General features: G+C 36.5%; 3 protein-coding genes across 7 annotated transcripts; 2 read left to right on the top strand and 1 right to left on the bottom strand.

Moving 5' to 3' along the window:
- Positions 1–2,003: 2,003 nt before the first annotated feature.
- Positions 2,004–38,331, top strand: LOC115436838 (TSC22 domain family protein 2-like). Of its 2 annotated transcripts, XM_030159797.1 has the most exons (4): positions 2,004–4,425; positions 16,560–16,634; positions 35,202–35,253; positions 36,332–38,331. In XM_030159797.1, the coding sequence occupies exons 1-4, from the start codon at positions 2,657–2,659 to the stop codon at positions 36,743–36,745; spliced, it is 2,310 nt and encodes a 769-aa protein (XP_030015657.1). In that variant the 5' UTR covers positions 2,004–2,656; the 3' UTR covers positions 36,746–38,331. The 2 variants fall into 2 exon arrangements, with proteins under 2 accessions (XP_030015657.1, XP_030015658.1); XM_030159798.1 differs by lacking the exon at positions 16,560–16,634.
- A 3,360-nt stretch (positions 38,332–41,691) lies between these two features.
- Positions 41,692–53,877, bottom strand: LOC115436840 (UAP56-interacting factor). Of its 3 annotated transcripts, none has more exons than XM_030159802.1 (9): positions 53,701–53,877; positions 53,388–53,531; positions 53,127–53,290; positions 50,702–50,850; positions 49,419–49,491; positions 47,277–47,332; positions 45,575–45,649; positions 45,327–45,453; positions 41,692–42,245 (listed from the first exon to the last, which is right to left on the bottom strand). In XM_030159802.1, the coding sequence occupies exons 1-9, from the start codon at positions 53,771–53,773 to the stop codon at positions 42,144–42,146; spliced, it is 963 nt and encodes a 320-aa protein (XP_030015662.1). In that variant the 5' UTR covers positions 53,774–53,877; the 3' UTR covers positions 41,692–42,143. The 3 variants fall into 3 exon arrangements, with proteins under 3 accessions (XP_030015662.1, XP_030015661.1, XP_030015663.1); XM_030159801.1 differs by having other exon boundaries at positions 53,127–53,293; positions 53,391–53,531; XM_030159803.1 differs by having other exon boundaries at positions 41,692–42,242; positions 53,127–53,293; positions 53,391–53,531.
- A 79-nt stretch (positions 53,878–53,956) lies between these two features.
- Positions 53,957–74,469, top strand: cpdp (CPD photolyase). Of its 2 annotated transcripts, none has more exons than XM_030159799.1 (10): positions 53,957–54,140; positions 56,146–56,507; positions 56,611–56,759; positions 59,830–60,012; positions 64,536–64,694; positions 65,291–65,489; positions 67,912–68,064; positions 71,345–71,466; positions 72,110–72,269; positions 73,974–74,469. In XM_030159799.1, exons 1-10 carry the CDS (start codon positions 53,977–53,979, stop codon positions 74,120–74,122), a joined length of 1,800 nt encoding a protein of 599 aa, XP_030015659.1. In that variant the 5' UTR covers positions 53,957–53,976; the 3' UTR covers positions 74,123–74,469. The 2 variants fall into 2 exon arrangements, with proteins under 2 accessions (XP_030015659.1, XP_030015660.1); XM_030159800.1 differs by having other exon boundaries at positions 54,034–54,140; positions 56,104–56,507.
- Positions 74,470–101,921: the final 27,452 nt, after the last annotated feature.

Genomic DNA, 101,921 nt, shown 5'->3' with positions numbered 1-101,921 from the left:
CAGAATAATATCTTACAAAACCCAGTGATCATCTTATTTTCTCCACTTCTTTTCCAAATTCTAAATTATACAAAAACCTGTGCTCAAGCCTATACAGTGTTCAATATCACAAGTAAAAATTTCATTTATGGAAAAGAATCTCACAAACACGACACTGTGAAAATACTCCACTACAAATAAAAGGCTCTTCTTAAGAGAAAGCATGCAAGAATATTATGGGTAATGGTCCTCGTCAGTGTTTTAGTGTTATTTTTATTTTATTTTTTGTGATATTATCAACCCTGCATTAATTTGTATGTTGCATTTTGCTGCTATAAATAGTCGTGGTTGACATCATATCAACTACTTTATGTACTTTAGTTCATTTAGTATCAGTTTATCATATCATATTTTTACAGTGGTTAACGTATCTCTCAAAAGCCAACTTTTCACGAGGTCAGAAAACCAGGCCTGTTTTTAGCTTTCTGACAATGCATTTTCCAGCAAAATTAGAAGTCAGAGTGGAAAGGTGAGACTCAAAAAGGCCTATAAATGAACACCATTATTGAGATCAAAATGAGGTTAAAAATCCCCCCCACTCACAATGTTCTTAAAGTCATAAACATTACGTACTATAAAAGCATGCTATGTATCATTAAAGAGTTTAGATTCCCCATATTTTTGCTATTTGGGTATTTTTTATTGGAAATGAGGACTGAAGAACAATTTGTCATAATGTAACAAAAAAAAAAAAAGGGTCCAGGATTATTCATGTTCTTTTAGTCCAGGAGGGCTCAGTTATAATTTAAGGAGGAATGGAACAGTGTAAAGTCAACAATACAAAGGGGGAAATATATATAATTCAATGGAATTTCATCAATACTCAATAATTTTTAGTGCAACTCTGGGCTATGGAGGCTTAAATCAAATAAAATACGTGGGTCAACATACACTGTGACAAAATTACACATAAAAACAAGACATTATGAGTAATCTATTAAAATTTAATCATCACTATTCAGTCAGAATAGCTTAAGTTTGGGATTCAAAACATAGACCTATATACAGTATATTCAAGCTTTTATACTCCTCAGTCCCAGGAGAGTAAGAGTTTTGTCTGTTTTACATTAAATAATTGTGTTTTTTTAGTAAAGCTATGAAACTTTTATCCCCTACAGAGGAAAAAAAATGTATTGTTGGGTCTCAGGAGGATTTCACCAATGGGCAAAACTCAAATTCAACGTGATTTTCTAATTTGTGAACTAAATATAAATTCTCCGACGATCTTTAAGACACTATGAATAATCTATTAAAATTTGATCATTGCAATTCAGTCAGAGTAGCTTAAGTTTGGGATTCAAAACATAGACCGATATACAGTATTTTCAAGCTTTTATACTCCTGAGTCCCAGGAGAGTAAGAGTTTTGTCTGTTTTTACATTAAATAATTGCCTCGATTGCATTTTTTAGTAAAACTGTGAAACTTTTATCCCCTACAGAGGAAAAAAAATGTATTGTTGGGTCTCAGGAGGATTAATCAGATGGGCCAAACTTAAATTCAGTGTGATTTTGTAATTTGTGAACTAAAGCTAAATTCTCCAACGGTCTTGAAGACATTATGAATAATCTATTAGAATTTAATCATTGCTACTCAGTCAGTTTGGGATTCAAAACATTGACCTATAGACAGTATATTCAAGCTTTTATACTCCTGAGAACCAGGAGAGTAAGAGTTTTGTCTTTTTTTACATTAAATAATTGCCTCGATTGCATTTTTGAGTAAAACTGCCAAACTTTTATCCCCTACAGAGGACAAAAAATGCATTGTTGGGTCTCAGGAGGATTAATCAGATGGGCCAAACTCAAATTCAACGTGATTTTGTAATTTGTGAACTAAAGCTAAATTCTCCGACGGTCTTGAAGGCATTATGAAAGGGCGATTCTCAAACGCCTTTTACGTAATCATCCTTGCGCACTCAGCCTACCCACGATGCAGCGCGGTTGCATACAACATAGCCATCTTGTCAAGAGTGACTGAGTGAGGGAGGTAACTGTAGGCGCTGTTTATATCCTCGTTTGTTTAAAAGCGTGAAATTTCACCACGACTTCTCTCTCGTTCACGGATAGCTGAAAAGTAAGTGTCGCCGCCGAATGACTTTAATTCCGTGAAGTGAGAGGACACAGAAGACCGCTTTCGAGAAGATGTCTCACATACTTGTACCGACGTAGGGGGAGTGTGCAGCAGCAGTTGGCTTGACTTGCTAGCTAGCCCAGTGAGTGGAGGGCTGCGGGCCCTCCTCAGCCTAAAGTAGCTTCTGCAGCTGGGCAACACACTCTGCGACAACGGCCGTTTGACAACTGGACAACCGGGACATTAGCAGGCCGGTCCGGACTGACCGAAAGCTGGATTATTCATCGTACCGGTCCGGCGTTAGAAGAGTGTTAGCCACATTGCTGGACAAGACGACGTTTGGTTATGAGCTCCTGAAACTCAACAGAAAGCCGAGAGAGGAAGAGGGATGGCGCAGATTCATCTCGATTACAGTTAGCTGGTAACGTCAAATAAATGAAAGTGTGCTGTTTAATATGATTTAACCTCTTGAGAAGCTGCAACCAGCTCGTCTCTTTCAACGGAGAATACACATAGCCATACTAGACTCGGAATCAGGCTGTCAGTATGTCGAAAATGCCGGCCAAGAAAAAGAGCTGTTTCCAGATCACTAGTGTGACACAGGCCCAGGTGGCGGCGATAGGTGCCACGGACGACACGGAGAGCCTGGACGACCCAGACGAGTCACGAACTGAAGATGTATCTTCAGAAATATACGATATGTCACGGGCCGAGTACGAGCCAGCGTGTGACAGGAGTTCATCAGAAGAAGCCCTGAATAATGTTGGAGAGCCAGAGGCCAGCAGTGTTATGGCACCAGTACACATACCTCAAGCCGGTCAGTTGCCTGCGATAAGCAACCCTATTGGGGAATTCAGAAAAGTGGGAGTATCGAGCTCAAGTCAAGGTAGTCAGCAGCCGCCGGGGGTTGGCGTTCCAGCTGGTCTGACCATCATCACTCAGCCTGGAGCAGTGCAGCAGCAGCCAGCCAGTGTGTCAGCCACCACATCCAGCCCTGCTCCTCCTCCTGCCACCTCCACGGTGAGCTGCACCTCACGCTTCAGGGTCATCAAACTCGATCATGGTACTGGAGAACCATTTCGAAGAGGCAGGTGGACATGTACAGAGTTTTATGAGAAAGACTCTGATGGATCTAAGTCTGCAGATAGCATTAGGCATGCCGCTGCAACAGTGGACCCTAATGCAGATAGAGACAGTGGGCTCGGGCATACTGGAGGGTCTGTGGTTGCCCCGGCAACACACTCAGGTCAGGGCTTGAGCTCTGTGGCGGATGCTCCACTGTCTTCAGCCCGAATTATTTCTGTGGAGACACTACCACCGCAGCAGCAGCTCCACCATCCAAACTACAGTGCCCGGCAGCAGGGTGTTAGTGGGTCAGCCACGCAGAGCGCTTTCTCCAGCAGTAAGCCCACACCTGTCCCAGCTCAGCAGCCGACAGTGGTAGGTCTCCAGCCCGCTGCACCCCAGAATGTGCTGCCTGTCGGACAAAATGGCCTCCCTCAGCCCGGGGTGCAATTGCAGAAGTCTCCCATCATGCCCCCTTCTTCCTCCCAGCCAGTTGGTTACCCTGCACAGCAACAGCAGCTTCCTATGGGCCATCACCTGACCGGCCAGCCATCTGGTCTGCTCCAGAACCAGACAGAGTACTATCAGCAGCAGCCAGGGCTTTCCACCGGCCAGTCCCTTCCGCTATCTGGACAAGGACCCTCGTCAGTCATGCCTCCAGCCTCTGGTGGTGTTTCTGTGCCAAGTCAGGTTGGAGATGTTGCTGGAGCAGGAGGGGTACCTCTGCCTACTGGACAGCCACCTCCAGCCCTGTTACAGCAGCAGACAGGAGGGAGTGTTGCTGGTTCCATACTGGTTGGAGGATCCACTTTACAGCAACAAAGCACGAGTCAGTATACTACCACTGCTGGACAGCCTCAACCGCACGGCCTCCACTCTGCATCCTCCAGTGTACAAAATGTGCCTGCCATTGCAGCGAGCTCCAGTGTGGCAACCACTGTGCCCGCTGCTGTGCCCAGTGCCTCCAGTGCAGCCATGCCAAATGTGACAACCTCCAGTTTGCCTCCAGGTCAGTTTTCCCACAGCAAGATTCCAGCGGTTTTGGGAGTGCAGGGCCTCCCAGCAGCTGGAATTGGACAGGTGGAGGGCGCCAGTGGAAGAAAATCAGAGGGTCTAATCAACGCACAGTCTCCTGTTGTATCTGGTAAAGAGCCGGTGAAGCCCTTCATGCCTGAGAGCCTGCAGCTCGCCACTCCGACAGTCAACAGCCTGTTTGGAATTCACATACCCGTCGACGGGGATGAGGACAGGTAACAGGTTTTAAATGTCTATAGCACACAGTGTTTCATAATCACTCACAGACAATTTATCAACATTTGTCAGAAACATGACATGTAACCCTGTAGGATGTTCTTCTGTGTAAATGTGTCAAGAAACAAATGAGAAGTTTGTTTTACAAATTTAGTGTAGGAAAAGCCTTATTTGAATAGATTACATCAGAAAAAAGCAAAAAATTAATTGAAAAACCTTATTCTCTAAGCAACCAGTACCATATAAGTGACTTAATAAAACAAAAAAGCAAATACCAATGTTACAAGAATAGCAAAATGTCATGTTGAAGGGTTGTTGCATCAAATTTCTGCAGAAAATCACAGGTGGTCTAATAATTATTTCCAAAGTTGCACAACTGGGGAGAAGTTTGTTGTAACAGGTGTTATGCAGCTTGCCAAAAGATCATGTCATTGTGTTTTTAATCACAATCATGACTTGAATTGTGATCTTTCTTCTCTATTGTGAAAGGTTCTGCAGAGTACAGAGACAAGAAACAACTAATAGGTTACTCCATTTGCATAATATTACATTTATGATAATACAATTTCAACTATAGATTATTATTTATTATTATTTTGTTAAGGTGATGGTTAACATGTAGATTTGTTTGATAATTCAAATAGAGAGTGGTAATTGGCTGTTTTTTTTTTTTATGTGTGCTTTCCAATCATTCTGACAATAAGTCATACATTTGTCTTCAATCTTCTGGTGACACTCTGCATTAAAGCGGGAAATGACCGGATTGGAAAAATATTTGTGGCTTGGCATGTCACATTACAGATGCACAGTCTGCATCAGCATTTTGAAACCCATGTTCTCTGCCACTGCCAATGGCACTACGTCTTGGGTGAAAAAAAAAACAACCAAAACACCCTCCCCATCCTGGTCACCTTTCTCCTACATTTACTACCTTTGTTGACTTCTCAAAGCCTAAGTCAGTAGCAGCTGTTTTGGTTTTATAAGCAGTTCTTCATCTGCCAGCTGCTAGCTATGCTGCTACTCAAGTTGCATTGTTTACACATACATCACATTAGAGAAAAGAGACACGTGAACTCATTGTACATTCAGAAGAGCCATATATTTGCCTGTACACCCCTGTTGGGCTGTCAGTTTAGTGTCCATCAACATATTAAATGCTCTAAGTTATCATGAAGTGGGAGCATTTAAACATTTCGCAACAGCTACGATTCACTGAATGTTTCACAGTTTGCTGTGATTACGAGAAGTTTAAAATTTGTGCAAAAAGTTGCCACAGCGAACACAATAAGTGCTGATCTTTTAGCTTGTCAGAGGAACAACATGGTTTTCCCTTCGTTTAGGGGGGCGGTGGGGAGAGAGCAGCGTGAGTAGCACACAGGAAGGAAATATAATATTTATTATTCCTCATTAGAGCTTAAAAAAGTAAGTGGAGTACAGCTTATTTAAGGAGAACACCCATGGCTTCCACTACACAGGCAACAACTTGTTAAACACACAGAGCTCCTGTCATACTGGGATTCCATGTGTGTATTTGTCTTGTGTATACAAAAGTGCTCTTTTTTTTTTTTTTTTTTTTTTTTTTTAAACAGATGCCTTTAACCTCTTTTTCCTGCCACTTTAGCTATCCTCCTACAGGACAGTGTCCGAGGTGATGGCCTTGGCTCCAGACATCAAAGCTCTGCTACTGTGGCCACTTAGTAAATGGGCGAGGAAAGGCGTTCTAATACAAACATAGTGACATTGCCACATATGTGATATCATGCTTTCCACTCACATCCCTCTCAGGCTCCCCTCAGGAAAATGTTTACAATGGATTGAACTGCTTTGGCTAGCTTTGTACTGGAGGTAATAAGTTGTTGATGATCGTTTAGATTGAGCAGACTGTGTGTTTGTGTGTGTGTGTGTGTGTGTGTGTGTGTGTGTGTGGGGACGTATGTATATATAAACAGACATCAACTATAGAAAACATCACGATGATTAATTGAAGTGGGTCAGTGTTTTCTTATATAGGTCTCATTGTTCTTTAGCATTTAGCTTTAACTTCACTGTGGTAAGGAAAAGTTTCTCTCACAGTGAGATGGAACACAGAACACTTTTCTGCCAGTTAACTGAAAAGTGTGTTTATAATAGTGTACACGAAGCTCAGGAATCATATTATTATTCTTCAGTTGATAGTTATTATGTGTCGTGACTTTAACTTCCTTTCCACAAGTAATTGTTGTCTCCATTCCAGAGTTTTAGCACTTGGTTTTCTTGTAGTAGACAGCAGGCATGAGCGGAAATGATACAGTGCCTGAAATCGCTCAGTGGCTTTCACTTACAGTCTCACAAATATGCCAGGATGTAGACCAGACTAGCTGTGCAAACTGCAGAACAGAGAAGTACAGACGCAGAAGTACAGTATTTTGCTTTGAGCGCTTTAGCAGAATATTTCAGTGTTTCTGAGTATGAAATGCTCACTTAAACTTTAATTTGTATGTAGGTGATTTGTAATGCCAAATGTGGTTTCTGCGGAAGTCTAGTGATTAAAATTTTAGGCCTAAAATGCCTCGAAATGAAATGCCTTATTATGACAGGTTTGGAATTAGTGCTTATTTGAAGCCTGTTGTACCTTGTGTAAGGGAGCACTCAAATTAGGATCTTTGGATGTAAAAACAAACTGTGTGAAAAGCCACAGGCAAATTTGCATCACCCAGGATTATTTGTTTTCACTTTTAGAAAATCAGAGTCAAGCGTGGCCCCATTGTGAGAAGACAGGAAATATGTCTTTAATTGTATCCATAATGGACTTCTAAGCATCTTATAATGCCTGAAATGTCACGTGTTGAAAGCTCCGAACTTGCCAAATTATTTTATACACACTGGCATGGTAGTTGTGTCAATGAGGGCGTTACTTAACTCCATGACATTCCTGCTGACTTCAAACAATGTGTGTTTGGAGTACCTATGTATGTATTGCTTGCGAGAAGAACCAGCTCCCAGGCTGATAAGAGGGGGGGGTCTCTTACGACAGCAGAACCCTATCAAACACTGAGCAGTAGTCTTTCCACTGTGCCCCTGTTCTACCGATAAGCGACCTGTCAGTGGGGCGTGTCCACCATGTGTGCTCGTTGTCACGTCGTAGATCTGTTCTTTTACAGCACAAGCTTTAGGCGAAATTACTGTACATTTAATTTTATCCCAAGGCCTTTGGTAGGATTTAACCACCCATTATGTTGTGCAGTGGGAATGCTGTTCGATGGGCTTTTTTTTTTTATGGGGCTTTTTTTTTTTTTTTTTTGCAGCATCAGTGGAGTCCTTGCTTTGTACCTAGTATTTACTGATTGACTGACAGACGAGGCATGACAGTTGTTTGTGTACATTTGATGTGCTGAATGACATTCCTCTGCAGCAGCAACTGTGGTATGCTCAAAAGAGGCAGAGGAAGCTGCAGAGTGAAACCTGTTGTGCCTCACTAGAGCAGGCATTTGAGGTATGCTTAATACAACCACCCCCCTCTTCTCTTTACTTTATTGGTTAATTTCAAAATTTCCCTTGCACCGCTCATTTTTCACGCTGCTGTCCTCATATAGTAGCACTAACCAAAACCACCTTTTTTTTTTTTTTTTTTAATAAATCCAACACATTTTCCTGTAAAAAAAAAAAAAAAACCCCCACTATTTTTAGGTCGTTTTTTTTTTTTTTTTTTCCTCCACATGTACCCACTCATGCAGACTCTGCGGACAGTGGGTTTAAGAAAGTTTTAGACTTTAAACATCTTGCACAACCTGGAAGAACTCTCAGCCAATCCGTAGGCCCTCGTGTTTGTCCCTATCTTCCTCCACCCTGTACTTTTCTCTGCAAGTAATTAAAGCACAACAGTGGAGATACAGACTTAGAGATCGAAGATGTTGCTCTCATGCTCAGAATTTGCTCGCTCTAATGTTTCCCAGATGGTTACAACAACTAAAGCCTTAAATAACATTGTCATAACGTCTTTGTTTTACTCACAATGGAGGAGTTGCTTCTTGTTTTTTGCTGTGTAATTTACATAAATGTGCTGCATCTGTAGTCTGTGCGTAATTGAGCTCATGCATGGGGGGCGGGGGGGTGTATGGTTTATTGTCCTCACATAATGGGAGCTTATGTAAAATTTGACTCCGGGAGGTATGAGAGGGCTGTCCAGGTTTTCAGTGTAGTGCAGCAGTTACTATGAATTGAGAGGCTGCGTCAGTGTGGGTGGAAGAGGGGTGTGTCATTGAAAGGGGACGGGTTGACTCAGTGTGTGTGTTCGTGTATGTGTGCACACAATTATCCATGTTGGGGGTGGGGACCGCTCGCTGAGGAAAGTTGCATTGTATGGCCTTACTTTTAGACTACTTCAGCCTGGATCTTTGCAGCTCTTATTCATTCTCTGTGGCTGTGGGTTTATATGACACACGGACAGCATTCCCTCTCCTCTGTGACCTTTGCTTTACTGCTGTATCCTGTTTTCAGTCAGACTCTCTCACACTGCTCTCCACCCCCTATTCATTTAATATTCTTTAGCTCACTCCCCGTTTCCGTACTGGGGCTCTCTGGTCATATCATATGACATTTGGTGGGCACATTTTTATCCTGAGTGCCTTACAGACCTAAAGGTAGAGACATTTTTGTTGGACTCGACCACGAAGACTCCAAACATTTTAGCTTTCGAGTCACACAGCACCACATTTAGGAGAGGGTTTCTGTGGGTCTTTTATCCAATCTCAGTGAGAAATGTCTTAAATACCCTTTTGACAGGTCTTAAAATGATGATATTGTGAAAATAACATCGCTTCTCCTTATTTAGATTAACTTTAGTTTCACTCTTACATGTGCTTTTGATTGATCACGCTGCAGAAAAGCTCGAAAAGGAAGTCGACATGCATAGATGGCAAAAATTCTGTAACACATTCTTTAATCTAGTTGTAAAGAAGTACAGAGTACAAGTGAGTACAAGCTCTGTGATGTATTACATAAGAAAGAGCCAAAAATTTCCATATTTCTACTGGCTCTTTTTTCCTTTTGCAAAGCTACTGAATGAGTTCTTCCAGTTTTTGAGGTCATTAGATGTGTGATATGCACACTGCCCTACTCACCAACAGGTTGTCTTTCCTGTGCTGGGAAGGTGCACTGTGATGCAAAATAAAAAATAATTGATAATCCTCCTTGAATGCATTGAAAACAAAATAATGAGCCTGTTATGAAAATGTAAAGAGGAGGAAGTACAAACATGTGCTAAATTTGAAACTAAACACTTGAGAAAAATTAATACTCAAGTGAAATACTGTTACTGAAAGTCTACTTACATTAATGGAGTTTTTGTTCTTTGTTATTTCCAACCTCTGGAACCAATAATCGATACTTCAGACTGTGCAGCCTGGTCATAATTTATCACAGCAAGCAACGTGTACGAGTAAATGTTGCCTCTCCTCTTGGAGAAGTAGCTAGTTTTTGATTAGTAACACATTAAAACAGTAAATTGTTTAATTTTACATTGCTGTCATACACTAGACAGACAAAAGTATTTGGACATGTTGAATTCAGGCGTTTCTTTTCTAACAGGGAGAAAACTCCCATTACATTTTAAGGAAATATTGATGTTTATATCAACAAAAATACTGGCACACATCAAGATTATTATTATGTTATCTTTATTAACAAAATGATGAAAACTGAAATTGCAAAACATTTTCGTTAACTGAAATAAATAAAAGCTATAATTAAAAGAAAAAAAAGATAACTAACTGAAACTGTAATGTGTACTTACAAAAGTAACTAAAACTTATCAAAATTCTGGATAAAATTCCTTTTGTTTTTATCTTTGTCAATGTCGCATTGATATGAAATCGATTTATTTCGCTCGAGCAATTTTAGCTGGCGGCACCATACGGCACTTCACGGTCCGTCACTTCTCGTCACTTGTCGTTTAGAGTCAGCTTCTCATCTCCACTCTACCTTGCTACATGGACACTAAAGTTGGGAGAAAGCAGCAGAGTCCCGTATGGGATTTTTTGGAATACAACGGCGAGGAAGATAAAAGATGTGAAAAATCTAAAACTAATACTAAAAATTAACTAAAACTAAGCATTTAGGAAAAAAAAATTAAAACTAATAAAAAAAACTAGTAAACCTGCTCTAAAAACTAATGAAAACCAACTGAATTGGAGAACAAAAGTCAAAACTAAATTAAACTAAACTATAATGAAAAATTAAAAACTATTGTAACCTTGGGACACATCATGGCTACAGCTCGTAGATGTCCTGTTCATGCTGCTTTGAGATATAAACATCAAAATTTCCTTAAAATTTAATGGGAGATTTTTCATCCTAAGTGAGATGTGAAGAAAGTCGATGGTTGGTTGTGGTACTAAATTATTATTCCAGCCTAGAGCATGAAAAATATTTAATAAATCTAAAATCATAGTCATTGGGAAAAAAAATCAAAAGCAATGTTGAGAGGAATTAAGTTAAGACCTTCCTGAGGTATGTTCAAAGCAAAGGTAACAATTGAAACACATCTAACCAATGCAATGATATTTATCCCAATATAAAACTATATTATGACATTAGTCATTATTATTGTTGTGTAGCCCAGACCTGTTAAAAAAGAAACAACTGAATTCAACATGTCGGAATTCTTTTTTCCATATAGTGTGTAATTTGGTAGCTATAAATTCAATGAAGATGACATTAAGCGCTGGGTCGAAGTCTATTTTAAGTAACAGATGTCAAGAATGATGAATGTTACGTAAGAAAGTGGTCAAATTAAGAACTTAAGGTGTCAAGACTTAAGAGTGGCATGAGAAAAAATAAAACATTAAGGCCTGTAAAAAGCCACCAGCAAAACACCTGTCATATCTCATTATTGTTCTGTATTAGCATCTCCAAAGTATGGCCCAGGTGAGATTCAGTCAACACTAAGAACTAGGACTTACATTGCATTCATGATGGTCTTACAATGATCTTTAAAGGTCTTAAATACAACCTGTTGAAACCTGCAGAAACCCAAAGTTAAGTACAACTGCATTCAGCAACAGTATATGTAATTTTCCTCAACTGACATGAACTTTTTAACCTCTAACTGTTTTTGATGGGTTTTTGTGTGCACTAGTCAGGTTGTTCGGTCTCTTTTAACCCCTCCTCCTCTCGGCTATTTTCTGAAGAAGCACATTGTTCTGTTCTTTTGCTTTGAGTGACACTGTTCTTCTGTAGGCTTTGCTTCAATCATCACCTCCACCCCAGGTATGGAGGCCTTCCATTGTTCTGACAAGTACAAGGATGTCACAAACTCAGTCCAATACACAAATGACTACTTTGAGCTCAGGTTTTTACCCGGGGATGTTCTGTACCCCAGTGTAGATAAGCTCAGCTGAGAATACGCCTGCTATCTTGTTTTTGTAAAGTGGTACATTTAGTGATGTGGAGGCTCACTTTTTGGCTTCTCTGTGCGAACGGCTTTTAAGGAGATGTGAGAAAAGAAATGAAGAGACCTGATGGAGGCCATGATATGAACATATTTTTATATAAATGATGAAAATCACAAAAGAAAGAAAAGAAAATGTGTCTTCAAATAAGCAGTTGAAGTCTTTGAAGCGTTGATTTGTTCTGACATTTGGGGATAAATTGGCAATCTTCAATTAAGTTCAGTTAAACCTTGTATTGTGTTTGGGTCTGTGGGGCCCGTTTTCATGTTTTATTAAAAGAAAAACAATTTTGATATTTTTCAATGAATTTTTTCCCCTCATATTTTAATCATATTACATTTTTTAAAAAAAACCCAAAAAACTAAATAAATAAAAACGAGTAGCATTTTAATTCATAAATGTGATCTAGCAAAGGCAAATATTAAACATATATGTTTTTCATGTTGCTTGTAATTTGGATGAAGTAAACATCTGTTGAGTATTTCAGCATAAAATGGTTTGATTATGTTGAATTAAAAACCCACAAATGCAGTTGGTCCACCACACCCACGAGCACTGACTGAAGAACAAAAATCTGAACACCACACAAGGGTTAAGTTAGTTTATTTAGGTCTATTGAAATTTCTCTGGCAATTATCCAAATAGAAAACACTAAATTACATGGGAAAAATATGACAGCATTGACTGAAAGTGTAGGTTGATGCTATAACTTATTACACCTACCTTTTACAGATATTAATGCAAGCAGCTCTGCAGGTTAAAGCAACCATGAAACTAGTTAAATACTTATCTACAGACAATGGAAAAGGAAGCAGAAACAAAATTTCCCTAGCATTTAATCAGACATTGTTTTTATATTTGTTCATGACCTTTTTTATAACATTTTTTAAAGTGTAAATTGAGTCACACATTCTCAATTCCTCCTCCTTCTCATTTACATAACAGCTTGAAATAAATGCCAGAAAAAGACAAGTTCTTGTTTCAGTTGTCCTGTTATAACCAGTTCTGTGACTGAACATTCGAATCACCGGCAAAGGAATCATGCAGAGCTGAAAGTGGGATTGAAAATAGCAATAATGTCAGATATGGGACTTCAGTGTAGTTTCAGTTTATTTTCTCTCGCTAACCTCACTTTGATGTTTTAACACTACAGCAGGGTTGGAAATTAATTTTTTAGTGTTGGTGGAGTCCTTCATATGACACTTATTTTAACAGACACTGTGGCTCAAAGTGAAAAATAATACAATAAGATGTGTAATATTCATGTCTGATTATAGCTAAATATTAATATTTTAGGGAATATACTGACATTCCGCTTCTCTCTCTCATGTAAACCATTTACCACACAGTTGGAGGTAATGGGTCTGAACTTGCTTTGACTAAGGATCCAGCATTTTTTCTACTGACAAACCTCACGTATTGCATGAAAATTATAGATGACCAAATAACTGTTCATCGAAACTTTGACTCAGACACTAGATTGCCCAATCTTCGTTCATAAAGTTAATGTTGTGCATGTGAAGTCATACTTTCATGGGATGGCGCCATGTGAAATACACTATTGTGAAACGAAGGAAAACTGTAGACCGGAGATGAAACAGTTGACACGTATTCTAATAGTTAATCCAGAAAATGCTACCGAAAAGATGTTTGCAAAAATATCTCAGATCCAGATGGAATATGGTGTTTACATGACCCCTATCAAGTCACATTCTGAATAATACTGGAATATTAGTGTGTTTACAAACATAATGACGCCATTCTTCAGACTTTTCCTGTATTTCTGGACCGTCGTTTATGTTCTGGGCATATTTGACTCTCCTCCAACCTTCATTCTGTAATCTACAGTGGCACCAGTCCCTCCTCGTACTCAGTCTTTCTCATTTACAACCCAAACCTGCTGAAAGAAATTCCCATAGGGCAGCTGAAATCTAAATAGTTTTGACCTACTTCTGCTGTGTGGCAGATGGATGGATGGGGCCGAGATCCTGGAGTCTTAGGAGCAGCAACACTGAGAGCTTTCAACACCTCCTCTTAATCTTTCCCACCACCCCCCTGCACTCCTCCAGCCTCCGACTCTACCTGTCGAATGACTCCCAGTCCTGCTTTGGCGAACTGGAAATGGTCCCTAGTGGTATATCCTCCTTAGACCCATGGGTTTTTTTGCATTAAATAAGTGTCTTAATTGAAAATGGCATAATGCAACAGGTTTTTCAGATACATTTTAAATTTTTTTTATGGAATATTCTGTGCAGTGGACAGTGATTTTTAGGACAAATCAGAGGATTAAAATGCATTGATGGGTCTCAAGAGATTAGAGCAAAACAGTGGTATCAGAGCTATGAAGCACAAAAAAACAAACAAGTATATTTTTTCCTTATTGATCATTGTTTGCTGTTTGCTCTAGCTCCTTCACTTCCCAAAAGCGATCTCACCACCAACATGTGCTCCTTACTGAAGGCTCATTGTGGGCTTTCACGTGTTCAATGAGTTTGCAGGGTTATTAAGAGGTTCAGCACCGTGAAAGTGAACCTTTGGTGTGGCTACTGCTGTGCAGCACAGGCATACTCAAGGAAAAACCATGCGTCATGCTCAAGCTAGATGTGTGACATCAACCAGCAAGAATGCACCAAAAGGTTATTTTCGTCTGCTTCCAAGTCATCCATTTGCTCTGGGGCAGCATGCAGCAAGGCCCGAGCATGTGTAACCAGTGTTTTAGTATCAGGTTCTGTGCTCTGAAAAAAAAAAAAGAAAAAGAAAATGTGGTTCAAGAAAACAAAAGGAGTTTGCTCCTATGTGGATTCAGGCTATAAAGAAAGGCTGAAACGCATAGATATTTTTACAATGATGTATTACAGGGTTTTAAAATTAATCTTATCTCTGAGTCCCAGATTTCACCACCATTCCACCAAACTAAAGAGCAGCAGAACACTTATTTTATTTGACACCCAAGCAGCACTTTAAGCATGGTGTTTATTTCTTTTACTGGCTATCAGTTTGGTTGGTTCCACGTGATGTGCCTTTTTGTCCTTCTCACTCTCCGTACTTTGGGTTTATGGGGCAGATGGCGCTTTCACCACTGCTCCGCACACTGACTAGTTTGAGTCGGTTTTACAAAGAGCGGCTTTCATATTGGGGATATTGACATGTTACATTTTAGTTTTACAAAGGCAGCCTTTCAGAGCCAAGTGTTTGCTACTTGAAAACAGGGAGCGATGACTCTTCCAGTTCAGACCTCATTCACGGAGAGGTTTCTGGACTGCAGGTCATCAGCCAATAGCTGCCTCTGACCTCTGAGCTGTCAGAGAGAGCTTTTCTGTGGAGGTGTATGTGTGTGTTTTCTTTTTTTTTTTTTTTTCCCCCTTTTTTGCTGTTGCCCTCAAAGTAAAATTAAGCAGAGGCATAGGAGGGGGTTTGTGAGAGTGTTTAGTCATGAGGTAACGAGAGGGAGCAAGTTTGTGCCAGAGATTTCTAGGAAAAGCGCTTTGGCTGCTTTATTATATTCACACACATGCTGTAAATCAACTCCTCATTCCCTTGTGCTTTGTGTGTGTGTGTGTGTATAGCTCTGTATATGTTGGCCACCACTTCTTGTGAGTAGTTGTGTACATGTGCATATGTTGGCGTCAGTGTGCATGTGCATTTATGTGAATGTGGAAGGGAAGTAGTTAGTTTTGAAAGGCACGAGCTAGTAAAGGATAAAATCAGAGTGTGTGTGTGTGTGTGTGTGTGTGTTGGTGTCAGAGTGGGGATTTCCTTTCCCCTTCCCGACATACATCCCATGTCACAGTACACAGTGTACTACTTGTACCCAGAAAGTTTTATCAACACAAGCACGGTGGATAATGTTAAAACAACGTTCACTAAGTTGATAGTGCATTTATATCTCATCTGTGAAGGAACCAGTTTTATCTCAATAAACAACAAGGTCAACCAAAATGGGTGAGTATAAATGGTAATAAAGGAGACAAAAACAACATGTTCAAGCACTTAACATGAACACGCTCGTCCAAATTTACAATAACACAATTTGCAACTCAGGACATAAAGTAAAGGAGCTAAATAGTTCCCAGAAGTTTCATAACATTATCAGAAAGAATCAAGTAAAGCCCTTTCTGTGTTGTTCCAGTTTGCCCAACCGGATTGTAGAAAGCTGTGTGATGACAGACAGGGAGAGGCAGCTGTAGGAATGCATTTATATTGAATTAATTTATTTTACCACATACTTAGTAAAATCAACAATACAGATAATCATAAAAATTATGCGTATCGTCCAATAATCGGCTTGGCCAGTAATGGGCTGACCCCTCGTTAAGACATGAAAACACAGGTTTCTACTTTGAGCTGAAAAGTAGTTCGACTTTGTTTTCTTCTGGGGAAATCAAGCATGAGTGATAGGCTGCATACTGTATGTGAATGGCCTTAGGGGAGCCTCTTTAAGTTTACGAAGCTGTCCCCACCTTTTGAAATGCATTCCTGCTGTCAGACTCCCACTCCCTTCCCTCTTTTCTCTCCTTTATTTAAATGTTCCATATGCTTTATTTTATTGAAGGCCGGGAGCCGAGCTGTTGCACAAAGACGAGCAAAAGTTGTGTGAGGACACATTTGTGGGTAACACATGTGAGATGGCGAAGCATAGTGTACGTTCATTGTTTCAACTCTTCCTTGTCTCTGTCTCTCTCTGTCCCTGATTGCGGTTGACACAGGAACCCTTCCAAGGCTTTCTACCAGGCCTTCCAGTCTGGCAGCAGATTAAGGGATTCAAAGCCACACAGTGATAGGTACAGTACCATATTGGTTTGGGCTCGAACGGCCTGCAAGAGTGCAACCATTTGTGTGCAGTGTTCAGTAGCAGCGAGCTTGCTTCCTCCCGCGTGCATGGATTGAGTTTGGAAACAAAGGCTGGCAGCAAACTAAGGATTGGCCAATAGTCGTCTCAACAGGACCTCTGTAATTTTCTCCTAAACAGGGTGAGCATCACAAGAAGTCAGGCCATTAATGACTGTAAACAAGTATCCAGTTTAACCCAGTCATCTAATCTAAAATATTAAGTGTGTAAAGTATAAACAAAGACGTCCTTTGTTAAATTTTAGGCTGATGGGATGATTAAAGCTGAATCAGGAAGCAGCTTTGCAGTCCCATTGGCGAAATAACATTTATTTTCACTTCCCTGTATATAATGTGTTTGTTTACAACCTGTCCCATTGCTCAAGTTGCTTGCAGCTTTGTTTTATTCTAATGATGCTTAAACATTGCGAGTTTTCAAGATGGTATCATGATATAGGCTAGTCAGAAATACACATAAAATGATAATGTGGCCCTTTTATAGATGGAAGAAATACTCATAACCTTCCGACTTTATTTCCTTCATCTTGTAAATGCATCGCAAAGACTGACAAGTGTGTGCATGTAACTTTATACACAGGCTTGCATAACAACCTGTGTAAGGCCTAGTTTGCAGTGCAGCATTGTCCCTCTTTCTACTCGGTCCCTGTTTGTCAGATTAATTCGCACAGTAGATTTATCGTTGGAAATTTGTATTGATAAGCAAGCGCTGCAGTGTATGCAGACCCACTTCTTTGCTTGTGTGCTTTGTGAACCGCAAGAAGAGCTGGTACAGAATGAGTTCCTTCATAAGATGTGAATAATACTCTGGTGCCTTTGACAAAAATGAAAAGGGAAGCACACAAAACCATATCTGAGCGACAGGAAATGAAACTGTTTTAGAGAAATATACAGCTGACACACCATCACCAGCCTCTGAGGAACTGTACACACCTACTTAATTCACTGCATTTGCTTTAGTTTAATCATAAACCTGTAAATCTCTATTGCAAATTCATAATAATAACCAGGACTTTGTGTTACAGACTGTTTTGAAACAGCTTTTATTATCAACCTTTTTTTTTTTTTTTTTTTTCATGTTTATGTCTAGCAGCCGGTACAGTTTATGAAAGTGAAATTTAACTTATACATGCTGGCACTGGCTTACATTCCCTACTTTTACTACCGCACCGTTGTTATTTATAGGTCCTTCTGTGGAAAGCCTGTCTTGCAAACTTCACTCTGTAGAAGTTGGGGCACGTGGCCAGTACTTCTGCTGAAATCTGCATAGCAAATGACATGTATAGAAACCAGTATTTAAATAGATATCATTCTCATATCTAAAGGATGCTATTTCCATCTCACATTTACTTCTCTGGGTCATTCGACTCACGTGTAACTTTTATTTTAGCTTCACCCACTGCCCTAATGAAGAACTATGTCAAACGCTTCGCGGTGTCAAAATAAAAGTTGCCCATATGGCATCAATCTGCTCATAATTTGGCACCGATCTTCCTTCTCTCTTCCACGTGTCTTCACCTCAGAAAGGGCATCTCGTAAGCCTCTGTTTCCTAATAAATATTTGCTGCTCACTCTGATTAGTTGCCAGTCATGCTATTCTTAGTTTTGATGCTTACTTTGCCGTTGCTTAAGCACTTCCTTTTTTATTCTTTGCTGGCTGAGTGCTGATGCTTTTTTACACGCATAGCTGCATAATGTAATCCAACATAGATACTGGAAGTGGGCAGATCTTCAGATCAGGGCTATTAAAGCAGATGAAAAGTAAGATTAAGCTAGTTGTGAAAAGTATTTTTGTTAGCCAAAAATGTAAAAATGAAATAAAGCTACAATGAGCAATGCAACACAAACTAAAAAGAAAGTGAATTACAGGCAAAACTTGCTTTTTTTTCATTTCTTTCAGTATAAATAGAAAATGGGTTTGCACAATATAAGACCTTTAGAAACAATGGACCTACAGTTTTTCATGTCATACATTCTGAATCAGCTTCCACAAACCAAGGTTTTCCTCATAATACCTGATACACAAGCACTACAACTACACTGGAAGACTTATTTTAGGTGTAAAGAAAATTAAAAATTAAAGCTATGCTGAAATTAACTACGATGATAATACCAAAACCAAACTGAAAGACTCAGTTGAAAGTTAAAAAACTAATGGAGCTATACTAACCATCTCGGGGAAAATAAAAGGAATGGATCAGGTTTGACTGGAGTGTAAAAACACCTGTAGGTTTTACAATCGGCAGTAGGTTTTTACAGAGGCGGTTTAAAGGTGATAATTTCCGTATTCATGCTTCACAACAATTACATGCAAAGTTTATCTGTGCATGAGAATCAAATGACTGCACATGCACAATGCTAGACCTTATTGTATTTCATGTCATGCATAATTTCGTCCTATCTAGATTAGCTTCTATAAACCAAGGCTTTCCTAATGCATAAAATACTGACTCCAAAAGTAAACTTACGAAAATTAGCATTTCAAAAAGTAACTGAGATGAAACTGAAATCAAAAACCAAACTACTGGAATAAAAAACTAATGGAAGTGTTGAAACTATACTAACCATTTATGATCAACTAAAATAAATATATCAGGTTTGACAGGTGTGTAAAAAGACTATGTAGGTTTCACCATCAGCTGTACATGTTTGCAGGGGCGTTGGTAAGTTTACACTCATTTAAAGGTTATAATTTCCTGCTTTAGAATTTCAGGTGTTTGTGCTTCACAACAAATGTGTGCAAAGTTTGCCTTATGCACCTGTGCACAAAAATAAAATGACTTTGCACAATATGGAACTTTATTGTATTTAGTTTTCATTTGATCTCAATCAGCTTCCATAAACCAAGGCTTTCTTCGTAATACAAAACATACCTGCTCTAAAACTGAACTTAGTCGTATTTTAAGCAGAAAGAAAAAGCATTTCTCAAATTAACTGAGATGAAACCCAGTTAAAATGAACCTGTTCTTCTTGGCCTTTAACAGTCATGCAATGTTGACTTTTTAGTTCTGTCTTTATATTTTAACTTTTATTTATCTATTTTTATTTGATTTTAATGTTTTTTAATGCTTTTATTAATTTTAATTGTGCTTTTAGTCTTCTGTACAGCACTTTGGTCCACTGTGGTTGTTTTAAAGTGCTTTATAAATAAAGTTGGATTGGACTGGATTGGAAACTGAAATTATAAAACAAACTAATGAACTAAAATAGTTGAAACTATGCCAACCATTTACGAAAAATCTAAATAAATGCATCAGGTTTGACAGGAGTGTAAAAGCTGTACATTTTACAGAAAAGCGTTGGTAAAAATATACTTGTGTAAAGGTGATAATTTTCTGCTTTAGAATTTCAGGTGTTTATGCTTCACAACACAAGTGTACAAAGTTTGCCGTGTGCACCTGTTGTCCTTGGGCTTGTGATCAGGCCTCGCCTTCTAAGCCTGAACGTGTTTTAACATGTCCCAGTTATATAGACTTAGCCTTATTTTTACTGCGCTGATAAATGAAAGGAGGCTATAGGTTTTCAGTGTGCCAACTGTTCTGCCAAAGCAAAGGTATGACAACTATTTGATGTTCTGATGAGTTGCTTACCCGAGTTACCCCACTCTGTAGGCGTGTAAACCTCACTGCCTGTAATGGACTTTTTACTGGCATTCCTAGTTTACAGGCGAATACTGTACGGGGAACACCACAATCTACCGAAGCTTATAAATGTCAGTCGTGTTAATGTTAAAGGTGATGTTTACAGAGGTGTTGTGCGCATAATCAGTGGCAGCACAAGGTAAAATCCTTAGAAACAGGTGTGTAGAATGAAGACATGGACCCTGTACCTGAAGCTCCGTTCTGCTCCTGATCCATGTCGCTCATGCTTCTTTGGAAAACTTTCTTTACAAAAAATCAAACAGGAAGCATACACGTGAATCTGCAGCTTAGACGTTATTTGTCATCAATAAACAATTCATGGCACATTTAACAGGCTCATAATAATCTGTCACGCATGTCAAGTCAGCATAATAAAAATAATAACAATGAACTAGTGCATGATTAATCGGTTTGAAACAATAATTAACATGTCATACAAACAAATCAGTTTTAGCAGAGGTTGATGCAGTGCTAATACTATGCTTCCAAACTGGAAATACTGACTTAAAATAATAGCTTAGTAGTTAAAATCACTCCCATCTAGATTTTTTTTTAAAGTTTAGTGTAGATGCTCTTTGACACAATTATTTATTACCTACTTAGAGTTTGATGATCAGTGGTTCAGTTTGTTTATTACCCCGCCCCCCAAAGGGGAGGCCAGGGGTATTGTTTTTGGTTCAGTTTGTTTGTTTGTTTAACACTCTGGCAGCAAATTTATTGGTTGAATTTATACCAAATTTAGTTTATAGATTATCAGTGACCCAGAATAGGTGACATTACATTTTGGGAAAAGTAGGTCAAAGTTTCAATTTTTTATTAATTTAAAAATATTTAAAAATGTTCCCCATTTACTTATGATGGCCAAAATTTCACATGTCTGTAGCAGCAAAAGTATTGGCTGAATTCATACCAAATTGACTTTATAGATTGCCAGAATGGATCTCATTACATTTTGGGAACAGTAGGATAAAGTTCAGATTTTTATGAATTTTTAAAATCATCCCATTTACTTATAATGGGCGACATATGTGCGAGGGGCGGGGTTTGTTGTGCCTGACACCACTTTTTTTTTAGGTATGTATTACTTTGAGATGTTCACTTCAGCATTTTTTTTTTTTATTTCAGACCTCCATAATTATAGAATGGCAAGGATGGTATCCACCTATTATTGTCTATTGGCTTTTCTGCATTCTAAACTATTGGTATAATATTGGCTGTCAAAAATTTATTATTGGCCAACCTCTAATTTTTTGTATATTAATCATTTTGTCATCTGTCTGTCTGTCCATTCAACGACGTAATCACATTATCTGAAGAATACACTGACATATTAATTATGTTCCTAACATACTGTGACCTGTAGTTACTGTGGTTAACCTGTTCCTTGCCACTTAATTTGTGTTAAATTTTGTCAAAGGCCAAAATTAATCATTGACACCTGATTTGAAAGGTAGTAACCTCTAATTCTAGAAAATGTCTTATTTTACCATGTGGCTAAAATACAGAATTTCTGAACTACCCATTAACTTTGATCACTAAGTGGGTAATTCTTTCACTAATTATCTTTTGGTGCTTAGGAATATTGCAAATATAAACATAGTGACTCAACTGTAGAGAATATAAGCTTTCTAATAAGGTATTGCATGCATATATTGACAAAGGTTTTATTGTAGAAACTTTACAAAATAGTGACTGGATCATCAGGGATCTGGTGAGAATGGAGAGGTTAAACAAGGTTTGCATTAAGAAGTTAATGTCCATTTAAGAATCTATCATTCCTAAGGTTTAAAAAAAGGGACACAAAGGACACAAAAAAATAATTGATAAAAACATACTATCTTAAGTTTTAAATCCACAGAGAAAGGAGAGAGCAAATGCATATATTTTATTAACTGACAACTGAACATGACTTCATTAAAATCTTGTTTTATTTGCAAAAAGGAGTTAAAAAAGTTAAAAAAGAAAAAAGTTCATAAGAAGTGTTAATGTAACCTACACCATTATGTTAAGGTCCTTTTAATCTGTTTTAGTGTTAAAGCCCACAAAGTAGTGGTTCAGAAATAATATAATTAAGTAAATAAACTGTGAAAATCTGCAATAAATCAAATTCACTTTGTTAGTGGCGCTACAGGAGACATGTCTGGCAGTACTGTCATTCTGGGATAAGGGTAAAAACGCTCTAGGTCATTTGGCTAGTTCTTCAATCGAATCACACTCATCTTGGGCGTTGGTGTGACACTGTCTTTGCAAAATAATGCTGGGAGAGAAGTTGATTTCGTGGAACGTGTGTGCCTGAGGGAAAATGCTGCGGTATTTAAAACGACTAAATACAAACAACAAAAGAAATCGGCACAAATGAAAGATGTGCTTCTTTGTCAAAACTTGCCATTCTCTGCTTGTAGTTGCATCTCAGAGGTGCCGGTTCTTTTGCGTAGTGAGGGGGAAATGGTGACACCGCCCTGATACTAGAGAGGAGAATGACAGTCCTGCAGTGGAAATATTCACCTTTATTACCTCCTCCAGGAGGTATTGTGATCACTTTGCTTTGTGTGTTTGTTTGTTAGCAACTTTAGGGGAAAACTCTTCCACCCATCTTTCCCAAATCTTCCCCACAGATAGGCCTAGGCCCTGGGACCAACCCATTAAATTTTGGGCCAAGTAGGACAAAGTTCAAGGTCACAGCAAGGTCACAACATCTACAATTTTCCTATCTCTCATCATTGAGCAATTTTCCAAAATTCATCAAAAATTCAAAACGACTCAGATTATCCTCCAATTTGATCCAGCTTAGAACAATATCTTGTATCTGGCACAAAATTGTCCACATCCACTGTGGAATGTGGACTCTGTGGACATTTACATTTAACACTGAAAATCCCATTTACCGCATATTTAAAATTAGAACTCAACAAATATTGATTAATATTAATCAATTTAATATAATTTGACATACACATGACTGGTACCAAGCTTCAATTCTGTACGAAATATTGTTCCGCTCCATTTTTCTTCCGTTACGCTCTGTTGACTTTTATTTTTTTATGCACCATTTTCAAAAAAATCATGAAAAATGCAATTCGTGAAATATCATCTTCTCTTAAAATTAAAATTCTATAAATAAATAAAATAAATAATTAAAAACAAACTACAGACCCCCTGTACTGAAGACCTATAGTTCAAATCTTTTAATTCAATCAAACTATAACTCTAAAAATTTAAAACCTATAAAAATGTATTACCATGTTTGACCTCAATTTTTCTGCCTGTATGGAACAACCTTGAAACTATTTAATTTAAAAAGAAATAGTCGATCCACACATGCACACCATTCGGGGTGCTTGGCGGAGGTTTGTGTTCTCTGAACACTTGTTCCAGAATGTGCACTGATTGAAAAAAACTGTGGAGTTGGACTAACTGTTAATGGTTTTGCAAAGGGAAATACAAGGCAAAGCTCAGTCTCAACCAATTTATTCACTCACTTTTAATGCAGTTTTCATTCCGTGCTTTGTGAGAATCCTGGGTTTGACTTTCCCCTCATCTACAATGCCCCTACTCATTTGCATACTGTTCCTTCTAAACCCCACCCTTATGCCTCGGAGGCTTGACCCTTGCGACATCACTAGATATATACTGTTTGCTTTTTAACGCTAGTAAAACAGAGGAGCTGAGTTTACCATACCTTCATCTCGTTTTTGTTTTGAAGTCGGGTTCCAAAACAAGTTCTTGGCTTCGACCTGAGCTCCAGAGGCTTAAACAGGATCATGTGTGTCAGGAGCGGCGCTTTAACTAGGCACACTCGTTCGAGACTTCCAAAACATCACTCACTTACGACGCACTTTCCAAAACCTTCCCCTGATGCCAGTTGTTCTTGGAAGTTCTAGTTGGACAAGCAGATGGTGTCCTAATATGGTTTTCACTTGATTGTTATTCCTGCTCGCTTCAGTGTGACTATTACATTTGCAGCTGAAGTTAAAGCGTAGCCGCCCAAACCATGATGACTTCACAAAATCAGCCTTTACTCATCTTACCCATTATGACCCCAAGAGCAGAACTGCACTTTATCTCCCACATATTGGCTCTCTAACACCTCAGGCTGTTGGTGAATTATTGATATTTACCAGTTTCTATAGTAACAGACCCATTGCCAGAGGTGAAATGTTACCAAGTTGTTCTACGCAACTTCTGGACCTCAGTGAAAACTTAATATACTGTTACTTGAGTACTTCCATTTTGTGAAGCCTTACTTCTACTCCACCACATACAGGAAGCAAATATTATACTTTTTAGACTTTTAGTAACTTTACTGATACAATTTTCTGTCCAAGGGAAACTTTGATCTTCAAATGTGTTGATTGGCAGTGGGTTTTATTCATGTGTAGTATTGATATTCCAAACTCTCAACAGTGGGGGGGAAGTAGTGCCCCAGAATCTACCTATGTCTACCAAAACCACCAATAGGTCAACACTATGTACCCACAGAAAGTGCCACTTACTAAATTTGGTATTATGTATTATGGTATTATCAAGTTTTCTTCCTTCAGATAAAAAACTCAGTTATTTTAAGTTAATCATTATAACGCTGTCGCACAATCTTTACGTGCTGCGTCAGCTCATAGTTTACATTATAGCTCTGTTAGCTTAGCTCTGTTTTTAGGCAGATCTGTTTGGAATCGAAAAATCAAGTAATGGCAACTTAGCAAAGACAATAACATCACATCATAACTTTATACCTTCATAAGCCTTATAATCAAACTCACCCGTGAAAAAAAAATGCTACCATTACAGCACCCCCCCCCCCACTTTTTTTTTTTTTTTCATTTAGAGCTGTGTCCAGTGGACAAACCAACAGTAGATGCTGTTCCATTGACCCTCAAATTGCACGAATGTAACTTGCACATACAAATTTGCCTAATGGAAAAAAGACAATTTCGCCAAAACTCGCATTTTTCGATGAAAAGTTTTTGCGCTGATGAGGTGATTTCTCGGGTGTAGCGAAATGGTATTTCACGCAAAACTGCAATAGAAAGACCTTTTTTCTGCAGCTAGAGTCACGTGACTAAAAAAAAAAAAAAAGGAAAACGACATTGACAGATGTTAGAACAAGCAAAGAAGAAGAGTTTTAAAAGAAACATGGTGTGGTATGTGTGGACACTAGGAAATCTAATTGTTTTTTTATTTTGCACGGGATAGAGAGGTAATATATAATAATAATGAATATACTTTTAAATCAATGTGATATTTATGTTCGTCGCCATGTTTATGGAATGACTTCTCATGTCATCTTGCGATAATAAATAAACAAATCATCGCATTTGTGATTTAATGGAAAAACCAGCATTACGCACTTCTATTTTTTCAACATTTAGTAAATATCGGTAAAGTTTTTGCACAGATGTCCAATGGAAAAGCCACTAGTGTTTCTGGCTTTTCTCACTGTCACCACTTTACTCCCTCTAGTGGTCGCATTAATCCAACAGACTATCAGTATTAGAGTCAGGTCACATCTCAGTATTCCAGTATGTTGGCATCTTTAGCATAATTTCAAAGATTTTTTTTTTATTCTAAACACTATAATGATCATTTTAAATCATATCAAATACTACCTATAGCTGTTTTGAGGGGTTGAGACAGTTATGCTACTTCTTAGCTGGAATAAAACTGCAACCTGCTGTTTTTTGAGCTCAAAAACATAACTTTTTATAGATACCTAGTTATTACAGGACAGACATGAAGATCTTATAGAATATGATGCATTGCTGGAGATAAAACTACCAAACAGTACATGGAGTTGCTCAGGCTTTATCATCAACAGCAATAAAATACAACATAAACACTGACGGGCACCATTTTACTGCACAAAGACTGCTTTCTATACTAAAGATATATTTGAGCTTGTGCTTCACTAATATATTTTAGTTCTTCCACCACAGTCACGACTACTGTAGTCACATGACTAACTGATCGCATGGTTGTTGTTGCGTTTTCCTCTTTGTTTAGCGCCCAGCTGGATTTCTGTTCTTGTTGTTGTCTCAAGTGAAGTCAGTTGAGAGGAAACCCCAGGAGGAAAACGTTATTCCCTTTGCTCTCATGACACTGAGGAAATCCATCTATAGTGCTTAGGTCAATGGGAACTACCGTAGAACATAAATGCCTACACGCCTTTTAATGTACTGCTGCTCGGTCATTGTTGCTGTTGAGTTAGTCGTCAGCACATTCTATTTATTTTCTTCTTGCGCTCGGTCTGATTTGCACAAAGACGTCGAAACCAAAGTCCATCTTGTTTTTTCCTTTTGGTGGCTACAAACTGGCACCATTTGACAAGCTGCGAATTTTCTTTTTTAGCTGTTTGCACTTAGTTGAAGTTCAACTACTTGGAAATGGCTTCCATGTGTGAACTGACACTGAAACAGATTTGAGCAGTTTTAACTGGTTAATACCGGGTCAAGGCTACTTATACCAGGCATGGACTTAAGATGACATACAGTACGGAGGTTGACTGGTGTGGGAGCTTTAGGGCACACATGATACCAATTCTCCATAACAGTATTTGGAACCAGTATAATTTTGCACTGGGCTCGGAAACCTTACTTTATATCTGTCCTATGTAAAGACCCAAACATCCACTGTCAACCAAAACATCTACTAATCTAAACTGTCGATCCATTAATCCTATCAATCCACTAGATAATGTAAATTGCTTCTTTTTTTCTGTATAAGCTCAAGAGAAGAAATTATTCAAAGTAGTTTTTCTTTATCAAAACTGCATATATATGTCCAATATCAACTAGTAATAACTAAAACCTGCGCTTGCACAGGTGTTCATGTGCATTAAATGAATTATTATGCACCACTGGAAGCGGTAACAACAGACCAAGGTTATAATAGTTTTGGATTTTTCATTATAGTTTAGTTTTACTTAGTTTTGACTGTTTTTTTCTTTAATTCAGTTAGTTTTAATTAGTTTTTAGAGCAGGTTTGCTAGTTTTGATTAGTCTTTTTTTTGTAAATGCTTAGTTTTTAGTGTAGTTTTAGTTTCTTCATAACTTTTATCTTCCTCGTCATATTCAAAGAAATCACATACAGGACTCTGCTGCTTTCTCCCAAGTTTAGTTTCCATGTTTCCAGGTAGAGTGGGGACCAGAAGACGACTCTAAACGACAAGTGACAGGCCGTGAAGTGGCGTATGGTGCCACCAGCTGAAATTGCTCAAACGAAAGAAATCGATTTCTTGTCTATCTGACATTGACAAAGATGAAAATGAAGGGAATTTTATCCATAATTTTTATGTTTTAGTTAGTTTTGTAAGTACACAATAGTGTCAGTTATCGTTTTTTTTCTTTTAATTATAGTTTTTATTTATTTCAGTTAACAAAAATGTTTTTTCAATTCTAGTCTTGCATCAGACAGGATATTACAGCAAAGGAATATAAAGAATTTTGATTTCTTTGTGGTACAAGAATGTTGTGTAAATGACGCAGTGTTCTAAATTTTTGTGGTTCAGGTTCATCATTCAAAATTTTAATATATAGCCCAGCTTTAACTCACTAAAAAATGTGAAATTAGGTAAATAAAGGACAGTTTTTTAGGTTTTTTCTATAGACATGCATGTTTATTAGGAAGTCAGTGAATAAATAAATGTTGTTTTCTCATTTCAGTGCTGATAGTGTTATTTATGATCCAATCAGATAGAGCTGTGGGTGGTACATTGGAAAAACCCACAAGGTGGAGACAGATACAGCTGCATCAGACTCAAAGTATCACATTGTTTACTTCATTTTTAATTTTTTTTTATCAGATTTCATATAAAAAGTACAGATACACACGGTCTGATCCAGTAATCAGCCCAGTACAGTACTGTAAGTGTTGGGCTTGTCTGCGGCGAGGTTAGTGTTGATAGTAGAGTGTGTTTTTGCCTTTTTTATTGTGTGAATCGACTGGTAAAGCAATAAGGGTGTAACCCAGAGTCCATTCAGCCTCTGCACTTTATAGAGTGAGAGATTCCTTTTGGCACAAGCCTATTGAAACCTCCTGTTGGGAGGGAAGCTCTAGGAGGGCCTGTCTGTGACGCCTCATCTAAATTAAACACACATTTAGTACAGGGTGAAGCTGAGGTTGTTTTTTTTTTTTTTTTTTTTTTTTTTCCAATAAATTTTGTTATGTAACCACATGTGGGGGGTTGCACAATGTGGTCCAGGAGGGAGAGAATGGGACTCTAATCACCGCTGTAGTGTGTATTCTTGACGCTGATTTATGCCGTCAAGTGTGACTGACAGCATCTGTGTCTTTCTCAACACTCACCGCTTTGTTCATTGTGCGATACAGCTTATGTATGTGTAGCTCATGTGAGACATGGTTGTATCCGCAGAAGATCAAAGAAGGTCGATGTGTACGACAGGGATGTGAGTGACAGTGTTTCATAGCAGCGGAGGTATGGAGAACATTCCTTCTTCTGCACAGCCCTCTGATAACAATCTGCTGAGTGCTTCCGCTGGCCCCGCACACATAAATTGGATGGTTTGGAGGAACAGAACATCTTGTCCTTAGGGGGAGTCGACCTGTAGGTAACATTTTTACCCTGCGATGGCACTGATCTTCGAGTCGACGAGGTGACGCTTTCCTATTAGACCCACATTTATCAGTACACCATTCAGTAAATATTGCTTTTAATAATACACGATTCAGTGAATATTATTGTTAAAGATTTATTAAAGACAACAAAGGTGTGAAGTGAGTCAGTAGTCACTTTTCCATTGACACTCAAATTGCGCAAATATAACTAGCACATAAAAATGTACCTAATGGAAAAACGACAATTTCGCCAGCAGTGTCATTTTTTGATTATTCGATTATTCATTCTTCGATTTGGGCATAGTGCAAATGGTATATATCACGCAAAAATGCAATGGAAAGACCTTTTTTCGCAACTAAAGTCAGGTGTATTAAAAAAAGCGGATGTTGACGTACGATACTGCAAGCGAAGAAGAAACATGTCGCGGTATGTGTGGACACACCAGGAAACCCGATCATTTTTTAATTTAGTATGAGATAGAGGGGTAATATACAAAAATAATGAATATATCTGTAAATCAATACCATATTTACGTTCGTCGCCATGTTCATGGAATGACTTCTCATGTCATCTCGCGATAATAAATAAACAAATCATCGCATTTGTGATTTAATGGAAAAACCAACATTACACACTTCTGTTTTTTCGACATTTAGTAAATATCTGTAGAGTTTTGCGCAGATGTCCAATGAAAAAGCGACTAGTGCCTGTAAATTTTATAACAAAAACTTTGGCCGTGGCTGAAAATATCCACTTTGCATATTTGCACTGCCATGTCTGTACTAGACACATGATTTGCATACATTTTGTTCATAAATGATGCTGCCTAAAGGATGAAGATGAGTTTTTGATTCATCGCCGTGCAAAGAAGCTGCTGCATGCAGGTTTATCGCCCAACTGGTTGGATGAGTCAGGATTTTAAGACTAATGAAACACCTGACACAGAACAGTTCCATTCACGTCTCAGTCGTCATTACATTTGGATCTGGATCTAGAAATGAAATTCACTGGAAACATTGTCCTCATACCACAGTGAAGGCGTAATGATGGCCTGTGTGTTGTTTTTTTTTTTTAGTTTTTGTCAGTTGGTGTTGTAAACCAGCGGGTCTCAGAGCGCTATGTGGTGTGTTCAGTTCGTCATACTAGTCACCACACATCAGGTAGAGACGAGTATGTTTTGCCACTCCTTTTTGGAAAAGTAGGCCATGGAAAAAAATAATTTAATAATCACACGTAAGACTTTGTTAAATAGGCTGAACTGTTTACATGGTAATAAATGACTTGGCTCCAAATTATGGACGGAGCATTAACCCATTCCTTGTACCTTCACTTAGTTTCATGAAGATTATTAAGTAGGGCTGTTAGAAAATATCGATTCTGCAATATATCGCGATATTTTATTTCACAATACTGTATCGATATTAAAAAGTACTGTATCGATATTTTTAGGTATTTATTCAAATGCAGATATGGCGGAGGTTCATTTTTGTTTTTCATTTTTCTTTATTGTTTATATCTTATTCAATATAATTTAACACTGTTTTATTAAATAATGGTTATTTGAATCATCGTAAAAGCACTTTTTACTGTCTGAGAGGCAGATGGTAGTTCCTGTGGAAACTAGGAGAATTAGAAAAATTTTGTGATATAGCATTAGATCCTGTTGTGATCAAATAAAAATGTGTTTAGTATTTGTGCAGATTTCTGGTGTAATTCAATTCTTCCAGGAAATAATCTTTAAGAAAAAAAAGAAACAAACAAAATATTGCCTTTTTAGCAGTATCATGATATATCGTATCATGATCCTAGTATTGTGATTTGTATTGTATCTCCAGATTCTTGCCAATACACAGCCCTATTATCAAGTGGGATTGTGCATAACTTTAGCATTGATTTCATAGATCGGCAAAAAGGGGCGAGGCTGAGCACATTTTTTCCTTTTTTCTGTTACATATGGGTATGCTGGTGGGGTCATGTGGTCATTAACATACTCTTCGACTAATATAGTATTTGTTTGTGGAAGTCTTTGGTGCATAGGTGGGGTTTGGGGCTCCTCCTGCAAAAAAGATTTTCGGTTTTTCAATAAAGATGTGTCGTATCATTTTCGACTGCTATTATTGGAGCTTAGAAGCAAGCTTAGAAGGGCTACAGCGGATGATATAAATACTCCCAAAAAGCTTAGTAACAAAACTTAAAGAGGTCCTCTAGGGACCAACTCCAGCCATTAGATCTAGGGAAAGTCATCTCCACATTGATTTTATCTGATTTTGACTTAAGCGGTATCCAGATGGTTTGGAGCTGCACATAAGCCTTATAATAGGAAGGAAAATGGCCTGCAGTTCTAGTCTCATTTTTTGTGTTTCACTTACGCACAGACCTAAACATCTACTAATATAAGATGTTTCATAACTTTTGAACCACTAATTCTATCAATACATGTCAATAATTCAGGTAAAAGGCAGTTTCAGTGGTACCCAATGTGACCCAGTTTAACATTCAGAGGCTCCAAAGTGACTTATCAGGTATCAGGTGGTCAGTGTACACGTCTAGACCCCATACTGACCCAAGCCCCGTAGAGGATCCGTAGTGAACCTAGAACCACTGTCATCTTCTGAAACGTGGATTTACTAATAAAACCAACGAAGCTTGTTTTTTTAATGTTAAGTTAATGATATATTTTGCTGGAATAGTAAATTTTTCTTCGGTTTTCTCTGTTTTGATATAATAACCTTTGAGATTTTATGAACATCTACATCAGGGGTGTCAAACTCATTTTAGTTCAGGGGTCACATTCAGTTAAATTTGATCTGCAGTGGGCCGAACCAGTAAAATAATAACATAATAATATAGAAATAATGTCAATTCCAAACTTTTCTATATGTTTTAGAGCGAAAGAAGTAAATTTACGTAATGAACAGGTTTACCTCTACAAACTATCCTTTCAAAAGATGTGAGTAACATGAACAAACTGAAAAAATAAGTGTAATTTTGACAATATTCTGCCTCGGTTTATCATTTACACATGTACATTATAACTTACAAATACACAAAACATTTAATAATAGGCAGAATATGGTTAAAATTGTACTTAAGACATTTCAGGTTGTTCATATTTGTTCAGGTTATTCACATTTTTTTGCGAAATTATACTTTGTTTTAGTGTAAATACATGAAAATATTTATATTTACAAAGAGAAACATTTGGAGTTGTCATTATTTCTATGTTATTATGATAGTATTTGACTGGTCTGAACCACTGGAGATTGAATTGTTATGAATGTGAAACCTGAAATTAAAGGACTGTTAATATCTTCAGTGTAATTTTTGCATTTCACAAATTCATCCCAAGGGCCGGATTTGGCCCCCGGGCCACATGTTTAACAACTGTGGTCTACGTGATCAATAAATTAAATATAAGAAATGACCCGATTTTAACTGAAAAATGCAAAATACAGACCATCATATTGTAATGAATGGTCAAAGATCACTTGGGGAAGAGCAAATGCACAAGAAGTTTAATTTGAAAGTCGACAAAAAACTGTTCCAAGTACTTAAAGCACAGGTGTCAAACATGCGGCCCGGGGGCCAAATCCAGCCCACCAATGGGTCCAGTCTGGCCCCTGGGATGAATTTGTGAAATGCAAAAATGACACTGAAGATATTAATCATTTTAGTTCAGGTTCCACATTTAATCTCAAGTGGGTCGGATCAGTAAAATACTATCAGAATAATCTACGAATACACACAACTCCACATTTTTATCTTTGTAAATGTAAAAATTTTACTGTATTTACACTAAAACAAACTAACATTTCACAAAAACATGAATAACCTGAACAAATATGAACATTTTAAAATGTCTGAAGTGCAAGTTTCATTTAATTCTGCCTGTTATTAAACGTTTGGTGTATTTGTTGATCCACTGTGATCTGTAAGTTGTAATGCACATGTGTAAACGATAAACTGAGACATACACTACCAGTCAAAAGTTTGGACTCACCTGTTTTTTCTCTATTTTCATGACTATTTATGTTGTAGATTCTCACTGAAGGTATCGAAACTATGAATGAACACGTGGAATTATGTTGTTTAAAAAAAGTGTGACATAATTCAAAGCGTGTTTTATAATTTAGATTCTTCAAAATAGCCACATTTTGCTTTTATTACTGCTTTTGCACATTCTTGGCGTTCTCTTGGTGAGCTTCATGAGGTAGTCACCTGAAATGTTTTCCAAAAGTCTTGAAGGAGTTCCCAGTGATGCTGAGCACTTGTTGGCCATTTGTGGTCCATCTCATGCCATTTAAATGAGGAGGTGAGTCCAAACTTTTGACTGGTAGTGTAATATCATTAAAATTGCACTTAGTTTTCTTAAGAAATTTCAGTTTGTTCATGATAGTCACATTATTTTAAAGGACAGTTGACAGATGTAAACATTTTGATCGCATAATTGTGCTTTTTTCACTCTAAAACAGAGGAAAGTTTGGAGTCGACATTATTTATCTATTACACTGGGTTACAAAAAAATGTTTTTTGCAAGTTGCCTAAGTTTTTTCAACTGAATTAGGACCATTTTGCACCGCTAAATCCAAAAATGACATCTGTTTTTCTCAGTCAGGTCAGGTTTTTTTTGCTAATTTGATTTTGAAAAATTTGATCTTCTCACAAAATTGATTACATTTTTGTGACTTTATCAGTTGATTTTTTTATATAGTTCTCACCCAAAATAGGTTTTAAGAGAAAAAAAATCATTTTCTAACAGGATTCCTGTTAGGTACAATGGTGTATTCACCGCAGATGTAGCAGAATACATCAGGCTTATTTTTGCAAGATCTTCTAGTTGAAGCCATTTCATTCATCTGTAATATTAAAAAAAACATTAATCATAAATTGGCAAAAGTAAAATCTTCAGAACTCGTTTATTGCAAGAAATATGAAAGAATTTTGTATCATATGATGTGAAAACGCCCATAAATGTAAGCAAAAATGTTAAAAAGCCAATATGTAGCATAGTTCAGAAAGTTGACCTGATTGAGCAAAATTAATGTGATTTTTGGATTCAGCACACCAAAATTATCCTAAATCAGCTCAAAAAACTTCAACAATAAATTTGTTGTTGACCAGTGCTATTCTTTCACTGGTCCGGCCCACTGCAGATCAGATTTGGCTGAATGTGGAACTGAACTAACATGAGTTTGACTTAAGGGTTCAAACAAAAAAATGAAACGTGTGCACGTGTGTTATTGTTCCTTGTTTCTCCTCAAAATGAGCGTTTATTGGATGGTCACGGTGCGTGGACCCCCCCCCCCCCCACACACACACACACACTCGTCTCCACAGGACTGCACAGTTCCTCCAGTTCCAGTCAGTATAAAGCAGGCGGGGCCACAGACACATGCTCTCCGCCTCCTGTCAGCTCCTCTCTCTCCTCCACTCGTGGGTTCGTGTTTCAGTTTTCTAAATGTGTCCACGGTGCGTGCGCCACAGAGCCTCCGCTGCGCCACTGTGGCCTCTTTACGCACAGGACTGGACCCAGACACACGGACGGACGGACAGACAGACCATGCCGTGCACGTTTTCCTTCAAGCCGCCGTGCTGCCCCGGGCATCTGCACCGGCGGACGACCCACGAGCCTCTGCTGTACCGCCGGACGCACCCCAGGTACCGACAGGCGAACACGGGGACGCGCAGCCGCTCCGTTACGCACGGTCATCTCCGACCACCTGCTGCTTCCGCGACTCGAAACCCTGACGGTTATTCGATGAAATCCAGCAAAAACATTCGTTAGAATCTTATCTGATCTTTGGCTTTGCTCCACAAACGCCCGGTGTTGCGACAATACCTGACACGCAGGTTTCTTTACGCACCGCCACGCCTCCTCTGAAACGGGCAGATCCGTTCTTTACTCACAGTGGATCGGCTGTTCCTGCAGACAGGCCTCTCTGCTGTCTCTTGTAAACTGCGTGACCTGACCTACATGGCAGCGCGTGGCCCCACCAGTGTCATGACAGCCCACTTCAGATCATCTGTCCCACATTCCCGTGGGAGCTGATGGCGGTTCCTGTGATTAATTGAACCCCACTGTCATTGTCGGGTCTCATTAGCGTTTGTTTCCAGTTCCCAGTCTTCCTCAGGTTCATGTTTTTGCAGCAATCTCTTATTTTTGTGTGATTAAGTAGGAAATAAAGCAGAGAATGATGGTGCCCAAAAAAGGCCTGAAATTCTGCAGCACATCCTGAAACTAGTTCCTGTGCTCTGACCTTTATCTGTCTTTTCTCTTTTTTTTTTCTCCACAGTGCCTCCGGAACCAATGTTGTTGCCATTGATAATAAAATAGAACAGGCAATGGTGAGTAATTGATCACTCAGACACACATATACACACTAACACAAAAAACAGTCATGTTGTTGTCAGAGGAAAATATTTTGGACAGAAAATGAAAAATGAAAATTTCCAAAAACACAACAAAATAAAATTGAGGAAAAAAATAAGTTAACCCTTTCATGCATGAATTGTGAGAACCTTAGTCAAGATTTTTTTTCCTGAGTGTTTTTATTACTCTTTAGGCTTGAAAAAAAAAAAAAACAATGCAGTTGAATTTTTTAATGACCCTATTGTTCATGGAGTTGCAAAAATGTCCACTCAGCTGGAGACCCTGTGTTTAATTTCTGAAGCAAAGAAACATGTATTTACTGGTATACTGTATGAAAACTATGAAAAAAGAACATTCTAATGTTGCTAATCTGATGTTTTCTCACATTTTAACATACTCTAATACTGGTCATTATGCACCACATGGAGATAATATGCAAAAATGAAAAACTTTTTGTTGTTAACTACAGTCTAATAACAATAACAAGCAATTGATTTACACTCAAACATGTTAGATCAGGTTTATTAAATAACAGTATGAATTACAGTGGATGGGATGGTGCATAAGTGTCCACTGTGTTGGCTGATATGAAACTAAAACAACAAAATCTATGAATATACAAGAGAACAGCTGGAGAGGAACTGACCACTGGAGTGACCACTGTGCATGAAAGGGTTAAAATAAAATAACTTTGCACTATATGGATCTGTTTACTGCAAATGCATTCTTTCACCTTTTCAGCTCCTGTAAGCTAATAAACAAACTAAAAATTAAACAGAAACTAGTCAGTTATGCAAAATCAAACAAAAATATTCTAAAAGCACTCATAAAGATGATTAAAACTTGAGATTTCCCAGTAATAATTGTGTCAGTACTCAGTTGCAGTGTCTGTACAGCTGCAGTGCCTTCTTATAGAGCATGTATGTGGCCTTCAGCCTGTGCTGTTCCTTCATGTCCTTGTCCTTGCTTGGCTGACACATCAGTCAGCTTCATTATGGCTCTGCTCCCACTGACCCACAGCCACATTTCATGTCACGCTCTTCTCTGCTGCAGGACCTAGTGAAAAGCCATCTGATGTACGCAGTGCGCGAGGAGGTGGAGGTCTTAAAGGAGCAGATCAAAGAGCTGTTCGAGAGGAACTCTGTGCTGGAGAGGGAGAACTTCGTGTTGAAATCTCTGGCCAACAGCGAGCAGCTGTCTCAGCTGTCGGCGCAGACGGCCAGCAGCTCCAGCGGCACCACCCCTCCACAGCAGCAAGGCCTCAGCCAGCCCCCCCAGACCCAGCCGCCGGCCCAGACCCAGCTGCCGGCCCAGACCCAGCCCCAGCCCCAGCCTCTGCCTCAGCCTCCGCTTCAGCCGCCGCAGTCCCACGGCCAGCTCCAACACCACCCCAAACCCCAGCAGCTCCAGACTCAGCCTCAGCTCGACCCCGGCCAACAACTGCAACCCAACGTCACCTCCGCTTGAAGTGCATCTGCCCCGCCTCGCAACGGGCACAAAAAACAAGAGCGTCGTCTCTATTACAGTTAGTGTATGTGAAATTTAAAAAGAAGAAAAAAAAAAACAAACTTTTGTCTTCTTAGCCACCAGCTTGACCACAAAGTACAGTGCATGTGTGTGTGTGAGCGTGTGTCTGGGTGAGATATCAAGCAAAAGCAAGTGTGACTGCGAATCGGTGTCGGAATGTAAGTGTGTATGCATCTGTACTGTGGGCCTTTCCAGTGTTAATGCAATCATTGAGAGAGAGACAGACGTAGACAGAGAGAGAGTGTGTAGAGGCAGAGTATCGGGGAAGGTCAGGCTTTTTTTAAATCCGCTGGCGACGTTTCAGCACGGGCTGATCGACTGACTGACTGACTGCTGGGTCCGAGCGTGTGAGGAGGATGCCTTTTCTTGGACGAGGTCTGAGCCGACCTGACCCGAAACCTGCTCAAACTGTGGGCGTGGACGGGGGAGGGGAGGGCGGAGGGGTTCACCGCTGCCGCCGCCGCCTCCACCTCCTCCCATTAAGGGACAAACGGAGTGATTGTCAAAAGAGAGCGATATTTTTTTAAATGAGATAATTTGAGTGGGTTAAGGGGGTATTTTTAGCCTTGCTGTTTCATGTTGTAAAGTAAGAAGTGGGAGAGAGTTTCTGGAGAGCCACCGCTGCCGTTACTTTTACATCAAGTCCAACCTTTGCATCAGTCTTTTTGAGTTCTACTGTTAAGTGTTTTATTTATTACAGGGCTGCTATTTCCATAAATGAACAATTTCCTGAATCGTGTTTAAACAGTAGCCCATTGGATTGTTTTCTCTCTTCTTTTACAGTGTTTTGGATGATTGGTTCCCGAGGGCAATGCTTTATGTTAAAAATGTAGGCAAATTAAATTCTGACAAATGTTGAACACTAAAATAAAAAATAAAAAAAAAATATGCTGCAGTTGCCAATTCAAAGCTTAAGTCACGATCCAGTATGAATGTAAAGTATTAAGAGCCTTGATGGGTGACTCTTCACCTGCTGACATCAAATCTTAACGCGGAGAAGGCATTCAATGAAGACTTCGATTCTGTTGGTAGTTTATCTAAAGGTGAATTAGTATTCCTTACTTATTTCTTTTCTTTCGATGTTTTTCCTGAGGGGGCCAGGGGGAAAAGCTGTGAAATCATTCAACCTACTTTGTAACCAAAGATGCAAAGCTGTGTAAATTGATTATTTTTAAATGCACACTCATGTATTTTTTTTTTTTTTTTTTTTGTTACTTCCTCCTTCACAAAATATTTTGTTGCTGTTCGGCATGTTCTGCATGATCTGTAATCTTCAAACCACTTTCTTACCTCATTTTTATTCAGCACTCTTATTGTAAGATAGTCTGTGAACAGTGTAAATGGGGAAAATGATGCAGAGCAGTTGGCAAGAGAGAAAAAAATAACCTAGTGTTACTGACACTAGTCACAGAAAATGAAGTGAGCCATGTTTTGTTCATTTAAATGGTGTTTGAATTTCATATGCCAATAGTTTTGTTACATTGCAAATTTTAATGTATTTAAATAAAAGCAATATTCAGATTCCAGAGGTAGTCTGGGTTTTGTTTCCATACATTTTTCCAGTGTTATTTGGAGACACTTTAGAAAGAATGTTTACTGTTGATATAGATTTATTCAAGCTGAAATTGTCTGATATAGCACTGATTTTTTTTATTTTTTTTTTATCGTTCATGAACCTGGTAGAAACATTTAAAGCAAGGATGTCACTCACTTTAGTTCAGGGTCCACATACAGACCAGTATGATGTCAGGTGGGTCAGACCAGTAAAATAACATACCCTATAAATAATGTCAACTCCAAACTTTGTTTCAGAATGAAAAAAGTAAATATTTGTTCTGAAAATATTTACATCAACAAACGATCGCTTAAAAAATGTGTAAAAAAAAAAAAAAGTGCAATTTTAAAAATATGTCTCAGTTTCTCATTTACACACGTGCATTACAACTTACAGATCAGTGGATCTACGACACAAAACATTTAGTAACAGGCAGAGTATTGTTATAATTGCACTTAAGACATTTCATGTTCATATTTACTCAGGTTAATCACTTTTTTTGTGAAAAGAGTTTGTAAATGTGCACATTTTCATGTAACTTCTTCAACTAAAAGTGAATCATTTGGAGTTGTCATTATTAAAAGGTAATTATGACTGTTTTCCTGGTCTGACCCATGGAAAAACTATTAGATCATCAAAAGTCATCAAAAACAATGGTTATGCAATCCAGTCCTAACTCCTGTGTGTATCATGTGACTAAAACAGACAGAAAAGAAAACATGGAATGTCTAAAAGCACCGTTTTTGTCAGTATGTCATAGATATTGATGAAAGAACTGAAGTAATTTTGGTTTTTATCAAGAAAACATGGAAAATGGATAGATATCAGCTTTTAAATTAAACTCTTATTAGCTACTTTTGTTGTTATTATATTTGTCCAAACAAATGGACCTTTAGTTGAACCAGGAATTAAAATGAACAAGAAATTAAAAAAAACAAGGGTGGTCTAATAATTTTCTCCACAAACTGTATTGTGGCCCCTGAACTCAAATGAGTTTAACATCCTTAACTGTTAATATCTCAGCAGGTCACAAATTCATCCCAAGGGGCCGGATTGGACCCTGTAGTGGGCCAGTTTTGGCCCCTGGGCTGTATGTTTGACACTTCTGATGAGAAGGGTCAGTTGTAATACTGCATATTTATGAAACATCCACATTACAGAGGGCGTGGGATTGATTCCAGTGGGCTTTTGTGTGAAATTTATATGTTCTCCCAATGTCTGGTTCTCTTTGGGAGAACCTACACAAACACATGCACTAACACACAGGTGTCAAACATGCGGCCCGGGGGCCAAATCCGGCCCGCTAAAGGGTCCATGTTAGTTTGTTTTAGTGTAAATACAGTAAAATGACAGGAAAACTTTCACATTTACAAAGACAAAAATGTGGAGTTGTGTGTATTCGCAGATTATTCTGATAGTATTTTACTGATCCGACCCACTGGAGATTAAATGTGGAACCTGAACTAAAATGATTAATATCTTCAGTGTAATTTTTGCATTTCACAAATTCATCCCAGGGGCCAGACTGGACCCATTGGTGGGCCGGATTTGGCCCCCGGGCCGCATGTTTGACACCTGTGCTTTAAGTACTTGGAACAATTTTTTGTCGACTTTCAAATTAAACTTCTTGTGCATTTGCTCTTCCCCAAGTAATCTTTGACCATTCAGTAGAATATGATGGTCTGTATTTTACATTTTTCAGTTAAAATCAGGTCATTTCTTATATTTAATTTATTGATCATGTAGACCACAGTTGTCAAACATGTGGCCCGGGGGCCAAATCCGGCCCTTGGGATGAATTTGTGAAATGCAAAAATTACACTGAAAATATTAACAGTCCTTTAATTTCAGGTTCCACATTCATAACAATTCAATCTCCAGTGGGTCAGACCAGTCAAATACTGTCATAACCATAGAAATAATGACAACTCCAAACTTTTCTCTTTGTAAATGTAATTATTTTCATGTATTTACACTAAAACAAAGTATAATTTCGCAAAAAAAAATGTGAATAACCTGAACAAAGATGAACAACCTGAAATGTCTTAAGAGAAATAAGTACAATTTTAACAAAATTGTCTGTTATTAAATGTTTTGTGTGTTTGTAGATCCACTGTGATCTGTAAGTTCTAATGTACATGTGGAAATGACAAACTGAGGCAGAATATTATTAAAATTACTTATTTTTTCAGTTTGTTCATGTTATTCACATCTTTTGAAAGGATAATTTGTAGATGTAAACCTTTTCATAATGTAAATTTACTTTTTTCGCTCTAAAACATAGAGAAAAGTTTGGAGTTGACATTATTTCTGTATTATTCTGTTATTATTTTACTGGTCCGGCCCACTGCAGATCAAATTTAACTGTATGTGGAACTGAACTAAAATGAGTTTGACAGCCCTGCACTAATAGGTTAATTAATCAATCAAAATCCCCCATGAGTGTGAGTGTGACTATGAATGTTTTTTTATCTGTGTATTCCAGTCCTGTGATGAGCTGGTGACACATCCAGGGTGAACCCCACCTTCATCTGACAGTAGCTGGGATAAGCTCCCACAGTCCTGCAGTTCAGAAAATTAATGAATTCTCTATATTCTAAGAGTATGAGAAAATAATTACAGTTTGATGTTATGTGTGAGAGTACATAACATTACTGATGCAAATGTTAAATTAACTTTAGGTCACATCTTGAAAGTACCAGAGCTCTGATGCCCTTTAACCTCTTTAGCTGAAAAAATTATATTAATATTCATCTACTATAAAAATATAATAAATGAGGACAATGGATGTTTTCTTCAACTTTTGCTCAAAGTTTAGACCCTAATGTTAATAAAAGTGCATCAAAAGTGTATTTTAGTGCAAACTTCAATATTAAAACATGATTTTTAATCTTTGTGGGGTGAAATATACACTATTAAAAATCTCCAGCATGAACAATTAATTTATGCATATTATTGTCAATCCGGCCGAAAAAAAAAAAAAACAGTCGAGGATAAAAAAAAATCTAATTTCTCTTTCAGTTTGTTACAGTTTCCTCAGGCATAGTAATAGATACAATATTTTAGACAATGGGAATAGATTCTGTGAGGTCTCTAAATGTCCACAGACACCAAGAACATCCATATGAACCTTATTATTGTGAAGTAATTCTTCATTTACTTTGGGTATGTCTTTTTAGGTGTTTTTCCCCTGAAAATATGGTCAGGGTTTAACAGGTTAATTGACAGAGCTGACTGGTTTTATTTCACAGCCAGATGGCGCTGTTTATCCACAAAAAGAGGAAAATAAAAACCTGGTTTGTGTCAGTGTGAAACAGATTTCTCACCAAAGTCTGAAAGAGACATTTTTATTTGAATGTACAAAACAATTCTCAAAAATCTCAAAAAAGGTATTGAGAACATACGTGCAAATACACAGCAGTCCTCTGAAAAGAAATACTTCCAAGCATTCCTCATTAGTGTCAACGGTATCATGTCCAAAAGAGGACCATAACCCTCCCTTTGCCAGTACAGGACATCCACAAGACAAACATCTGAGCACGACACCGACTATTAATGCTTTTTTTTTTTTTTTTTTTTTTCACAAACCGTCCTTCATCGACATCAGTTCATCAGTTGTGCACCTTGTACTCGTTTGATCCGCAGTCGCTCTCCTTTCCGTCAGCAACCGGTGGGTAAAATACCACGTCCCAGCCATCGGTAGGGTGGGGTGGGGGGGGGGGGGGGTCGGTGTGTGGGTCTGATCGGGACACAGGGGGCTTCGGGGTCGTCTCTTCTTGCGGGTTAACCCACAGTAACAAATCGACTGCCTTTACTGCTTTGCGCCGTGGCGGTGCGCCGATCTTTGAGGATACGGAACCGCTCGTTTAAGGTCATGGACGTCTGCTGTGAAATGTAGACAGATACATGTACTTTATTGATCCCAAACTGGGAAATTACAGTGTAGCAGCAGCATGACGCACATTCAGTAACAATACAATACCCCGGCAAAACATGAGTAAAGAGCAAGGTTATTATCGCTAACGAAAACGAACGAAATGACGAAAACTCAAATTGAAAAAACATTTTCGTTAACTGAAATAAATAAAAACTATAATTAAAAGAAAAAAAATGATAACTAACTGAAACTGTATTGTGTGTTTACAAAACTAACTAAAACGTATAAAAATGATGGATAAAATTCCCTTAGTTTTCGTCTTTGTCAGTGTCGATATAGGATAGAACATGTGAACATTTAGTCTCAGATCAGCGGTAGAACAGAGGTGTAGAAGTCGGGAGGCCGACAGTGCAAGTATGGAAAGTTTCCGTTTCGTTTTCACGTAAGTGACGTTGTGTATGGGTCACACCCCCACCTACATTACCCCCTCCAACCTGCTCTAGGGAATTTATTTGTTCTATCCTATATCGACATTGACAAAGACGAAAACTAAGGGAATTTTATCCATAATTTTTATACGTTTTAGTTAAGTTTTGTAAACACACAATACAGTTTCAGTTATTTTTTTTTCTTTTAATTATACAGTCTACTCTCGTTAAACCGCCCGCCGTTATACCGCCATTTTCGCTCACCGCCGACCAAAACCATTGCACAAAAATCCCCAATGCATTATTCCATTAGCTACCGCCATTTCCGCCTATCGCCATCCGCCAGCCCAGTTCCATGCACAAACAACACTTATACCATTGATTTCCCGACCGTTATACCGCCAGCGTGATTGCCATCGAGTACACATAAATTTTAACAATGCACTGAAACAAACGCGCCAGACGCTGATCGCGACAAGCTACGAGTAGGTCTACGGAATGGCCACCACCGTTCATTTATCGCAGAACACTCAGTAGGTCAGGATGTCGGGAAGAGGACGTGGGATTAAGCCAAAGCTTCAAGATGATGGGGTGTCATTTCCCGACACGGTATAATAATGTTTAAAATGTTTCCCCACTTTAAATGATCCCTTACAACATAACAGAATCAAGATTTATTTAGAAACGCAATTAGAACGGGTTAACGGAGGCAGCATAGACATCATATAGTAAAGACATGCACATTATGGATGCAACCGGCTGTAACGCCATTTTCACTATACCGCCAATTTGGAACGGAAGTTGGCAGTATAACGAGAGTAGACTGTAGTTTTTATTTATTTCAGTGAACAAAAATGTTTTTTCAATTTTAGTTTTCGTCATTTCGTTCGTTTTCGTTAACAATAATAACCCTTGGTCTTTACCCATGTTTTGCTGTTATCCTACGGTACATATGTTTGTGTGTGTGCTCAGTCAGAGCCACCCTAACCCCACCCCCAAATAAAGAGTCCAGGGGAACCCACTGATTTCTTTGAATAGGATGGAGAGGAAGATAAAATATGTGAAAAAACTGAAACTAAAACTAAAACTAAACTAAAACTAAGCATTTAGAAAATAACGACAACTAATAAAAACTAGCGAACCTGCTCTAAAAACTAATTAAAACAAACTGAATTAGAGAAAAAAAAAGTCAAAACTAAATAAAACTAAACTATAATGAAAATCCAAAACTATTATAACCTTGGTAAAGAGAAATATAGTATAAGAGCAAATACTATACACTGTACTAGGGAGGTAACAATTACCGGTATAACGATAAACGGCGGTAAAATTGCAGATGGTTGGTATTACCGTTTAAATTGTAATTATCATGATAACCGTGTTTGATTACCGCACTTTAAAGGGGAAAAACCCTATGGAAAAATCTGCTTTTATGTCAAATATTTGAGTATAGTTTTAATTTAATTACAATTTTAATTTTCGATACCTAATATTTGGAACCAATATTCACTTTTAAAGTCTTTGAAAAGGTTCGTTAAGCATCTGTGTGTTATTTATGTAATAAATTATATACCTTTTTCAAATCAGATTTGATATATTTTTTTGTGTTTTCTGTCCTTTTATGTTTTTATAGTAGGTTAACCCTTTCATGCATAGTGGTCACTCCAGTGGAAAGTTCTTCTCCAGCTGTTCTCTTGTATATTCATGGGTTTTGTTGTTTTAGTTCCATATCAGCCAACACAGTGGACACTCATGTACCATCCCATACACTGACATTCAGACCATTACTGCCTTTTTGAATATCATCTCCATGAAGTTAGTAATAACTAGTATGAGAGTATGTTAAAATGTTAGAAAACAGCAGTTTAGCTGCATGAAAAATGTTTTTATTTCATAGTTTTCACACAGTATCTCATTTTCTGATGAGTTTTAAATACATGTTTTGTTTTTTTTCCTTCAAAAATTAAATGCATGGTGTCCAGCTGAGTGGACATTTTTGTAACTTCATGAAAAATAAGTTCATCAAAAAAATTTCAGTCGCATTGTTTTTTTTTTTGTTTGTTTTTTTTTAATGCCTAAAGAGGAATTTAAAAAACTCAGGAAAAAAAATCTCAACTAAGGTTCTCAAAATTCAGGCATGAAAGGGTTAAAGTGAAAAAATAATAGACAGCTGATATAGATGAAGTTGTGCTGAAAAAACAGATCCCAAACATGAGTATAGTAAACATTTGTTTATATAGTATATAAAGGCAAAATCAAAAGGACTGAAAAACAGACAAAATAGGCTCAGACCACTAAGGGTTAATATTTGAATGTTTCTGCAACAGAAGGGACATGGTGCCAATTATTTTATTTTATTATTATTATTATTTTAAATACAACTTGGTTAAATTATTTCAGTGTATGCATCAGTACTTTTTGAAAATTTTGAGCACAATTTCAATAATACCACGATAATAATGATAACTGTGATAATTTTGGTCACAATAACCATGATATGAAACTTTCATATCGTTACATCCCTACACTGCACACTATAAATTAAAAGTATAAAAAGATCTATGTAATGTAATGCAAAGAAGGAACATGTGTTTATTTGCATTAGAATACACAGATATTCACATCTGAAACCAAAAGGATCCAACTGCGCAGAAAACTCACCGGTTTCCCGACGCTGTTGATGTCGAACTGCAGAGGTACTCCTTTAGGTATTTTCTTCTCCACGGTCTCCGTTTTGACAGGAGCAGGGCTGGGGGCTGGGGGGTGCAGAGTCCAGGCGCTGGGGGGTCTGTGGACCAGCCGCACAAACAAACAGTCTGGATATTTTTTGCGTCGAATGTCATGAGGATATGGAAAATGTGCTGATTTATGTGTAAGAGACCCAGGGGTTGACATTTGGAGCTACTTACTCTGGCTGAGTTCGGGCTGTGGGGTTGTCAATCGACACAGTCAGGATTCCACTACTTGTTGTGGATGTGCGCCACCTGGTGGACAAACACCAAAAGTGTATCATCATAAAGGCAGACGCTTCCAAATTCAATCTCAAATTATAATGTAGGTTTAATAACGCTAAAAGTTGGACATATTGAACCTTAAAGAAGTGATATTTTGCTTTTTTAAATGGAATTATGCATTTTAAATCATTTCCCTGTGGTCTACATAAACTGTAAATGCTCTGCTTGGGTCTGAATTCTTCATTCATTCAACTCCACAGGTCCATCTTCAACACTATTTCTGAGTAATGACACCAGAAAAGTTGTTTTGAGCACTGGCCCTTTAAATGCAAATGCTCCACCCCTTCCAGGTTGTTGGCTGTGCTGATCTGTCCTGTTCAACCAACAACTGAACATTTTAGGTAATCGGCTCCAAGTTTGGACATATTTTCCGTTTTTACTCCAACCGTTGCTGCTGAGAAACAATTATGTTGTACTCAGAGAAATGTTCGTCAGAAGTCTTGACCTTATATGTGCAAATGTCGTGATGTAACGAGTTATAGACGAAACAATTTAGGCAGGAATTAAAACAGGTTGTAGAAATCCACTTGATTTTTTCCAAAATGAATATAAAGATAGCTTTGCAGCACCTGGAGGGTTCAAACTCAAACTGTATGAACTATTAGGGTCCAAACACACAAATAAATGAACCAAAGACTAATAAAAGTGGGTTTAGCAAAATATGAACCCTTTAATATTAAAAAAAAAAAAAAAAAAAAAAAAAAAAACTATTAAAAGAGCACAATAACCACAGAACTGTTTCAAAGACAGCAACAGAAAGAGACAATTCTGAGATGAAAATGTGTTTAACCCTTAAAAACCCACAGCTATTTTTATCGCAACTTCCAAATTATTTTTTTCATCTTTTCCACGTGATTTATCTTTTTTTTCCTTCAAGATTTTGATTTTTTCAGTCAAAATCAGGTATTTTTCTATATTCAATTTATCGACTATGTAGATGTTCATAAAAGCTCACAGTAAATTTAAAGGTTCTTAGATCAAATCAGAAAAAAATATGGAAAAAGTGACTTAACTGAATATAAAAACCAGCGTCTCTGACTACTGTCATTTGTCAAACTACATGTGTTTTACTGGTGAATCGATGCTGTAGAAGATGACGGCGTTTCCACATTCACTACGGAGCCTCCGAACGTCCAAATGGGTCATATCTGATGATAACATAAACTGCATTTTACCTCAAATATTTCTAATTAGTAGATCAACAGTAATTAAATATTTTAGATCAGGATGTATTTGGTCAGCGGTGGATGTTTGGGCCTTTAGGGGTTAAGATGTGATTTAAAAACAGGCGGTGTAGGAGCCAAATATATAGAGGCATCTAGTTCCAGAGTGTGGGATCAACCACCAGAGCCTCAGCCTTGATCTTGGAACAGCCAGAAGCTGCTGGTCAGCTGACCTGAGAGATGTTGATGGATGAGTGGTTGTAAAAGTCAGTGAGAGGTTGCAGCTAACTTTTGCCTGACATACAGAGGTCTTCTTTCCACCTCAAATGATTCATGTCCTCGGTATTTTTCCTTTCCTTAATGTGCAAAAAAAAAAAAAAAGTGTTTTCAACAACTAGAACCAAGGCAGAAATCTGAGGTCTAAGAATACTCACTGCCGAGTCCTGACTGGAGGAGAGCGAGGGTTTGGCTTTTGCACTTGGGCTTGTACCTATAAAATGGAGTGACGGACATGAAGAATAAACATACAGTTTAGGTCAGGGCTGTCAAACTCATTTTAGTTCAGTTCCACATTCAGCTAAATTTGATCTGCAGTGGGCCCAACCAGTAAAATAATAACAGAATAATATAGAAATAATGTCAACTCCAAACTTTTCTCTATGTTTTAGAGTGAAAAAAGTAAATTTACATTATGAAAAGGTTCACATCTGCAAACTATGAATAACATGAACAAACTGAAAAAAATCAGTGTAATTACCTCCGCCAAGGAGGTAATGTTTTTGCCAGGGTTTGTCTGTCTGTCTGTCTGTCTGTCCGTCCGTCCGTCCGTTAGTGTGCAGCATAACTCAAAAAGTTAAGGACAGATTTGGATGAAATTTTCAGGGTTTGTTGGAAATGGGATAAGGAAGAAATGATTAAATTTTGGTGGTGATCGGGGGTGGGGGGGCCACTGATCAGCCTTGGCGGAGGTCTGCGCTCTCCGAGTGCTTCTAGTTTTAACAATATTCTACCTCAGTTTATCATTTACACATGTACATTATAACTTAGGTTTAGGTTAGTTTATTTCAGACACACACATAATACGAAACATATGGGAAAAAAATAAATAAATAAAAATAATAATAAACAATACACAAATTAAAAAAATTATAGAAAAATAACAATAATGATAAACAATACACAAAAAAATCTAATAGAAAAAAAAGAACAACTGTTATTAACTGTTAACTTATAGATAACAGTGGATCTACAAATACACAAAACATTTTGTAACAGACAGAATATTGTTAAAATTACACCGATTTCTCTTAAGAAATTTCAGGTTGTTCACATTTTTTGCGAAATTATACTTTGTTTTAGCGTAAATACATGAAAATATTTACATTTACAAAGAGAAACATTTGCTGTTGTCATTATTACTATGTTATTCTGATTGTATTTGACTGGTCCTGCCCACTGGAGATTGAATTGGTCTGAATGTGGAACCTGAACTAAAAGGATTGTTAATATTTTAGTGTAATTTTTGCATTTCACAAATTCATCCCTAGGGCCGGACTGGACCCTTTGGCGGGCCGGATTTGGCCCCCGGGACGCATGTTTGACACCTGTGGTTTAGGTGCCTTCCGACTGCACAACACATTGTGTCCCTCCAGAAATCCACAAAATACAGTCACGGAAAAAATTCTTAGACCACCCTTGTTTTCTTCAATTTCTTGTTCATTTTAATGCCTGGTCCAACTAAAGGTACATTTGTTTGGCCAAATATAATGATAACAACAAAAACAGCTCATAAAGAGTTTAATTTAATAGCTGATATCTATCCATTTTCCATGGTTTGCTTGGCAAGAATCTGGCGATAAAATACAAATCACAATACTAGGATCATGATACGATATATCACGATACATCATGATTCTGTTAAAAAAGCAACTTTTTGTTTTTTTCTTTTCTTTTTTTTAGATTATTTCCTGGAAGAATTGAATTACACCAGAAATATGTACAAATATAAACACATTTTTATTTGATCAGAACAGTATCTAATGCTATATCACAAAATGTTTCTAATTCTCCTAGTTTCCACAGGAACTCCCATCTGCCTCTCAGACAGTGAAAAGTGCTTTTAGGATGATTCAAATAACCATTATTTAATAAAACAGTGTTAAATAATAATGAATAAAATATAAACAATAAAGAAAAACAAAAAAACAAAAATGAACCTCTGCCATATCTGCATTTGAATAAATACCTAAAAATATCTATATAGTACTTTGAAACATCGATACAGTATTGTGAAATGAAATATTGCGATATATTGCAGAACCAATATTTTCTAACAGCCCTAATCACTTCAGTTCTTCCATCAATATCTATGTCATTGTACTGCCAAAAAGTGCTTTTATTCATTCTGTTTTCTTTTCAGTCTGTTTTAGCCAGATGACACACAGGAGTTAGGACTTGATTACATAACCATTGTTTTTGATGACTTTTGCTGGTCTAATAAGTTTTTACGTGACTGTACGTCTATCAGTACATGTGCTGAACTTCTAAAAGCCATGTCTTATAAGAACTTCATGTACCTTCAGTCCTCTGCGAAACAGAAATGTGGCCTGGCGTGCTTCCCTCTGAGTCTGCTGGACAGGTGGCAGCGGTCTGCACAAGAAAAACAGGATTACAGTTGATGTCTATCAAATAGTACTGTGTGTACTGCTGTACTCACCTTGAGGTCTGTCTTATGAAACAGATGATTTATGAATACTTTTTAACCAGCACACTTCCATGTATGAACTTCATTTTGTTGTGAATGTGTTTTACACAGTAATGTCTCAAATCTCTGCAGAAACAAAGCTGAGGATACTCGTGCTGAAGTTGTCTTGGTCACGATTTCCACAGTTCTTCTGCTACAGCGATGGTAAACTGTCCACTGTTCAACTTTAGATTTTTTGTCTGTTCACTAGATTTTGACATGAATGTGTGTGTGAATGCACTTACATTTAAAACTCTAAACTTGTGTGTATTGAGACTTCATCAAGACTAATTATCAGAGCTTAATTTATAAAGTGAGAGGTGCCGGAACGCAGAAGGGGGGTGGTGGATCTGGCGACACAAAACAGGGGTGGAGGTAACACGACAGTCTAAAACGCTTCATGTAAAAAAGCTTAACGTAGCTTAATATGTGAAAACTGCGATCAATCATCACCAAATATAATTAATAAATTGTCTGTGTCTCTTTCTCTCTCTCTTGTATACAAATTGTCAAAACAGAGTGAATGACTGGACTCAAACGTGCGGTGCCTAACAAGGCTTAACGTGGGCAGCATTCATAATATTGGGGTTTTCATTTTAATTTTTGCAGAGGTGAAAGTGGACATGATTAGAGATGTCCATGCATAATTTGGTGATGACTGATCACTGTTTTCGAACATTAAGCTTTTTTTCTATAATGTGCACCTATGGAGAAGAAAATTTTAATGCATATAGCATCCAGAAAAGTGGGGTTTTCTTTTTGATTTCAGGAGAGGTGAAGGTGGGCATGACTAGAGATGTGAAATCTGATTATAATTGATCACAGTTTTCGGAAATTTAGCTGCGTGAAGCTTTTTAAACTGTCCCCGTTACGTCCGCGTTTCCCTTAAAATTTCCCTTAAAATGCATCTGAATACAAGATTTTTGTGTAACTTTGATGGGGAACAAAGATTAACAAGACAGATAACAATAAACATTTTTTTTCCCCATTTAGGCTATTTATTTTTTCATAGAGGTGCCGGATCCTGATCTGGCTGGATCAGGCTCAAATTAAGCCCTGCTTGTTTATATTCAAATATACTGGAGTTTATAGACATGCAGGGACGTCCACTTTTACCTCCGTCGCAGCTGAAACGGTCTCCTGACTCCTGTTGCGCTCTGGCCTCTCTGTGGCTCGGCCTGTCTGTAGGGCCGTCTCTGGACCTCTGGCTTCCTGTACTGGGCTTCAGTGTGTTGAATGAAGGGCCTTGTTCTCTGTCTTGCTTTCTAAAAAAAAAAAAAAAAAAAAAAAGGAGGTGGAGGTGACAACCTTTAGAGAAAATACGATGAACAGCAGAAGTCACTCGAGGCAAATGATATTTCAGGGCTGTGAAACTGAAATTGAACTGGCATCCACAAATTATACACAGCGAAGGCAAACACGAGGTGAAAAAGTTCCTCCAGTTATGTGAAGTAGATACCAGGAGGAGTATTTAATGAAACAAGTTTTCTGTTGCGAGATAACATGATGTCTGTTGCCAGGCAACCAAATGTGAAAAAAACATAGCCTCTGGGTGTGATGAAGGTCGGGCAGATTTGGTTCAGTAAAACAAGGAGAGGAGTTAGACTGTAGGAAGGAATAGTAGCTTTTGCTGCCAAGGAAACAAACAATACAGAAGCACAAGTATTTTACAAGTGTCTTCTTCACTGGAGACAAAGTTTTGATTGTAATCTAATGCTGACAAAAGGTCACTCAGGGGATGATTAGCCTTCAGCATAACAGATTACATATCATGATTAACCATTATTCAGTTTTTCGTGGCTAGGATTGTTTTGTCTTGTTCTACTTTTTATTATTGATTTTACTTCTATTTAATGGGCTGTTTGTTCGGCTGATACTGAGGTTAAGATGACTCAGAGAGAGCAGAGATGTGTGTTATTTTAAGGAGTACTTAGTCAATGATGATAGGCAGTTAAAAAGGCACTGAAGGTAATATTAACACAGTAATATTGCAACTCCACATAATAGCAGCGTCATGATGTCAAGCTTCATCTTCTAATCTTCATGTACCAAATTTCTTGGTTTCTGTTACATTTCCACAATAAGAACTGGGACCAGCTTCACAAAAGCAGACGTTGGCTACAGCTTATATTCAACCATGAGTCAGACTTCACACAGATGTCTAACCTTTTCCACTTGGCTGTATGAATAAATGACTTGAATTCTGACTCTTCAAACTAAAAAACATGACCCAGTTTACTCTAGAAGAAAACATTTTTACTGAAAGTATTTCATTTATTTGGATCTCCATTAGCTTTGGCCATTGCTATTCTTCCTGAAGTCCACACCCAACACAATTATCTTTTCACTGCAGTACACAAAGTAAATGTTAATATTTACAAAATATTTTCCTAGCAACTTTAAGGTACTGTAAAAGTAAGGTAAAATATATGAAAAAAAAAAAAAAGTCTGTAAAAAATATGCAAAGCTCTGCAATTTGTGCTGCTAGGTGACCCACAAAAAGAACAATAATTAAAAAAAAAAAAAAAAACACATGGTAGTATATGACATTGTGAAATATTGTGGATTATTTGTTATTAACATTATGTTTAGTGACATATTGACATTGCTGACAAATGACCAGTCGTTACGTTTTACTCTCAGTTTAACCATTGTTGGAAACATTTGATGATGTTATCACCTTACTGAATATATAACATACAACTAGTCAATTTTAAACATTTTAACGTAGAATTGTTACCCTTCATAGCTTAAATGTGTGAGGGCTTCAGTCAGGGTCAAGATAACTAACTAGATAATTAAGTCTCCTTCTCACTCTGTTTTCAATAGTTTCCCTGCGTTTTGTACAGAAATGATAAGCTATTAATATGAACATTTACTCTTGCATACAATTAATTGTTTTGAGCGTGTGAACAGCTTACTTCTTAGATGAAGCCCTGGATATAAAGGTCATGTATTCACAACTTTGGGTCAATTAGAATATGCCCAAGATGGCTGTCAGCTACCCTCAGACTGGTGTCAGTTTCGAGGTGATGATGATTTTACTTTATTTATCTGAGTTGTCTAAATTATGTTGCAGTATTGCTATCATGGTAACAAAGGTAAGTTAGCCTGGGGTGGGCCTACATTTTAGGCATAAAACAAGCCAGACTTGGGCAATGCAGTAGCCAAATGGATAGGTCAAACACCTTATGGGTGGACAACTGTCCCACTGCCCTGAGCAGTGACCCCTGGTTGGTGGTACCATTTGTTGCATGACACTCCTCCTATTCATGTTTCTTAAATTTCTGTCTCTTGCCACTTTCCAATATACTGTAAAGGCAAAAAAAAAATCTGAAATCTGGCTCTCTTTAGGTGCTGTCTATCTTGCATTTGTTATTAAAATTATTATTATTTTTTTTTTATTTAACACCATAGATCAGTGTTACATACCTTTAATATGCAGACCGCTGTGACCATTTCATTTTGAGTCTAGAGTTAACCTTAGGTATACATCAGAGGCATGTGTGGCTTGCTGTGTTTTGTAGTATGGCTCCAGTACCTGGGTTGCTGCTGCTCTGTTCAGTGTACCAAGTCGTTTCAGGAGGGCAGTTGGCCTCCTGGCTGCCAGTCCAGTAATAACCCCCTGTCCTCGTCGTCGTCCTGGAGGAAGTGGGGGTACCCTTCTGTTCCTTAACTTAGCTGCTCCTCTTTGAGAGAAACCCCCTCCTGGTGAGAGTCACATGAAATCAGATTTTTACCAAAACTCATATTTAACTACATAAGTGCATGAAATAAAACAGCAGTGGGCAGGCTGAGTGACCACCTCTCTGAACTGGTCCTGCAGTCCTCGATGAGACTCCCTTTCCCTGGATTAAATGGCCTTTCTTCTTGACTGGTCGACGGTTCAGGTTGGCCTGCCTCCTTTTCAACTGTTGCTCTTTTTTGTTCAACCGAATAATGTCATCTGTCAAAAATAGTTTCACAACAACCCAAGATAAACAACAGTGATCTGTGTATCTGTGCATCTAGCCAGACAGCTGCTGACAACCTCCTACGAGTTTGTAGTAGTTAGCAGCTGTTAGCTAGCTAGCAGTACTGTTTTGTAGCATAAACGCTAGCTTTTAAGGCCTTACCTAATGACATGTCGACTTTATCTGGAACCGCTATCTTTTTCCCATGACCTGCTGCGCTCCCACTTCTATTCATACTTTAAATTAGCAAAAAAAACGACACCGAATGCAACAAAAACTAAACTAGCAGATTTGCTGCTAGTCGTTCGTCCCTTTTGAAGCTACGCTTTGGACCTCCTCTCAACGTAAACAGCGCTGCGCATGCGCCGTAATGATGTTGGACTTATACTATGGGAAATGTAGTTCGTTTGACTCAAAACACCAGGTTACAAAACTCGAATGCCACCATGCTCATGTAACTGGTTACGGAAGGGCAAACAGAGAGCTGTTACGTGTGTTTTTCTTTGGACTGCTAAAAATACTGTCCATTTCTTTGGTCGTCTTCGGTTTGCTTCATCAGATAAGATCATTATTCAGTGTCTGCTGAGCTGCGTTTGGAGGAAGTAAGTTTACACAAAGAAAACAGAGGTGTTAGGGATGAAGAGGGCTCAAAGCATTCATGTTATGGGTGTTGTTTCTTTTTCGGATCTCTGCTAAGTCTATTATTATTGTTTTTATTATTTGAATTTTCCTTGATATGTCCTGCGTTAGATGTTTTTTTATGTAATGTTCCGTTTTCCTACTTGAACACTCAATGAATGAATACATGTATATGCAGGGCTGTCAAACTCATTTTCTTTCAGGTTTCACATTCAGCTCAATTTGATCTGCAGTGGGCCGGACCAGTCAAATAATAACATAATAGCCTATAAATAATGACAACTCCAAATTTTTTACATGCAAAAAATAACATTAATCCTTTCATGCACGAATTATGAGAACCTTAATCAAGATTTTTTACCTGAGTGTTTTCATTTCTCTTTAAACATGAAAAAAAAAAATTAATTGAAAAATGTTTTATAAAAACATAAATAAATAAATAAATAAATAAATAAAATAGATAGATAAAATAAATAAAAAAATAAAAAAATAACACTTTAAAATATAATGATAATAATAATAATAATAATAATAATAATAATAATAATAATAATAATAATCAGCTGAACCCCAATGCGTTTAATTTTTGAAGCAAAGAAACATGTTTACTGATAAATAGTGTGAAAACTATGGGGGAGGGGGCTTGTGATTCTGGGGGTTTATGCTCAGGGGAGATCTACACAAGGTCACCAATTCATGTCAGAAAAGATATGTAGTGTCTTAAAACTTTAATAAAGATATGTGTTAAAAAAAACACAAAAAAACAACAAAATCCGTGAATATACAAGAGAACAGCTGTAGAATAGCTGTCCACTGTAGTGACCAGTATACATGAAAGGGTTAAATTATGAAAACATTTATATTTTACAAACTATCCAAACAAAAAAGATGTGAATAACCTGAAAAAACTGAAATTTCTGACAAAAAATAATAAGAAATAATAATAATAATAATAAGAAAAATCTGATCAATATTCTGCCTCAACTTATGATTAATATATTTGCATTACAGATCAGATCTACCAAGACACAAAACAGGCAGAATATTGTTCAAATTGCACTTATTTTTCTTTAGACATTTCAGGTTGTTCATATTTGTTCAGGTTATTGAAGTTTATTATTAAAGGAGATCAGAATTTAAAGTTCTTTGCAGTAAATCAAAGAGAAAAAAATGGTGTTGCCATTATTTATAGCCATAATGTCATATTATTTTTTTCACATGAAACCAAGAAGAAAATTTGGAGTCATTATTTTTAGGTTATTATGCTATTATTTTCGCGTTTGATGCCCTTGACTGTTAATATTTTCTGCACTTTGTAAATTTATCCTGCGGGCCAGATTGGAACTTTTGGCGGGCCGGTTTCAGCCCCCGGGACGCATGTTTGACACCTGTGTATTAATGCAACATATAAACCTGTCATTAATTCCTATTGCTCACAATGAACTAATAATCAAGTCAGTGTGGCTTTATGTAATTAGTTTGCATTTATTTCACCATTAGTTAATTACTTCTTCAGACCATTATCATCCTTTCATAACATGAAAACCATAGTCTCTAGTAGTCAGTTTTATTAAAAGGTTTAATATGCCTTTATATTTACCAGTAGCTTTTATATTTACTTTTCAGAATAGAAATCTACAAAGAGGCTGATCAAAGCATGGATCTGAAATGAAAGTCTGTGTAACCAGCTAATTTGGAGGCATATAAATAAATGTGTCAATTAACTGTGCATTAAAATTTCCTCAATTTATGATCAAGTAAGAATTAATCACATTAAGCCACAGTAACTTAATTATTTATTAATGGAGAGCAAAAAAGAATTCATAACACATCCTGCATTAGGAAAACTCTTGCATGAAGTCAGTATGAATAATTCACAAGTTAAATAATTTTTTTTGTAAGTTGTTGTTTCCTTTGCTGTCATAGAGTCTTTTGAAGCTTAAGTTTTACCATCTGCTCCATCTGCAGCCCATCCTTTTCCTCAGCACCAAGGAAGTTTTTGAAGCTTGTTGGTCACAGCACCCAAAGCCGCAGATCACCACTTTCCGGCCTGACTATATCGTTCACCACCGAGACCATCATGTCAGACAAAAAACGCAAGGCAACAAACGATACTGCTCCAGAACAGCACAGCAAACAGCCTAAACTGGCAACGAAGAAGGACGAGAAGGTTGGCGGCTGGATTCAGGACCTCGTGGTGCAGCAGAGAATAGAGAAGAAGGGGATGAAATTCAACAAGAAACGCCTTCGCTTCCTCTCAGATACTGAAAAGATAAAGCAGGGCTCAGAGGGTGTCCTCTACTGGATGTCAAGAGACCAACGGGTTCAAGGTTAACACCAAAACTCACCACAGTAATGTAATAAGTAAACCAATGTAGCTTTTCAAAATGAATTAAATGTTGCTATGTTTTATTTGTGTTTTTGTGTGTTTAGATAACTGGGCGCTGATCCATGCACAGCGTCTGGCTGAGGAGGAAAAGCTTCCTCTTCACATCTGCTTCTGCCTGGTTGTCCCCAAATCTGAACTGTCCACTCTGAGACATTTCAGCTTCATGCTAAAGGGCCTGGAAGAAGTTTCAAAGGTAGGGGCATCAGTTTGAGGCTACGATCTTACACTTAACTTAGTAATTCCTGTTTTTGGGTCAAAACGTGGTATTCGAATCTCTCTGATGGGAAATTTTAGAGACAATTTGACAGATTAGTGTTGCTAAATGACCCACATTTTTACTTTTAAATTCATTTTTGCTTTAGTTGGACCATAAGTGATTATCCAAAACATGGAGCTACTTTATAATGAAATAAATGTTGGAATGGCAATCAATTAAAGTTCGCTCTCTGATGGGACATTACTGTGTTTTGACCCTTATTACCTTCACTAAGGAGGTTATGTATCCATTGTTGTTTCTGTCTGGGTTTCAGGATTACATAAAAACTACTATATTGATTTCTATGAAACGTGGTTTAAGAGTAGGGCATGTAGGAGCAGGATGAACATATTATATTTTTGGGCAAGAAAAGCTGTTTGATGGAATTACAGACCTTGGTGGACCCTTTTAGTATGAGTGATAAAATTAAGTACATTTCTCTAGACCGTGAGATGAATAGGGGTGTGTATTGGCAAGAATGTGGCGATATGATGCAAATCACAATACTCGGATCATGATACAACATATCACAATGTATCATGATACTGTTAAAAAGACAATTTTTTTGTTTCTTTCTTTTTTTAAAATGATTATTTCCTGGAAGAATTGAATTACACCAGAAATCTGCACAAATACTAAACACATTTTATTTGATCACAACAGGATCTAATGTTATATCACAAAATGTTCCTGTGTTCAAACTTAAAATATGTTTTACAGACATTACAGATTAAGATCCTGCTCAAATGTTCATATTCTATTTGTTCAGAACTAACATCATAACATTATTTTTGCACAATCCCAACAAAGGAACTAACATCTGCCTCTCAGACAGTAAAAAGTGCTTTTAGGATGCTTCAGATAACATTATTTAATAAAACAGTGTTCAATAATAATAAATAAGATATAAACAAGAAAGAAAAACTAAAAACAAAAACTAACCTCCGCCATATCTGCATTTGAATAAATACCTAAAAATATCGAAACAAGTACTTTTTAATATCAATACAGTATTGTGAAATGAAATATTGCGATATATTGCAGAACCGATATTTTCTAACACCCCTAGAGATGAATAGTCAATATTAATATTTCTAAATGCTTATAACTTTGTAGTAATGAAGACTGTAATTTCCCAGTTTGGGATAAATAAAGTGTATCTCTTTCTCTCTCTCTCTCTCTCTCTCTCTCTCTATCTATCTATCTATCTATCTATCTATCTATCTATCTATCTATCTATCTACCTATCTATCTATCTATCTATCTATCTATCTATCTATCTATCTATCTATCTATCTATCTATCTATCTATCTATCTATCTATCTATCTATCTATCTATCTAATAACACAATCAAAAATCACTAAATTAAATACTCTATCTGGTGAAGTTCTCTAAACCAACATTTACCTCAGTCAAGGACATCATCAGCTGGGTCAGAACAAAAACTAAACACAGATGGGCCAAGGACCAGCCCATTAAATTTTGGACCAGATCTGGTAGTTTGGCATTCGGTTAAATCACAGGCCTTGGCGGACATACTAACCTTCAAGGTGCCCTTCCAGTTTAATTGGTAAAATGTTATTATTCCTGGACATGAGGTGGACAGACAGTTTAGATTTTTTTGTAGTGACATGTTACTGTTTCACTGGAGCCACATGTTGATGTTTGTATTAAAACACAGGCACTTTGTTACAGCGAATTCTGATTTCTATTAAAGAGAAACCATCCTGTCCCAGTTAGGGAATATTTGAGTGTCTACACCACGTTATGACGCCAGAAATTTCACATTCTGAGAATAACATACTTAGAATATTAACAGTTTGACCCTGGTCACGTGTTGGAGACGGATATAGATTCTTCAGAGGGGGCAGGAAGGTCAGAACCTCATAAACATGAAAGTTTCGTGGAACATAAACACACAATAGGATCCCATAAAAACTTAGAACATTTCGACAGCATAAGGAAGCGCTTTCTCAGAATCAGACACTGACTCAAAATTTCCTATACTGCTCTAAATTCATAGGTCTACATACTGTTTTACATAGATATATACATACTGTTTTTAAAGGAAATACATACTGTTAATACTGTTAATAGAAATACATACTACTTCATAGATAGATATATACATATATATAAATATATATACTTCATGGTAGTGCATACTGTTGATACTATTAATACTGTAAATTGTGCCTATTCATATTTTATCAAGTTATTTTTAAATTTTTTTTATTCTATTAAGCTCTTTTCTTATGTGACTTTGTTAAATTGTACATTTTTAAATTATGTTTTCTTATTTTATTTTTTATTTTTTGTAATTTTATAATCTTATATTCTTATTTCTGTAGCACTGGTGTTTCTAAATAATGCTGCACTGACTGGCGTTACACTCCTAATAAAGGCTATTCTATTCTATTCTATTCTATTCTATTCTATTCTATTCTATTCTATTCTATTCTATTCTATTCTATGCTGTTCTATTCTATTCTATTCTATTTTATTCTATTCTATTCTATTCTGTTCTTTTCTATTCTATTCTATTCTATTCTATTCTATTCTATTCTATACTCTCCCTTGCTGGTTTGATTCCTCTTGTCAGTGCATGTTAAAGGTATTAAACTAAGACTCAAGGTGCTTTTTATCCACTGTTTCACCTCAGTTGTCAAATTCTGTGAAAATAACAGCGATCAAACAGATACCATCAGATTTATGGGCTTTCTTTTGTATGAATCACTTTATCATGATACTCTTGCAAATGCAGGCTATGTTTGAGATGTTTTATCAAGAGTTACTTTGATTTCCATCCTCACTGTGAATAAGTGAATAATAAAGCAATATAAAGTCAGACATCTAAAAATTAGATCTAAAAGACTTGTCTAACATGGTATTTTATCAGTTCAGGAAAGCCAGAGGAAAATGCATTTATTTTCAGGACATATTCAGTGACTTGTCATGCAGGTACTCAGACCCAAACATGCTTTTTTTTTTGTCATCTCACACAGGAATGTAAAAAATTAGACATCCAGTTCCACCTGCTCCACGGTCCTGCAGGGGACGTGTTGCCTGGTTTTGTGTCCGACCGCGGCATCGGTGCAGTGGTCACAGACTTCTCCCCTCTCAGAGAGCCCCTGAAGTGGTTGGATGACGTCAAAAAGAAGCTTCCCAAGGACATTCCCTTCATACAGGTAAGAAACACAGAGAGGTGAGTGGTTATTGGGCCTGTAACTGTACACAAAATTTTTGGTTCGGTACGTTTTCGGTTTTGAAAGCCACGGTTCGTTTTTTTTCGGTTTGGTACAGGAAGAAAGAAAACCCCTCAAAATGTCTTTAATACATTTATGAATTTTTAAAACATTTTTCCCCCAATTTTTGGACACAATAGAATATAGAAAAACAGGAATATAATTCTGCTGCTATAAATCAAATAGAAAATAAATTTAATTATAAATATTACTAAATGTATTTTAAACATTAGTATTGCACTTTTCTCTGGAAGGTAGTTTTGAACAAACAACAAAAATCAAATCACAGTTCTGTCAGTTCACATTCTGCAGAAAAATACCAAAAAAATTCCACAAGAAGTGCAACATTAACAAGAGGACAAACTGGTATTCTGTTGAAACAAACTGAAGAGAAACAATGACAACAAAAAATTAACCAAATTATGTATTTTAGGACAGAGAACAAACTGTTTAGGACACTTTGTGTACGTGCTAGCGTGCGTGCAGAGTGCAATTTGTCTTTTTTTTTTTTTTCTGGTTGGAGCCGGGGAGGGGGGTCCATAACTAATATAACTAACGGTGGCGTGAAACGAAAGTGAAACTTTATGTACTTTCAACGTCCAACTCCTGAGTTCCATTCCTCTATTATGCAGCATATGAGAGAGAGAGAGAGAGAGAGAGAGAGAGACAAACAGAGCTAGTGTCAGTGTTTTAGAACTACCGTAGTTCCTAGGGGCCAAACAACGTCCGTCTTATCACCGTCTCTTTCCTCGTTGTTGTCTTTCACCTGAACCTGAACTGATCCCAAACAGGACTGTACTGATCGTGGAGGGTCTTCAGTCTCTTCCTTCCAGGTTCACATCATATTTGTTGTTGTTTTTTTTTTTTTTTTTTTTTTTTTTTTACCTTATATCAGCTGCTATTTCGTATCTCGGGTCAATGTGCACGTCCTTCAGTATGTCTGTGTGGAACTTACGCGAATTTAAAGTTCCGCTTCAAATGACGTCTTTCGTCCCTTTTTCTTTTTCTCATCATACTGTGCCGTTTGGGTACAGCTGTGTACCGAACCGAACAGGTGTGTACCGAAACGGTTCGGTACGTGTACCATTACAGGCCTAGTAGTTATACATTTATCTGTCAGATGTTCATCGTGTTTGTTTTAGTATTTTCATGATTGCAGTCAGTATGTCTTTAAAGGAGTGATATTTTGCTTTTTTAAATGGAATTCTGCATTTTCAAACATTTCCCTGTGCTCTACATAAACTGTAAATGCTCTGCTTGGGTCTGAATTCTTCATTAACCTCCTCAGACATAGTTATGGGTTTTCTGTCCACATTTGTGGACAAGAGTTTCACAACTTTATACAAAAAAAAAAAAGAAAAGAAAACTGTCCACCACAAAGGACATTCCATAAAAATTTTAAAAACTGCATCTGAAAAAACTGTTGCATCATGATGTTTCCAATATAGACACTGATTTAATAAAAAACAAAACAGCTGGTACTTTGCTGACATTTCCTGGGTCTGAGGAGGTTAATTCAACTCCACAGGTCCATCCTCAACCCTATTTCTGAGTAATGACACCAGAAAGATGGCTTTGAGCACTGGCCCTTTAAATGCAAATGAGCCACTTAACGCCCCGCCCCCTCCAGGTTGTTGACCATACTGTTCTGTCCCGTTCAACCAACAACTGAGCATTTTAGGTAATCGGCTCAAAGTTTGGACATATTTTCAGTTTTTACTACAACCGCTGCTGCTGACAAACAGTTATGTCGTACTCTGAGAAATGTTCGTCAGAAGTCTGGACCTTATATGTGCAAATGTTGTAAACTAGTTATAAAACATAACAAATTAAGCAGGAATTAAAACCAGTTGTAGAAGTCCACTCGATTTTTGCCAAAATGAATATAAAGATAGTTTTGCCACGCCTGGAGGGTTCAAATTCAACCTTCATGAACTATTAGGGTCCAACTACACAAATAATATATATCCTTTATTTAACCAGGTAAAAAAAGCCTCATTGAGATTGCAAATCTCTTTTTCAAGAGTGACCTGGCCTAGAAAAGCAGCATGACACACAGTTTCTGACAAGACAAGACATAATGGACACATAATACAAAAACTTTGTTAGTTTAGTTTGTCGAATATGCAGCAAAACAAAGTAATCTTAATTAGCCCTTAGAAATAAAACAGATGGTAAAAATTTATGGAAGAAAAAAAACAAAAACTTATACATATACATGAAAGCAAAGTATGACATCATTTGCACATTTGTAAAGGAGTGGGAGGAAGTAGAATTTATTTAATCCCACTCCTTCTCTACACAATAGTCTATCCTTTAGCTTCTTATCAGCAGAATATATGAAAAATCAAGTCCTTCAGATCTCTTATGAGTAATAAACCTCACTTACCATCCTCACATACACATGCATACACACCCATATAGACAGACCAGAGAAGTAAATAATTAAATAAGTACATATATACATCGACTAAAATTTCCTTAGGGGGTCAAATGAGTGTCCATTTTTGTCCAAAAAAAAAAACAGTTGTCCTAAAGTCATAGAAGTGTGTGTAAATAATGCTAATCCATTTGTGCACAGACTACTGATATTCTTTGACAGTGGAAGCTCTATTTTCATAAATATTGGACTTGGAATAGCACGTGTATGTGAAAACTTTTGCTGGTGGACGGACGTGACATTATTCATGATGATGCTCTGGTCAGTACCAGTACTTTATTAGGAATAAACTTATATACTTACTATTGATAATTCTGCTCTTCTTCATAAATGTTAGTATTGTGGATCTAAAACAATACCAGCTGACACAAAAACACTAAATGTATCAGTGGACGGATGTGACATGGTTGTTGTGGATCCCATCATACTGATGCTCTGCAGCCATGTCACCGTTTACACTAATGATCCCTGTGCAAAAACTAGGATCACAATTATTTATTGGATAGTTTATCATCAGACTAAAGAGGAAAGAACAATATAGAATTGTTCTTTCTGTATAAAAATGCTTCTTATTGTAAAACTGTTGATTTAAACAGTGCTGTGTGCCATTCTTCATGTATGTATTGGTGTAACATAAGCAGGATGGATCAGCACCATACTCCAGATTGAACCTGTACAAATAAAACATGTGATATGTAGGAGAGACTCTGGGAAGAAAAACTGGGGAATCTAAAAGAAGAGAAGATTTGTTTTTCAGGTAAATTCAGGTCAAATAGAACTTGGCCATTTGTGACATGAAAATATAGCATTAATTGTGCTGAAATTGGACATTTTTGAGCTGAAAACATAGTTCATATGAGCATCGACATGTTGAACAGAACTGAAATCCTGTACATTTGAACGACTGTCATTTACCAACACAAAGTTCCTTTGGATTCACTGAGATTGATTTCTTATGCACAAAGACACAAATAAGAGCTCTGAGCACATTTTAGCTGACAAATCCTTGAAGGCAGCACTAATGAATACACAGTAAACAATAAGACACAGTGGACAAAGACAGCAATTGAAACTAGGGATGTAACGATTACCGGTATAGCAATAAACCGCGGTAAAATTTCCGATGGTTAGTATTACCGTTTAAATTCTAATTATGATAACCGTGTTCAATTATCGCACTTTGAAAATCACAGTGATGCTGCCATTTCCTGGAGAAGCAGATCAGCCTAACATGTTCTGAAGTCCTCATTCTTGTAGAATATTTACATTTGTTCATTCAACAGTTCAGGAAAATATGATTGTGTTTCACTTTCTGTTTGTGTGTGTGTGTGTGTAATGGTGTATATGTACACTGTGAATGATTTGATCTGGAAAATGTTCAAACAAGCTCCACTATCACCTGTCCAACTACTTTTTTTCCCACTCAAAAAAACATTTAGAAATTAATAGGAGAATTGATAAGGAATTGGATTGGTAAACAGAATCGACAATAGCATTGATATTGATGGAATCCTATTAAGATTCACCCCTGGTGCAGATATCTGTTATGGCCATAAGGTTCCATCTTTAATGCACATTTGTATGTTTGATGTTTACAGGTTAATATTTCAATATTTTTGCCAACAGGAAGTACATTGTGCATGTTATTTCATTTGTTTTTTTTGTTTGTTTTTTTTTTCAAAATATAACTTGGTTACATTACTTCAGTGTGTGTAAGTACTTTTTGAACATTTTGAGCACATCTCAACAATATCGTGATAATAATGATAACTGTGATAATTTTAGTCACAATAACTGTGATATGAAATTTTCATATTCTTACATCCCTAATTGAAACAAACAATGTCAATCAACAAACACAAAAAAAAAAACAAGGAACAAATGAAATAAGACAAGACAGAATATTGACATAACATAAGTAGTGCGTATACTTGAGAAGAATAAATGTACCAACGACTAATAAAAGTGGGTTTAGCCAAGTACGATCCTTTTAACATCTGTCACACACTGTATTATCATTTTGCAGGTTGATGCTCATAATATAGTCCCGTGTTGGGTTGCTTCACCTAAGCTTGAGTACTCCGCCAGGACGATCAGAGGAAAAATCACCAATCTCCTGCCAGAGTTCCTCACTGGGTTTCCTCCGGTGGAGAAACATTCGTACACAGCGACAAGAACAGCCAAAGTAAGTGTTACCGCAACATTGTATTCCACATTCAGCTGGCTGCGAATACAGCAAATAATCCATTTGAGCTGAAAATAATTTAATCCACTTTCCAGGATTTATGGATCTGTTAAAGCAGCATGAAAATCATTTCTCTCTGTTTCTCTTTTTCTAAAAATACTCGATGTTTTCAAAGATCACTGCAAGGCAAAGTAAGCTGTCAGATCACTCACTGATGGGCTTTTGGAAGTCAGACTGCTGCAGTCAAGTGAAAACTTTTATTTTTAACCTTCAGCACTCTTCTTTCCCCAGCACATTATTTATTGACGAGTGAATATAAACTGCAGACTTTTTTAACTGTCCAAAAGTTCAAATATCCTTGCCAGCTAAGATATTAATGCTGCAGGTTTGCGTGCTTTCGCTGCAGTGTCGTGATTGATATTCCACGCACTGGTTTGAGCCTCCTGATAATCTGAGCGAAAGGTGAAAGGCTCAAACTTCCTGCTCGTCTTTTGATGTTTGTAGTTGTGAGTACGACCAGAGTGTGAATTACAGCTCCTCACTGTCACTGTGACCTCTGCTCAACTGTTTCCTTTTCTCTGCTCATGTCCACACAGTCAGTAGACTGGGCCAAAACCCTGGACTCCCTGCAGGTTGACAGAACCGTCGGAGAACCTGAGTGGGCTGTTCCTGGTACCAAAGCGGGGATGGCCATGTTGGAGTCCTTCATCGATGTTCGCCTCAAACTATTTGGCACCCAGCGCAACGACCCCAACGTGGCTGCCCTGAGCCAGCTCTCCCCCTGGATCCGCTTTGGTTAGTGGTCTTAATAAACAACTGTTTCGCAAACTCTGCAGAAGCCATTACTAGAATTCTTGTAAATTTGCTCCATTATCACATGAAAGTGTTTGGATTATACTGTTTTTTTTCATGTGTCAGAAGTCACCTTGGGCTAAAGGACTATACAGTGATCCTTAGAAAAGCTCCCACATGTGGTTTCAGGTAGACGTACTGAATTTGAAGGCCACATGTACCAGGTCCAGACACACAAAAAAGCCTGTTTCAGTCCATATCTTAAACCCATGGGGAACTCTGTCATTTATTTGCCTCTTTAATCCATTTTACTTACATTGTAATTTAATTCCTTCTAGGGAATTAATTAATCAAACTTCATACCAACTTCTAAAGATGTCTGTGGTGAAAGGCTCTTAAATTGGTGACTTCTTGTTGAATGCAGTTGCCATGGCAATTGGGTGAATTTCACAGTTTTGCCAGAAATTGCTGAATTCTTTCTATCTGCCTTTCTTTTGCACTGATGTGTTGCACATTGCTGCTGTAAACTGTTAAATTTCCCCATCGTGGGATCAATGTAGTCTTATCTTATCTTATCTTATCTTATCTTACCTTAGTGTCATTTGTAGACTTTTTAAAAAAATAAATACATACATTTTACTAAAAGTATCATTTGAGTGTTTAGAAAGACTAATTATTTTAAAGTATGACAAAGTTAAATTTTCTGTATTGAACAGATTTGAACTGAATTTAACCACAGCCATGAGCCGATGTGTCGCTGTAAATTTATGTGACCAATAGAGGGAGTAGTGAGTCACTCTGCTCGGTCTCTAATGCTGAGGAAAACTGTAACGCTGTGGCTGAATTGAAAAGAACCACTAATAGACAATTTTTCAGAGAAACATTACAAAGAAAATAACAAATTTAAAAAAAAATACAAGTGTTGTTTTCTCCACTGGTCACTGCTCTAAATGAAAACAAACTAGTTTGATGCTGAGATGGCGGCGTTTATTCTACACGGATGAGTTTGATTACGAGGTTTTTGAATTATAAAGTTATTATATGATGTAATTATCTATGCTAAGTTGGCAGAGGTGATTTGTGTTTTTACTGTGGCTGTTTTCTGCCTAAAAACAGAGCTAAGCTAACAGAGCTATAATGGAAACTATCAGCTGATGCAGCATGTAAAGATAATAAGACAGTGTTATTTTGGCTGATTGTCTGAGTTTGTGATTCGAGAAAAAAAAACTTGATGATGCCATAATACAGATGTATGCAAACCATGAGCTTTATTCTTTATTCAGTGAGTGATACAGTCTGTGGATACATAGTGGTGGCTGTACTTACCATCAGTGCGCTCCAGTCTGTTGTAGGGATGTAACGATTACTGGTATAACGATAAATGGTGGTAATACGGTTTGTATTAGCATTTAAATTCTAATTTTCATGATAACCGTGTTTGATTATTGCACTTTTAGGGGAGAAAACCCTATGTAAAGATCTGCTTTTATGTCAAATATTTGAGTATAGTTTTAATTTATTACAATTTTAATTTTCTATACCTAATATTTGGAACCAATATTCACTTTTAAAGTCTTTGAAAAGGTTCATTAAGCATCTGTGTGTTATTTATGCAATAAATTATATACATTTTTCAAAACGGATTTTTTTATTTTTTTTGTGTTTTTTTGTCCTTTTATGTTTATATAGTAGGTTAAAGTGAAAAAAATAGTAGACAGATGACATAGATGCTGAAAAAACAGATCCCAAACATGGGTATAGTAAACATTTGTTTATATAGTATATAAAGGCAAAATCAAAAGGAGTGAAAAACGGACAAAATAGACTCAGACCACTAAGGGTTAATATTTGAATGTTTCTGCAACAAAAGGGACATTGTGACTATTATTTTATTTTATTTATTTATTTATTTTTTCAGAATACAACTTGGTTACATCATTTCAGTGTGTGTATCAGTACTTTTTGAACATTTTGAGCACAATTTCAATAATACCGTGATAATAATGATAACCGTGATAATTTTGGTCACAGTAACTGTGATATGAAATTTTCATGTCGTTACATCCCTAGTCTGTCGTTAATTGTTTGGAATATCAATACTACATATAATCCCATTAAAACTAGACATACCACATTTGTTTGGCACATATAACATGGTAAGATAAGAAAACAAATTCTTCTTGGGGTTGTATCCTAAACTCATCAGGAAGTTTTTTGCCTTTCCAGAAATCGTACTATTACACACAAAGTAATGTTTAACTCCTTTGTACAACATCTAAAGTGAGTCCAGGTCACTTATAATTCCTTCCTTGTCACCTGCTTCTCTATGATATATATCTTTATTGTGTGATTCTTGCTTCTTCATTCGGTCCAGCTCTGACTCATTTCCTATCTGCCGTCTATCGTCTCCTCTTCATCCCATCAGGCCACTTGTCAGCCCAGCGTGTGGCGCTGCAGGTTCAGCGCAGCGGGAAGAACGCAAGCCAGTCCATCCCATCCTTCATTGAAGAGCTGGTGATTCGCAGAGAGCTGACAGATAACTTCTGTTTCTACAATAAGAAGTATGACAGCGTGGAGGGTCAGTTGAGATCTTGTCAGATTCCATGCTGTTCACTCTGACGCGATAAATATCCCATGAGTCATCAGCTCATAAACTGAATTAATGTGTGCAGTTATTATAGCTAATACTGAGATTTAATGTGTTTCTATCCTGCTGTTTTATGTGAATTTGCAGAAAAAGTTAAAAGTATAATATATTAATAAGTTGATGGATTGATACATGTTAAAAAAAAAAAGGGCAAGAGGAACAGATTTAGCAAATGTTACTCAAACTTCCATTTGAGGAGAAAGTAAAAAATCCCATCCTGTCTCATTGTGATGTTGTGTAGATTTGCATTCTGCCACTGCATGTTGTACAAGTTGTCTCTGACGGCCATGTGTCCCCAAATTTTCATTTTTTTAAATTTATTTTGACAGGGACAATGCACAATATACATTAACCTTAAAAAGGACAGATGTAGTGTGCCAGGTTGTAGCACTAGTGCTAATTTCCACCTGTAGTCCCTGGGCAGGCTGATGTTAGCATTAACCCTTTCATGCATGAATTATAAGAACATTAATCAAGATTTTTTTTTCCCAAGTGTTTTTTATTAATCTTTAGATATGACAAAACAAAAACAAACAACAAAAAAACCCCAATGTGATTAAATTTTTTTTAAACTGTTTTTCACGGAGTTACCAAAATGTCCATTCAACGGGACACCATACATTTAATTTTAGAAGCAAAGAAACATGTATTTACTGATATACTGTGTGAAAACTATGAAACAAAACATGTTTAATGCTGCTAATCTGATGTGTTCTCACATTTTAGCATACTCTAATACTATTTTTACTCACTTCATGGAGATAATACGCAAAAAAAAACAACCTTTTTGTTTAAAAAACAAAACAAAACAAAAAAATAATAACTGGCAATTTATTTTACACTCAAACGTGTTACTACAGATCAGGTTCTTCTAGAACAGCAAAGTTATAGTAATGGTATGAATCGCAGTGTATAGGATGATGCATAAGCGTCCACTGTGTTGGTTGATATGTCCACTGTCGTGACCAGTATGCATGAAAGGGTTAAAAAAAACAGACATTAATAAAAACTAAAACATTAAAAAAACAGGAAAAAATGCATGTTTCTAACTCCATCTATGTAAAATATTCATTCCCATCCAACCATTCACTCTTCTGTCCCTCTGCAGTCTGTCTCACACACTCTAAACATGTTTACGTCACATTCCATTATGTCTACAGGTTTGGTATGTTACATGTCTGAAAGACCTCCTACAGAGTTTTCACACTACAGGGTGTATCAGAAAAAAGTAGACTCCCAGAAGAAAACAACATAAAACCAAAATGTGAAGACATTTTGAAAATCTACTCACATGTGTTTATTGACCATATAATTCTCCCTTGATTGACACCAGTGTCCTGGGTCAGTTTTCATGCTTCAGTGAACAATGCTACTTTGAATTGTGCAAAATACAAGTCTATTGTGCATGGAAGTGTAAGGGTTAATATGAGACCATCGTGTTCTTCATGATATAAACTGTACAGTACACATAAGCAACATAGGACCAAAGTCAGTGTCAGTACGAGTCTTTGGATTTGTTCATGACTCCAGCTGCAGTTGGAATTTTGTTTTGTTCTTTGTGAGTTTTTGGACCTGATGTTCTTCTGCCTGTTACCGTAGAAGAACTTCCTTAAAGCTGAAAGTGCCATATACATGGACTATGGTCCTTTACTCTTGATGTAATGTTATCTTCCCAGTTTCAACACAGGAAATTTGTCTGAGTAAAATTTACTGAAATTGAAGAAAATTTTACTCTACTCAGATAACATTTGGTCCCTCTCTAAAAAGAGTAAAAGTTACTCTTTGGGTAGAGCTCTCCAAACTCAATATAGATCCACATTTATTCTTTTTGAGGAAAATATCTTTGACTCTGGAAAAAATGCTCAGTAATTTTTCCTGTGAACCCGTTAACATGTACAGAACAGAGAGTGGTTAAAAAAATAAAAACAACAGAAGGACCATCATGATGTTCAAAATAAAGTGATATTTATTCATATTATAATATTACCACTCCACATTTACACATAAAAATGACTATTATTATTATTATTGTACATAATGATAATAATAATAATAATAATAATAGTAGTAGCAGCAGTTTGTCTTGTCTCTGTCATGTGATGAATGGAAAAATTTTACAACCATCATGAGAAAAACAGTTTGCCTCTAATGTCGATAGATTAGGACAAGCAATGTTACTTGAATTAATTCAAGATTGGAAAAAGATAGGAAAGTGATATTGCTTCAGAAACAGGTACTAGACCAGGGCTGTCAAACTCATTTTAGTTCAGTTCCACATTCAGCCCAAACTGATCTCCAGTGGGCCGGACCAGTAAAACAACAGCACAATAACCTGTAAATAATGACAACTCCAAATTTTTCTCTTTGTTTTAGTACGATCAAAATTAAATTATGAAAATATGTACATTTACAAACTATCCAAACAAAAATGATGTCAATAACCTAAAAAAACCTGAGATTTCTTGAGAAAAATAAGTGCAATTTTAACAATATTACACCTCAATTTACCATTTATACATGCATATTATGGATTGGAGCTACGAAGACACAAAATATTTATTAACAGGAAGAAAAATGTTAAAATTTTACTTAAAAAATTTCAGGTTTTTCAGATTTTATTGTTAAAAGATGGTTTGGAAATGTTAATATTTTCATAATTTAATGTAAGTTTTTACACTAAAACAAAGAGAAAAACATGGAGTTGTCATTATTTATAAATGTAATGTAATATTATGTTTTTCACAATAAACTAAGAAAATTTGGAGTCATTATTTATAGGTTATTATGCTATTATTATTGTAGTTGAGATCACATTATCCTGTATGTGGAACCTGAACTAAAACGAGTTTGCCATCCTTGATTGTTCATATCTGAAGTGTAATTTTTGCAAAATCATCCCGCGGGCCAGACTGGAACCTTTGGCGGGCCGGTTTTGGCCCCCGGGCCGCATGTTTGACACCCCTGTACTAGACTAAGGCTGTGACACACTGTAGCAAATTCTAAGAAGTGAAGGAGTGAAAAGAACTGAACTGCTTATCACAATTATCCAACTCATAGTAGATGGTGACTGAAATGCCCATAAATGCACATATTTATTTTCTGGGATTTCAGTCTGAGTTTGGATGAAAACCAGATTAATGAGCCAGTTCCTGCAGGTGTCTTTTTGTAGGTTCTGATTGTTGTTGTGTTATGGTATGTTTGTGTTACTCAGGTGCGTATGAGTGGGCTCAGAAGACCTTGAAGGATCACGCCAAAGACAAGAGGGAGTATCTGTACACCCGTGAACAGCTGGAGAAAGCAAAGACACACGATAAACTGTGGAACGGAGCTCAGGTACAGAACAAAGACCTCGACCTCACTGTGTCAAGAGTTTCAAATATTAACCCATAAAGACCCAAACATCCACCATTGACCAAAAGAAATCACAGACCTAAAATATTTAAAACCTGTTGATCCACTAATCCTATCAGTACATGTAAATAATTGGTGTAAAATGCAGTTTTTTTTATCTTTTCGTGGTCATCAGATATGACCCATTTGGACGTTCAGAGGCTCCGTAGTTACCATAGAAACACCATCATCTTCTACAACATTGATTCACCAGTAAAACCCATGGAGTTGGATCAATGACAGTGGATGGACACACTGAGTTAATGTTCAGTTAATGATATATTTACTAAAAAGAGTCATTTTTTTCTTCAGTTTTCTCTTTCTTTTATAAATTATTTTTGACATAATCAGTACATTAAATATAGGAAAATACCTAGTTTTCACCGAGAAAAAAAAACAAAAACAAAATACAGAGGATAATATAAGAAATGGTGATAAATCACTTAGGAAAGGTTAAATAGAGAGAAAAATTATTTTGGGAATTTCCACCAAAGTAGCATTGGGTCTTTATGGGTTAAAACATATTTTGTGACTCTGAACTGGACTGATTTACTCACTGCTGTTAATTTTCTACTAATCTCATTAGTACCAGATGGTGACGGAGGGGAAGATGCATGGTTTCCTGCGGATGTACTGGGCCAAAAAGATTCTGGAGTGGACGACTTCACCAGAGGAGGCGCTGTCAATCGCACTGTACCTGAACGACCGCTACGAGCTGGACGGCCAGGACCCAAATGGTTTCGTTGGTAAAGACACTGTATTTTACATAAATTTACATTATCTAAATAGAAAATATGAACAGCAAAATAGCAAACAAATACAGGATAATTAATGGTACCATACAGAAATGTGAAAATATTAACACTATATAGAGGAATCATCTATTATTCTGTTTTTAATTCTTTTATTGTGGACCAGTCTTGTGTAATATTATTATTAGAAAAAAAAAATAAAAACAAAAAAAACAGATTTTACTTTCTTTTAGATAGCAGCTGAAAAACGATATATTTTTTACAATAACACAAAGCATCCATACAAACCATTCACATACATTTTTTTAGTAGTAATAGTTTATTTCGAGCTCATAGAATCATCAGATAACAAAGAATCATACAACACGGTCCAAAAAAAATAAATAAATACAATTTCTCTGCGCTCGAAAAGGAGTGGGCAGAAGTATAACTTATTGACTCCACCCCCTTTTTACAAACTAATTATCAAACTAGAGCCGCTTCCTTTGCTTTGTTAACACACATTTTCCTCTGTATATTTGTACAATAACACAAAACATCCAAATGAACCATTCACATACACTTTTTTAGTCACCTCACACACAATCAGATTTGCATAATCAACCGTTTTTAATATAAACTATAATATTTATATGCACTTTAAATATTTACTCCAAATGCAATGATCAATGAATATGATAGTATCTTCTTATCATGAAAACCAATTAACTACAATAATATCTTATTTTATGCGTACTTCTATAACATTCTATATTTTGTTATTATAGTGGATTTATTCATCCTTTTAAATGCACAGATTGAAGATGACATTTTTCAGTTTTGCTCCAGATTATTCCACAGATGAACCCTCTGACACAGATACACTGGCTTTTTCTGTTTGTTCTGCATTTCATTTTCTTGTAGATTTCAGTTCTCCTTAAATTCTAATTCCTTTGCCTGGGCTCAAACATCTCCTGTAGACTGTAGAGGAACCTATGGTCATGGGTTTTATACATTATAATAAGAGTATTAACCTGTTTAACCCTGACTATATTTTCAGGGGAAAAACGTCTAAAAAAACATACCTAAAGTAAATGAAGAATTACTTATAATACTTATAATAATAAGGTTCATATGGATGTTCTTGGTGTCTATGGACATGTAGAGACCTCACAGAATCTATTCCCATTGTCTAAAATATTGTATCTATTACTATGCCTGAGTAAACTGTAACAAACTAAAAGAGAAATTAGAATTTTTTATCCTCACCTGTTTTTTTTCGGCTGGATTGACGATGATATGCATAAACTAATTGTTCGTGTCGGAGATTTTTAATAGCGTATATTTCACCCCACAAAGATTAAAAATCATGTTTGAACATTAAAGTTTGCACTAAAATACACTTTTGATGTACTTTTATTAACATTAGGGTCTAAACTTTGAGCAGAAGTTGAAAAAAACATCCATTGTCCTGATTTATTATATTTTTATAGTAGATGAATATTAATATAATTTTTTTGGCCTGCGGGTGGGCTGATAGGGCTAAAGGGGTTAAGGTCAACATGATCATGTCGTTTTAGAGCATTGAATTTGATCAATAGGGGATTTGTTGGAGCTAAGTACTGTGTTTGATTGACAAGTTGAAAGTTTGGCTCTGAATCTGTTGTTTTTCCACTCATTCGTTTCCCTCCCTGCTGTGGTTCCTTCCTGTCCCTGTAGGGTGCATGTGGTCCATCTGTGGCATCCATGACCAGGGCTGGGCAGAGAGGCCCGTCTTCGGAAAGATCCGCTACATGAACTACAAAGGCTGCCTCCGCAAGTTTGACGTAGCCCGATTTGAGAAAAAGTACTGTCCCAAAAACCTGTGAAGCACTAAGTGTTTCCATGGACGACGCTCTCCGTCACCTCAGGGAGCATGAGTGCAGTTCCTTCTTTTCTTTGTTCTCGCCTGTTTTTTTTTTTTGTTTGTTTGTTTTTTATTCCATTGCCTGGTTTGTTGCAGATGTGTTGTTCATGCTGTTGTGTTACTTTGCTAAACATTGACCTGCTGTTATGTAACTTTATACTGCAGATGATCTTAGGAAGCATGAAGTGGCCTTTTCACTCTTTATGAATCTATTTAATGTTGCAGTTATTTTTTACAATTCAGTTTTTTTACTCTTATCTTTTTTAGACAATGTAGTCCTTCTTTCTTTATTAAAGTATTACTACCTCATAGTGTCTTTTGCTTTATTATCTTAAACCATTCCCCCTGAAAGCCCGATTGTTTTGTGGTGAAAGATGATATTCACTTTATTGTGCCTAGAAGAAAGAACAAACCTACAGAAAAACATTAAGGTCTGATATATATATATATATATATATATATATATATATATATATATATATATATATATATATATTTTATTATTATTCTGAGAAAAAGTCAGAATTCTGAGTTAAAAGTCAGAATTCTAAGAAAAAAGTCAGAATTCTGACTTTTTTTTCTCAGAATAATAGTAAAAAAATATATTGGACCTTTTTTTTTTTTTCCAGTGGCCCTAATCCTCTTCCGCACAAACCATTAAGGTAAACAAAAAGAAAAATAAACACAGATTTCAACAGAACACTCCAGAAAGCTGAAAACAACAAGCCAAGATCAGATAGAAAAGTAGATAGATTACAGTAACTACAAAACCTAGTGTTCATTATTTATTCATTCATTTTCTGAACCCGCTTTATCCTCACTAGGGTCACGGGGGTCGCTTGGAGCCTATCCCAGCTACATAGGGGCGAAGGCGGGGTACACCCTGGACAAGTCGCCAGTTCATCGCAGGGCTGAACATATAGAGACAAACAATCACTCTCACATTCACACCTATGGGCAATTTAGATTAACCAATTAACCTATTAGTGCATGTCTTTGGATGGTGGGAGGAAGCCGGAGTACCCGGAGAGAACCCACGCAGACACGGGGAGAACATGCAAACTCCACACAGAAAGGTCCCACCCCCCCGTCGACTGGTGTTGGAATCGAACCCAGGACCTTCTTGCTGTGAGGCACGAGTGCTAACCACTACACCACCGTGTCGCCCCCCCCCCTCATTATTTATAATAAAGCAACAAAACAACAGATTTAGTTTTAATTTTTGATTTCTTTAAATTTCATTTTTGAAGAAACAAAAATTTCTGAATATTCTATTTCACATAATGTATTTTCAGACCATAACTTGAGACACAAAATATTTTAAGGCTGTAAAAAGTCAAATTTAGTGAGATTTACTTAAAACAAATCTGTTGAATAAAATTATGCACCATGTTGTTGCTACAGTTTTTCCACTCAATCTCTCCTTGTTCATAAGATTTAAACAGGAATAGTAGAAAAAGCTCATAATTGTTTTGATGTTTTACAGAAACAACAAATTTTACATTTTATGCTATAGATAGTGTAATATCCTGAGACCTCTTGTAGATTCTAGAGGGAGCTCTAGGCTCCAGGTGGGGGTTACCCGGAAGGAAAGCCATATATATATAGGAAGAGCGTGTCATGTGATTCTCTCTGTGTCTGTGCTTCATATCATGTGCCAGTAAAAAGCCAACAAGCTATTTTTTGGTGTCCTGCGTTCTCCTTGATTTTACGGGGGCACAATGTTCTATTGGTGACGAGGATGGGATGGAGAACTGTTTTTGTGTTTTTTGCCCTGCTCTGGCCACTGTGGAGGGACTGGATGATTGGACTGCAGGTGAACAAAGGCCTTGGTGGAGGAGAAAAAGACACATGCAGGTGAGATGGCAACAATAGGATGCCTGCCACCATTTGATTCAAAAATGCAAGCTTGGGAGGAATACTGTGAAATAATGGAGCACTTCTTTACTGCAAATGACATCACTGAAGGACATAAAAAGAAGTCCATTTTGCACAGTGTGGTGGGAGCACAAACTTATAGTTTGATGAGAAACCTCCTCAGCCCTGCAAAACCTGGAGAGAGGACTTTTGCACAATTAGTAACTTTATTAACCCTTTCATGTATACTGGTCACAACAGTGGACACTTATTCTACAGCTGTTCTCTTGTATATTCATGGATTTTGTTGTTTTGTTTTTTTACACATATCTTTATTAAAGTTTTAAGACATTACATATCGTTTCTGACATGAATTGGTAACATTGTGTAGATCTCCCCTGAGTGTAATAGTTATAGTTTTCACACCATTATCAGTAAATGCATGTTTCTTCGCTTCAAAAATTAAATGCATGGTGTCCAGCTGAGTGGACTTTTTTGCAACTTCATGAAAAATAGGTTCCCAAGAATTTTTTTATTATTACTATTTTTTTTTTTTTTTTTAATGTAATTTTTTTTTTTTTTACTTTTTTAAAAATTTATTTATTTTTTATAAGAAAATTTTCAGTCGCATTGTTTTTTCATGCCTAAAGAGGAATAAAAACACTCAGGAAAAAAATCTTGCTTAAGGTTCTCATAATTCGTGCATGAAAGGGTTAAAGAACCACTTTAACCCCAAACCCAATGAAATTGTGCAGAAATTTAAATTTGATTTGTGTATGAGAAGACCTTCCAAATCTGTGGCTGAGTTAAAGAAACTGGCACAAGATTGTAATTATAGAGAGAATTACATGACATTCTCTTCCTATACACATACACACACACACACACACACATATATATATATATATATATATATATATATATATATATATATATATATATATATATATATATATATGTACACATCTTTCCTTCCAGGTAACCCCCACCTGGAGCCTAGAGCTCCCTCTAGAATGGATGGATGGATGGATTTAGATTAGCCTTATATCATTAATACACTGTTTTGCATAAATTTGAAATAATTTGGCTTTCAGACACATTCCTGTCTTTATTCTTATTTATACACATCATTAATCACCTTTGACCAGGTACAATGATCATAACCAGTTATATTTTATTTATTAGAATAAATCACATCGTCACAATTATTTCATGAGAAGAGGTAAAAAATATTGTCTTCCAACACCCCTTTTATGGGCAACGGTGTAGAAACCAAAAGACAAAAGATGAGCGTGTGCAGTATTACATTACTGTAATTACTTAAACTAGGTTACATCACAGTTGCAAATGTGGTTTTAGTCAACTCTGGTATAATTAAGCACAGAAAACCACTTCTGCTCACCCTAATTAACTACTGCTACTGGAGAAAAACAAAGCACTTTACATTAGTTCCCAAACTGTAATACGCTGCATCCTTGAAGCTATAGACCCTTTGATAAAAGTGAATTTCATGGAAAAGAAGTAAAATTGTACTGTGTGTGCTAATTAGATGAACCCTTCTAGTTGGAATCGTTAAAAAGACTAAGAAAACCACTCAAGAAGATGTTCCTGTGTTGTAGTGGAGTCAAGCAGATGTATTTTATTTTATGTGAAGAGTTCTTTAATTAGTGCTAGAACCAGAAGCTCAGTATTTCAGTATTTCACTTGTCATCAAATCATTTCATTACACACTGAAAATAGCCAAATGTTTGCTATGAAGAAGCAAAATGTAATCTGAATAAAGAGCTGAAGGCAAAAGAATAAATGTAATTACAGTGTATTAAACGTCTTGCTCTGCTTAAGTCATTTTATTTATATGCAAATTTCCTTAAAAAGCTTCATTTTGGGAGTGGAAACTTATTTAATAAGAAAAGACAAAACATTTCTCATATCTGTGACATCTTTTAAATCACTTCTTAAAACACATTTTTATAGACTTACCTTTATTATGGGATGTCTGTTCCTTTTTAATTTAATTTTTTTAAATTTGAATTTTATCCTGTTTAGTTATTAGTTTATATTCTCATACATGATGTTGTTTTATCTGACTCCTTCATTTTTGCATTGATTTGACAGCATCATGTTCTCCCTGCCCTCTTTACTCCGATTCACTTAATTTATTCATAGTGTCATGTTTTTGCATTTGCTGTACACATCTCTTTTATTGTGTTGCTTCTGTTTTAGTGTTTTTATTTGCATCTTATATCCTGCTGTTGTGCCCTTCTGCTTTGTCTGTCAAAGCACTTTGTTAACTTCGTTTTTAAAGGTGCTATGTAAATAAAGCTATTATTATTATTATTATTATTATTATTATTATTATTATTATTATTATTATTATTATTATTATCTGCTGTTGTGTAGAGACTATACTGAAATAAATAGTTAACAAGTGGTGCCAGGCACAACAAACCCCGCCCCTTGCACGTATTGTAGCTTATTTTGGCATCAATCCAGCTGATGTCATTTCATTCATTCATTCATTCATTCATTCATTCATTCACATGTTTATTTCAAACTGAACTTTGAACTTTGAGCTTCTTTTTCCAAATTTAACCACCTCTATTCTAGGTCACTGACAATCTATAAACCCAATTTAGTCTGAATTCAACCTATAGTTTTGCTGCTACAGACATGTGAAATTTCACCCATTATAAGCGAATGGGGAAAAAAAAGATTTTAAAAATTCAGAAAAAATTTAAACTTTGACCTACTGTTCCCAAAATGTAATGAGATATACTCTGGGTCGTTGGCAATCTATAAACCAAATTTGGTATGAATTCAACCAATAGTTTTGCTGCTAGAGTGTTAACAAAGAAACAAAGAAACAAACCAAACCAAAAACTATACTCCTTGCCTCCCCTTCAGGGAGCGGGGTAAAAATAAAACATATATGCAATTGACAAATCAAGCGTAATAGTACTATGTTGCACATTGCTGGGAATTTAAGTTGTGTATTTTAGCTGCAAAAAATGTATGCTTATTTTCCTGGAGAATAATCATGAGGTTGTCAAATACCATCTGGGATTCAGACAAAGTAAATGCCTTTCCAAAATGGACAGTTCTGAAATAATGTGGTTTTATTGACGGATTATTGAACAGAGGAAAAAACAAAATCGAGATAAAACACAAAGGGGAAGATATGCAAGGTCAAGCACAAACAAGCATGATATTAAAAACTCCAGACGGCAATTTCCGAGCTAAAAAAAAAAAAAAAACATTAAAAGCAGCACAGCTGACATCATCATTCATTATTTCACTTGTGAACATGTTTCCCTGACGCTTCTCTTATATTTCACAACATGATGATAATGTAAGTGATGATTATCCCTGTTTATAAAAATAAGTATGAAAGTTGAATACAAGAGCAGCCTTAAACATAACCAAACTGTTTTGTATTCAGTGACAGATGAAAATTTGGAATAAAAGTTATCATGACCAAAAAACAGTTCTATAAAATACTTGGAAAAATACAGAATAATATTACATAACCATATGACAACATTACAATACATGGTGACCAATCACCCAGTGGAGGTCAAATGTAGACAAAAACTAATTTGGAAGTTGCATCGAAACTAGTTTTAGGTCTTTAACCCTTTCATGCATGAACTATGAGTGTTTTTATTCCTCTAGGCATTTAAAAAACAATGCCATTGAAATTGTTTTTATGAACCCATTTTTCATGGAGTTGCAAAAATGTCCACTCAGCTGGACGCCATGCATTTAATTTTTAAAGCGAAGAAACGCATTTACTGATAAACTGTGTGAAAACTATGAAATAAACATTTTTAATGCAGCTAATCTGATATTTTCTCACATTTTAACAAACTCTTATACTAGTCATTACTCACTTCATGGAGATAATATGCAAAAAAAAAAAACAAAAAAAACACAAAAGCCTGTTAATTACAGTTTAATAACAATAACAAGCAATTGATTTACACTCAAACACATCAGTGCAGATCAGGTTTTACAAGAACAGTAAAGTTACAGTAACAGTATGAATGTCAGTGTATGGGATGGGGCATGCACTGCAAAAATCTAAATCTGACCAAGTGTATTTTTCTCATTTCTAGTCAAAATATCTCATCACACTTAAAACAAGAAAAGCACTTGGAGAGTGCAGACCTCCGCCAAGACAGATCTGCCTCCCGTGCATGTTTGTTTGTTTGTTTGTAAGCCCCTCACCCCCGATCACCACCAAAATTTGATCATTTCTTCCTTGTGCCAGTATCAACATTTCCTGAAAATGTCATGAAAATCCGTCCATAACTTTTTGAGTTATCTTGCTGACAAACAAACAAACACGCACGCACACAAAGCAAAGCAATCACAATACCTCCTGGCGGAGGTAATAAGACATAATCACCTAAAGAGTAACGTTGTTTTTGTTTAATTCAAGCAAAAAAAAATCTGCCAATGGAACAAAGTAAAATTATCTTGGTAAGATTTCTTGAAATCAGATTTTTCAGATCTATTGTCTATAAATCACTTCTTATATCTCACTAAAAAGTTACTCTTTAGGCGATTATGTCTTATTTTAAGTGTGATGAGACATTTGAATTAGAGATGAGACAAATACACTTGGTCAGATTTAGATATTTGCAGAGTGAGTCTCCACTGTGTTCGCTGATATGGAACTAAAAATACAAAATCTATGAATATACAAGAGAACAGCTGTCCACTGTTGTGACCCCTGTGCATGAAAGGGTTAAGGGCAGATATGAGTCGAGTCCCACTTCACCCGTTGGCCCTACCCCTTCATTTTGCATGTTTACATGAAGGGGTAGGGGTGTCCCGATTCCTGATGAGTCAGAGGGGAAGGGCTAAGTGGGAGGGCTGTTTGGCCCTGGAAACGGAGATTTTTCAGGACCACACTACAAACGGAGGGGTAGGAGAAAACTTCCATAACCTGCTGAGATCCAACAATGTATTTTTGTCCTCTGTCAGAGACAAGAGTTTCACAGCTTTATTGGAAACAAAAAACAAAAAAATGCTGTCCACTGCAAAGAACATTCTATAAAAATTTTAAAAATGCGTCTGAAAAAACTGTTGCATCGTGCTGTTTCCAATAAAGGCAATTATTTAATGTAAAAAAGCCAAAACTTGTGCTTTAGTGAGTGTCAGGAGGATAATTCTGTTTGAATCATCGGAAAGATGGAGGTAAACAGCAAAAACGTGCAGCAGTGTGAGGAAAAAAAACACACAAATGTACGCATTTTCTTCATAAACGCCTTTATCATTTGATTGACCGTTTAATGCCATTTTAATGTGTTATAGAGCCATTTCTGCAGTTTTCAGTGGTTAGCCATGAAAACATGCCCAAAGTCCATGCAACAGAGACGGTTACAGCTGCAGATGGCGTGAGGAATTCTTTCAGAAACAAAGTTGTCGCATCTGTTTATATCGGCATCGATGACTACTCGTCCCTTGAAAATCAGCTGGTTCTGTCCATTTTTAACTTCTTCTGTCACTAAGCCTATGGAGATTTAGCACATGTTAACAATATGTTTGGGGTTCCTTCCACAGTCAACACTATTCCACACAAAAGATGATTGATAACTCTCCAAATATCACAGATCAGACAGGTGACATTTTCAAACTCTGTTTTCTCAAAATGAGGAAAAGTGGACATAGAAGCAGCTGATTCTCAAGGGACGTACTGATGACGTAACAGGTCTCAAAGGGTTGTCGCATTTCATAGGGGAATATTTCAACCCCTACCCCTTGCAACTCCATTTCAAGGGGTAGTGCCAAGTGCAAAATGTGCTTCAAAATACTGTTGAAATTGAAAAAATAACAAGAATTCATCTCCCTGTCACAGAAGGGGGTCACAGAACATAAATTCTTTGCTCTGTCTCATTGCAGATAAACTCAATACGATCTGTAAACAGGGTAACAGATGATCCATCTTTACACCCAAGTGTTTGTGCAGCTAAAGGCCTGTCCTACACTTGACACCCGTTTAACACAGAGCTTCTACATTATTCACTTATGGCATTACTTTTTTTTTTTTTTTTTTTATCCTTGAGTGCACACTGTCCTGGGACTGGCCTTGAAACTACTTAATCTGAAGTCTCCGAACACTTCCACCATAAGTAAACCACACTCTTTTCATAGCGTCCTGGCAACTTTCTCCATCTCGACTTTGCATGTATATTAGAGCATCAGTTTTATAGACATAAGGAGAATGCAATCACAGCATTATTCTGGCGTCCTGTCCTTTGTGAAATGAACTGAGCTAATCTCACCCACTAAGACCATTCCAACAAGCAGAAAATGAAAACACTGAAGCAGTGCCAGAGTTTAATCAATGTGCCACTGATAGCCCTTTATCTACCAATATATACAGTCTCTAAATAACTTTTTGCAAAAACTGATATTTACTGCACTGATGTTCGGACATTTTTCTGCAAGTATGTCAGTTTATTGCACCCAGTAGCCGGTTGAATGATGCGTGGAACAACCTTGACGCTCAAATAATGATTGGTGCGAACATACCTTACGGGAAGGAACAAATGAGTACGCGCTTCTTAACAATATCATTCATTCCTGCTGATTTATTCAGCCACCTCTGCCCTGTCGTCTGTGGTCCTGCATTAATATTCAGGCTTTTTAAATTTGGTATCTATTCATTTCACCTCATACTAATGTTCAGGGTCACGGAGGTTAAGGAGGAGATTGTAGTCTTTGTGCTAATTAGTTGAACTCAGTCCTTGGTTTGATTACTGAGGATAAAAATGTGATAAATTCTGCTGCAATTTACCTGCTCTGTGGTCATCTGGACGTTGTTTGGACTGGTTATTTACCGAGTATTTCAACTAAAACACACTTACTTGAAAGGGGATCATAGAGTTTGTGTCTCTCTGTCTTCACTTCAGTGGTGGAATGTACTTTTTAAGAGTAGTTTAACCCTTTCATGCACAGTGCTCACTCCGGTGGACAGTTCTTCTCCAGCTGTTCTCTTGAATATTCATGAGTTTTGTTGTTTTAGTTCCATATCAGCCAACACAGTGGACACTTATGCATCATGTAACTTTGTTGTTCTGAATAAACCTGATAAGCAGTAACATGTTTGAGTGTAAATCAATTGTTATTAAACTGTAATTATCATTTTTTCTTTAACAAAATGGTTTTTTTTTGTATATTATCTCCATGAAGTGAGTGATAACTAGTATTAAAGTATGTTTAAATAGGAGAAAACATCAGATTAGCCGCATTAAAAGTGTTTTTATTTCATAGTTTAATGTGAGGGTTCGTTGATGGTTAATAGTTCATTCTTTATAAAATGAGACTGCAGGATGGAGACGGATTTCTTCTCACAACAGTGCTTTACTTTACACGTACCGTAACTGCTACAACAACACTTTGTCATGCGTCGTCGTTTATGTTGATTTAGTTTTGGGTTTTTGTCTCTTCCTGTTTTATTTTGGTGATAGTGGTCTCCTTCCTGTTTTGTCTGCACTCTGTCAGTCGTGTCTCTGTCTTCCCTTTCCCTTCATTGTTTGCACCTGGTGTTCCCCTCGTAACTGTCCACACCTGTTTTTGATCCCTGCCTCCCTTATATATTCTCCCCGCTCCCTTTGTCTCTTGTCAGTGCGTTGTTTCTGTGATCTTGAGAAGACCAACTTTTGTTAAGTATCTTGAATCTCTTGTTATCTACCTAAGGCTTTCAGTCTGTATAGAGTACGTTGTACTTCTTAGTTATTAGTATTTTTTAGAGCACGTTGTGCTTTCTCTTTTTGTTTATCCATTTTTGTACTTTGAACTTTTGTTAAATAAATCCTTTTTTGACCACTGATCATAGTGTCCCGTTGCATTTGGGTCCACACCAAGTGTCGTGCCTTAACAGAATGCACTGACCAGAGACAAAGGGAGCGGGGAGAATATATAAGGAAGGCAGGGATCAGAAACGGGTGTGGACAATTATGAGGGGAACACCAGGTGCAGGCAATGAAGGGATAGGGAAGACAGAGACAAGACTGACAGAGTGCAGACAAAACAGGAAGGAGACCACTATCACCAAAATAAAATAGGAAGAGGCAAAAACCCAAAACTAAATCAACATAAACGACGACGTATGACACACTCCCTGAAAAAACATCTCACATGACCGAACCAGCCAATCAGGAACTAACAGTACCTAGATCGGTAAATGGAAGTGATTTACAAAAGGCACATTCAACAGGTTATTTTAGCTGCTTATATACAACAAATGAAAATAATTAAATGTGTATATGTGTAAATAATTATTCTACAACATAAATATAAATAGTTATTTGTGTAAACACTGTCAATATATATTTAACAAATACCTGAGTTAACGTATTCCCTGTAAGATAGATAGATAGATAGATAGATAGATACTTTATTCATCCCATAGGGAAATTTACACAAATTCCATTGTTAAACCTTACATTCAACATAAATTATTTTAACTTCTGAGCCTTACAATAGTTTTCACAGTATATGAGTAAATACACATTTCTTGGCTTCAAAAATTAAACACATCATATCCATTTGAGTGGACATTTTTGCAACTCCATGAAAAATGGGTTCATAAAAAGCTGTTAACTGCATTGTTTTTTTGTTTTGTTGTCTTTTGTTTTTTTTTATGCCTAAAGAGGAATAAAAATGGGGAAAAAAATCATGATTAAGGTTCTCATAATTCATGCATGAAAGGGTTAAGGTATTTTTAGTATACTTGAGTGTCTTTTTTCATGCTACTTATACATCTTCACCTCCACTACATCGCAGAGTATCTTAGAAGGATGAACAATGTTATTAGTAGTAGTTTTTGGCTGCATTTACACACACAAATGACTTCCTAATCTCCATTTAAAGCAGCTTTTTCTAACTGATAAAGGAGTGTTTCACAATAATGGAACACTTCAGGTTTCAAGTAGATCACAGAGTGAGAAATATGTCAACATGCATGATAAGAAAGGTGTTTGCTGTAAAAAAAAAAAAAATCTTGCAGTCATTTCTCAACGTGTGAACACCACTCCATAATGCAGCTACTCACAGTTACTGACGTCCAATTAACACTTCCTGTTCTCCTAATTAATGATTAAAAATAAAGAATAACTGGCCTTCATTATCAAATATGCAAAAGAATATTCCTATTTTATTTAACAAGGACTGAAAATATTGTAATGTTAGCATAAGATGATTTATTTTTGCTTTGTTAATTTTATTTGTGTAATTTAACTGGATCTATATCGTTTCTGTTATTGGGACTATTGTAATGCACTGGCGGAAGGATACAGTGGGAGAGAAGGTCAGGTGATGGGGTGGGTTCGAGTGAAGTGAGAGTGATAGATGACTAATAAAGGTTCTTCCTGTGGAGTTATTTCCTCTCTGCATCTTGCTTCTTCATCCACAACCTCCTAATTTTTGGGTAACACCTAAACTCAGAAGTGTTTCATTAGCATAGCCACTTAGCTTCGCCCAGCTGTAGTTTGGGTGAATTTGTGCTGGGAGGGGTCTGAGATTTTAGTGAGCAGGTCATGTGAGGACCGATCAAGTAAATACATTGAACAAAAAAGCAGGACTGAAATGGGGTACGAATCCTAAAACGGGATATGACTAGCATTCACATTTGGATGCCCTCTAGAATAGACTGAACGATCTACTTTATTTAAACACTTGACATACAGAGACAGACAGATGGACAGACAGATGACCAACTGAAAACAATACCCTGCAGCCAGAGTGGCTGAGGGTAATAAAACTACTTACAGGCATCCCATGCCATTATGAAACGATAATAAATTACAAATAGAATAAAATAACTGGCAATTTAGACCCATATTTCTACCTGGAGTAAATGACGCTAATTAGCACACGACCTCAGCTGACAAATTTAAATGCCAGCAGGTTCAGCAAAGCAACTAAAATAAAACCCACTGATAACAAAATTCAGAATCGGCTTTATTGACCAAGTATGTGAACACATACAAGGAATTTGGCTTCGGTTTTTACAGTGCTCATGAACAACATACAGTTCCAACATGAACCCAGACAACATGTGGACCTGGACACAATATGGACAAATGGTCCACTGGAGACAGAGACAACAATGGGCTGAGAATTTGTACTAACGTTACCTTATCTTAAAAATATCTGAAATTGTGTGTATAGTTGGGGGGTAGGGAATATGTGTATGTGTATATATATATATATATATATATATATATATATATATATATATATATATATATATATATATATATATATATATATATATATATATATTAATATATAAGGCCTGTAACGGTACACGTACTGAACCGAACCGTTTCGGTACACACCTGTTCGGTTCGGTACACTGCTGTACCCAAACGGCACAGTATGTTTAGAAAAAGAAAAAGAAACGAAAGACATTGTTTGATGCTGAACTTTAAATACGCGCACGTTTCACACGGACATATTGAAGGAGCACACATTGACCTGAAATACCAAAAAGCAGTTGATATAAGGTTAAAAAAAAAACAACAAATATGATGTCAACCTGGAAGGAAGAGACTGAAAACCCTCCGCTATCAGTCCAGTCCAGTTTGGATCAGTTCAGGTTCAGGTGAAAGACAACAACCAGGAAAGAGACGGAGATCAGACGGACGTTGTTTACCGCCTAAGAACTACAGCAGTTCTAAAACACACTAGCTCTGTCTGTGGCTCTCTCTCATGCACGCTGTATAACAGAGGAATAGAACTCGGAGTTGGATGTTGAAAGTATATAAAAACTAGAAAAGCACTCTGAGAGCGCAGACCTCCGCCAAGGCAGATCAGTGCCCCCCCCCCCCCCCCCCGATCACCACCAAAATGTAATCATTTGTTCCTTGTGCCAGTATCAATATTTCCTGAAATTTTCATCCAAATCTGTCCATAACTTTTTGAAAGATCTGGATCAGTCTTTGCCATTTGACAGAACACCCCATTGTAAATCCCTGAGTCAAATTGCATGAGATTTGCACAATTCCCCCATTTTGTGATTTCCACCATAAATATTAGTCCCATATTTATTTTACCTATATTTTAAGATTCCTTGACCATGAAAACATACCATTAGCAACTGGATTCATAATTATATCCTTATTAGTTCAGTAGTTATTCACGAAAATCACATTTCTCGTAATGGCGGTTTTCTTCTGGATCTAGCTCCTTAAGTATTAAAGCTACATGAAATCCGGTGGCATACTCCCGATGCGGAACTGACTGAGCTACACGATGGCGCTTGTCAGAAATTTCTACCTTTAATATTAAAGGCACAGTAGGCCAAAAAGTAAGGGCACCCCCATTTTTTATATAAATTGAGATAAAATCCGCCTTCTGGATCAGATCCAGATCAGCCTTTGAAATGTGATAGAGGACCCCATTGTCAATTCCTGAGTTAAATTTCATGAGTTTTGGTCAATAATTAAGCGAGATATTGGGAAACAAAAATTTTGGCCCCATTTACCACAATGTTAACGAAAATTTCAAAGTGATCCAGAATCCAGGATTTCTTCCGGATCCCCCCCAAAAGTTAATCATTTCTTCCTTATCCCATTTCCAACAAACCCTGAAAATTTCATCAAAATCTGTCCCTAACTTTTTGAGTTATGTTGCACACTAACGGACAGACAAACAAACAAACCCTGGCAAAAACATAACCTCCTTGGCGGAGGTAATAAAGCTTCACTTTCGTTTCACGCCAGCGTTGGTTACGTTAGTTATGGACCGGACCGCACCCCCCCACCCCCCGGCTCCGACCAAAAAACAAACAAACCACCCCCAGACAAATCGCACCTCGCGCGCGCGCGCGCACACACACACACACGCACACACACACACACACACACACAAGGACACAAAGTGGCCTAAGCAGTTTGTTCTCTGTCCTAAAATAAATAATTTGGTTCAGTTTGTTGTCAGTGTTTCTCTTCAGTTTGTTTTAACAGAATACCAGTTTTCTCTCCTGTTAATGTTGCACTTCATGCAGAATTTTTTTGGTTGATATTTTTCTGCAGAATGTGAACTGACAGAACTGTGATTAGATTTTTTTTGTTTGTTCAAAACTACCTTTCAGGGAAAAGTGCAATACTAATGTTTAAAATACATTTAGTAATATTAATAATTTATTTTATTTTCTATTTTATTTATAGCAGCAGAATTATATTATTCCTGTTTTTCTATATTCTATTGTCTCCAAAAATTGGGGGAAAAATGTTCAAAAATTCATAAATGTATTAAAGACATTTTGAGGGGTTTTCTTTCTTCCTGTACCGAACCGAAAAAAAAAAACGAACCGTGGCTTTCAAAACCGAAAACATACTGAACCGAAAAATTTGTGTACCGTTACAGGCCTAATAAATAAATAAATAAATAAATAAATAAATAAATAAATAAATAAATATGTATATGTATATACATATATATAATATTATTATTATTAGTGATAGTTAACAAGACAATGTGGACTGAAAAAAAAAAACATAAACAAAGGGAAAGTCAAACAAATAAAAAACAACAACAGTGACAGAGTGCTGACAACATCATATTACAATGAAAAAGATCATAAATGTAAATAGCAACTAAACCATATAGCCTGGTTAGGGGCGATAGGGAAAAGGGGAAGAGGGGGGTGTGAATGAAAGTGAGAAAGAGAGAGGTGGGAGTGAGGGGGAAAATAAGAATTGTTGTAATAATACAAAAATATTTAATAATAATACCAGTAGCCTACACTTGATAATTTGAAAGTTGACAATATCTTGTTAACTTAGCGCTGGAGTTGTTAGATCAGCTGCAATAGAAATGAATGTGTTCTGATGTCACCATACTCAGTGTTTGGAACTATTGGCATCTCCATCACCTGGAAGTAGGTCCATATTTCGTACACCATTTTTTTTTTTTTTTCAACGGGAGTCTATGGAAGTGTTGCCACTCTGTTTTCTCTACTGATCTACAGCAGTAATGTGAATCTAAAAACATCACATCCATTAATAATATACTGAAAGGGCCCATTTAATTGCATCATGACTACGTTTATTTTTCATTCTTTACATTTAACAAATCATACGAGTATCCTTTTACTTACCTCAGACTTTAAATGCTAGACGTTGAGTATTGTCATGGAGCTTTTTCTGGTTGTCATTGTGCTGCTCATGCCAGCTCTAACAACAGAGAGGAGTGCTGGTATATGAGCTCTGAAGGATGCCCTTATATAGAGGTTCATCTCCTGCTGCAGATGTAAACAGATGTGCCATTTTTTAGGGTGAAGTGCTGTTTAATGTTCTGCTCATTCAAGAGGCCCAGTGGAATATCAGTGTTTCATTTGAGCACAAATCATCAAACTACAGACTGAAGATGATACTGTTTAGTGTACGCTGTTCAGACTGTGCCTAAAGTGACACACGAAGTGTTAGGAACAGTATTTTTCCTGGGGACTTTTCCCTCTTGAATTTGCATGGATATGAGTAATTTTAGCAGAAAAGAAATGGTTTTAGAGGCATAATGGGAATGAAATTACAGCAGTACTCCTGTGTCCTGGAGTTACCTGAGGTTTGTGAAATAACATGAGTAAGAACTGAACTAATCTCACCCCTGAGACTGGTATGGCAAGAAAAAAATGAACAGACTGAGGCAGTGCTAATAAATAATCAATGTAACACCAATATCCATTTATTTACCAATATGAACAGTAGTGCAAGTGGTCCATAGGGGGAGCAGGGGCTTATAGAAGTAGAGCTGTTTCATTTTAGGAAAAAAAAGGTTGATATTTTCATGAAATAATAATAATAATAATAATAATAATAATAATAATAATAATGGATTAGATTTCTACAGTGCTTTTCAAGGCAAAGGTCTAGGTTACTTTATTTATACCCGTAGGTAGATTTGTTTTGCAGTCTAGGTGATTGCCTTGGCATTACAACAACACATACATTAAACATGCAAGACAGGCACTTGATCACGCTTACAGACAGGACAAAAACTGCTCAGTGTTCCACCATTCATCGGTATAACAGCATGGATAAGTAAAAGAATAAAATAAATAAGATCAAATAAATAAAAACAAGATGCAATAAAACACAATAAAAACCAGAAAGGATAAAACAATCGGGGATAAAAACCAGGATAAGAACATAAAATTAAAAAATTTTAAAAAAGGCATAATACTCATCCTTTGTCCTGTAATTCATACTAATATTCATTGAAGGTTTTTTAAGTGTATTTTGTTAATTTCTGCATGAATAGTGGGGTAGCCATGGCCTAGAAGGCTGGAGAGTCTGCTTGTGACCGGTTTGATTCCCCGGACTGGCAGAAAAAAGTTGCTGGCTGATGTGCCCTTGAGCAAGGCACTTAACCCCCCCATTTGCTCCGTGGGCACTTGATATGGCATTCTCAGTGCTCCTAGTCTGCGGTGTGTGCGGTGTGTTCCTGCATGTTCTAGTGATGGGTTGAAAGCAGAAGGTTAATGTCGGTGTGTGGTGCATGTCTGGATACTGACAAATAATCTGAATGGCCCAATCCCACTTCACCCCTTACCCCTCCCCCTTGGCCCTTGTACTTGACACTACCCCTTAAAATGGGGTTGAAACATTCCCCTATGAAATGAGAAAACCCTTTGAGACCTGTTGTGGCAGTCACCCCTGCCACTAATTATACACCATACACCACACACTCACTATGTCCACATGGCAAACAATAGCCAGGTAGCATTATTACTGATAGCTTTGTGGGTGCACACACTGGGCTACATTTAAACACCTAAGTTAGTCTCCTGTGCTGTTTTTCCATGAAATCATACAAAAACACACACAAACACAAATAAGTTTTGAATTGGGTCTTTAATTATGTTAGGTTCTAGTTTGTGAAATTTTGTTTCTAATTGTGTTCTTCTTTACTTAACATAGTGCTTCCTGGTTCTGTGCAGTGGAAAAGGACCCGAGGGGAGCATCAGGCTGCCTTTTATAGTGCCTGAGTTTAACGAGGGAAATAGGCTCAGCCTGTCACACTACACCATACCAGGTTTTTCTGAGTATTAAAGAGAGTATGTAAATGCTATAACTAATAAGATGACTCTTTTGATGTGAGTTTAAAACACATAAACTGTTCTGTGATTTAACTATGGGAAATAACGTATGTAGTTTGATGAAATGTTTAAATTGGTGCCAATTACAAATGGTATGGTCCGGTGGGAGGGGCCTAGCCTTTAAATAGAGGGGGTCTAACATTGCTTAGGCAGTTAGAGAAGGGCTGTGGTGCTGTGCAGACCTGTGTTATTTTTTTGATTTTATTATCATTTTGTGCTTATTTTCTGTGATGCATTTAAGGGCAATAAAGCTCTTCACCTTTTTTTCAAATCAAATGGACTTTTTCTTGTTGTTTTTGATTTCGTTTCAGACCAAATTAGACTGTTTTCTAGATAGCCTTTTGGCAACCTACCCTCACTTCAGGTCGAAGTGTGACACCTGGCATCGATGCTGCTATAATCACATGTGACAACTTTGTTTCCGAAAGAATTCCCCATGCCATCAGCAGCTGTAACCATCTCTGTTCCATGGGCTGTGGTCATCTTTTTGTGTCTATCAGCCACAAAAATGTGGTGTATAACACACTGAAACAGCATTAAACAGTTGATTAAATTACTAATTTGCCACGGGGGCCCACTGATCTGCCTTGGCGGGGGTCTGCGCTCTTTTCTAGAAAAGCACTTGGACAGCGCAGACCTCCACCAAAGCAGATCAGCCCCCCACCCACCCACCCCCCATCACCACCAAAAAATTAATCATTTGTTCCTTGTGCCAGAATCAACATTTCCTGAAAATTTTCATCAAAATCTGCCGACGTACTGGAAATATAGGAAATATAGGAAAGTGATCTTTCCTGAAGACTGGAAATGACAGAAGATAACACTGGGTTACAAAAAAATGTTTTTTGCAAGTTGTCTAGGTTTTTTCAACTGAATTAGGACCATTTTACACCGCTAAATCCAAAAATGACATCTGTTTTTCTCAATCAGGTCAGGTTTTTTTGCTAATTTGATTTTGAAAAATTTGATCTTCTCACAAAATTGATTACATTTTTGTGACTTTATCAGTTGATTTTTTTATATAGTTCTCACCCAAAATAGGTTTTAAGAGAAAAAAAATCATTTTCTAACAGGATTCCTGTTAGGTACAATGGTGTATTCACCGCAGATGTAGCAGAATACGTCAGGCTTATTTTTGCAAGATCTTCTAGTCGAAGCCATTTCATTCACCTGTAATATTAAAAAAAACATTAATCATAAATTGGCAAAAGTAAAATCTTCAGAACTTGTTTATTGCAAGAAATATGAAAGAATTTTGTATCATAGGATGTGAAAATGCCCATAAATGTAAGCAAAAATGTTAAAAAGCCAGTATGTATAGTTCAGAAAGTTGACCTGATTGAGCAAAATTAATGTGATTTTTGGATTCAGCACACCAAAATTATCCTAAATCAGCTCAAAAAACTTAAACAATAAATTTGTTGTTGACCAGTGTAATATTAAAATAAATAGTGATAAATCTGAATCAGCTGTAATGGCCAAGTATGTGAACACATATAAGGAATTTGGCTTCGGTTTTAACATTGCTCACGGCATACAGTTCCGACATGAACCCAGACAACATGTGGACCTGGACACAATATAGACAAACAGTCCACTGGAGACAGAGACAACAATGGGCTGAGAATTACAGTGAAATCACTAAAGCACAGGTGTCAAACATGTGGCCCGGGGGCCAAATCCGGCCCACCAAAAGGTCCAATCTGGCCTGTGGGATGAATTTGTGAGAAATTAACAATCAGTGGTGTCAAAATCCTTTTAATTCAGGTTCCACATACAGATGCATACAGACCAATTAGTTCCCAAGTGGGTCAGATCAGTAAAATATTATCATAATATCCTATAAATAATGATAACTGCAAAATTTCTCTTTGTTTTAGTGTAAAAAAAAATGTAATTACATGAAAATGTTTACATGAACAAACTATACTTTTACAAAAAAAAAAAACTGAATGACTTGAACAAATATGAACAACCTGAAATGTTTTAAGAGAGGTAAATGCAATTTTACCAACATAGTGTTATTAAATATTATGTGTATTTGTCGATCCACCGTGATCTGTAAGTTATAATGTACACATGTAAATGATAAACTGAGGCAGAATATTTTTTTTAAAATTGCACTTATTTTTCTTAAGACATTTCAAGTTCTTCCTATTTTTAAGGAAACTTTGTAGATGTAAACATTACCATAATTTAATTTACCTTTTTTTTTTTAAACTGTTATTATTTTACTGATCCAGACCACTTGAGATCATATTGGGCTGAATGCGGCCCCTGAACTAAAATGAGTTTGACACCCCTGCACTAAAGAAAGATTACGGAATTATTATGGGGAAAGAAAAATTTACTAAACTAGCTCTAGGTCTTTTAGGGTTAAAAGGTTATTGTTCATTAACTTGGTCTGTTACAGTAATTTATGCGACATACTTCTAATACACACATAGAATGTTGTGTTGTTTCACTCAACACTGACATTTGCTGTAGTTAAAGTACATGCATTTTCCTTCTCGTGTGTCAGTTTCTTACACCTGGCAGGCAGTTGAATGAAAAAAACCTTGACATTCTAGTGCTGTTTTCACAAACAAAACACATCCAGGAAAGTGAGAGAGAACACAATATCATTCATTCCTCTGCATTCACTCAGTCACCTGTGCCCTGTAGTCTGGAGCCGTGCATTAATATTCCGTCTTTGTAAACTTGGTATGTTTTCATTCTCTACACTTGTTCGGCCTGTTCAGGGTCACAGGAAGTGGAGGCTGAGATGGCGTACGCTGGGTGAGAGGCCAATGGATGCTGCGCTGGAGATAACTAATTACTCTCCCTTGAATGTCTGTGGGAACGAATCCACTCTGACACTTTTTCTATAAGAGCTGGTGAGAATTTTACACTAGAGTTTCTTCCTCCTGGTGCATAACAGAGTCGTCTAGTTTCTTGAGTTGAAGGTCTGATGAACCAGTGCAAACAGAGTGTAAGCGAAGGGTTAACGTCAAAGAATGGGTCAAATAAACACAGCGAAAGCAGAGTTTGAACCAATCCACTGTGTTGTGTCTGTGTGGATCATCTATTCAATACACTGTAAAAAATGACTGTAGAATTAACACTAAAAAGTTGTAAAATTGCAACATAAAAAACTGTAAGTGACAATACAATGCAAAGTTGTTTTTTTGACAAGATTTTTGTATTAACGATTAAATCCAATATAGCTGTAGTTTTTACAGGAAGAGTATGTGAACAAAACCAGATTTGGATGAAGAAATGATGGATTTATGTTGTTTTTTGAAAATAAAACTGGAAATTGAAAATCAATGTGGTGCCGTTTAAACTGCAAAGACCATAATGTTGAGTTATAAGTTATAAAAAGTAAACATTTTACAATGTACCATTTTAAATTTGTAAATGAATGGGTTGGTAGAGTTGGTAGAGCGGCTCGTCCAATAACCAAAGAGTTGGTGGTTCCAATCCTGGCTCTGACTGTCCATATGTCCAAGTGTCCATGGAAGACACTGAACCCTAAACTGGTCCCAGTTGGACCTGGTGGATTTGGAAAGAGCTGTGGACACCATGAAGGAGGAGAAAATGTGCTAAAGAAGTGCAGAACATTTACCATTTAAATCCAATGTTAAATCTACATGTTTAAAATGTTAAATCTACATGTTTAAAATGTTCAATCTACATGTTTAAAATGTTCAATCTACATGTTTAAAATGTTCAATCTACATGTTTAAAATGTTAAATCTACACGTTTAAACTGTTAAATCTACATGTTTAAAATGTTCAATCTACATGTTTAAAATGTTCAATCTACATGTTTAAAATGTTCAATCTACATGTTTAAAATGTTCAATCTACATGTTTAAACTGTTAAATCTACATGTTTAAAATGTTCAGTCTACATGTTTAAAATATTAAATCTACATGTTTAAACTGTTAAATCTACATGTTTAAAATGTTCAGTCTACATGTTTAAACTGTTAAATCTACATGTTTAAAATGTTCAATCTACATGTTTAAAATGTTCAATCTACATGTTTAAAATGTTAAATCTACACGTTTAAACTGTTAAATCTACATGTTTAAAATGTTCAATCTACATGTTTAAAATGTTCAATCTACATGTTTAAAATGTTCAATCTACATGTTTAAAATGTTCAATCTACATGTTTAAACTGTTAAATCTACATGTTTAAAATGTTCAGTCTACATGTTTAAAATATTAAATCTACATGTTTAAACTGTTAAATCTACATGTTTAAAATGTTCAATCTACATGTTTAAAATGTTCAATCTACATGTTTAAAATGTTAAATCTACACGTTTAAACTGTTAAATCTACATGTTTAAAATGTTCAATCTACATGTTTAAAATGTTCAATCTACATGTTTAAAATGTTCAATCTACATGTTTAAAATGTTCAATCTACATGTTTAAACTGTTAAATCTACATGTTTAAACTGTTAAATCTACATGTTTAAAATGTTCAGTCTACATGTTTAAAATATTAAATCTACATGTTTAAACTGTTAAATCTACATGTTTAAAATGTTAAATCTACATGTTTAAAATGTTCAGTCTACATGTTTAAACTGTTAAATCTACATGTTTAAAATATTAAATCTACATGTTTAAACTGTTAAATCTACATGTTTAAAATGTTCAGTCTACATGTTTAAACTGTTAAATCTACATGTTTAAACTGTTAAATCTACATGTTTAAAATGTTCAATCTACATGTTTAAAATGTTCAATCTACATGTTTAAAATGTTCAATCTACATGTTTAAACTGTTAAATCTACATGTTTAAAATGTTCAATCTACATGTTTAAACTGTTCAATCTACATGTTTAGACTGTTAAATCTACATGTTTAAACTGTTCAGTCTACATGTTTAAAATGTTAAATCTACATGTTTAAAATGTTCAATCTACATGTTTAAACTGTTCAATCTACATGTTTAAACTGTTAAATCTACATGTTTAAAATGTTCAATCTACATGTTTAAAATGTTCAATCTACATGTTTAAACTGTTAAATCTACATATTTAAAATGTTCAATCTACATGTTTAAAATGTTCAATCTACATGTTTAAACTGTTCAATCTACATGTTTAAAATGTTAAATCTACATGTTTAAACTGTTAAATCTACGTGTTTAAAATGTTAAATCTACGTGTTTAAACTGTTAAATCTACGTGTTTAAACTGTTAAATCTACATGTTTAAACTGTTAAATCTACATGTTTAAAATGTTCAGTCTACATGTTTAAACTGTTCAATCTACATGTTTAAACTGTTAAATCTACATGTTTAAAATGTTCAATCTACATGTTTAAAATGTTCAATCTACATGTTTAAACTGTTAAATCTACATGTTTAAAATGTTCAATCTACATGTTTAAAATGTTCAATCTACATGTTTAAACTGTTAAATCTACATGTTTAAACTGTTAAATCTACATGTTTAGACTGTTAAATCTACATGTTACTCTGTAAATATGTTTACAGTTGGATGTGTTTTTTACAGTATTGCTCTGGAAACCACAGCTGCCAGTTTTTTGTTTTTTTTTTCCGTAAAAACAACAGGATTTTTTTTACAGTGTGTCTGTGGGAATGAATCCACTCTGACACTTTTTCTATACGAGCTGGTGAGAATTTGACACCAGAGTTTCTTCCTCCTGGTGCTTAACATAGTCGTATAGTCTCTTGAGTTGAAGGTCTGACGAACCAGTGCAAACAGAGTGTAAGCGAAGGGTTAACGTCAAAGAATGAGTCAAATAAACACAGTGAAAGCAGAGTTTGAACCAATCCACTGTGTTGTGTCTGTGTGGGATCATCTATTCAGTATCTATCCACTGTGGCGTAAATGTGTTTTGGAATAATAAAAACTCAAATGTAATTTCTATAATTGTGCCAGCTCTGATTTCCTTTATTGATTTTCTGCCCTCGGTCGTGCACCAGAACAAGTTCTTATGGCAGTATTATCACCTTGTAATGCTGATATGTTGGACATGTTTCAATCAGTTGGCTGTTTACTCATTAAATATTGATTTGGAGTCATGTTTCTGACTCTCAGCTAACATAATTAGCCTAATGTTCCGAATTTCGCATGTCGTAGCAGGGACAAATAGCTGTCTTGGCTCCTCTGTTCACACATATTGACTCATTTGTTTAATCCGTACAAACACAAAGTGACATGAACGACACTTGGCTGTTTTATGGAGGCAGAGTGGTAGACGGGGAACAGGCTGAGACGCACTTCTGTGTTTTCTTTTCTTTTCTTTTTTCTTTTCTCTTTATTTCATGTCTGTTTTTCCTTTCCTTTCATTTTTTTTCTTTTCTTTCCTTTTCTTTTCTTTTCCTGTCATTTCATTTTTTCTTTTCGTTTTCTTTTTTCTTGTCACTTTCTTTTCTTTCCATTTCCTCCTTTCCTTTCCTTTCCTTTTCTTTTCTTTTCTTTCTTTTCTTTTCCTTTCATTTTCTTTTTTCTTTTCTTTCCTTTTCTTTTCCTATAATTTCATTTTTTCTTTTTGTTTTCTTTTTTCTTGTAATTTTCTTTTCTTTCCATTTCTTTCTTTCCTTTTCTTTCCTTTTCTTTCCTTTTCCATTTCATTTCTTTCCTTTTCTTTCTTTTTGTTTTCTTTTTTCTTGTCACTTTCTTTTCTTTCTATTTCTTCCTTTTCTTTCCTTTCCTTTCCTTTTCTTCTCTTTTCCTTTCATTTTCTTTTTTCTTTTCTTTCCTTTTCTTTTCCTACAGTTTCATTTTTCTTTACATTTTCTTTTCTTTTTTCTTGTCATTTTCTTTTCTTTCCATTTCTTTCTTTCTTTCCTTTCCTTTCCTTTTCTTTTCTTTCCTTTCCTTTTGTTTTCTTTTTCATTTCATTTCTTTTCTTTCTTTTTCTTTTCTTTTTTCTTGTGCTTTTCTTTCTTTTCCTTTCCTCTTTTCTTTTCTTTTATGCAATAACAGTAACTTTTGGATTAATGTGACTGCTGCAGTAATATGCATGTTTTATTCAGATACGTGAAGTTGAGCTCCTTTTATCTGCTTACATTCAGGTCCATAAGTTTTGGGACAGTAACATCATTTTGCCTCTGTACACCAAACAAGCTACAAGTGAAGGTGGCTCTGGTAAAGGTGTGGTGAAACATCTCCAGGGATTTATAACATTCTGAGTTTGTCCAATTGCTTTTGAGCCTCTGAAAATGAAAAGTTAAATAAACTGTTGTTGTTTTCTCCCCTGGACTCAGCTCTAAATGAAAAGAATGGAGTTTGATGCTGAAATCGCAGCGTTTCTTCTATACAGATGAATTTGATTTCGAGGCTTATGAAGTTATAAAGTTATTATGTGATATTATTATCTTTGCTAAGCTGCTGTTTGTTGGTCCATGATTCCGACTAAACTGTGACAATTCTCACCTTTATTTAAAAAAAAAAAAAAAAAAAAGTCAGATCTTCAGTGCAGCTACTGACAACACAAACCGTCCAAAAGACAGAGGTGATTAGTGGTTTCACAGTGGCTGTTTTCTGTCTAAAAACAGAGCTAAGCTAACAGAGCTATAATGTAAACTGTCAGCTGATGCAGCACGTGAAGATTATAAGACACAGTTTTATTTGGACCAACTGTCTGAGTGTTAGTTTGAAGAAGAAAACTTGGTGATACCATCATACAGGTGTGTGTAAACAATGAATTTTATACTTTATTCAGTGAATGATAGTCTGTGGATACATAGTGTTGTTTCGTTGGTGGTTTTGGTCCTTAGTGTACTTCTAATTAATGCTTTTCCAGCACTTTATAGGTATTTCTCATCCAGTACCACTGTTTTGTCTTTGGTTGTATCTTCCATAGCATCTCTGGGGTTTTTAATATGGAAGTATCTATGAACATTTCCAGAGCTGTACCTGTTATAAGTCTGTTTTTATATTTATGTTTTTCAGATTCCTGGCTGAACTTTAACAATGAAATTCTTTTCAGTTTATTTTTTTTTCTAATTGTGTCTCACAACGTTTTGAAATTCCTATTGCTCTCATTTGTAAGAATCAGATAAAACACATTGTATTTCTCGCTTAGGTTGATTGCTGTTTTAATTTCACAGCACTTAAGTTGGTACAACCTGTGTCATAACCTTGACACATTGCTCAAGTGAATACTATTATTGTGCAATGTGACGCATTTATTTCCAAATGAGTGTATTTGTGGCGTAAACAGCGTATTCTCTTATGATAATGGAAGATGTTTCCATGTTCCTATTCATTAGTCATTTCCAACTGATTCTTTGTCATAAGTTTACTCATTTGTGCCTTCCACCCTCCTCCGGCTGCATCTCTTTTTTCATTATTTCACTTTTTTTTCTCCATATTATTGACTTGGTGACCTTGTATTTTTCCTCTCATCATCATTTGTACAAATTAGTTTTTCTCTGACGTTGAGATGACACAGCCCAGTGGAAAGGTTCTTGAGGGTCTTGGCGCTCCGTATTAGTTCAGGCAGCACTTGAACCATGATGTTTACACTGGAGACACCCATATCCCGAAGCTGGTTTCACTATAGGAGCCTGAACATGAAAAGAAGTGCACAGGCCCACTATAGAGTTGGCTTTTGGACTTAAACCAGGAATAAGAACAAAAACACTGATGTTCAAAGGAAGGTTATGTAAAATTTAGTTTCGGGCACTCACTTACAGGGGAATATTTTCATTAAATATGGAAGAAAATTGCATCAGATCTTGGGAATGAATGTTATACAATGATACATGAGTGTACAAAATGTGAAATAAATGATTGTGAGACATTAACAGGGTTAATCACATTAACCCATTAGGACCCAGTGTGATTTCTGTGGCAGTTACCAAATGAAGTTTTCTCTCTATATAACCTTTCTTAAGTAATTTATCACCATTTGTTGTAATATTATCCTCTGAATTTTGCATTTTTTCCAGTGGAAATCATGTATTTTCCTATATTTAATTGACTGATCATGTAGATGTTCATTAACTGCTCAGAGTAAAGTCAAAAGTTATTCTCTCAAAACAGAAAAAAAACTGAAGAAATAGTGACTTTTTCAGTAAAACATATTAACTGAACATAAACCCAGCGTATCCATTCACTGTCATTGATCCAAATCCATGGGTTTTACTGGTGAATCAATACTGTAGAAGATGACGGTGTTTCCACAGTAACTATGGAGCCTCTGAACGTCCAAATGGGTCATATCTGATGACCATGAAAAGACGACAAACTACATTTACACTAATTATTTACATGTATTGATAGGATTAGTGGATGAACAGTTTAGAGCAGGGGTGTCAAACTCATTTTAGTTCAGTTCCATATTTAGCCCCATTTGATCTGCAGTGGGCCAGACCAGTAAAATAATGACTTAATAACCTATAAATAATGACAAATCCAAGTTTTTCTTTTTGTTTTAGTACAAAAACAACCCAATTAAATTATGAAAATATTTACATTTTACAAAACAAGATGTGAATAACCTGAAAAAACAGAAATTTCATTTGAAAAATTAGTGCAGTTTTAACAATATTATGCCTCGACTTATTATTTCTACATGTACATTACAAACAGTGTTCTATAAACATTTGGTATGAGACAGAATATTGTTAAAATTTTAGAGTTTGGAACTTAAATTTGAACAATTTCTACAATATTCCATCTGTTATTATTATTAACCCAACTCCAGATCACAGTGGATCCATAAATGCACCAAACATTTAGTAACAGACAGAATATTGTTCAAATTGCACATTTTGGGTTGTTCATCTTTGCTTTTATTTATGTATTTATTTGCATTTTATTGTGAAAGAATCATTTTGTAAATGTAAATATTTTCACAGTGTAATCTTATTTTGTCACTTAAATTTTTTCCACATAATTTTTCACAAAGAAAATTTGTCGTTGTCATTATTTATGGGTTATTGTGTTGTTCTTTTGACTGTAGATCACATTGGTCTGTATGTGGAACCTGTACCAAAAGGATTTGTTCAACCTGGACTGTTCAGGTTCATTTTTGCACTTTCATCCTGCAGGGCCGGAATGGAACCTTTGGTGGGCCAGATTTGGCCCCTGGGCCACATGTTTGACACCCCTGGTTTAGAGCAATAGAAGCTTTTGGTCGACAGTGGATTTTTGGATCTTTATGGGTTAAAAAGAGCAAAGTTTTATTACTCAGAAAACAAAGATTAAATAGTTTTATTACAGTTTGATAATTTTTAAAACAGTTTGTTTTTAATACTTTATATACCATTAAAATAATAAAACACCTTTTCCACAAACAATATCTCACAGTCATACAATCTGTAACATAATTATTTGAACAATACAGAGAACAAAATGAAGTATTTGTACATGTTTGAAATACTTGTGAGGCACTGTTAAGCTCTGCCTGCGCTGTGTTCATTTCAGCCTTTGTTTGTCTTGAAATAGACTTTTCAGACAGATGCAGTGTTCTTTACAAAGCTGCGATGCATTCATTCTTTGCTGTGAAAGCATGTTGATTTGGCACTGAATAAGGACAGCAGAAAAATCTACTTTCTATATACAATAAATACGTTCCCCGAGGACACAGTTTTCAATAGTTTACTTTTGACATTGTTGATGGGTTCCATTTCCCATGAATAAGAATGCCGCTGTACCATTAGTACGGTCATTTTATTATTCCTCTTCACCCTCTGTTCTTGTGTACACTGACCTCAGAATCTCATCATTTCTCCGTAAATGTAATTTGAGTTACAGTCATCATTTCTGTCACATGGCGCTTGAGATAAAGCCGGATCTGA

The sequence above is a fragment of the Sphaeramia orbicularis genome, chromosome 17, assembly GCF_902148855.1.
Source record: "Sphaeramia orbicularis chromosome 17, fSphaOr1.1, whole genome shotgun sequence".
NCBI lineage: Eukaryota > Metazoa > Chordata > Actinopteri > Kurtiformes > Apogonidae > Sphaeramia > Sphaeramia orbicularis.
Note: the sequence above shows the minus strand (reverse complement) of the source record. Positions and strands in the feature narration are given on the sequence as shown.

What these genes read in the sequence shown, in the direction of transcription:
- LOC115436840 (XM_030159802.1), bottom strand. Translation starts at nt 53,773, where the DNA reads ATGAATAGAAGTGGGAGCGCAGCAGGTCATGGGAAAAAGATAGCGGTT. An exon ending in CCTCCAGTCAGGACTCGGCA is followed by an intron (nt 45,650 to 47,276) that starts GTGAGTATTCTT and finishes TTTGTCCACCAG; the next exon opens with GTGGCGCACATCCACAACAA. An exon ending in TCAACAGCGTCGGGAAACCG is followed by an intron (nt 42,246 to 45,326) that starts GTGAGTTTTCTG and finishes TACATTTCACAG; the next exon opens with CAGACGTCCATGACCTTAAA.
- cpdp (XM_030159799.1), top strand. Translation starts at nt 53,977, where the DNA reads ATGCCACCATGCTCATGTAACTGGTTACGGAAGGGCAAACAGAGAGCT. An exon ending in CTGAGCTGCGTTTGGAGGAA is followed by an intron (nt 54,141 to 56,145) that starts GTAAGTTTACAC and finishes CTCCATCTGCAG; the next exon opens with CCCATCCTTTTCCTCAGCAC. An exon ending in GGACCCAAATGGTTTCGTTG is followed by an intron (nt 72,270 to 73,973) that starts GTAAAGACACTG and finishes CTGTCCCTGTAG; the next exon opens with GGTGCATGTGGTCCATCTGT.
- LOC115436838 (XM_030159797.1), top strand. Translation starts at nt 2,657, where the DNA reads ATGTCGAAAATGCCGGCCAAGAAAAAGAGCTGTTTCCAGATCACTAGT. An exon ending in TCAAAGCCACACAGTGATAG is followed by an intron (nt 16,635 to 35,201) that starts GTACAGTACCAT and finishes TTTTCTCCACAG; the next exon opens with TGCCTCCGGAACCAATGTTG. An exon ending in ATAAAATAGAACAGGCAATG is followed by an intron (nt 35,254 to 36,331) that starts GTGAGTAATTGA and finishes TCTCTGCTGCAG; the next exon opens with GACCTAGTGAAAAGCCATCT.